The sequence below is a fragment of the Emydura macquarii genome, unplaced genomic scaffold, assembly GCF_026122565.2.
Source record: "Emydura macquarii macquarii isolate MOO-44397 ecotype Brisbane River unplaced genomic scaffold, CSIRO-AGI_Emac_v2 contig_1876, whole genome shotgun sequence".
In the NCBI taxonomy this organism is placed as follows: Eukaryota; Metazoa; Chordata; order Testudines; family Chelidae; genus Emydura; species Emydura macquarii.
The window spans coordinates 18,461,162-18,580,084 of NW_027132013.1; the positions used below are offsets into that span (position 1 = coordinate 18,461,162).

The 118,923-nt window shown below is 44.4% G+C and overlaps 6 protein-coding genes, 1 long non-coding RNA gene and 2 pseudogenes across 7 annotated transcripts; 2 read left to right on the forward strand and 7 right to left on the reverse strand.

Annotated features, from left to right (window-relative positions):
• Positions 1-2,447: 2,447 nt before the first annotated feature.
• Positions 2,448-14,239, reverse strand: SYNJ2BP (synaptojanin 2 binding protein). Its single transcript, XM_067557825.1, has 4 exons — positions 14,033-14,239; positions 8,836-8,972; positions 5,819-5,914; positions 2,448-4,391 (listed from the first exon to the last, which is right to left on the reverse strand). Exons 1-4 carry the CDS (start codon positions 14,094-14,096, stop codon positions 4,251-4,253), a joined length of 438 nt encoding a protein of 145 aa, XP_067413926.1. The 5' UTR covers positions 14,097-14,239; the 3' UTR covers positions 2,448-4,250.
• An 11,345-nt stretch (positions 14,240-25,584) lies between these two features.
• LOC137159478 (disintegrin and metalloproteinase domain-containing protein 20-like) lies at positions 25,585-28,358 on the reverse strand. The gene has a single exon (XM_067557829.1). The coding sequence runs from the start codon at positions 28,356-28,358 to the stop codon at positions 26,070-26,072; it is 2,289 nt and encodes a 762-aa protein (XP_067413930.1). The 3' UTR covers positions 25,585-26,069.
• Positions 28,359-32,418: 4,060 nt separating this feature from the next.
• LOC137159668 (uncharacterized) lies at positions 32,419-35,495 on the forward strand. Its single transcript, XR_010921693.1, has 2 exons — positions 32,419-32,502; positions 33,493-35,495. It is a non-coding gene; the product is annotated as an uncharacterized lncRNA (long non-coding RNA).
• A 6,471-nt stretch (positions 35,496-41,966) lies between these two features.
• LOC137159669 (probable G-protein coupled receptor 174) lies at positions 41,967-42,950 on the reverse strand. Its single transcript, XM_067558137.1, has one exon. The coding sequence runs from the start codon at positions 42,948-42,950 to the stop codon at positions 41,967-41,969; it is 984 nt and encodes a 327-aa protein (XP_067414238.1).
• A 1,769-nt stretch (positions 42,951-44,719) lies between these two features.
• On the reverse strand, positions 44,720-47,023 carry LOC137159670 (disintegrin and metalloproteinase domain-containing protein 20-like). Its single transcript, XM_067558138.1, has one exon. The coding sequence runs from the start codon at positions 47,021-47,023 to the stop codon at positions 44,741-44,743; it is 2,283 nt and encodes a 760-aa protein (XP_067414239.1). The 3' UTR covers positions 44,720-44,740.
• Positions 47,024-57,348: 10,325 nt separating this feature from the next.
• Positions 57,349-58,331, reverse strand: LOC137159672 (probable G-protein coupled receptor 174; annotated as a pseudogene).
• A 1,768-nt stretch (positions 58,332-60,099) lies between these two features.
• Positions 60,100-62,447, reverse strand: LOC137159671 (disintegrin and metalloproteinase domain-containing protein 20-like; annotated as a pseudogene).
• A 4,614-nt stretch (positions 62,448-67,061) lies between these two features.
• LOC137159479 (disintegrin and metalloproteinase domain-containing protein 20-like) lies at positions 67,062-70,256 on the forward strand. Its single transcript, XM_067557830.1, has one exon. It carries the CDS (start codon positions 67,114-67,116, stop codon positions 69,664-69,666), a length of 2,553 nt encoding a protein of 850 aa, XP_067413931.1. The 5' UTR covers positions 67,062-67,113; the 3' UTR covers positions 69,667-70,256.
• A 6,790-nt stretch (positions 70,257-77,046) lies between these two features.
• Positions 77,047-101,604, reverse strand: MED6 (mediator complex subunit 6). The gene is made up of 8 exons (XM_067558139.1): positions 101,512-101,604; positions 95,976-96,135; positions 94,666-94,757; positions 84,377-84,459; positions 83,030-83,138; positions 82,261-82,376; positions 78,237-78,264; positions 77,047-77,555 (listed from the first exon to the last, which is right to left on the reverse strand). Exons 1-8 carry the CDS (start codon positions 101,531-101,533, stop codon positions 77,425-77,427), a joined length of 741 nt encoding a protein of 246 aa, XP_067414240.1. The 5' UTR covers positions 101,534-101,604; the 3' UTR covers positions 77,047-77,424.
• Positions 101,605-118,923: the final 17,319 nt, after the last annotated feature.

The window sequence follows — 118,923 nt, forward strand, 5'->3', positions numbered from 1 at the left end:
GGTGCTTCAGTTGTCTCTCCTCATTTAAATAACATAAGCACTGACACTCCTTTCAATGCCTCGTTCTCCATGGCTCTTTCCTACACACTCACCGTCTTGAAACTTACTGCACACGGCAGGGACAGGATACCCAGGAGACCTTCACGTGTGCCTGCTCTTTCACTGCTCCAACTAATCTCTTCTCCAGTCTCAGTTTAAATTTAGTCCACATCTCTTCAATTTCTAAACAACCTCAAAACAAGTTGCTAGTCTCCACTCAGTTTTCTGTGACAGGTGTTCATGTCACAACACCACCCCCATCACAACTGACAGTGCTGCAGACCTTTATAAGGCAGTCGCAGCAGAGAGGGCAAGGGCTGACAGGGAATAGAGATGGAGTTTCCTTCCGTCCTTGTGCCCCTACTCCCTTCAGACTTAACACACAATGGCAGAGATAATAGTGGGTGAACCTTGTACTATCACTATCCATGTTGCAACTGTTCTGTGGATAGACAGGCAATTCCATTCTCCATGATGGTTTGTCAATCTGTCAGCATTCTTGACTACTGCATAAAGATACCTTAGACTCTCAGGAGATGTCTACACTGCAATTAGACACACACAGCTAGCCCATGCAGCTGAGTAGGACTCATGCTAAGGGGCTGTTTAAATGCAGTGTAGACGTTCAGGCTCCAGCCTGAACGTCTACACCACCACTGATCAGCCCCGCCAGCTGGCCCAGGTCAGACTCAAGTTTTTAACTGCAGCGTAAACATAGCCTCAGGTTATCCAGAAGCCCATAGCTCTCCCTCGCAGCTAACTGGGAGCAAGATAGATGCTCTTAATTTACAAAAGCACATATTTAAAGACCCACTCCCCAATACCTGCTTTAAGTTGCATCATTTGATGAACCAAAATTGCTTTTTGGTGGAATTCTCCAACAACGGACAAAGAAAAAAAGCAGCTGCCACAGCATTCCCCAAGCCCTTGGCAGGAAATGAAGGTACACAGCACTCTATTCATGGGTCTAATTCATGCCTGGTGTAACTCCAGTTTGGCCTATTACTCTCAGGCTATGTCTTCACTGACGGTGGCAAATTCACTGCCGTCAGATCGACTTATCTGGATCAACTGAGCGGTCAGTGAAGACCCGCTCAATCGATCAAGAAATCGACGTATTAAGACCACCTTCTCAAGTGACGTAGCGCTGTATCGACGCAGTGCAGTGAAGACTGCCCACAGAACGGAAGCACAGAAGTTGATGGGAGTTACGCAAGTTTTTTGCTTAGTTTGCGTAACTCTGATGGACTGCCGCCGAATGTCTGAGGTAAGTGTAGACAAGTCCTCAGTGGGCCATTGGATAAAAAAAACTGGTGAGTAGTTATAGGACATATTTCAGACTCCAAAAGTCACATTTGGCCAGAGGGAGGGGGAGGGCACTGTGTTACACTTGGAGCAACTTTGTTCTACATTATCTCATTTGCTTATTTCCTCAGTGATCTCCGGCCTTCTTATACCATTGACTGCCAATACAAATGCCTGTTAAACTAAGAATCATTTTGAAATTCCTGCTAATGACAGATTGTAATACCATGTTACTTTCAGGGGTATATTTTTGTCTGTTCAAGCAATGGTTTCCGATCTGCTTGTCAATTTCTGACTTGGAAGTAGCAAACTTCTGTACATCCAGTTGATATATTCATGCTGCCTGAAGGTTTCACAAACAAATGGTTACTTTTTTCAATCTGAACTGAAAAGTTGGGTTCTCTTTCCTGATGAGGGATTGTAACTTATTTATGCTCTAGTCTAATTTTCACGGAAAGCTTCTACTTGTGAACGGTGCTGTATAAAATCAATCAAATTACTAGTGGACATTCTTGTCTGAACAATGGTTATATTCAAAATGGCCATGTTATGATGACAGCAGGTGTTCCCTTATAACAAGAGGTTCTAACTGCTCTGTATGGACAGGTGGCCAAATGTTTGAGTAGAGACCTAGACTCACAGAAATGTACAGCTTCGATTGTGCACACAAAAAGCTACTTGGGCACCTTCCTGTTGATAATTTTTTTGCATACATAATTATTAAGCCATTGACCATGGAACTATGGGCACAGACCATCCTATTTGCACATACGGCCCCCAAAATCCCATGATACTTTTGGCAAGAGCAGAGGTTTGCCTTAGGAGCCTTGGGCAAAGTTCTCCCTCATACCCTTCTCCTTGCTGTGCAGCAGTTCATGGCCTGAATTGAGGGATATTTTATGTATATAGCTGGTATAGCACTCTAGGATCCTTCACAATGCTATAGGAATGTCAAGTATTACAGCACATAGCCTTCATCTAACCAATATAGGAGAACATCTCCAGCCAGTCATACTGTTGCATTCTAGATATTTGTATAACAAGAGTCCTGTAAAGATAGAGGAGGGTTAGGGACGAGAAAAGTAAAGAGCGTAGAGGGCCATCAATTCAGTTTCTTTTGTTTGTATACATACATTGAATATGTGATTTTTGGCATTATACAGACCATACATGTCACTTTTCTTTTGCAAATACAAAAAACACATTCTTTCTTGGAGACAAGAGAAATAGGTCTTATTCCAGTGAGTTCAGGTCAGCTGGCATGTTTAAAACTGGACAGAATGAAGAGTTAAATCCTGCAGATGAAATTCAATCACAGCTTTGGCCGAGATGGTCTCCCCCTTCAGTCTATTCAATAAACCTTTCCCTCGCAGTCAACACTCTACCACACACACTTCTTCCAGCCACTGTGGCCCAACAAGCATGGTTTAGAGGCTGCATCAAGCACCTAGAAGTGGCTTATTCTACAATCTATTAAAAAAATAAAGATTAATGTGCCTCGGAGCACTGACATCTTGTGCGTATTTTTCTCCCCACTACCTCCAACGGAGACACTCTGGCTTCCGTCAGTCTAGGTAGCTGTACTCTCTCAAAGGAACATAGTATTGTTCATTCCCCCCATAATTATTATACAGTTAGCAGCCTGTTAAACATCCCACTAGGCTTTGTTGTTCTCCTCTGTGGCAAGGCATGGGGTGATTTTCTGCAAATTTACCTTCTTACCAAGTCCTCCCTTCCCCGGCACTCCCCCTCATCCCAGAAGAATCTAGTGTGGCTACAGAAGGCCTGCCACGACTGTACATTGTCCTCCTCCATGCCATGTGTTGTCCACTGGTGTAACTCTCAGCAGCTAAGTCAGAGCCTCAGCAAGCAAGTAGTAGCCCAGATGAACTAAGACCATAGCACAGACCACCTCACCCTAAAGTCTCTGAGGCTGCAGGACGCTGCAGACAGCAAGTCAGTTGCTGCAGTATGACTGGGTAAAGTGAGTTTTCTATTTCCACCCCCAGCCCTCCAAAAATAATCTTTAACCTGAAAGCTGAGGCTTCCGGTAGCTCCATGGACTAAATGTGCTGTTGGTTCACCCCTACTTTTAGAGACCTTTCCGCAGCTTCAGTAACCATCTCTCCCCATTGGGCCATTTCTGATGCTATTGGGCCTCTCTCTCTCTCGCTTTAATATACTAACACTTTGTGGAAAGCTTCCTTTTACAATTTTTTGCCTCTTCACTCCTAAGCCTTCTATTGTTACTCCTTTCTCCTCCTCCTACCCAATGCTGCCTCCTGCCTTTCCAAGGCCAGTCCAACACCTCACTGATATTGCATATTTGTTCTAAATCAGCAGCTACTCTGGGAACTTTAAATGTGAACCAGATCAGATTGTATGCATTTCTCCAAGGCATTTATTTAACCACTTCCCACCCCACCCAAAATAAGAGAAGAAAAACAGAAATATAAGACATCCCCCAAACTCTCTCTTCATTCTTGATTCAGAGAGCTGGATCATTGGTTATAAGAGGAATGAGATGAGAAGAAGGAAATTCTTAAAATAAAAGTTTTGTTTTTAAAAACATACCCTCAAGCCTTCTCCCCCCATCCTCCCGAAGTCACATCTTAAAATACAGAATAAGTATTTGAAAGTTCATGGGGATGGCAAAACTTCCATGGGATCAGTGAAAATGGCACATTCCAGTTTACACACTATCAATCATCTCACCTCCCCATTTACCGCCTTCCTCCATCCACCCCTCAAGAAAATCAGAACATAGTGAACATCAGCAGCAGCTTTACAAGAGGCAACAATCCTTTCTGGCATTAGTCCATGATAAAACTGTTGATTCTCTCTCTTTAAATTATAACGTAGCTGTGTAGTATATATATGCACAGAGATCTTCAGAGGGGAACGTTTCACATCCGCTGTCGATATCTCAGGAAGGCCCACACTGCAGCCACTGCAATGGCCAACGTTGGCACCAAAAGGACAGCTAGGGGAATACCACCTGGTTCTCCATCTCCTCTGGGACCAGCTGGACCATTCTGTGGCTGCAACTAAAAGGGAAAGAGGAACATTAGTGGTAAGGAGACCCCCTCACTACAAGACAGACAACAACCCTACAGGAGGAATGTTTGGATCTAGAAGCACACACAGCAACATGGTCATCAGTGTACTGTACACTTGGGGCACGAGAACATTAGAATGCAGAACCTTCTGCTCCAAAAGGCATGACTCTACAACTGGAGCCAAAGAAAAACTGCTGTTAGCTACGAGTAGTATTGAGGTTTCCATACCCCCTTTGTAAGCCAGTCACTAGATAGAGAATCAAACACTTGGGACAGGTAAGATTTCATGCAGCAGATGGCAGTGGTACACACAAATCACAACTCAGCATGATCTATTCACATATTATTTCACAAGAGCTGCCCTATTGATGGTTCAGGACGGGTCAGCACTTTCTTTCTCAACTTCAGCAGTGGCTAGAGGTGCCAGACTGACAGCAGTGGATTTTGGGTTCTTCTCTGTTTCCAGAGCTGGTGCAGTTTAAGCAGCAGCAGCAGCGCAGGCTTCTTCCATCACACTACAAGTGTGCCTCAACCCTGACATGGATGGATGACATCTAGGGATGAGAGGGGAGTTCTCTCTCCTTTGGCCCATTCAGTCTTTGGCCTCTAAGCAGAGACTGCCAACAAGGGGAACAACGAATGTCAAGCATGTTGGGGTTTTAGTTACATGGACACCTGCCCACTAGAATGGTACTGAGCCCAGTAATTCATGTCACATAGGTAGTAAACAGCCCACAGATTGTAACTTTCAAGCATTAGTGACCTGGGCCAGATTTGAATCAGCAGGACCATGAAAGGCTCAGTATCCCAACACCATTTTCTGAGCAACCCAGCCCCCCTCTAGCGGAGTTTTACTTCTTACCTACAGAACTATATTCTGAATCACGACTTACCACACAGGGTCCCAACCTCTTCTCCCATCATCTTACATCCCTCTCCCACATGGACAACACAGCACCAGAGACTAATATATGGGAGAAAACTTGAACTATATCTGACTGTCCAGTGAGACATATTTTGCTTGTTACATGACTGTATAAGAGTGGTGGGGGGGACCATACCACTCCAACTCCTAGTAGCAAAGAAAAGATCAGGGGACTCTGCCATCCAGACTCTGCCATATTATAATTTCCAGCCCTCTCCAGAGCATCACTTAACATGATGGATGGGTACTGCTGATGTTCATTTACTTGATCATTCACCCTAGCAGAAAGGTACATTCATTAAATAAATACAAAAACAGCTTCTCACCATCACCCTCAAAAAACCCACAACCATTGTTTACATTGTAGAGAGGAAGAGTAGAATTCCCAGAGGTTCAGAGCAGACAGGGATCTCCAAAACTCTCCTCCTGTCTGACCCAAGCTGTGGTAGCAGGCCTTCAGGGACAACCCCCAGGAGCCGGCAATACACACCCTGTGTTGAACTTTTAGAGAAACCTCGCAGCCTGCACTCCTGAACAGATCCACAGCGTCCTTGTGCAGCAAATTCTTCAGGTCCCTGCCGTTAACCTAACACAGGAATAAAAAGGAGAACTTGATCCCACAGCTACCAGTCATCTCTCAGCACTGTAGAACAAAACAGCAACAGCCAGTTTAGGTAGTCAGAATTATTCTAAATGCAAGATTTAATGACTGGAAGAAGGCACTATTGTCACTTTTTGTTACCAGACAATTAAGTAGGACCTCAATATATTCCAGTTAGAGAGCATCCCAAACCAAAACCCCAGATCAAAGCATTGCCAAACTTTTCTAAGTTAGTTCTGAACTTCTGCAGCTTGGGTTCACCCCTAATTCTATATACAGAGGGTGAAGCAGGTTCTTAATACAATAGAATCCTATTTATCCAGTTCTGCTATAAAATTACTTGCCCAGCATCTTACCGGTCTCATCCAACCCCCTATTTACATGAGTGTGTTTTGAAGTCTCAAACATTTTGAAATAAAATGGATTCTACTGTTCATGATTTTTATCTTTGGGGGAGGCCGAGCAATGTCAAAGAAATTATAGTATATATTTTTTTTGACTAATAGTACTGGAACTACTGAAAATGAAGGACAACATATATATAGTCTGTCATTCTGACACTGCCTGTAACCCCAATTTCTTCACAAACACTATCTACACTGAGGACTAAATCAAAGTCAAGTATGAAGTTTGAAAACTAATCTGAGCTACCCAAGTCTTTTTTTTAAGACTCCTTCATGTTGGCATAACTGAAAAAATAGTTCCATCTGTTTTCTTCAAACACTTTGCAAATAACCTGAACATGGATTTGAGATGAAGCATGAGAAATTTCAGTCCAAAGAGAAAGTTACACAGAAGCAAAAAACAAGAGTACATCTAAAGACTGTCCAAAAATCAGTTACATATTTTAAAGCTACATATTTGTGCGTGCACACACACATGCTCGCGCACACACACCCCGACCCGCATACACACACACACACTCCTTTTAGGATTCTAAAGAAGTCTTAAGAAAGGGGAGGAAGACCCACAACTTTGCAATCCTTCTTTAAAGAGGAACTGGAACAGAATTTGTTAATTTACCCTAAGGCCCATCCTCACATTTTAGCCTCCATTGATCCATTCTTGGAAACTTTCCTCTCTTTAAAAGAGACCATGTTTACATTTTTTAAATAAAACATTTAAAGGATATTCATGCACAAATAAAAAGATATACATTTACATTAAGCATTTGATAAATTTGCCGTTTTAAAAAGATAAACCGACGAGCTGTTAGCATTTGCCCATTTTAGAATGTGCACACTTTTAGTACATCTGTGACAGAGTGGCGATTCCTTGCAATGTCCTGAATGAATTTTACTGAATTAAATTAAACCTAATTGAATTTGGTTTAATATCTTTGGGGTCCTTTGTATTAAAAATGCAACTGTGTATGTAACTCCTCTAGGAGGAGGGGGATGCTAATACCTTAAGAATAAAATAGGCGTACACAATGAGAGCTGTGTGGTACCTGTAACTGTGGGCAGTCACACTGTTCTCCATCTCTGAAGAGAAAGAAAGCAGAAACGCTTGGGAAACCTTTCTATGCTGCGAATAACATGGTATAGTCAGGGGACTGTGTGGTCTGGAAATATCGAGGTCAAAAGAAAGAGAAACACAGGTTTCCATCCAAGAAAGGCAACGGCTGGGGAGCTGGAAGCCTGAGAGCAGGTGCCCTTGCTGGACCACTGAAGGGAAACATAGGTGCAGTTGCCCTGAATTGTGACATTATCTACTCACTGTCAAATGCTGTGGCATGAAATGCATTCAAGCTTAATGGATGAATATTGACTAACAAATTCAAGATGCAATCAAAATAAAAACTTCAGTTAGTGAATGCCTTGGCCCTTTTATTGGCTTTCATGGGATAATGACATACTTTTATTGGAAATAAGGCTTGAAAAATAGATAAAACCCATTAGGTAATCTAACACGCCAACGGAGACCAAACCAGGGGATCTATGCAAGATTACTCCCTCCTGTAGATTCTCTGGTGCTTTGTCCTGTCCAGTTTTAAATAATTCCACTTCTCATGAAAGAACATTTCTCATAAAATACTACTTCTTGTAGAAGACATTTCAAGGCTTTGTAGCTATCATGATCATGAAGTATTTCCTGATACTCAGCTTTTCTTTTGCTAAGTTTCATCTCATTACTCCTAGTTATACTCCATGGGATCACACTAAACTATTCCTCCCCCTTCTTGGAATTTACATCCTTTAACTGCATGTACACAATTATCACACTGTTAGGACTAGGTACTTGATTCAACAATCAAGCTCCAACCTGCACGAGCCACTCTTAATTTGTTTATATAAAACTAAAACTGTAACACTGTAACAAGTAAGCTTAAAAAAATATAATTAAAATCCATTAGACATACAAATGATGCATATTTTAGCAGACATCCTTGTTCTTCTTTGCTTGTTAAAGTGCTATCACCTTGTATAACTGACAATAGCAGAAGAAAATATTCAGATCACATTTGATCCACCTTAACTATGGTTCTGGCAAGGAAAGCAGCCTAAGTTACACTTGTTGGGTTACAGTGAAACCCTTCAGATCCTCCTGAGAAAATGGTTAATAATAATCCTTTTATCACACCAACTAATATGCAGGGGAGAGAAACCTAGCAGCTGAGAGATGGATTCTCCTCACACGCTGATCACAAGCAACGCCAGTCACTTCAGTAGAGTCACAGTACTGAAATACCAGAAAGAGGAGAATCAGGCCCTCAGTATAATAAAAAATCTGAGATGCAAGTCATGTAGGCGTGCAACCCCAGAGGCCAAGGAATGTTTCTGGCAAAGCAAGAAGGCAGAATGGGATTGGGATGATCTCTGGTCTACAGGGTATCCCATCTCATCTCCTTCCTAGCCAAAACTCTCCCTGATCCCCCAAGACATGTCTCCCAGGGAATGGCTTACCGCTAAAATTTTGTCTCCCTCTTGTAATCGGCCATCAAGGGCGGCAGCCCCATTTTCTTTGATCCGGCTGACATAGATGCCACTGTCATTGGCAATGTACTGATGATCTGTCCCACCAACAATGTTAAAGCCCAATCCTAAGACACACAGGAGACAAAGAATGTCAAGTAGAAAAGAAATAGGTTCAATAACAGTTCAAGACATCCTTACAGTTAGATAAAGAAGTGGCCCCAATGCAGCATGGCCTTCTCCAGCCCTCACTATCCAGGACAATTTCTCATCAATAACTGTTTTTTTCAAGGAAACCAAAAGACTCTACAGTGGACCATTTTGTAGGTCTATCTTCAAGCAATAATGAAACAAGCCCCCCAACACCTCTGTGAGGTAGGAAGTATTATTCCCATTTTATAGACGGGGAAGCTGAGGCATTGAGCGGTTACCTGACTTGCTCAGGGTCTTGGAGCCCAGACCGCTCAACTTCCAGTCCTGCATTTAACCATGATTTAAATGTTTACAAGTCATTAGATCAGGCCCTAGGGCATTTGTCAACTCATCATGTCCTTGGGTAAAACCCTGCCCTCAGAGTTCTTAGCCACTTCACCTTTTATGTAAGCAGCAGCAGCAATTGTGCAAGCACTTTATGCTGTCCCAGGAATCCAAAACAGGACAGGAAAGGAATGCAAAGTACTAGGGTATAAAAATCACACCAAAAATTGAAATGGAAATTTTGTCTGATCAAGGCAGCCTGGGGTTTTTGTTTGTTAAAAATAAATTTGATTACAGACCTCTGGTTGTAACCAGCTGGTGGATTAAAGTGCATGGGAAGATTAAGACTTGTTGCTAAATCTTATCCAGAAGAACAGACTGAACTCAAAGGCTGGAACTCCCATGGACTGCAAGAGCACATTCTGTACCACAATGCAACAAAATATTTGTAAATAATAAATGATAAGGAGGGAGATGGTCCAGGGGCATGAGACTTGGGAAGTCAGGAGCAGACATACCAAACATCTGAGGGAGGGAAGGGGGAAGATAGTCCCCTTCTGACATGATCCTGTTACTCAGAAGCTACTCCAAACATGGTCTGAAAGCAAGTCCCAGCCACACACGTAACCAGGCTGATGCTCTCTCCCTCTATGCACTGGTAGAGGAATATGAAGCAGGCGATTTACAAACAGAATGGCAAATAAAAGCTAGCTTGTCCCAGCTTGGAGGTGACCTTTAGCTCACTTATAGGAGATCAGAGGGTGTAGGGGTGAGCCACTGTCTTCAGACCATGCCCCAATTGGCTGCTAAATACTGTTGCCAGCAAAAAGTTGCTATTATCCAGCAGTTGCTAATAAGCAGAAGGCAGGTATGCGAGGCAGCAGCCAGAGAAAGAAGTGCTGGGACGTGCCTTCCCTGGTTGCAGCCACACAAACCTGCTTGCAAGCAAGACAGCAGCAAGGAGGAGGGGCTGCAGCCAAAATGCCAGGACATTCCAGGGAACAGGGCTGCAGGGTACTTCTCCCTATACTCTCAGGAGGTGGGAGCTCAGCACACCCCAGCAGTTCCTTCCCAATATGGAGACCCCCGGCAGGATGCAGTTGGGAGGGCACAGGGGCAAAGAGAGGTACTCTGCAGTTCCAGGAACTGGGCTGTAGCCAACCCTCTCCTGGCCACCTATAACCCTTATCTCCTGTGCGGTCTGTATCCACAGGCAAGTTTGCGGGCCTGCATCCCCAGAAGGAAATACTGTGATGAGCAGAGCACCAGCAGCAAACAGGTTTGCAGGGCTGTAGCCAGGTCCCTGGACTCTTCTCCCTGCCTGCAGCCCCACAAACCTGCATGTAGCTGGAGCCTTTCTTCCAAAAAAATGTTGCTAATAAGCAGCATGCTATTGCCAATATCTGAATCCCATTAACATTATGATGATCAATGGAAGGGAATTGGTTCCCTGCAAAATGTTGCTATTAATCGGAAGTTGTTAATATCCAGGTTGCTATTAAACAGAATGTACTGTATTGAGAACAGGTGCAAGTTTCACAGTTCTCTCTTCTTTGAGAAGGAAGGGTCATCATTGATCTACAGGCTAAAAAAGACACCAAATGGCAAAATACTTCAAGATGAAATTATAAAATAAACTGACGTTCCATAAAAATGTGATTTTTTTCATCAGTGTAACAAGAATATATTTTTAAATATACTGTTCTGCTGCTTCTTCCTGTTCAACAAACTTTTGCCAGAGATGTTTTATACCGTACCCACTTTAATAGTTTGCAAACATAGTCAACATTCATATGTAAAAAAGGATTAAACCGTACAGGCACCTGTACTTTGCCAAAGAAGTGAATGATAAACTACGTGATATATGCTTTGATATTCTGAGGAAATAAGAACACCTTGTACCCTACAGATAATTTCATATCTTGCTATTTAACTGTATAAAATATGTATCCCTTATATAAAAAAAAAGTATCAACAATCATAGCTGGGATCCAGAGGCCATAAGACAAAGATTTCAAGTGCTAGCAAATAAATTCAGGTCAGAGTGTTCTCTAATGTACAAGAATAACTGCAAGTCAGCATGGACCCCAAGGCATACATCTAGCAAGTTAGAATTTGATCAGCAGTTAGCATCAGCACATGATTCAGACACCAAAGCAGCAGTGCTATGACATCTGAAGCAGAACAGGGATAAGGAATAGCCTAACAACTGCACACCCGCCTCACACACCTGAATTAGACTGGATGATTCTGGGGATATGGAGTCTTTCACCTTTTGACATCAGATTGTACATATTTAGGTCAAAACAACGAGAGTCTTGTAGCACTTTAAAGACTAACAAATTTAATTTCTGCAGGCATAAGCTTTCGTGGGCTGTAACCCACTTCGTCAGATGCAAGAAATAGAAATCGACTCTAGTGACACCATGACAGGCCCTAACCACATCAGCCACACCATAAGGAACTCACTCATTCACCTGCACATCTACTAATGTAATATATGCCATCATGTGCCAGCAATGCCCCTCCGCCATGTACATTGGCCAAACCAGACTGTCACAGCAACAGTAAACACAAAGCAGGTAGTGTGGCACATGGTCACCCTGACCAACATTTGCAGAAGTGGCCCAGTGATTTTGGGTGCCCAGTGTGTCCATTTCACAAGTGCTGAGCAACCGAACCTCCAGCTGAATTCCACAGGAGCTGTGAGGGCGACGCACCTCCGAGAGGCAGACCCGCATTGTTCTCCCAAAAGCAGGGGGCACTTTTGAAAGTTCTGGGGCTTGTCTGCTGTGGTAATGTCAGTCATGTTTTGCTTACATATACCATATTCGTTATGCTAACCATATATTGAGTGAATTTTTGTCTGCAATTGACACTTCAGCCATTCAATTTCTTCAAATAAAAGGCTTAAAAAGAAAAGGCAATCTAAATTAGAGTCCTCACAGGTCAACTTCAACTCCTTGAGTATAAGGGGCCAAAAGTCAATGTGTGAGTGTGTATTGCGCTGTTTTCACAATGGGTTTGGGAGGCAGTTTTGAGTGAAAAAATTGTACCTCAAAGAGGGGGCTGGGTTTTCTCCTCACTGGAGGATGCTATCACGGCATGAATCAGAATACAAGAAACTACAGAGATGTTTCTAATGGAGGACTAGGGTCAAAGGGATAGAAATTGTGGCGATATTAAGCGGGAGAAAGTGCAGCTGGATGGAGCCTAGGTTACAGCACAGCCAGCTAACATGATTTTACAGGTGTTTAAAGGTGTCAGTGCTTGTTAACTCAATCTGTTTTAATCCTTCAACCATACCTACAGCACAAAATTATGTCAACCCAACTTACATTGGCATACAGCCACCACAATTATTAAATCACTTCATATGTGCACAGTTGGCTCGTGTTGGGTGTATATCCTCACTAGGAGCACTTGTATCTATTGTATTGTCAGTGTAGGGCATTTTGTGACAGTTCCTGAAGGCCTGTAACAGTCGACATAAGCAAGGCAGTATCTACACTGACACTGCATCGAATTAACTATATCAACCATCATTCCGTGGCAGTCAGGGAAGGGCTGTTACTAAATGGGCGTAGAGAGGCTCTTACAATGGCAGGAGCCAAATTTAAGTGAAGACACTTCCAGAGCTAGATTGACACAAGGCAGCTTACATAGACCTAACCATGTCGTGTAGACCAGGCCTTCATCTAGACAAAGTCCTGGATTTTTAAAAGGTATTTAACCATTGCTGCACTCAGTGTTGTGCTAACTCATTTAGGAGCCTAAAATCTCATTTGCAAATGACCTAAGCATTTAGAAATCCCATTGAGAGGGCCTAAATCCCTTTGAAAATGAGATATAGGCTCCTAAATCAGTTAGGTATCACAACACTAAGCACAGCAACACTTAAATAACTTTAAAAACCAGGGCCAAAGTGCCAAGATTGAAAGGTCAACAACATCTCCTTTCTTGCAAGATAAGAATAGTTCATTGCTGGCTGCATTATCTTACAGACCTAGGATTGTTTTCCCACCCCCTTACCTTCATCAATTGCATGGTAGTACAAATATACAGCTACACACCTGCTCAACACCCAGGCTTCCTTTGCAGCCTTGTTTTCTATCTTTTTTTGTTTGTTTGTTTTTTAAACTTCTTAGCTCTCCCTTGGAGAGAGAAAAAACCACTGTTACATCTTAGAGTCAGTATCTGGTTAAACCTCAGATACCCCCCACTCTTCCTTTTAAAAAGCAAAAGCATGATTGTATTTCCTTGGAAGAAAATCCAGCTGCATTCTCTTTCCCTGGCCCACCCCCTTTTAATTGTGGAGATTTTATTGGTAGCCTCTTTTCAGGTGGAGCACAAGCTAATGTAGGCTGATGTAACTGAGCAATGAGCAAGTCCCTTTAGAGGCGTATGAATCGAAGTGCAATGCAGCCTTAGCCCTCCTCCCCCAGAGCATCCAGAGAAGCTGCAAGTACGTTTTAAAAGAAAAGTTGTGTGGGTTTTAAAACCACAGATTCCTTCTGCCTAGATTTCTCTTCCACGCTGAAGGTATTGCAAATGACTTTGCTACTAGAAACTAGTGCCAGGATTATACAGGCCTCAACCCAGACCTTTCCTGGCAGCTCTGAAGCCAAGTGAGTTACACAGAGCCAGGCTCCACGCCAGATCACAAGTACACCATCAGACCAAGCTCCCACCCCCATCTGTAACTCTGTACCTGAAGGTCCTCTGGTGAGATTGATCACTTCCTCCGAGAGGATACAGTCTACTCCTCCGTTCATGCTTCTCTGTTTTAAAGCTCACTCTCTTTGCCTGCCTACCACTGGATTCCTCTCCTCTATACGGTTGAAGGTGAAATAATCTGCCAGGCGGGCTTGAAGCAGCAGCCGCTGCTGCAGCACTTTCAGTTTCATCAGCCTCTGAACGAGTCGGACGGCGAGGGAGGAGACGCTGCTAAGATCTCTGGGATTTGTAGTCCTTTCTGCTATTACAGCTCAACTGCATTCTTGCTGGTATCCTTCTACAGCTACCACCCCTTTTGTTTTGCGGGGTAAATTACCAGGCATGCCAGAATCCTAACCAAAACTACCTTCCAATGAAAAAATGACTGCCTCCGGATTTAGTCGTATATTATCCCAAATCTTCGCCACTCTGCAAACCTAATACTTGTTCATTTTAACCCCATTAGTTATTTTAAATATATCTGCTGTATATTTTCCAAAAAATTCTCAATGAATTAAGCAATTTTATACAGGAAGGGGCTAAACAAGTTTCTAAAAGGTTTTAGGCTTTGTGACTTTTTTCAAGCCTTACCAACGTTTTAAGAACCTTAATCTGAACCACTGTTTTTCCACAGAACTTTTTTTTTTTTTTTTAAATCATGTATCTAAATTGAATCCTGTGATTTAAAAAACATCAACAATAAAGATACTTGTTTTAAAGAAATTCTGGGATGATCAGGGAATTATTTAAAAAAACAACTCTGATATTGCCAGAGCCACTCAGAATTTGAACTTCAAAAACATCAAGTTCTGCTCTAAACCGACAACCCACATTTTTCAGCTTGGTTTCAAATTAAATAAGTTTAACTCTACCATCCTTAATTTTAACCAGAAGCTTTTCAAAGTCAGGTTCAAATCCTGCAAATGAATGAATATGAGAAGATCCCTGCCCCAGAATCTGGACATCAGTTTGTTTTCTCCAACTCTTACAGCCAGTTAGGGCAAAGGGCCTGAACCATCTTTCAGTGAAGGCCCAAATCAGAACCCACTGAGTACTGGCCCCAAGTCCTGTGAATCTTATCATTCTATTCAATTCTGTTGGCTGTTATTCTAGGCCAACCATCACTATTGTTAAGTATAATTAATTTGCATTATTATGATGTCTAGGAGCCCCTGTCGTAGATCAAGACCCCATTGTGTTAGGCATTGTACAAAGACAGGGCAAAAAGATGGTCCCTGCCCCAACAAGAAGAGACAAAAGATGGAAATGGAAAGACGGACAGGACAGCACAAGGAAACAGTGGGACAATGGTATCATACTGTTATATGAACCTCAAGGACCGTGGTCGTGTCAATTCATTCGATCGTGAGTGCCATCTCAGTTACCTGTCCAGAGCTGAGACAGCACCTACCTGGGGGGCACACACACAGCCAACATTGACAAGCACTCAACACCTGACAACAGAAAAGAGCAGAAGAAAATGTAGATAACATTTTTACTGTTTCATCTTTTCCTTATGCACCATCTGAGGGATTATAAGAGAGATATTGGGAAGCTAATGGATGTAATGTTGAGGCCTGAAGGCTCTGTGACAGATTTGTTTGGGGAGCTAGCATATGACTGTTGGGACATGTATGTTCCTTCAAGGCAGGTTAATTCAGGACAATGAGGAGAGATGCTAGAGAAGGAAGTGGGAGTAAAATTGCTCTTATGAAGAGTAGCAGCACCTAGAGCTCTGTTTTCCTCTCCCAAGTTGATTTAATCAGTTGGAACTCCACATAATACAGGGAGGCTAGAAGAGGAAATGGTCTGATGTGCTGGATGAGTCAGCTCTTGTATTTCTTACTATTAAGAACCTTACCATAAGGTTGCCTGGAAGGTGCTTGCCTCAGAAGATCCAGTGTCGTCATTTTCCCATTCTTAGCCTCTATGTGGTAGTTTATCCACTTCCCCGTCACAGCAAGACAGAGTTTTTCCTGACTCACTGATTTTTGTAACTGCAGCTGTCATAAGCTGGTAAATGCCTCATGAAAAACTGAATTCATACTTTTAAATGATCTCAGGTTCAATTAAAAAGTTGCATTAAAATTCTCCATGTGGAAATATCTGCTGTTAGATCAGTGGGCTACCTTGCCCAGCTGATGTGCATATAGTGAAATCCAGGGAAATAAACTGCATGAGCAAATACTCCGAAGCCTTTAACATGCAACAAATTCGTAGAGGGGCAGGACGGTCCTGTGTTTAGGCCATTGGTTATCTTACCTAGGTTCAATTCCCAGCTCTATCACTGATGCCCAGTGGACATTAATATCTCTGTGCCTTGGTTCCCCATCTGCAAAATGGGGATGATGATAACAATTCCTTTCTCCCACCCTTTGTCTGCCTTATCTATTCAGCTCATATGCTCTTTGCAGCAGGGACTGTCTCTTCCTACACGTATGTGCAGTGCTTAGCACAACAGGCCATGATGTTGGTTGAGACCTCCAGGGGTATCATAGCACAAATATTAATAATCTATAATTTTGGAAAAAACAAGGTTACTTACCAGTAACTGTTGTTCTTCAAGATGTGTTGCTCATATCCATTCCACTATAGGTGAGTGCGCGCCCCGTGCACGAGTCTGCGGAAGCTTTTTTGCCCTAGCAACTCTGGCGGGTCGGCTCCAGTGCCCCTTGGAGTGGCGCGCGCATAGCGCAGCATATAGGGTGCTGCCAACCACGCGGGCCCTCAGTCTCTTCTTTCTGCCGACTTCGACAGTGGGGACGGAGGGTGGGTGTGGAATGGATATGAGCAACACAACTCGAAGAACAACAGTTACTGGTAAGTAACCTTGTTTTCTCTCTTCGAGTGATTGCTCATATGCATTCCACTATAGGTGATTAGATAGCCATACTTTTGGTGGCGGGAAGGAGTCGCTGGCGAGAGGCCCTTCTCAGTACGGCTCTGCCGACGGCTGCGTCCTCTCTTGCCTGCTGCTCGATGGCGTAGTGAGAGGTGAAAGTGTGGACTGATGACCAAGTTGCCGCTCTGCAGATATCCTGAAGGGGCACTCATTCCAGGAAGGCCGCAGAGGAGGCCTGCGCTCTGGTTGAGTGCGCCTTTACCGGTCCCGGGAGTGGCACCTTCGCCCTCTCATAACAGGTGCGGATGCAGGCGGTGATCCAGGTGGAGATGCGCGCTGGGTGGAGACAGGTGAGCCTTTCATGCGGTCCGCGACTGCGATGAACAGTTGCGTGGACTTCTGGAACGGCTTGGTCCGGTCTATGTAGAAAGCCAAGGCTCACCTGACATCCAGCGAGTGCCATCTCCGCTCCTCCTCTGAACCGTGTGGTTTAGGAAAAAACACGAGGAGGAAGATATCCTGGTTATAATGAAACTGGGACACCACCTTAGGCAAGAAGGCCAGGTGGTGCCTCAGTCGTACTTTATCCGTATAAAACACTGTGTAAGGGGGCTCTGAGGTCAAGGCTCTTAACTCAGAGACCCTCCTAGCCGATGTAATGGCTACAAGGAAGGCCACCTTCCAGGAGAGGACTACAGTGGGCATGTAGCCATAGGCTCAAAGGGGGGACCTGTGAGCATAGTAAGGACCAGGTTTAAGTCCCAGAGAGGCAACGGTTCGCGGACCTGTGGGAACAGCCTCTCTATCCCCTTGAGGAACCTGATGGACATTGGGTGAGAGACGATAGACCTCCCTTCCACGGGGCAATGGAAGGCCGAAATGGCCGCCAGGTGTACCCTCAGAGAGGCCAGGGCTAGGCCCTGCGTCTTTAGGTGTAGCAAATACTCCAGAATGGCTTGTATGGTAGAGCCCAGCGGCAGGATACCCCGTGACTGCGCCCAGCAACTGAAACGTTTCCACTTTGCCCGGTATACAACCTGAGTGGAAGGCTGTTTGCTTCTCAAGAGGATGCGCTGGACCTGCTCCGAACAAGCTCTTTCTCCCTCTGCTAACCACAGAGCCTCCATGCAGTCAGGTGGAGGGAGTCCAGGTCCGGGTGGAGCAGGCGACCCTGGTCCTGGGAAAGGAGATTGTAGCACCTCGGGAGCGGGATCGGTGTGGCGATGGATAGGTCGAGCAGCATAATGTACCAGTGCTGTCTCGCCCATGCCAGTGCGATCAGGATAATGTCCGCTCTGTCCCTCTTGATTTTCAAGAGGACCTTGGGAAGCAGTGGAACCGGGGGAAAAGCATACAGTAGTGGTCCCGTCCAGTGTATTAGGAATGTGTCTGAAATGGAGCCCTGCTCGCGCCCGTGCAGCAAGCAGAACATTGGGCATTTCTTGTTCTGTAAAGTGGCAAACAGGTCCAGATGGGGAACACCCCACTTGCGGAAGAGAAACTCTGTGACTTCCCCATGAAGTGACCATTCGGGGCGGGGTAAGAATGACCTGCTGAGGCGATCCGCCTCGTCGTTCCTCACCCCTGGGAGGTGAGAGGCAACCAGATGAAAATCGTACCTCACCGCTAGGTTCCATAGTTGAAGCGCCTCCTGGCACAAGGCCGAGGAGCGTGCTCCTCCTTGTCTGTTGATGTAAAACATCGCTGCGGCGTTGTCTGTGAGGACTTGCACCACCCTGCCCCTCAGAAAGTGGAGAAAAACCCTGCAGGCTAGGAGGACTGCATGGAGCTCTCGAATGTTTATGTGAAGGTTTCTCTCCTGTAGCAACCATCGGCCTTGTGTACTGAGGTCGCGGGTCATGTGGGCCCCTCAACCAACATCGGAAGCGTCTGTAATTAGTGTTACAGAGGGGACAAGGTCTGCAAAGGGGACTCCGTTCATTATCTGTCTCGGGTCTGTCCACCAGTTCAGGGACGCTAGGACCTGGGGCGGAACAGTGACTACTCTGCTCAGCGAGTGTCTGGCTGGGGTGTAAACTGAGGCTAACCAGCCCTGAAGGAGCCTGAGTCTGAGGCGAGTCAGCCTCACCACATATGTACATGCCGCCATGTGCCCCAACAGCTGGAGGCAATCCCTGGCTGTCATCATGGGGGACCTCTGTGACTGGGAAATGATGGCAGTCATGGTTTGGAACTGGGGTAGTGGAAGGAAGGCTCTGGCCTGCACTGCGTCTAGGGTGGCCCCGATAAATTCTATGCGCTGCACAGGGGTCAGCGTGGACTTCTGCTCGTTGATGAGCAGACCCAACCTGTTGCATGTCGCGCACGTTAGGGCTAAGCTGTTTGTCACATGATCCCTAGACCTTCCCCGAAGCAACCAATCGTCCAAGTAGGGGAAGATTTGAACCCCTCTGCGCCGCAGGTAGGCTGCTACCACCGCTATGCACTTTGTGAACACCCTGGGCGCTGAGGAAAGGCTGAAGGGGAGGGCCGAAAACTGGTAGTGGCCACCAGCTACCGTAAAGCGGAGGAAACGTCTGTGGCCTGGGAGGATAGAAACATGAAAATATGCGTCCTTTAAATCGAGGGCAGCATACCAATCCCCTGGATCCAGTGTGGGAATAATGGAGGCTAGGGAGACCATGTGAAACTTGAGCCGTCTGATGAACTTGTTTAGACGGCGAAGGTCCAGAATAGGCCTGAGGCCTCCCTTTGCCTTGGGGATAAGGAAATACCGGGAATAAAACCCCCTGCCCCTTTCCGTAAGGGGGACTTCCTCTACTGCCCCTAGGCGGAGCAGGGAGCGGACCTCCTGGAGAAGGAGTTGCTCATGAGAGGGGTCCCTGAAGAGGGACGGGGTAGGGGGAGAATCCGGCGGGAAGGCCGAAAGTTGCAAGGCGTAACCTCTCCGCACCACACTTAGCACCCAGCGGTCTGAGGTTATGCCCTGCCACTCTCGGAGGAACGGCCGCAGCCCGTCTCTGAAGGGCAGGGTGTGATCCAGGTCGGCTACGAGAGCCATGGGAATGGGGGAGGTGCCACCCTCGAGCGTCCCATCAAAAGGGGTGCTTATTGTTTTTCCGCGGCCCTGATTGAGAGCCCTTGGCAGGGCCTGGGCAGTCCCAGCGGTTGGGCTGTCTAAACCGCTCACGCCCTCTCCTAGGTTGAAGTGGTCTAGGGTGTAGTCTGGGAGCGGGTTGCTGTTGCCTCTGAGGCTGCTGTCTGCCCTGGTGTCTTGTGGCTTGAGGCACATACAGGCCCAAGGACCTCAGTGTGGCTCTTGAGTCCTTCAAGACATGTAGTTTGTTGTCCGTCTTATCCGAGAACAGGCCCGTGCCCTCAAAGGGCAGATCTTGTATTGCCTGCTGTACCTCGGATGAAAGGCCTGAGGACTGTAGCCAGGACGATCGGTGCATGACTATACCCGATGCCATGGCTCTGCCCGCCGCGTCCGTAGTGTCGCTGGCGGATTGCAGTGTAGGTCCTTCAACCGTTGTGCCCTCCTGGAGCAGGGTGGTAAAATCCACTGCGAGGTCTTGGGGTAGGGCAGATGTAAACCTCTGGAGTGACGACCAGAGATTTAGATTATAACACCCCAAGAGAGCCTGATGGTTGGCTATGCGGAGCTGGAGAGCAGCGGTCGAGTATACCTTCCTCCCAAAAAGATCCAATTTTTTATTCTCTTTGTTTTTGGGAGTATTTGCCTGGGCACCTTGCCGTTCTCGTTGGTTAACGGCATCCACTACCAGCGTGCCCGAAGCTGGGTGATTGTACAGGTACTCGAAGCCCTGCTGCGGGACGTAGTACTTCTGCTCCGCAGTTTTTGATGTGGGAGCCACCGAGGCGGGGGTCTCCCAGATAGGCTTGACCAGTTTCAGTACCCGGTCATGCACCGGGAGCGCTACTCTAGAAGGGCCCGCAGAGGCCGGAATGCCAAAGATAGGGTCCTCCTCCTCGGAGAGCTCCTTAAGGTTGATTTTTAGGTTCTCTGCTAGCCTTTTCAGGAGCTCTTGGTGTGCCTTAAAATCGGGAAGCGGGGTCCTATGGTCCCTGGAAGTTGTATCAGGGGGAGAAGAGGAGGAGGACTGTGGCAGGGGACCCGTGGAGGGCCCTTCCATAGGGTCCGACTCATAGTCCGACGACCGGTCGTCCTCTTGTGGACTCTTAGGTGGAGGAGGGGGTTGGGCCTTCGTTGATGGGAGGGATCCTGTCCCTTGGACTGTCTGTGGTCGCCAGGGTCCCCAGCAGGGCCATTGCCATGGGCCTTGCCCCCATGTCGGTACCAGGCCCGGTGCCGGGTATGGTGCAATCCCTGTGTGAGCCGGGCTTGGAGATCTCTGGCTCCTCTTGCGCTGCCCTTTAGCTGGAGATGGGCTGCGCGACAAGGGGGAGCGATGGCGGCGCTTGCTATGCCGGTGTGGTGGACAGCCGCTGGAGGAAGATGAGTACCTCCAAGTCTTGCGGCAATGTTTGCCAGTATGGCCCCTGGGACTTCGTAAGTGCCGTCTCTCAGGGCTATCGTGCGGTACCGGAGAGACCCCCGGTGCTGAGATGTCCGGTGCCAGGGCTCGTGCCGGGCTGCGGGAACGGGCTTGAGAGGTCTGTCGGTGCCGATGATGTCGCACCGGGCTGTCTGTGAGAGACCTCGAGCGTCAGTGGTAATGCCACTCTCTCGGTGCCGGGGACTGAGTACGCCGACGTGGTGCCGTGTCCTCCCTCAGTGCCGTACGTCGCGCCGGGGAACGTGATGGCGACCGCGATCTATGTCGGTACCGCAGACTGTCCCTGGGTGCTGGGGACTGAGAGCGCCGATGGTGTCCGGGCGCCCTCTCCGGTACCGAAGGTTGTACCGGACTACTCGTCCTGGATCGTGTGCGGCGGTACCGGTCTCGTCCCCTCGGTACCGGTGAACGATGCTGACGTGGTGCGGGAGCATCCGGTGCCGAAGGGTGCGATGGGCTCGGAATCTGGGATTGCGATCGAGCCCGGCGGCTTGGTTTGTCCCGCCGCCTACTGACCGAGCGGGAGTGGCACCTGTCTCTGTGCACAGCCGGGGATCTAGACCGGTGCCGGGCTTGTGTCTGGGTCACCAGGATCCGCACCGGACTGTGCTCTGACGATCGGGAACGTTGATCTCTTGCCAGCACCGAGTCCCCTGGCACTGGAGATGGTTGGTGCCGGGAGCCCGAAGATGAGCGGGAGCGGTGCCGTGTCTCTTTCGGCTGGGTCTTCCCCCACAACGTTGACCGGTGGCGGGGCTCTGAGGACCTTAGCTCAAATACGGAGCTGGAGTGGCTCTCCCGGGAACCTCCGTACTGCCCCCGGTGCCGCGGTGTGGAGGAGCTCGACGACTCGTGGTCGGAGCCGGGAGGGGAGGTTGTTGCTCTCCCTCTCCCCGACCGTCTGGGGGAGACACCGAATCCTGTCTCCTCTGCCCACCGGGGTAGCCCAGCGCGGGCTTACCCCGAGACTCGGTCCCCAAGTCCCTCGGCCGAGGGGGGGACAGAGGCGTAGGCAAGGCCATGAGGGTTCGTGCCGCTGCAAAGGCCTCCGACTTCGACGGCCCCTGTAGGGGCGCTCCCCCACCCCCCGGGGTCGGGGGAGGCTCCCTACGAGGAGATGCCGGTGCCGGGACACTCTCAATGGCACATGGCTGGGGCATCTCCTGTATCACCCCCTGCTGTACCGGTCACAGGGGGGAGTCCATAGTTACGGCCACCGGCCGTTTCTTCTTTTTCGGTACAGTCTTGCGCGGTGCCATTGTCATGTCGGTGCCGAAGGAGCGCTACGCACCGATGAGATGCTCGGTGCCGTCGGTGACCTGGAGAGCTCTGAGTCGGGACGCAGTGCTGACTCCATCAGGATCGCCCGGAGGCGAGCATCTCTGTCCTTTTGCGTTCGGGGTTTAAACGACTTACAAATGCGGCACTTATCCTTGCAATGCTGTTCCCCGAGGCATCTAAGGCAGCGATCATGCGGGTCGCTCACGGAGAACACCTTGGAACAGGCTGCACATGGCTTGAACCCCGTGGAGCCCGGCATGGCTCCTGAGAAAACCCCCTAAGGGCTAACTATTTACACTATTTTCTATCTATATACACTAATTGACTATGCTAACTAAGTTTAAACAAAGAGAACTTATCTACAAGATTAGAAGTTGCTACTTGCGACGAAGCAAGGGGCAGGCGTTCCACTGACCGTCACGGGCGGAAAGAAGGAACTGAGGGCCCGCGTGGTCGGCAGCACCCCATATGTCGCGCTATGCGCGCGCCACTCCAGGGGGTGCTGAAGCCGACCCACCGGAGTTGCTAAGGCAAAAAAGCTTCCGCAGACTCGTGCCCGGGGCGCGCACTCACCTATAGTGGAATGTATATGAGCAATCACTTGAAGAGAGAACTGTAAAAAACAAATTTTGTATGGGAAGATTGGATTTAACTTCTTCAGAAAGCCCAGAAGATGTGGGAGATGCTATTTTTTAAACTGGGTGACAGGATAGATTCACTTGATTACCTGTTCTGTTCATTCCCTCTGAAGCAGCTGGCCACTTCAGAAGATATTGGGCTAGATGGACCATTGCTCTGACCCAGTATGTCTGCTCTTATGTTCTTAACCAGTTGTTCCACGCGTGAAAATGAAAATGTCTAAATCTCCTATGGGGAGATTTAAATATAATAATAGCAATATGAAACATTTTGAAAATGGATTAACACTGAATGGAATGTTTTCCTGGTTGACAAATACTTTGATTTGTATTCCCTTCTGTTCTGTTGCTGTTCAGCAAATTATTTTGTATGTTAAATATGAAAAAGAAAAGCTTGAGTGATTATTTTAGTATTCATGAGACCAAAAGGGGATTGGAGCAGCAGCAGAAATGTGCAGATTTACTACTGTCTTGCTCTAGAAAGACAAAATAATTGTATTTGAGCCTTTCATGACAAGAGTGTCAGTCCTAGGCAAGTAAAATGTAGGCTAGGACCAAAATTTTCCACAAAGACTGCCTATATGTAGGCCCGTACATGCATATTAAAGCACCTAAATAAGCAGCCTGATTTTTCAAAAGTGCCTAGAACCCAGTAGCTTCCATTAGCTTTAATGTTACCTGGTATTCCACACTTTTGAAAAATAGGCCACTTATTTAGGCGCCTAAATGTTGAATTAGGGGACCTAATATTAGGCAGCCATTTTTTCTAAATCTTAGCCTAGATTTAATTATAGTACAGCAGGAAGGTGAAACTACAGAAATTGGTGTTGATCCTGGGTTGAAATTAGGTGTACAATTTTATATCATACAAAACCCCCTGCTATTACCAAGAACACAAATCATAAAATGTTGGCATAGCTTACTGCAGTTTTTATTCAATATAGGTTAGTTGGGCTTACATGTATACTGCTGTCTTAGTCTTTATGGTCCATGAAACCAAAGGTGCATTTCCCCAGATGGGAATAGGAGTAATGTGCTCTGTGGGCCTGGTCCATTGAAGTTAATTGAAAGACCTTAATGGGTTATGGCTCAAGCATTAAATATTGATGGATAAGAAGAAAGGAACCATGGAAACTGGAAATGCAGAGCAGTACTTACTTGTCCTATCTGGTCCACATTTCAAGTCTAGCTTTAAACAAAGTACTCTGGGCCAAATTCTGCCCTCATTTACACCTCAAACATATATTGACTTCAGTGGAGTTGCATAGGGTAATTAAGGGCAATATTTGGCTCACTCTGAGGGAATCTCAAGTGTATAGAAATTTCTAGGGGGTTAGAATACATAATTGGATCTCAGGAATATGGGTTTCTAGTATGAGGTTTGTCACATGCTGCTAACCAACAACAGCTAGGTAGGTAGCAAGCTGGGCATACTACTACCAATACATTTATTTATCCAAAAAACAAAATAAGAAAAAAAGCCCTTCTCCAATACCTATTAACTGGCCACAGAGCTTGCAAAAACTTGCAAAAAAGAGTTTGCATTACTGTTCCCCCATCTAAGCCACACCCCTTTTGTTATAACCACTTGTTGAATCTGGTCTTCAGTTTACATTGTTAGCTGTTTGTAGAGGGGATTTTTTTAAAATGGGGCTCTGATCTGGATGGAGGCTCTAGGCACTACTGTCATATAAAGAATACAACAACAACAAATAAAAATAGGACCCCTGGATGCTATTCCTAGTGGTACTACAGACTGATTGTATAACTTGGCAAATCACTGCACCCCAGTTTAGCTATTTGTAAAATGGAGATTACAATACTTCTTTACTCCACCACAGTGTTGAGGACAAATTTATTATTTGGGGGGCGGAAAGGCTCTGATAATATAGCAAAGGAATCCCTACAGCTTCTTAGATAGATAGAACCATTAAATTCAGTGAGTTCCATGGGCAGCGAGCTTATGGGACAAGGCTCCACTATTAGAAGATTCTGTGGGGCAAGGACTTTGAGCCAAATTCTACTCTCATTTACACTAGTGCATGCTTATTGAGAGTTATTCCTATTGAGTATAAGGCACCCAGTATTTCTGGTCCACACAGGCAAGCTTATGGAACATTCCAAAAAAAGGATTCTTGTGAACGTCAAGTGTGTTGTCAACTAAACTACTGATCTGTTTCCAAACATTACAAAGTTTAGCAGCTGTGAACTTGGTTGGAAATCATCTCTTTCATCCCATGAAGTGAAAAACCTATTCCTCTTGGAGAATGCTAGGTACTCCATCCTTAAAGAACCTGCTCCTGATTAGAGTATTGGTCTCTCTTTTCCTGCCTATCTACTACTGGTTAGGATTTATGGTCCCTTTTTCTCTCTATGAACACCTGCATCTTACTGAAAAGCCTGCTTCCCACCTATGTTTAAATGAGTCACTTCAGTGAATGAATGTAAAATGGCAGGAATGTTTTCCCCACTTTTACTACATGTGAAAGTGTTCAAAACATTTCCTCTTCTTAAAAAGTAACTTTGCTCAGATTACTTCACCGTTAACCTTCAGTAAAATGGGGACACTTCCCTACTTCACAAGGCATTGTGACAGTTGATGTTTGTAAAGCATTGACATGAAAGATACTCCTAGTATTTTTCTAACGCCCTGAGTTTAGGTCGAGACCAAGTCCTTCAAGACACAATTTTTAAAAAGGCTGTAGCAATGCTTACAGATTGAATTTATTCTTCAAATAGGTAAACATATTGTTTATACGTTTTTTAATGTTACATAATATTCCATGCTTCCGACATGGACACCACCACAGGTTTTGACACAGTAGCAGTTGTTGTCTCATGTGAGCTACTTGCGACTCCTTTTCCATCACTTGAAGCGTCTGCTTGATGCGTTGGGCGGAATCTGGTCACTGACCTTCTTAGCCATCCAATAAGTGCAGTTTTATAATATACACCAAGGCCAATCCCAAGAACAGCAGCAACAGCAAGGAATATTGGTATTACAAAAGACATTCTCCTTTGGGGCTTTACAGGTGGAGGCGGTCCACTATCAATGCTCCCTCCGTATCCTTTATATTGACAGTCTGGAGGGGCCCAGCCATAATTACAATGACAATTTTTATGACTGTTGCATATCCCTCTGTTATGACACTTCGTTATGTTACAGTCATAGTTCAGGGATGACACAGACACACAACTCATGTTAATGCAAACCTTTTCAGGACCACAAGATGTGCCATCTCTCACTGCTCCAATATCAGCTATATCCATCCCAGGATGGTAATCTGTGCCCCAGCACCAGTTATTATCCACAGGAGTTTGAAGCATGGTATTATGGTTCTCCAAAGAAGGTATTATTCTCATGTTTTCACATTGGACCCTACCACATAAGATATCTTCTACTGGACATTTCTTATATTTAGTACCACTATAAATACCACAATTGCCAAACCGGTCACCTTGAGTATTCAATTCTCTGAAACAAACTAGTGGAGCAACGGTTGCTTCTTTACCAAAAATAATTTTGCACTGTTGACTGTGGCTAGAGCAGTTTCCATGATAGCAGTAGGCACTGTCCTGGCATGGGGCTCCATCTTGCACATATACATCCTTCGGGCACCACTCTGAAATCCCATTGCAATATTCAGGAAGGTCACATTCATTTGTACGTTTTCTACATAGTTGTCCTGCTGGAAGTATCTGACAGTCTTGACAGCATTCTCCAAAAGCACAAGCTGCACTTGCACTCAATGTACAATTGGGTTGGCAACAAGGATCCTTTTCACAATTAAATTTTGAGCCACAGTCACACTGCTCTCCACTTTCTATCACCTTGTTGCCACAGTACTTAAGTGTATAAACTTCCTCAGGGGCTGGAGAATTAAGCAGGCATTGTGCACCAGGTGTATACATTAGATTGAAATAGTAGCTATAACTGCAGTTACTGAACAGATCAGTGACCTTGTGGGATGACTTCATGATGCAGTTAGTGTGTTTACATTTACAATAACGATCATCATGGCTCATGCCTAGGTTATGGCCCAACTCATGACTAAGGAGGATGGCAAATGAGTACAACCCCAAATTCCTGAAAGTAAGAACAGCTGATGCCCACTCAGAAAAACACACACCTCCCAGATAGGCTAATCCAATTGTAATCCCAAACCTTTTAGCTGTGATTAAGTGACCTACATCATGCGGCAGCCGAGAAGGCAGTTCCTTTTCTCTCCATTTGTTAAAAGTGCTAAGCAGCACACTTATGCTATTATCAAGTGTGATGAGGTTGTTTTGGGTCCAGATCTCCAGCCCCACCAGGAACACGCGAACGCCCAGAGGATCGTACACCGAGTCGGCTATATTGACTATGTCCAGCACCTGCTCCATGACTTGGGTTTCGTTTCCGCCTGACCGGATGAATCGGTCGTTCGCCACGACGACGGCGAGCTTCACGTAGCGGGTGTGTGTCCACCACAGGCCCTTGGGCACCTGTTTAACGGCCGACAGGTCCGGGAGACCGGGGATCAAGGCTGCCTGGCGCCGCAGCTCCTGGTCGGTCAAGGCGCACCGCAGGCCGGCGGCCCCCTCCTCCTCCAGCCGGTACAGCACGTGCTGGAAGGTGGCGGAGCCCGGCACCGGCTCGATCTCGTAGCTGCCGCTGCCCGTCCGCAGCATGCCGCGCAGCCCGCCCGAGCAGGTGCTGAGGGCGGCCAGGGAGGCGGGGCTGCCCTGCACGTAGCCGTGGTAGTAGCAGTCGCCGCGCACGAAGGGCTGGTCCCGCTGGAGGGCCCCGCTCGGCCGGTAGGTGAAAAGGGCGAAGTGCTCGGGCACCAGCAGCCGCTTCTGCATCAGGCGCACCACGCGGCCCCGCCCCTCCACCTCCAGCAGGTAGGAGACCTCCCGCGAGCCCTGCCCGGCGCGGGGCGCCAGCAGCCGCGGCACGATCACGGCGTAGGAGGCGACGCCCAGGCCCCGCCCACCGGGCGGGCTCGAGCCGGCCGCACCGCCCAGGAGGCTCCCCGAGCCCAGCAGCACCAGCCAGACAACGCCCCCCACCCCCATGGCACCGCCTCCTCCTCGCCGCTGGCCCCGCCCCTGCCTCTGCCCCTGCGCGTGCGGCCGATTGTGACGGTTGAGAACCCAGCGGGCGCTGTTTGCACGGGGAGGGCAAAGCGCGAGCGGGCGGGAGGGGTCAGCCCCGCCTGCTCCCACGCAGGGTGATGGAGCCGGGTTCAGCGCTAGCCCCTCTGCCAACAACCCCGCCGCGTCTCCTTTGCCTCTTCCCCTCAGCCCGCCTCCCGCCACGGGCGGCCGCAGACGGGGTCGCATCAATTCTCGGCTGCAAAACACCCGCGCCCCATAAACAGCTTTTCTATAACAGCCTGTTCCCAAACCACGGGCGGGTCCTCGCCTGTCCTGGACACCAGCTCAGTCCTGGCCTTGAGCGTGCTCCTGCCAGCACAGGGCACCCAGGGGCTAAAGAAAAAAGAGATGACATGGCACTGACAAACCTGCTGGACCAAACTCATCCCCAGTGCAACTCCGGTGCAGGCCGTCCTTTTCAGCCAGGAATTAATTTGGCCCAGTGGCTGCCCCTTACACCAGCATGTGCACGTGGAGGCTTCAGCCCTGCACCAGGTATGGTCACACACATCCATAACTACACCTCACTTATTACTACTTTGGGCTAACTGCAGTGATTGGTGTTGATGAATCACACACACAAATACCCTCTTTCTGATTTAGTTGCCGTTCTGAATTTTGACACAATGTTCTTGAAGGTTTGAGAAGCCTCAGAAATCTCCCGTGCAACACCATTTTTCCTATAGGATTTTACATCTGTCTTCATTGGCTCCTGCTTTGGGTCTAATTTCCCCACTACCCTTTTTGTACGTCAGAATGGAGAGTTATGTCAGAGTATGTATTCTGGAGTAAATATAACTCAGATCATAACATCTGTAATAGCTCAGTGTGATTATAAAACCAAATCTGAAGGACAGTATATCTTTAGTACTGTTTTTAACTTGTCCTTTTGCTAGGTGCAGCCTGGCACTAAATTATCAAAGCGTCCCTGCCAAAGCCCTCTGCCAAGTTGTTGGGATGCATCACCCACAAATGTTGCTTATTGCTAAGGATCCGATTCTGTCATGGAAGTCACAGATTCCATAACTTTCTGGGAGCTCGGTGACTTCTGGGGAAGGGCTTGAGCAGCTGTCAGTCCCAGGGCTGCCAGAGCAGCAGCTGCCCTGGGCCCACAAACAGCTGATCAGCCGCTGAGACGAGCCCCAGGGATCCCCGAACAGCTGACTGGCAGCCAGCCTCGGGTAGGGTGACCAGGTAGCAAGGATGAAAAATCAGGACAGGGTAGGGGATAATAGGTGTCTTTATAAGCCAAAGCCCTGAATATTAGGACGGTCCCTATAAAATTGGTATATATGATCATCCTAGCCCTGAGGCCTCCCGAACAGCTGACTAGCGGCCAGCCCTGGGCAGCCAGCTCAGGCCACCACCAATCAGCTGTTCAGGAACCAGCCCCCTGGCTGCCACCCAACAGCTGATTGGTGGCCAGCCCATGGACTGCCAAAGCAGCAGGCCCAGCCAGAGCAGCGGCCGGATTGTATAAGCCCCCCAGGGCTGGACTGCCATCAGCCCCTGCCACAGAAGCAATGGCAGGGCTGGAGCAGCTGCAAGCCCCAGCAGCACTTTGTTTGTCCCCCCGCTCCAGGGTATTTTTAGTAAAAGTCCGGGATAGATCACAGGCTTCCGTGAATTTTTGTTTATTGCCTGTGACCTGTTCCTGATTTTTACTAAAAATACCCGTAATAGAATCTTAACCTTACTTAACTGCTTTCTGCCTCATTTTGATATATAATTCTATCTACATACAATGCAAGAGAAGATAAGTTCAGCTGCCGAACTCATAGCTGCTTAAATTTTTGGTACTGATCCACGAGTAGGTGAATAATAGTTATTCACTGAGCATTTACAGTAAATTATTCAGTACCAAGGTCATACCAAAAAGATTACATTATTATGTTTAGATTATTGACTATGGTTAGAAGGGACCAGCCTGATCATCTTATCTGACCTCCTGCACATTGCAAGCCACAGAACCTCACCCACCCACCCACCCACTCCTGTAATAGACCTCTGACTGAGTTACTGGAGTTCTCAAATCACGATTTAAAGACTTCAAGTTACTGAGAATCCACCACTTATGCTCATTTAAACCTGCAAGTGGATCCATGCCCCACGTTGCAGAGGAAGGTGAAAACCACCAAGGACCTCTGCCAATCTGACTCAGGGAAAATTCCTTCCTCACTCCAAATATGGTGATCAATTAGACTCCTGTGGGCAAGACCCAACAGCCAGGCTCCTGGGAAAGAATTCTCTGTAGTAACTCAGAGCCCTCCCCATCTATTGTCCCATCACCATTGGAGATATTTGCTTCTAGCAGTCTTCAGATCAGCTACATGCCATTCTAGGCAGTCTCATGATATCATCCCCTCTATGAATTTATCAAGCTCAGTCTTGAAGCCAGTTAGGATTTTTGCCTCCACTGCTCCCCTTGGAAGGCTGTTCCAGAACTTTGCTCCTCTGATGGTTAGAAACCTTCATCTAATTTAAAACCTAAACTTGTTGATGGCTAATTTATATCCATTTGTTCAAGTCAAGCTCTTTGAGTCTCCTCTCATAAGATAGGTTTTCCATTCTTTGGATGATCCTAGTTGCCCTTCTCTGGTCTTTGCAGTGTCTTGCACTTCTGGATTCTGTTCAAGCCAGAAGTGTATGAAGAAATGAATGGAGGAAGATATTAGCTGCCATCCTTACAACAGGACACTGGGGAAAAAGAGTTTCCCTCATATTTAATTTTGACAGAGCCTTGGCATCCCTAGATGGCTTCTCTGACAGTGCAAAGCAGCTGGAAAGCAGATGTAATTGTCTGCTTCAGGATTCCCCTAGCTAGAAATCCTCAGATAGTTTAGAGTTCATTAAGATCTATGCCACCACACCACACCCTACCATAAAAGTTAACTCTCTTCTCCCCTGGCCCCTCCAAGCATTCAGGCACAGTTGTAGGACACTGGGCAACAGGAAACTTGTGCCTGTTGCCCATGTGCTGTACTTGTTTTGTGCATAAACAGAAGGCTAAATTAAATTTGCTGTAAAGAATTCTTATTTTAAGGGGAAAAAATTACCTTTTCCACCTAAAAAACAGCACAGAGTCTAAAGGTCTAATCCTTTACCATTAATGTTAATGGGAATTTTTCCATTGACTTTAGTGGTGCAGGCTCCAGACCTACAAGGAAAGCAAATCCTTAGAGCTCTGCAAATCTCTGAATATCTGCATTATAACTGCAGACCATGTTTATGGCTCACAAATGGCTGCAGATCCAAAGTTTATATCTGCACAGTGCTCTACACATCCTCCATAATTCAGAGGAAACAAAACTATTTTAAACTAAAGTAAAGAGGGGCTTGCAATGTAGGTATTTTATTCCAGGTTGTGGATGAGTATGGAAGCCACCAGCAAATAACTCTTCCTTGAATTTAGAAAAAAACCAAAACCCCATGTTTCTCCCTTTAAGACACAACATCAGCCACATCATCATAAGTTCAATAGCTGGAATGGAGCAGCAGTTTTACTGTGAAGTCTATTTATTAATGTTTCCATAGGCAGCAAAATAATTTCACACATACCCTACCTTAATGCCATACCATATCAGGAGAAGTTCTTCTTATTTGGGGGGCTGGAAGGAAAGCGTGTGTGTAGAGTATGCTCCTAAGAAAAGAAATATATATGAAGAACAAAGGAGTCAGTGTCACATCAAAGCTTTCGTTCAGACACCAGCTGTCTATTTAGGGAAGACTTGATTTTTTATTTTAATGCCCAAACTGATTATCTTTTCATTCTGTCCTCCCAAAACTATCCATCCATTTGAATTTCAATTTAAGAAGTGGGGAGCTGGAGTTAAACCTCTGCTGTTTTCACTTTAAATGCTGGATTACTCTAATCAGGAGTCTCTACATCCGAAGGTGTAAGTATTTTACAAAAATTAACTAATCAAGCCTCAAACCCTACATGTGAGGCAGATAATAGGATACACATAGATCACTTCAACCACAATTGAAATATAGCCATTTGCAGACCTCTTGAGCCCTATTTTACAGTGAAGGGAAAACAGGCATTAATGACTGGAAGGGGGTAAGATTCTTTTCATGACTGGAGAATAAAACATTTAATTTTTGTGTACTATTAATTGTACATACTGTTTAGAATTTAATTCGTGTTTCTGGAAGACTTGCTCTTCACTCTTCCTAGTCTGATGTCCCCATGATATTCTCTTTCACATGGGGAAGTCTCTCGTTGATATCCCTCAGAACCCCTCTTACTAAAAGTATTCTACAGCAAAAGATATTTTACTCAGTGCTAGCAAAGGAAAATAATTACAAAGCTCTGGTTCAGCTGACTTTCTTTTTTGATAGCAAAAGCCAGGAGAAAAGCCCATCGCAGGTAAGAGATCTCACACTATTTTAGGATTTAAAAAAGGAGCCCAAATCCAGGTGTGGTATAGGTTCAGTGAGGCTTAACTAACTAATGGACTCACTCCTGCTGCCACTGAAATTGTTGGGAGTTTTGTCATTGACTAATATGACAGGAAAATCAGGCTCAATATGGGCCTAATTTTGCAAGGTGCCAGAAAAGAATTCACCTCTGCGCTTAGGTTATGAAGTGTCCCATCCCACCTCATGCCCTCTGGAGATTATCCCCTGTGCAAGAGGCCCCATCCCTCTGAGGGAGTTGCTGAGCCAAGAGGCCCCAAAACAGGAGATGCTCTTGAGGAGAGGAATGGCCAAGTTGGTTCTGCATCCTGGTGATTTTGCACCAGGTACACTGCAGCAGGGCTGCAAGCTAGGGTGCCCCGAGATCTGTTTGAGGAGGTTGTGCTGGTGTTCAGTGACCTCAGAAGAGAGGACATACAAGATGCCTTCCCCTCCTAATCCCTGTATCAGGCAGCCATTAATCTGGCCCAGAATGTCACCTGTACAATGTCTCCTGACTGGCTTCTATTCTCTTGAAGTCCATTATCTTTTGAAAACAACCTGAAAAGAATTTTGGAAGAACTGAACATTAGAAATGTAAAACCCTCAAAGCAGAGTTATAATATATTTGAATGGTTTGTTTTATGTTAAGTGGATCAGATGAAAAAGGAGCCGGAACCAGCCCCTGAAACTATAAATCCCGAGGAGAAGGAAACTGTGAAGAATGCCCAACAGTGCTGGCACTAAAGGGCCCCCAGAGAAATGGATGAGACTCCAGTGAAGGGATGGACAGTTCCAAATCTAGATGATTCAGTGTCTGGTGGAGAATTTGCAAGAGAGACTCCTGCTCCTCCTCATCTGTATTTGAACACTGTCGGATTGTGACATTGCAGGATTTAAAGCCCCTTGCAACAGCTTCTTCTCTCAGCAGAAACCTGTTATAAAGCTGCAAGTGGAAAGACTTGAGTTGCACCGAGAGGGTTTTTTCAGCCTTCAACCATTTTGGATGTTAGCTTCTGACTGAATTTCACAAAAGGTGCATTCTGCAATTTCCTTATAAAAGCCCACTTCTTTTCATGTCCTCTTGTAATTGTGTTTTCTATTTAAAAAGAGGAATTTTTTTAATGAAAAATTGAATTCTTGGTACACTAACGTTTGCCTGTGGAAGTGCCTTTTTTGCTTACTCTCTTGATTACCTATGAAATGGCTGCTCAATATGATATATATGTACTGGTAGTAGATTTTACCCGAATGTCAGGTTATACCATTACATTATGCATGTTAATCTTTCTTGAGAAAGATGGGTGTTTCCTATGGCATGAAAACATTTACGGTGTCTGGTATAAATTGCTGTGCCTGTTATAATGCTGGGATACAGATCAAAGTTTTGATAACTGCACGGTTGAATCCATGTAACTGGATGTCAACCTTCTATTAAGCGCTCAGATACTTTTTAAATGTTTTTAGCCTTCATACTTACCATTCCATCCCATTCACTTAAAGAATTTTAAAACCATCTGATGCTAAGAAATAGCCACTGGCTTATGTGTCTCATTTCTTTGGACAGAGCTGTGGTTGAAATCTCTAACTTTACTCAAGATTGTTATCATTTAGTGGATCACTCTAGCTGCTTTCTGAGAGGAAACAGATTTTCCAGTTTCTTTTCTCCTTCATGGTCTCTTAGTTCTCTTACAGTGTAGTTGAAAAGATACTAAGCCAAAAAAGCAGGGACAAGTGCCCGAAATAATGGACAAAGTTTAAATGTCTCTAATGCAGGCTAAGGTGTGCCTGGATGGGCTGTAGTGTCAGATTCCCTCTTTCTGCTCTAGGCTATCAGCATGTGACACTGTCAATAACTGATGATCAGTTCACTTCTGACTGGATAGTGAAAAATATTTAAGATCACATGACATCATTTTTGTCCATATGATTTTTGTCTGGTAATCAAAGGCTTTAATACTCAATATGTAGTTAGGGATCCATGGAAATATGGGTGCATTGTTGAGGCATCTATTGTTATAAAATTGGCATGTTGATGGTAGTTGGGCCAAATTCATTGCTAGCTTAACTCCTTTCAATCAGGGTTGAATTTGTTCAGTTGCACTTACAAACATAATCTCAAACTAGATGAGCTCTTTAATCAAGTGATAGAACTAATGTTGAAGAGGAGAGAACAGCCTGTTGTTCTTTGGTGTACTGGAAACAGATTTTGGAGTTTATTATTAAATGGTTGAATTACTTTTGGGGCAGGGGAAACAGGCTTAAAACATACCCAAAAGAGTTAATCCAATTAACCTAATTCAACAACCAGAGTGTTTGTGGTTCTTTCTCCTGTATTGGGAGATTTACTTTGCATAGTGGGTTACTTACAAGGCACAAGTAGATTTTATGACCCTTTGATGCAATCTTCTGCCCATTCACTACACATCTTCCAACTTCTGCAACAGATAAAACAGGGATCATAGAGAAAATCTCCTTCACTACATGACTCTGATCCATCCCTTGAGTGGCTCCATGCTGTGTACTGAATGAGACGGGTCCTGTAGAAAAAAATATAATCATGTTATATTGTATCTCAATGTATATTCACAATGGGTGACTGATTAGGGTTGCACAAGCAACCTAAATTCTGGAATTTCCTAAACTTTCCAGTGCTTGACTTTGCAAACTTCAGTGTTCTTTTAACATAGGGTTTGGGATATTTTTGTAACTTTAAGTGTTTTCAAAAGTAAACTGAAAATTCAGAAATTCGATCATGTGGATTCATACTGATACCCGCCAGTTCATCGCCAGGGTTGGAACCGTTAGATCCACTGCACAGACCTCTAGCAGCTCATCTCAGCGCCAGACTCCTGTCCTTAAGCTTCTCATCTGTGGCTATGTCTTCACTGACGGTGGCAAATTCGCCGCCGTCAGATCAACTTACCTGGATCAACTGAGCAATCAGTGAAGACTCGCTCGTTCGATCCAGAAATCGACGTATTAAGACCAACTTCTCAAGTGGCGTAGCGCTGCGTCGATGGGAACGCGGTTCCCGTCGATGCAATGCCGTGAAGACGGCGCGCAGAACAGAAGCACAGAAGTCGACGTAAGTCACGCACGTTTTTTGCGTAGTTTGTGTAACTCTGGTCGACTGCTGCCGAATCTCCGAGGTAAGTGAAGACAAGCCCTGTGTCACAGTTCTCTTGCCACACCCTGGCTCTTAGTCAGATCTCTACTGTTCCCAGCTTCCCGCTCCCAGCTTCCCTTTACCACCCCCACCGAGGCTTGTCCCAATCCACTTCCCCTGTCCAGATCCAGCTCTTGTCTTCTCTGCATTTGTCAGGCAGTTTCCACCCTGTTGCCAACAGGGGGAACAATGAGCATAGGAGAGAGTCACACTGCTTTCAAGTTTCAGTGCCCAGACCAGGCTTGCCCAGCCCACAGCAGCAGTGGCAGGGAAAGTCCTGTTGAACTCCTAGAAGTCCTGGGCTAGAGCATGCTCAATGCAAACATAATCTTTGGGGAATCTAGCTAAGAAGCTTTAGCAAGTCTCTAATGAGCATGTGTGAACTGTGATTTTTCAAGAGTTTATAACTTGGCAAATTTCCATGGGGATGGCAAAAGGCACAGCCCTGACATAAAGGCCACCTCCCTGCCCAATTTTAAGTCCCTACTAACATTGGGGCAATAACTATTCAAAGAAAGGGTTGCCAGAATTTTTTAATGTAGCTAAAATCTATTTTCTTCTAACCTTGTTCTTGGAAAGTAATGAATTATGGGCTGAAATTTTCCAAAGAAATTCAGCCTAAAGCAGACCTCTGACATAGAAAATTACAGTCCAAACAGTTAAAGTTGGACAAAATTATAAGCAGCTGAAAACAGGGTTTTGAAATAGGAAGTGTCAGACAACTTCAAAAATAGGCAGTTCTACTTGCCTTGCCTATAATAAAGGAGCCAAAATTTAGAATAAGAGATAGTCCAGTGAAGATCCCAGAGAAGACCACTAAAAGTTGTTACAGACTTCAGGCCCGATTCTGCAGCCTGTTGAGAAGTGCTGAACATCTTCACCTCTCCTCTGAAACCAGGGGGAGATGAGTATTCAACACCTCCCAGAAACAAACCATAAATAGTACCATGAGGTGGACAAGCTGTGATTATGCACCTTGATGGGCACATGAATAACAAGATTATTCATCATTTAATAAAAATGATGGGAACAAATTTGAAAGACACAAGAGGGGAGCACTGCATAGGTAGATTATGTGATGGTGTAATAGTGTCACAAGTTTGGGTAGACTGTTATGGCAATAAATCCTGCATAGCACAGCAAATGCTCATGTATTTTATCTACACTTTATATTTTTGTCCTCCCCGCTCCGCCTGCCGCATCTTCCTTTCCCATTTTCCCACTTCAAAATGCATTAACTACTATGGAAACAATATACTTTGTGGTTGTCAGTAAACTCCACCCACACTAACACAGAATACAGTCCACTTCACATCATGGTTTGGGATGTAGTTTGTGGATATTAATGGATTTTAATTTTCCTGCCTGTGTGTGTGGTTAAATAAATAAATAATAATAATAAATGTATATTCTCTCTCCTGTCTAGATTTATCACATTCCTCTTTTATTCACCTATTTGGTTCGTCTATATGCAGTAGACAGGGATTTCTCTTGGCAGTTTTTGTATCCTGTCATACAATGTAAATCTCTGTATTGTATTAATGTAAACAAATTACAGTACATTTTAAGGCCAGCACCCAAAAACAATGAAGTTGTTTGGCTTGAAAGCTGTACTGCAACATATAAATGGCCCAGTAAACGCTGTCTACACTGTTGTCTACACTGTAACACTGGGGAATTGCCCTATGAATGACTGCCCTGTTTGCCTGCAACGATATAAAGTGTAGGATGAGTACTGGTATAGCTGTTGCTCTACCACCGGCTTGCTAGATCTCCAGAGGAAAGACTGGCCTCTTAATGAAAACAAAATTAACAGGCAAATGAGACATCTGAAGAAGATTTTGACTTGCCCCCAGATTTGAAATACATTATCGTTCCCTAAAATTTGTAAGGGTTAATTAATTAACAAAGCCTCTGCATTCTAGGATAGACATTCAGGTTAATTATTGTAAGGGAGTAATGAGATGGAAAAGGAGGTGGCTTCAGAGATCTTCATCGCATGAAAAGGTATGTATGTGCATGACTAAAATGTTTTGTATTCTGCAGTGAGATTCTGCTACAATGCAGGCAGGTAGGCATAGGCCTCAATTATCACTCTTATAAACTTGGGCCAAAAACTGACCTGGCTATGGAACTGCTTGTTTTCTTGTTCTTTGCCAGGTGGGAGTAGGTTCACCCCACTACTGCTAGAGCCCTGAGGATTTCCTATTTCCATACTCCCCAACTTTACAGCCCCCCCCCCATTTCCTTTTTTATCACTCCTTTTCCCTCAGAACAAGGCCTCCTGTCCCAATTACCATTGTAAAGGCCAGAGTGGACTGACAGGGATGCTCTCTGAAGCTTCTCAGTGTTGCCCCCCCTTAATATGCTTGAGTGGGTCAAATTTCATCATGGCTAAAGATTAAAATCAAGGTACCTCAAGGTTACATACTAGGTCTTGTTCAATGACCTGGAAAGGGGTGAGTGGTAACATACTAAAATTTGCAGATGACACAAGGTTATTTGTTAGGATTAGAGAGGACTATGAGGGACTTCAAAGAAACCTAATCAAGCTAGGTGTTTGGGCAACACAATGGTAAAAGAAGTTCAGTGTTGATAAATGTAAAGTGCATTGCAGGGGGGAAAAAATCAACTCATACACATAGCAAGGACCTAAATTAACTGTATCAACTGAGTAAAGGAATCCAGGCATCACTGTAGACAGCCCAATGTGCAGTTGTGGTCTAAAAAAATGCTAGGGTGCATGAGCAAGGGGATAGAGAACAGTACTGAAAAATCATAATGCCATCATATTAATCATGTGCCTCATCTGGAATAGCATATGGTCACCCGCTCAGAAAGGATATTGTAGAAGTAGAGGGAACTCAGAGAAGAGCAATGAGAATGATTATGGGCCTGGAAAAACTTGCATAGAAAGTGAATTGAAAACACCGGAATTGTTTACTTTAGAAAGCAGATGACTAGAAGGGACTTGACAGAAGTATATAAAATGATGACTGGCATAGAGAAGGTAAATTGGAAGCTTCTGTTTTCTCTGTCTCATAATTCAAGAACAAAAGGACACTTAATAAAAGGAGACAAATTCAAAATGAATTATTTAATCTCATGCTTCAGGGTTTAAGCCCATCTCTAATGTAGAGATCAGGCAGAAACCTAACGTGGGGTGGGGCCAGACTACCCCACATTTGCCTAATGTAGGGTTCTTATTACTTCCTCTGAAGCATCTAGTACTGGCCACTGTCAAAAGGAGGATACCAGACAAAAGGAATTCTTGTCCAATCCAATACGGCAATTCTTTTTTTTAAAAAAACCTCCAGTGTCCATTTTAGCACATAAATAAACCAGCTTTTTAAAGCACATCACCACATGTTCAGACTAAGTTCCTCCAAGCAGTTATTAACCCTCAAATTACTTTACCCCACAGCAAAATTCTTTAAAAAAAACCCAAAAAAAACCCACACTGCTTAACATAGATCAATTCAAGCATGAAAAACACCACCTTTTGCACAACTTTAAAAATAAAACACAATTGCAAATATTTACCTTCCTGCACAGGGTACAAACAAGCAGGCACAGGTGCATCTTTGCGTTAGTATGACACCCTGCAAACTATTAACCCCACCCCCCACCATATAGTTAAAATAGGGGGTTTACCTTGCCCTGATGAAAGGCTGCTTGAAGAGTTGGATTCCATAATCACTAGATCACACTGCAATAAAAACACCTATCATTCTTAGTAAGAATAGCATGAACAAAAAATAACATTATATAATATATGTTAAAAATAATAAAACCTGCTACCCTTTATTGCCTGCTCTTTCCACCTCCATGCCGGGAGTATGCAAGGAGAGTCGCGGGTGTATAAGAAAACACAGACTAGCTCCTTGTTAAAATGGAAAAATACAGCTTCAGTCAAAAGAAAGAGGCCATAGGACAGTATACTATCTTGATTTTAGCTTCAGAGAAAATGCCCCCCCAGACCTCGCTGACCATGCTTATCGGTCAGCACATTCTAACTGCCTTTTAGCCTTCAGCTGCATGCTCAAACTGTCTTTGTGACAAACTTCATGTTTCCACGTGGGGTTACTTTATAATTCTTTTATCCATAATTGTATGTAAATGTATACATTCCCAACAGCACCCCATAGACCCTTATTTGGTTACATAACACCTATAAATGAATATTAACAACTACATAATGCATACAATTATATCCTCCCACTGTTTGTTGCTTAAAGGCTTACCAGCCACCCTAACACCTATAAATTTTTCACTAACATTGTTTAAAATAACGGCCTGCCAGTGATGGGAAAATAGATAATACCCCTTTGCACACATCAATGAATGGCTTGGGGTTTTTTTAATGCTTAAAATAAAAAACCACAGCACACACTCTACAAATAACATTGGTTGTTATTACAACAAATGCTTTTTAAAAATATGAAAGGTGTGTGATTTTTATTTTGGTTGTTGTTAATATACTATTTTAAAACTGTCATGACCCACCAATTCCTGAGGCTTTATTTTAAAACTGTCCAATAGCATTCAGTTACCCCCGCCCCTTACTGTAAGTAAGGCCCTGCAGACCTATTACCTGATAACTCTAACCCCTGGTGAAAACAAAGGTTTGGTGAGTCAGGCCCTTGTCTCAAGCATTCCTGGGTTTTTTTGTTGTTGTTTTGGTTTTTTTCTTCTACTACACACATTTCAGCTTTTTTGCTGTAAATACACAAAGACACAATAGCTGGATTCTCACAAAAAAACGTTTTTTATTTAAAAGACATGCAGCCACCTTGAAACATTTATCATATATATATATAGAAGGCCCACGCAGGCCATCTTACAGAAACACAGATTGTCACAAAGCCCCTTTTCAATACTTTTATTTACAGCTAACAAGCCTGATCCTTACTGTAAGTGAAACTCCCCCAGACCTATTACCCAATAACTCTAGCCCCTGGCTGGCTTCTTGGAATTCTGTGGATGTTGGTAAGTCAGACCCTTGCCTCAAACATTCCTGTTTTTTGGGGGGTTTTTCCTCCTACATGCATTTCAGCTTTTTTTTTTTTTTTTTGCTGTAAATACACAAAGACACATTAGCTGGATTCTCACAAAAAAATTTGTATTTAAAAGACATGCAGCCACCTTGAAACATTTATCATATATATATATCTATATACACACACACACACACACACACCCATAAGGCCCACACAGGCCATCTTACAGAAACACAGATAGTCACAATGCCCCTTTTCAATACTTTTATTTACAGCTAACAAGCCTGATCCTTACTGTAAGTGAGACTCCCCCAGACCTATTACCCAATAACTCTAGCCCCTGGCTGACTTCTTGGAATTCTGTGGGGTGGGTGTTGGTAAGTCAGACCCTTGCCTCAAACATTCCTGGTTTTTTGTTTTTTTTAAAAAAAAACACTTTCCTCCCCCACAGGTTTTTATTACATGCATTTTGTCTGATACGTTGCATACCACGTGGCTGAAAGCTGATACAAGAGGATTGTTTGTGGTAGGTCACATCCTTTACACTCCCTGTCCTACGTACAGCAATAGCTGGATGCAGAATTAGTACTCTGGCCTAACCTCTATTCAACAAGTGAAATCCCAACCTTAAACTCATCAGTTTCACATAAACAAAGCTATTTTATTCTGGTTTGGCCAGTTCAGGATTGGGCACCATATCCATTCTTTTTATAATACACATAATACGTTGTTTAAATTCAATATTCACAACAATTTTGCAAGAAAAAGGTGAAAGCCTCAAGTCCTTTGTCAGTTTTTTAATCAGTCAAATGATCATTGAAATCAACAGATGTTTGCCTGAGAAAGGACCTCAGAATTTTCCCCAATGTGCTGGGCCACATGAATATGATGTTGAACATTGACATTTTTTCAATCATTTCAGAAAGTGCAATGTTAATATCCTACCACTTTACCTTATTACATAGTTCTGGAATGCTTTTTCGCATAACTTCTGTTGTGTAACTGGATACTGTCTTGCAAATCTTGTCTTGAAAGTCGTCTTCTGAATTCATCTGTAGTAAAGTAGTATATGACTGGGTCTACACTGGAATTCAAACTGGCAAGACACAAAGCCACTGCATGAAATATTGAAATCACATTTCGGGCATGTGGGTTTTTTATCTGATGTGATCTAACAAGGAAATCTAAAGGAAAACTGAGACGATAAGGTGTAAAGCAAATCAAAAATACCACAGCACAGGTGAGGATCATCTTTAAAGCCTTTTTTTTCTCTCCAAAGTCATGGGGAATGGAATTCTTTTCTTTTAATGATAGGATAGTCTTCCAAGAGCAATACAGAATTATCAGCAGAGGGGTTACAAACCCAATCAGCTCACCTATGGTCATCATCACAATGGAGTTGGAAAGTTTAATATCATTTATGGGGAGGTCTGCAAAGCACTTATTACTGATATTCATCTCACTATAGTTAAATCTTAGAAGAGAAAAAGGCAAACAGCCAATGCAGACTACAATCCACCCAGCGATACTGATGTACACATCATATATGCGTTTGCAGTCATTGAACTTAAAGGGGTACATAAGAAACAAAAATCGTCTTACGCTGATGCAAACCAAGAAGTAGATGCTTGCATACATGTTTACATACTTAAGGTAGAAACAAAACATGCAGACGCCTCCTCCAAAGGGCCATGTTCTAGACATGTAATAGAAAATCCTTAGAGGCAGGGGTAAAACTTGTGCTAAATCAGCAATGGTTAGATTGATCATAAATATCACAGCCCTTTTAGTTTCTTTCATGTAGCCATAAAAGACCCACAGAGCTAAAACGTTCCCTATTAATCCAGGGGCCAGAATCAAAGTGTATGTAATTGCATAGTAACACTTAACGTCAGTATTGTTGTAACAGATTGAGTTGTCAGTTGTCATGTTTATTTTCATTTAGCACAGATGCGAACTCTAATGAGACGTTTAGGTTATCAATAGAATTTCCAGCTACCTTCACATTTCCTAGAAAGATAACGATTTCAAAATATTGGAGAAGATGCAAATTTAACATTTATTTGTCTTGTTCCTTTGCATCCCCTGGTTTTCCTGTCCAGCATTATTTTGCTCCTCACAGTGTGGTTTTTTTTTTTTTTGTCTCCTTTGTGTTCATTTAACTATGTAAGGTTGTTGCTTACAAGGCTTGAAAACATTTTTCCTCTGAATCTTCTTGCTGACCAGGTTGTCCCGAGGTACAAACTACATGTGACATTTCCTTCAGCCTTAACTTTTACATTGAGGTTTCAGTTTCTATGTTTTCTATTCTGATTTTGGAATCTTGCTCGTTCCTTTACAACCCATTTCTTCCTTTGGCCTGCCCTGCCGGTGATCCCCGTGACCCGTCCTCTTCCACAGGCATGGACAGCATGAGGCCGTCAGGCTCGTCGGGCTCCGGCGTGTCGAACAAAGGCTGGGCCAAAGGGGTGTCCTCCTCGCTAATGTAACGCTTTCTATGCCGGGGGGCCAAGAACTTTGGAGCCAAAACAAACTTCGAAGGCCTCACAGGGGTAGTGAAGGCTTCCATGTTCCACAAGCTGTGAACCACGCGGTCTCAAAAACGAGACGCTTTAAGGGCCCCGAGACTTCCGGGGTGGGGATGGGGGGATGCACCGCCCCATTGGTGCACCTTTCCTTTCTGGGACGGCCTAAGCCCCCTCCGCTTGGGATAGGGTGCCCCGCTCCTCCCTGTACCCTCGTGGGACCAATCCCAGCTCTAGGTGCGAAACCCTCTCCCATTGGTGGGGAGCAGTTGGGGGGTGTTCTCGGAGGGTGGTCGCACCACCCCGCATCCGGGCAGGTGCCCATCTTCACTATAACCTGAGGAGGGACCGGATGTCAGGTGACCAAATGGGGCAGGACTTCCCGGTGACACAGACGGGTAGTGAGGGGCTTATGGTCACATGGACGTTTGATTGATGGTAGGCCCTCTCACTACTATTTTACCAATGAAAGTGGCTTTTGATATGAACTTTCTCAAGTGACATTTAATCAGATTAGCCACCTTTTCTGGGCAAGGAAATTTAGGAGCCCTCTCCCTCCACAGCCTGTTAGCTGTCAAAGGATGTTGCTTGAGACCAGGTATAAGCTCCTTCTCTCTTCCCCCACACAAACTCAGCTCAAGGACGAGTAACACTTGTGTCTCTACTTCTCATATTGATCACTACTGGAAAGCTAGACCTAGAAAAAGGGTTGTTAACCCTATTTCCAGAGTACTCCATCCTTAAAGAACCTGCTCCTGATTAGAGTAATGGTCTCTCTTTTCCTGCCTATTTGCAACTGGTTAGGATTTATGGTCCCTTTTTCTCTCCATGAACACCTGCATCTTACTGAAAAGCCTGCTCCCCACCTCTATTTGAATGAGTCACTTCAGTGAATGAATATAAAATGGCAGGAATGTTTTCCCCACTTTTACTACAAGTGGAAGTGTTCAAAACATTTCCTCTTCTTAAAGAATAACTTTGCTCAGGCTTCTTCACCACTGTTAACCTTCAGTAAAATGGGGACACTTCCCTACTTCACAAGGCATTGTGACAGTTGATGTTTGTAAAGCATTGACATGAAAGGGGCTACAAAGATACTCCTAGTATTTTCCTAACTCCCTGAATTTTTAAAAAGGCTGTAGCAATGCTTACAGATTGAATTTATTCTTCAAATAGGTAAACATATTGTTTATACGTTTTTTAATGTTACATAATATTCCATGCTTCCAGCATGGACACCACCACAGGTTTCGACTCAGTAGCAGTTGCTGTCTCATGTGAGATACTGGGGACTCTCTTTCCTTCACTGGAAGCATCTGCTTGATGCGTTGGGCGGAATCTGGCCACCGACCTTCTTACCCATCCAATAAGTGCAGTTTTATAATATACACCAAGGCAAATCCCAAGAACAGCAGCAACAGCAAGGAATATTGGTATTACAAAATAAATTTGGGGCTTTACAGGTGGAGGCGGTCCACTATCAATGCTCCCTCCGTATCCTTTATATTGACAGTCTGGAGGGGCCCAGCCATAATTACAATGACAATTTTTATGACTGTTGCATATCCCTCTGTTATGACACTTGGTTATGTTACAGTCATAGTTCAGGGATGACACAGACACACAACTCATGTTAATGCAAACCTTTTCAGGACCACAAGATGTGCCATCTCTCACTGCTCCAATATCAGCTATATCCATCCCAGGATGGTAGTCTGTGCCCCAGCACCAGTTATTATCCACAGGAGTTTGAAGCATGGTATTATGGTTCTCCAAAGAAGGTATTATTCTCCTGTTTTCACATTGGACCCTACCACACAAGATATCTTCTACTGGACATTTCTTATATTTAGTACCACTATAAATACCACAATTGCCAAACCGGTCACCTTGAGTATTCACTTTTCTAAAACAATCTAGTGGAGCAACCGTTGCTTCTTTACCAAAAATAATTTTGCACTGTTGACTGTGGCTAGAGCAGTTTCCATGATAGCAGTAGGCACTGTCCTGGCATGGGGCTCCATCTTGCACATATACATCCTTCGGGCACCACTCCAAAGTCCCAGTGCAATATTCAGGAAGGTCACACTCATTTGTACGTTTTCTACATAGTTGTCCTGCTGGAAGTATCTGACAGTCTTGACAGCATTCTCCAAAAGCACAAGCTGCACTTGCACTCAGTGTACAATTGGGTTGGCAACAAGGATCCTTTTCACAATTAACTTTTGAGCCACAGTCACACTGCTCTCCACTTTCTATCACCTTGTTGCCACAGTACTTAAGTGTATAAACTTCCTCAGGGGCTGGAGAATTAAGCAGGCATTGTGCACCAGGTGTATACATTAGATTAAAATAGTAGTTATAACTGCAGTTACTGAACAGATCAGTGACTGTGTGGGATGACTTCATGATGCAGTTAGTGTGTTTACATTTACAATAACGATCATCATGGCTCATGCCTAGGTTATGGCCCAACTCATGACTAAGAAGGATGGCAAATGAGTACAACCCCAAATTCCTGAAAGTAAGAACGGCTGATGCCCACTCAGAAAAACACACACCTCCCAGATAGGCTAATCCAAGTGTAATTCCAAAGTCTTTGTTTGTGATTAAGTGACCTGCATCATGCGGCAGCCGAGAAGGCAGTTCCTTTTCTCTCCATTTGTTAAAAGTGCTAAGCAGCACACTTATGCTATTATCAAGTGTGATGAGGTTGTTTTGGGTCCAGATCTCCAGCCCCACCAGGAACACGCGAACGCCCAGAGGATCGTACACCGAGTCGGCTATATTGACTATGTCCAGCACCTGCTCCATGACTTGGGTTTCGTTTCCGCCTGACCGGATGAATCGGTCGTTCGCCACGACGACGGCGAGCTTCACGTAGCGGGTGTGTGTCCACCACAGGCCCTTGGGCACCTGTTTAACGGCCGACAGGTCCGGGAGACCGGGGATCAAGGCTGCCTGGCGCCGCAGCTCCTGGTCGGTCAAGGCGCACCGCAGGCCGGCGGCCCCCTCCTCCTCCAGCCGGTACAGCACGTGCTGGAAGGTGGCGGAGCCCGGCACCGGCTCGATCTCGTAGCTGCCGCTGCCCGTCCGCAGCATGCCGCGCAGCCCGCCCGAGCAGGTGCTGAGGGCGGCCAGGGAGGCGGGGCTGCCCTGCACGTAGCCGTGGTAGTAGCAGTCGCCGCGCACGAAGGGCTGGTCCCGCTGGAGGGCCCCGCTCGGCCGGTAGGTGAAAAGGGCGAAGTGCTCGGGCACCAGCAGCCGCTTCTGCATCAGGCGCACCACGCGGCCCCGCCCCTCCACCTCCAGCAGGTAGGAGACCTCCCGCGAGCCCTGCCCGGCGCGGGGCGCCAGCAGCCGCGGCACGATCACGGCGTAGGAGGCGACGCCCAGGCCCCGCCCACCGGGCGGGCTCGAGCCGGCCGCACCGCCCAGGAGGCTCCCCGAGCCCAGCAGCACCAGCCAGACAACGCCCCCCACCCCCATGGCACCGCCTCCTCCTCGCCGCTGGCCCCGCCCCTGCCTCTGCCCCTGCGCGTGCGGCCGATTGTGACGGTTGAGAACCCAGCGGGCGCTGTTTGCACGGGGAGGGCAAAGCGCGAGCGGGCGGGAGGGGTCAGCCCCGCCTGCTCCCACGCAGGGTGATGGAGCCGGGTTCAGCGCTAGCCCCTCTGCCAACAACCCCGCCGCGTCTCCTTTGCCTCTTCCCCTCAGCCCGCCTCCCGCCACGGGCGGCCGCAGACGGGGTCGCATCAATTCTCGCCTGCAAAACACCCGCGCCCCTTAAACAGCTTTTCTATAACAGCCTGTTCCCAAACCACGGGCGGGTCCTCGCCTGTCCTGGACACCAGCTCAGTCCTGGCCTTGAGCGTGCTCCTGCCAGCACAGGGCACCCAGGGGCTAAAGAAAAAAGAGATGACATGGCACTGACAAACCTGCTGGACCAAACTCATCCCCAGTGCAACTCCGGTGCAGGCTGTCCTTTTCAGTGTCACTTGGCCCAGTGGCTGCCCCATACACCAGCATACATACACCCCTTTCGGTAAGGGGGACTTCCTCTACTGCCCCTAGGCGGAGCAGGGAGCGAACCTCCTGGAGAAGGAGTTGCTCGTGAGAGGGGTCCCTGAAGAGGGATGGGGTAGGGGGGAATCTGGCGGGAAGGCCAAAAGTTGCAAGTCGTAACCTCTCCGCACTACACTTAGCACCCAGCGGTCTGAGGTTATGCCCTGCCACTCTCGGAGGAACGGCCGCAGCCCGTCTCTGAAGGGCAGGGTGTGATCCAGGTCGGCTACGAGAGCCATGGGAATGGGGGAGGTGCCACCCTCGAGCGTCCCATCAAAAGGGGCGCTTATTGTTTTTCCGCGGCCCTGGTTGAGAGCCCTTGGCAGGGCCTGGGCGGTCCCGGCGGTTGGGCTGTCTAAACCGCTTACGCCCTCTCCTAGGTTGAAGTGGTCTAGGGGGTAGTCTGGGAGTAGGTTGCTGTTGCCTCTGAGGCTGCTGTCTGCCCTGGTGTCTTGTGGCTTGAGGCATGTACAGGCCCAAGGACCTCAGTGTGGCTCTTGAGTCCTTCAAGGCGTGTAGCTTGTCGTCCGTTTTATCCGAAAACAGGCCTGTGCCCTCGAAGGGCAGGTCTTGTATTGCCTGCTGAACCTCGGACGAAAGGCCTGAGGACTGTAGCCAGGATGATCGACGCATGACTACTCCTGACGCCATTGCTCTTCCCGCTGCGTCTGTTGTGTCACTGGTGGTTTGTAACATAGTACCGCCCACCGTTGTCCCCTCTTGGAGCAGGGTGTTAAAATCCACCGCGAGGTCTTGGGGTAGGGCCTGTGCAAACCTCTGGAGTGACGACCAGAGATTTAGGTTATATCGCCCCAAGAGGGCCTGATGGTTGGCTATGCGAAGTTGTAGTGCGGCAGTTGAGTAGACCTTCGTCCCAAAAAGGTCCAATTTTTTATTCTCCTTGTTCTTGGGAGTGTTTGATTGGCCACCCTGTCTTTCCTGCTGGTTAACAGCGTCCACTACCAGTGTGCCCGGGGCTGGGTAGTTATAGAGGTACTCAAAGCCCTGCTGTGGGACGTAGTACTTCCGCTCCGCCGTCTTTGATGTGGGGGCTACCGAGGCTGGGGTCTCCCAAATAGGTCTGACCAGCTTTAATACCCGGTCATGAACGGGAAGTGCCACCCTAGATGGGCCTGCTGAGGCCGGTATGCCGAAGATAGGGTCCTCCTCCTCAGAGAGCTCTTTGAGGTCGATCTTTAGGTTCTCCGCTAGCCTTTTTAAGAGCTCTTGGTGTGTCTTAAAATCGGGGAGCGGAGTCCTCTGGTCCCTGGATATCGTGTCAGGGGGAGAGGAGGAGGAGGACTGTGGCAGGGGACCCGTGGAAGGCCCTTCCATAGGGTCCGACTTTTCGTCGGAAGAGTGGTCATTGTCCTGTGTACTCTTAGGTGGGGGAGGAAGTTGGGTCCTCATTGAGGGTAGAGACCCTGTTCCCTGGGCTATTTGTGGTGGCCAGGGTCCCCAGTAGGGCCATTGCCATGGTCCTTGCCCCCAAGTTGGTAGCGGTCCCGGTACCGGGTATGAGATAGCCCCTGTGTAAGCCGGGTTTAGGGAGTGTCGGCTCGTCTTGCGCCGCCCTTTCTGAAGGGATGGGCTGCGCGAGAGTGGTGAGCGGTCCCTGTGGCGCTTGCTGGGCTTGCGGGGAGGAGAGTAGCTGGAGGAAGATGAAGACCTCCGACGTGCCTCGGTTTTACGGCGACATTTGCCCACGTGAGCCCTAGGACTGCAAGAGCTACATCCCCTATCCGGGCTATGGCGCGGTACCGGAGGGATCCCCGGTGCCGAGGACTCTGGTGCCGGGGCCCGTACAGGGCTACGTGAGTGGGTTCTCGAGGTGTGGTGGTGCCGATGAGGCCGTATCGGGCTACATGTCTGAGACCTCGAGAAATGTCGGCTGTGATGCCCATCCGGGGATTGGGAACGCCGACGCGGTGCCGTGGCATCTCTCGGTACCAAATGGCACGTCGGGGAGCGCAACAGTGACTTAGGCTTATACCGGTACCGAGAGCTGTCCCTGGGTGCCAGAGACTGGGGCCGCCGATGTGGTGTGGGCGGTGCCGTCAGTGCCGACGATTGTGCCGGACTACGTGTTCGGGACCATGAATAGCGGTACCGGTCCCTCTCCCTCGATACCAGGGGGGCGCCTCGTTGGGCTCGGGGTCCGGGATCGAGGTCTAGTCTGGCGGCTAGGTTTGTCATGCCGCCCTGGATGATTGGCGCTGCTGCGACTTTCTCCCCGCGCCAGTATTAAGCTCTCAGCCGGGGATCTAGACCGGTCCCGTGCTTGCAGTTGGGTCACCGGGATCCGCACTGGATTGTGCTCCAAAGATCGAGAGCGTCGATCTCTTGTCAGCACCATGTCTCTCAGCACCGAGGATCGTGGTCGGTGCCAGGCGCCCGAAGACGAACGAGAACTGTGCCGTGCAGAGCTGGAGTGGCTACGCCGGGAACCTCAGGACCGCCCCCGGTGCCGCGGCGTGGAGGGGCTCGACGACTTGTGGTCGGAGCTGGGAGGGGGGGTTCTCGTTTTCCCCCTCCCCGACCGTCTGGGGGGAGACACCGAATCCCATCTCCTCTGCCCACCGGGATAGCCCAGCGCGGGCTTACCCCGAGACGTGGTCCCTGAATCCCTCGGCCGAGGGAGGGATGGAGGCGTAGGCAAGGCCATGAGGGCTCTTGCCGCTGCAAATGCCTCCGGCGTCGACGGCCCTTGCAGGGGCTCTACCCCACCCCCCGGAGCAAAAAAGCTTCCGAAGACTCGTGCACGGGGCGCGCACTCACCTATAGTGGAATGCATATGAGCAATCACTCGAAGAGAGAACAGGAGATGCTCTTGAGGAGAGGAATGGCCAAGTTGGTTCTGCATCCTGGTGATTTTGCACCAGGTCCACTGCAGCAGGGCTGCAAGCTAGGGTGCCCCGAGAGCTGTTTGAGGAGGTTGTGCTGGTGTTCAGTGACCTCAGAAGAGAGGACATACAAGATGCCTTCCCCTCCTAATCCCTGTAACAGGCAGCCATGACTCTGGCCCGGAATGTCACCTGTACAATGTCTCCTGACTGGCTTCTATTCTCTTAAAGTCCATTATCTTTTGAAAACAACCTGAAAAGAATTTTGGAAGAACTGAACATTAGAAATGTAAAACCCTCAAAGCAGAGTTATAATATATTTGAATGGTTTGTTTTATGTTAAGTGGATCAGATGAAAAAGGAGCCGGAACCAGCCCCTGAAACTATAAATCCCGAGGAGAAGGAAACTGTGAAGAATGCCCAACAGTGCTGGCACTAAAGGGCCCCCAGAGAAATGGATGAGACTCCAGTGAAGGGATGGACAGTTCCAAATCTAGATGATTCAGTGTCTGGTGGAGAATTTGCAAGAGAGACTCCTGCTCCTCTTCATCTGTATTTGAACACTGTCGGATTGTGACATTGCAGGATTTAAAGCCCCTTGCAACAGCTTCTTCTCTCAGCAGAAACCTGTTATAAAGCTGCAAGTGGAAAGACTTGAGTTGCACCGAGAGGGTTTTTTCAGCCTTCAACCATTTTGGATGTTAGCTTCTGACTGAATTTCACAAAAGGTGCATTCTGCAATTTCCTTATAAAAGCCCACTTCTTTTCATGTCCTCTTGTAATTGTGTTTTCTATTTAAAAAGAGGAATTTTTTTAATGAAAAATTGAATTCTTGGTACACTAACGTTTGCCTGTGGAAGTGCCTTTTTTGCTTACTCTCTTGATTACCTATGAAATGGCTGCTCAATATGATATATATGTACTGGTAGTAGATTTTACCCGAATGTCAGGTTATACCATTACATTATGCATGTTAATCTTTCTTGAGAAAGATGGGTGTTTCCTATGGCATGAAAAGATTTACGGTGTCTGGTATAAATTGCTGTGCCTGTTATAATGCTGGGATACAGATCAAAGCTTTGATAACTGCACGGTTGAATCCATGTAACTGGATGTCAACCTTCTATTAAGTGCTCAGATACTTTTTAAATGTTTTTAGCCTTCATACTTACCATTCCATCCCATTCACTTAAAGAATTTTAAAACCATCTGATGCTAAGAAATAGCCACTGGCTTATGTGTCTCATTTCTTTGGACAGAGCTGTGGTTGAAATCTCTAACTTTACTCAAGATTGTTATCATTTAGTGGATCACTCTAGCTGCTTTCTGAGAGGAAACAGATTTTCCAGTTTCTTTTCTCCTTCATGGTCTCCTAGTTCTCTTACAGTGTAGTTGACAAGATACTAAGCCAAAAAAGCAGGGACAAGTGCCCGAAATAATGGACAAAGTTTAAATGTCTCTAATACAGGCTAAGGTGTGCCTGGATGGACTGTGTAGTGTCAGATTCCCTCTTTCTGCTCTAGGCTATCAGCATGTGACACTGTCAATAACTGATGATCAGTTCACTTCTGACTGGATAGCAGTGAAAGAGTGGAAAATATTTGAGATCACATGACATCATTTTTGTCCATATGATTTTTGTCTGCTAATCGAAGGTTTAAATACTCAATATGTAGTTAGGGGATCCATGGAAATATGGGTGCATTGTTGAGACATCTATAGTTATAAAATTGGCATGTTGATGGTAGTTGGGCCAAATTCATTGCTAGCTTAACTCCTTTCAATCAGGGTTGAATTTGTTCTGTTGCACTTACAAACATAATCTCAAACTAGATGAGCTCTTTAATCAAGTGATAGAACTAATGTTGAAGAGGAGAGAACAGCCTGTTGTTCTTTGGTGTACTGGAAACAGATTTTGGAGTTTATTATTAAATGGTTGAATTACTTTTGGGGCAGGGGAAACAGGCTTAAAACATACCCAAAAGAGTTAATCCAATTAACCTAATTCAACAACCAGAGTGTTTGTGCTTCTTTCTCCTGTATTGGGAGATTTACTTTGCATAGTGGGTTACTTACAAGGCACAAATAGATTTTATGACCCTTTGATGCAATCTTCTGCCCATTCACTACACATCTTCCAACTTCTGCAACAGATAAAACAGGGATCATAGAGAAAATCTCCTTCACTACATGACTCTGATCCATCCCTTGAGTGGCTCCATCCTGTGTACTGAATGAGACGGGTCCTGTGGAAAAAAATATAATCATGTTATATTGTATCTCGATGTATATTCACAATGGGTGACTGATTAGGGTTGCACAAGCAACCTAAATTCTGGAATTTCCTAAACTTTCCAGTGCTTGACTTTGCAAACTTCAGTGTTCTTTTAACATAGGGTTTGGGATATTTTTGTAACTTTAAGTGTTTTCAAAAGTAAACTGAAAATTCAGTAATTCGATCATGTGGATTCATACTGATACCCGCCAGTTCATCGCCAGGATTGGAACCGTTAGATCCACTGCACAGATCTCTAGCAGCCCATCTCAGCGCCAGACTCCTGTCCTTAAGCTTCTCATCTGTGGCTATGTCTTCACTGACGGTGGCAAATTCGCCGCCGTCAAATCAACTTACCTGGATCAACTGAGCAATCAGTGAAGACTCGCTCGTTCGATCCAGAAATCGACGTATTAAGACCAACTTCTCAAGTGGTGTAGCGCTGCGTCAATGGGAACGCAGTTCCCGTCAATGCAATGCCGTGAAGATGGTGCGCAGAACAGAAGCACAGAAGTCGACGTAAGTCACGCAAGTTTTTTGTGTAGTTTGTGTAACTCTGGTCGACTGCTGCCGAATCTCCGAGGTAAGTGAAGACAAGCCCTGTGTCACAGTTCTCTTGTCACACCCTGGCTCTTAGTCTGATCTCTACTGTTCCCAGCTTCCCGCTCCCAGCTTCCCTTTACTACCCCCACCAAGGCTTGTCCCAATCCACTTCCCCTGTCCAGATCCAGCTCTTGTCTTCTCTGCATTTGTCAGGCAGTTTCCATCCTGCTGCCAGCAGGGGGAACAATGAGCATAGGAGAGAGTCACACTGCTTTCAAGTTTCAGTGCCCAGACCAGGCTTGCCCAGCCCACAGCAGCAGTGGCAGGGAAAGTCCTGTTGAACTCCTAGAAGTCCTGGGCTAGAGCATGCTCAATGCAAACATAATCTTTGGGGAATCTAGCTAAGAAGCTTTAGCAAGTCTCTAATGAGCATGTGTGAACTGTGATTTTTCAAGAGTTTATAACTTGGCAAATTTCCATGGGGATGGCAAAAGGCACAGCCCTGACATAAAGGCCACCTCCCTGCCCAATTTTAAGTCCCTACTAACATTGGGGCAATAACTATTCAAAGAAAGGGTTGCCAGAATTTTTTAATGTAGCTAAAATCTATTTTCTTCTAACCTTGTTCTTGGAAAGTAATGAATTATGGGCTGAAATTTTCCAAAGAAATTCAGCCTAAAGCAGACCTCTGACATAGAAAATTACAGTCCAAACAGTTAAAGTTGGACAAAATTATAAGCAGCTGAAAACAGGGTTTTGAAATAGGAAGTGTCAGACAACTTCAAAAATAGGCAGTTCTACTTGCCTTGCCTATAATAAAGGAGCCAAAATTTAGAATAAGAGATAGTCCAGTGAAGATCCCAGAGAAGACCACTAAAAGTTGTTACAGACTTCAGGCCTGATTCTGCAGCCTGCTGAGAAGTGCTGAACATCTTCACCTCTCCTCTGAAACCAGGGGGAGATGAGTATTCAACACCTCCCAGAAACAAACCATAAATAGTACCATGAGGTGGACAAGCTGTGATTATGCACCTTGATGGGCACATGAATAACAAGATTATTCATCATTTAATAAAAATGATGGGAACAAATTTGAAAGACACAAGAGGGGGGCACTGCACAGGTAGATTATGTGATGGTGTAGTAGTGTCACAAGTTTGGGTAGACTGTTATGGCAATAAATCCTGCATAGCACAGCAAATGCTCATGTATTTTATCTACACTTTATATTTTTGTCCTCCTCGCTCCGCCTGCCACATCTTCCTTTCCCATTTTCGCACTTCAAAATGCATTAACTACTATGGAAACAATATACTTTGTGGTTGTCAGTAAGCTCCACCCACACTAACACAGAATACAGTCCACTTCACATCATGGTTTGGGATGTAGTTTGTGGATATTAATGGATTTTAATTTTCCTGCCTGTGTGTGTGGTTAAATAAATAAATAATAATAATAAATGTATATTCTCTCTCCTGTCTAGATTTATCACATTCCTCTTTTATTCACCTATTTGGTTCGTCTATATGCAGTAGACAGGGATTTCTCTTGGCAGTTTTTGTATCCTGTCATACAATGTAAATCTCTGTATTGTATTAATGTAAACAAATTACAGTACATTTTAAGGCCAGCACCCAAAAACAATGAAGTTGTTTGGCTTGAAAGCTGTACTGCAACATATAAATGGCCCAGTAAACGCTGTCTACACTGTTGTCTACACTGTAACACTGGGGAATTACCCTATGAATGACTGCCCTGTTTGCCTGCAATGATATAAAGTGTAGGATGAGTACTGGTATAGCTGTTGCTCTACCACCGGCTTGCTAGCAGGTGAGCATAGGTCTGTTATCACTCTTAGAAACTTGGGCCAAAAACTGACCTGGCTATGGAACTGCTTGTTTTCTTGTTCTTTGCCAGGTGGGAATAGGTTCGCCCCACTACTGCTAGAGCCCTGAGGATTTCCTATTTCCATACCCCCCAACTTTACAGCCCCCCCCCCCCTTTTCCTTTTTTATCACTCCTTTTCCCTCAGAACAAGGCCTCCTGTCCCAACTACCATTGTAAAGGCTAGAGTGGACTGAAAGGGATGCTCTCTGAAGCTTCTCAGTGTTGCCCCCCCTTAATATGCTTGAGTGGGTCAGATTTCATCATGGCTAAAGATTAAAATCAAGGTACCTCAAGGTTACATACTAGGTCTTGTTCAATGACCTAGAAAGGGGTGAGTGGTAACATACTAAAATTTGCAGATGACACAAGGTTATTTGTTAGGATCAGAGAGGACTATGAGGGACTTCAAAGAAACCTAATCAAGCTAGGTGTTTGGGCAACACAATGGTAAAAGAAGTTCAGTGTTGATAAATGCAAAGTAAAGTGCATTGCAGGGGGGAAATAATCAACTCATACACATAGCAAGGACCTAAATTAACTGTATCAACTGAGTAAAGGAATCCAGGCATCACTGTAAACAGCCCAATGTGCAGCTGTGGTCTAAAAAAATGTTAGGGTGCATGAGCAAGGGGATAGAGAACAGTACTGAAAAATCATAATGCCATCATATTAATCATGTGCCTCATCTGGAATAGCATATGGTCACCCGCTCAGAAAGGATATTGTAGAAGTAGAGGGAACTCAGAGAAGAGCAATGAGAATGATTATGGGCCTGGAAAAACTTGCATAGAAAGTGAATTGAAAACACCGGAATTGTTTACTTTAGAAAGCAGATGACTAAGAAGGGACTTGACAAAAGTATATAAAATGATGACTGGCATAGAGAATGTAAATTTTTGTTGTTTTGCTTTTTTTTCTTCTACTACACACATTTCAGCTTTTTTGCTGTAAATACACAAAGACACAATAGCTGGATTCTCACAAAAAACGTTTTTTATTTAAAAGACATGCAGCCACCTTGAAACATTTATCATATATATATATATATATATATATATATATATATATAGAAGGCCCACGCAGGCCATCTTACAGAAACACAGATTGTCACAAAGCCCCTTTTCAATACTTTTATTTACAGCTAACAAGCCTGATCCTTACTGTAAGTGAAACTCCCCCAGACCTATTACCCAATAACTCTAGCCCCTGGCTGGCTTCTTGGAATTCTGTGGATGTTGGTAAATCAGACCCTTGCCTCAAACATTCCTGGTTTTTGGGGGGGTTTTCCTCCTACATGCATTTCAGCTTTTTTTTTTTTTTTTTTTTTTGCTGTAAATACACAAAGACACACTAGCTGGGTTCTCACAAAAAAATTTGTATTTAAAAGACATGCAGCCACCTTGAAACATTTATCATATATATATCTATATACACACACACACACCCATAAGGCCCACACAGGCCATCTTACAGAAACACAGATAGTCACAAAGCCCCTTTTCAATACTTTTATTTACAGCTAACAAGCCTGATCCTTACTGTAAGTGAGACTCCCCCAGACCTATTACCCAATAACTCTAGCCCCTGGCTGACTTCTTGGAATTCTGTGGGGTGGGTGTTGATAAGTCAGACCCTTGCCTCAAACATTCCTGGTTTTGTTTTTGTTTTAAAAAAAACACTTTTTCCCCCCCACAGGTTTTTATTACATGCATTTCGTCTGATACGTTGCATACCACGTGGCTGAAAGCTGATACAAGAGGGTTGTTTGTGGTAGGTCACATCCTTTACACTCCCTGTCCTACGTACAGCAATAGCTGGATGCAGAATTAGTACTCTGGCCTAACCTCTATTCAACAAGTGAAATCCCAACCTTAAACTCATCAGTTTCACATAAACAAAGCTATTTTATTCTGGTTTGGCCAGTTCAGGATTGGGCACCATATCCATTCTTTTTATAATACACATAATACGTTGTTTAAATTCAATATTCACAACAATTTTGCAAGAAAAAGGTGAAAGCCTCAAGTCCTTTGTCAGTTTTTTAATCAGTCAAATGATCATTGAAATCAACAGATGTTTGCCTGAGAAAGGACCTCAGAATTTTCCCCGATGTGCTGGGCCACATAAATATGATGTTGAACATTGACATTTTTTCAATCATTTCAGAAAGTGCAATGTTAATATCCTACCAGTTTACCTTATTACACAGTTCTGGAATGCTTTTTCGCATAACTTCTGTTGTGTAACTGGATACTGTCTTGCAAATCTTATCTTGAAAGTCGTCTTCTGAATTCATCTGTAGTAAAGCAGTATATGACTGGGTCTACACTGGAATTCAAACTGGCAAGACACAAAGCCACTGCATGAAATATTGAAATCACATTTCGGGCATGTGGGTTTTTTATCTGATGTGATCTAACAAGGAAATCTAAAGGAAAACTGAGACGATAAGGTGCAAAGCAAATAAAAAATACCACAGCACAGGTGAGGATCATCTTTAAAGCCTTTTTTTCTCTCCAAAGTCATGGGGAATGGAATTCTTTTCTTTTAATGATAGGATAGTCTTCCAAGAGCAATAAAGAATTATCAGCAGAGGGGTTACAAACCCAATCAGCTCATCTATGGTCATCATCACAATGGAGTTGGAAAGTTTAATATCATTTATGGGGAGGTCTGCAAAGCACTTATTACTGATATTCATCTCACTATAGTTAAATCTTAGAAGAGAAAAAGGCAAACAGCCAATGCAGACTACAATCCACCCAGCGATACTGATGTACACATCATATATGCGTTTGCAGTCATTGAACTTAAAGGGGTACATAAGAAACAAAAATCGTCTTACACTGATGCAAACCAAGAAGTAGATGCTTGCATACATGTTTACATACTTAAGGTAGAAACACAACATGCAGATGCCTCCTCCAAAGGGCCATGTTCTAGACATGTAATAGAAAATCCTTAGAGGCAGGGATAAAACTTGTGCTAAATCAGCAATGGCTAGATTGATCATAAATATCACAGCCCTTTTAGTTTCTTTCATGTAGCCATAAAAGACCCACAGAGCTAAAACGTTCCCTATTAATCCAGGGGCCAGAATCAAAGTGTATGTAATTGCATAGTAACACTTAACGTCAGTATTGTTGTAACAGATTGAGTTGTCAGTTGTCATGTTTATTTTCATTTAGCACAGATGCGAACTCTAATGAGACGTTTAGGTTATCAATAGAATTTCCAGCTACCTTCACATTTCCTAGAAAGATAACGATTTCAAAATATTGGAGAAGATGCAAATTTAACATTTATTTGTCTTGTTCCTTTGCATCCCCTGGTTTTCCTGTCCAGCATTATTTTGCTCCTCACAGTGTGGTTTTTTTTTTTTTTTGTCTCCTTTGTGTTCATTTAACTATGTAAGGTTGTTGCTTACAAGGCTTGAAAACATTTTTCCTCTGAATCTTCTTGCTGACCAGGTTGTCCCGAGGTACAAACTACATGTGACATTTCCTTCAGCCTTAACTTTTACATTGAGGTTTCAGTTTCTATGTTTTCTATTCTGATTTTGGAATCTTGCTCGTTCCTTTACCTGCAACCCGTTTCTTCCTTTGGCCTGCCCCGCCGGTGACCCCCGCGACCCGTCCTCTTCCACAGGCATGGACAGCATGAGGCCGTCAGGCTCGTCGGGCTCTGGCGTGTCGAACAAAGGCTGGGCCAAAGGGGTGTCCTCCTCGCTAATGTAACGCTTTCTATGCCGGGGGGCCAAGAACTTTGGAGCCAAAACAAACTTCGAAGGCCTCACAGGGGTAGTGAAGGCTTCCATGTTCCACAAGCTGTGAACCACGCGGTCTCAAAAACGAGACGCTTTAAGGGCCCCGAGACTTCTGGTGTGGGGGTGGGGGGATGCACCGCCCCATTGGTGCACCTTTCCTTTCTGGGACGGCCTAAGCCCCTCCGCTTGGGATAGGGTGCCCCGCTCCTCCCTGTACCCTCGTGGGACCAATCCCAGCTCTAGGTGCGAAACCCTCTCCCATTGGTGGGGAGCAGTTGGGGGGTGTTCTCGGAGGGTGGTCGCACCACCCCGCATCCGGGCAGGTGCCCATCTTCACCAGGAAGTCATAACCTGAGGAGGGACCAGATGTCAGGTGACCAAATGGGGCAGGACTTCCCGGTGACACAGACGGGTAGTGAGGGGCTTATGGTCACATGGACGTTTGATTGATGGTAGGCCCTCTCACTACTATTTTACCAATGAAAGTGGCTTTTGATATGAACTTTCTCAAGTGACATTTAATCAGATTAGCCACCTTTTCTGGGCAAGGAAATTTAGGAGCCCTCTCCCTCCACAGCCTGTTAGCTGTCAAAGGATGTTGCTTGAGACCAGGTATAAGCTCCTTCTCTCTTCCCCCACACAAACTCAGCTCAAGGACGAGTAACACTTGTGTCTCTACTTCTCATGTTGATCACTACTGGAAAGCTAGACCTAGAAAAAGGGTTGTTAACCCTATTTCCAGAGTACTCCATCCTTAAAGAACCTGCTCCTGATTAGAGTAATGGTCTCTCTTTTCCTGCCTATTTGCAACTGGTTAGGATTTATGGTCCCTTTTTCTCTCCATGAACACCTGCATCTTACTGAAAAGCCTGCTCCCCACCTCTATTTGAATGAGTCACTTCAGTGAATGAATATAAAATGGCAGGAATGTTTTCCCCACTTTTACTACAAGAGGAAGTGTTCAAAACATTTCCTCTTCTTAAAGAGTAACTTTGCTCAGACTTCTTCACCACTGTTAACCTTCAGTAAAATGGGGACACTTCCCTACTTCACAAGGCATTGTGACAGTTGATGTTGGTAAAGCATTGACATGAAAGGGGCTACAAAGATACTCCTAGTATTTTCCTAACTCCCTGAGTTTAGGTAGAGACCGAGTCCTTCAAGACACAATTTTTAAAAAGGCTGTAGCAATGCTTACAGATTGAATTTATTCTTCAAATAGGTAAACATATTGTTTATACGTTTTTTAATGTTACATAATATTCCATGCTTCCAGCATGGACACCACCACAGGTTTCGACTCAGTAGCAGTTGCTGTCTCATGTGAGATACTGGGGACTCTCTTTCCTTCACTGGAAGCATCTGCAGATGCGTTGGGCGGAATCTGGCCACTGACCTTCTTACCCATCCAATAAGTGCAGTTTTATAATATACACCAAGGCAAATCCCAAGAACAGCAGCAACAGCAAGGAATATTGGTATTACAAAATAAATTTGGGACTTTACAGGTGGAGGCGGTCCACTATCAATGCTCCCTCCGTATCCTTTATATTGACAATCTGGAGGGGCCCAGCCATAATTACAATGACAGTTTTTATGACTGTTGCATATCCCTCTGTTATGACACTTGGTTATGTTACAGTCATAGTTCAGGGATGACACAGACACACAACTCATGTTAATGCAAACCTTTTCAGGACCACAAGATGTGCCATCTCTCACTGCTCCAATATCAGCTATATCCATCCCAGGATGGTAGTCTGTGCCCCAGCACCAGTTATTATCCACAGGAGTTTGAAGCATGGTATTATGGTTCTCCAAAGAAGGTATTATTCTCCTATTTTCACATTGGACCCTACCACATAAGATATCTTCTACTGGACATTTCTTATATTTAGTACCACTATAAATACCACAATTGCCAAACCGGTCACCTTGAGTATTCAATTCTCTGAAACAAACTAGTGGAGCAACCTTTGCTTCTTTACCAAAAATAATTTTGCACTGTTGACTGTGGCTAGAGCAGTTTCCATGATAGCAGTAGGCACTGTCCTGGCATGGGGCTCCATCTTGCACATATACATCCTTCGGGCACCACTCTGAAGTCCCAGTGCAATATTCAGGAAGGTCACATTCATTTGTACGTTTTCTACATAGTTGTCCTGCTGGAAGTATCTGACAGTCTTGACAGCATTCTCCAAAAGCACAAGCTGCACTTGCACTCAATGTACAATTGGGTTGGCAACAAGGATCCTTTTCACAATTAAATTTTGAGCCACAGTCACACTGCTCTCCACTTTCTATCACCTTGTTGCCACAGTACTTAAGTGTATAAACTTCCTCAGGGGCTGGAGAATTAAGCAGGCATTGTGCACCAGGTGTATACATTAGATTGAAATAGTAGTTATAACTGCAGTTACTGAACAGATCAGTGACCGTGTGGTATGCATTCATAATGCACTTAGTGCGTTTACATTTACAGTACCCATCATCATGGAACATGCCTAGGTTATGGCCCAACTCATGAGTAAGGACGATGGCAAATGAGTACAATCCCAAATCCCTGAAAGTAAGAACGGCTGACGCCCACCTAGAAGAACACACTGTTCCCACAAAGGCTAATCCAAGTGTAATCCCAAAGTCTTTGTTTGTGATTAAGTGACCTGCATCATGCGGCAGCCGAGAAGGCAGTTCCTTTTCTCTCCATTTGTTAAAAGTGCCAAGCAGCACATTTATGCTATCATTAAGTGTGATGAGGTTGTTTTGGGTCCAGATCTCCAGCCCCACCAGGAACACGCGAACGCCCAGAGGATCATACACCGAGTCGGCTATATTGACTATGTCCAGCACCTGCTCCAAGACACGGGATTCGTTTCCGCCTGACCGGATGAATCGGTCGTTCGCCACGACGACGGCGAGCTTCACGTAGCGGGTGTGTGTCCACCACAGGCCCTTGGGCACCTGTTTAACGGCCGACAGGTCCGGGAGACCGGGGATCAAGGCTGCCTGGCGCCGCAGCTCCTGGTCGGTCAAGGCGCACCGCAGGCCGGCGGCCCCCTCCTCCTCCAGCCGGTACAGCACGTGCTGGAAGGTGGCGGAGCCCGGCACCGGCTCGATCTCGTAGCTGCCGCTGCCCGTCCGCAGCATGCCGCGCAGCCCGCCCGAGCAGGTGCTGAGGGCGGCCAGGGAGGCGGGGCTGCCCTGCACGTAGCCGTGGTAGTAGCAGTCGCCGCGCACGAAGGGCTGGTCCCGCTGGAGGGCCCCGCTCGGCCGGTAGGTGAAAAGGGCGAAGTGCTCGGGCACCAGCAGCCGCTTCTGCATCAGGCGCACCACGCGGCCCCGCCCCTCCACCTCCAGCAGGTAGGAGACCTCCCGCGAGCCCTGGCCGGCGCGGGGCGCCAGCAGCCGCGGCACGATCACGGCGTAGGAGGCGACGCCCACGCCCCGCCCACCGGGCGGGCTCGAGCCGGCCGCGCCGCCCAGGAGGCTCCCCGAGCCCAGCAGCACCAGACAGACAACGCCCCCCACCCCCATGGCACCGCCTCCTCCTCGCCGCTGGCCCCGCCTCGCCAGGGAAGAGCAGCAGAGACCCCGTGCGGGCTACGGCCCCGCCCCTGCGCGTGCGACCGATTGTGACGGTTGAGAACCCAGCTGGCGCTGTTTGCACGGGGAGGGCAAAGCGCGAGGGGTCAGCCCCGCCTGCTCCCACGCAGGGTGATGGAGCCGGGTTCAGCGCTAGCCCCTCTGCCAACAACCCCGCCGCGCCTCCTTTGCCTCTTCCCCTCAGCCCGCCTCCCGCCACGGGCGGCCGCAGACGGGGTCGCATCAATTCTCGCCTGCAAAACACCCGCGCCCCATAAACAGCTTTTCAATAGCAGCCTGTTCCCAAACCACGGGCGGGTCCTCGCCTGTCCTGGACACCAGCTCAGTCCTGGCCTTGAGCGTGCTCCTGCCAGCACAGGGCACCCAGGGGCTAAAGAAAAAAGAGATGACATGGCACTGACAAACCTGCTGGACCAAACTCATCCCCAGTGCAACTCCGGTGCAGGCCGTCCTTTTCAGCCAGGAATTAATTTGGCCCAGTGGCTGCCCCATACACCAGCATGTGCACGTGGAGGCTTCAGCCCTGCACCAGGTATGGTCACACACATCCATAACTACACTTCACTTATTTCTACTTTGGGCTAACTGCAGTGATTGGTGTTGATGAATCACACACACAAATACCCTCTTACTGATTTAGTTGCCGTTCTGAATTTTGACACAATGTTCTTGAAGGTTTGAGAAGCCTCCGAAATCTCCCGTGCAACACCATTTTTCCTATAGGATTTTACATCTGTCTTCATTGGCTCCTGCTTTGGGTCTAATTTCCCCACTACCCTTTTTGTACGTCAGAATGGAGAATTATGTCAGAGTATGTATTCTGGAGTAAATATAACTCAGATCATAACATCTGTAATAGCTCAGTGTGATTATAAAACCAAATCTGAAGGACAGTATATCTTAATTACTGTTTTTAACTTGTCCTTTTGCTAGGTGCAGCCTGGCACTAAATTATCAAAGCGTCCCTGCCAAAGCCCTCTGCCAAGTTGTTGGGATGCATCACCCACAAATGTTACTTATTGCTAAGGATCCGATTCTGTCATGGAAGTCACAGATTCCATAACTTTCTGGCTTTATAGCTTCAGGGGCTGGTTCCGGCTCCTTTTTGATCTGATCCACTTAACATAAAACAAACCATTCAAATATATTATAACTCTGCTTTGAGGGTTTTACAGTTCTGATGTTCAGTTCTTCCAAAATTCTTTTCAGGTTGTTTTCAAAAGATAATGGACTTTAAGAGAATAGAAGCCAGTCAGGAGACATTGTACAGGTGACATTCAGGGCCAGATTAATGGCTGCCTGGTACAGAGATTAGGAGGGGAAGGCAATATAACATGATTATATTTTTTCCACAGGACCCGTCTCATTCAGTACACAGCATGGAGCCACTCAAGGGATGGATCAGAGTCATGTAGTGAAGGAGATTTTCTCTATGATCCCTGTTTTATCTGTTGCAGAAGTTGGAAGATGTGTAGTGAATGGGCAGAAGATTGCATCAAAGGGTCATAAAATCTACTTGTGCCTTGTAAGTATCCCACTATCCAAAGTAAATCTCCCAATACAGGAGAAAGAACCACAAACACTCTGGTTGTTGAATTAGGTTAATTGGATTAACTCTTTTGGGTATGTTTAAGCCTGTTTCCCCTGCCCCAAAAGTAATTCAACCATTTAATAATAAACTCCAAAATCTGTTTCCAGTACACCAAAGAACAACAGGCTGTTCTCTCCTCTTCAACATTAGTTCTATCACTTGATTAAAGAGCTCATCTAGTTTGAGATTATGTTTGTAAGTGCAACAGAACAAATTCAACCCTGATTGAAAGGAGTTAAATTAGCAATGAATTTGGCCCAACTACCATCAACATGCCAATTTTATAACTATAGATGTCTCAACAATGCACCCATATTTCCATGGATCCCCTAACTACATATTGTGTATTAAAGCCTTTGATTACCAGACAAAAATCATCTGGACAAAAATGATGTCATGTGATCTCAAATATTTTCCACTCTTTCACTGCTATCCAGTCAGAAGTGAACTGATCATCAGTTATTGACAGTGTCACATGCTGATAGCCTAGAGCAGAAAGAGGGAATCTGACACTACAGCCCATCCAGGCACACCCTAGCCTGTATTAAATACATTTAAACTTTGTCCATTATTTCGGGCACTTGTCCCTGCTTTTTTGGCTTAGTATCTTGTCAACTACACTGTAAGAGAACTAGGAGAGCATGAAGGAGAAAAGAAACTGGAAAATCTGTTTCCTCTCAGAAAGCAGCTAGAGTGATCCACTAAATGATAACAATCTTGAGTAAAGTTAGAGATTTCAACCACAGCTCTGTCCAAAGAAATGAGACACATAAGCCAGTGGCTATTTCTTAGCACCAGATGGTTTTAAATTTATTTAAGTGAATGGGATGGAATAGTAAGTATGAAGGCTAAAAACATTTTAAAAGAATCTGAGCGCTTAATAGAAGGTTGATATCCAGTTACATGGATTCAACCGTGCAGTTATCAAAGCTTTGATCTGTATCCCAGCATTATAACAGGCACAGCAATTTATACCAGACACCGTAAATCCTTTCATGCCATAGGAAACACCCATCTTTCTCAAGAAAGATTAACATGCATAATGTAATGATATAACCTGACATTCACGTAAAACCTACTACCAGCACATATATATCCTATTCAGCAGCCATTTCATAGGTAATCAAGAGAGTAAGCAAAAAAGGCACTTCCACAGCCAAATGTTAGTGTATAAAGAACTCCATTTTTTATTAAAAAATTCCTCTTTTTAAATAGAGAAAACAATTACAAAAGGACATAAAAAGAAGTGGGCTTTTATAAGGAAATTGCAGAATGCACCTTTTGTGAAATTCAGTCAGAAGCAAACATCCAAAATGGTTCAAGGCTGAAAAAACCCTCTCGGTGCAACTCAAGTCTTTCCACTTGCAGCTTTATAACAGGTTTCTGCTGAGAGAAGAAGCTGTTGCAAGGGGCTTTAAATCCTGCAATGTCACAATCCGACAGTGTTCAAATACAGATGAGGAGGAGCAGGAGTCTCTCTTGCAAATTCTCCACCAGACACTGAATCATCTAGATTTGGAACTGTCCATCCCTTCACTGGAGTCTCATCCGTTTCTCTGGGGGCCCTTTAGTGCCAGCACTCTGTTGGGCATTCTTCACAGTTTCCTTCTCCTCTGGCTTTATAGCTTCAGGGGCTGGTTCCGGCTCCTTTTTGATCTGATCCACTTAACATAAAACAAACCATTCAAATATATTATAACTCTGCTTTGAGGGTTTTACATTTCTGATGTTCAGTTCTTCCAAAATTCTTTTCAGGTTGTTTTCAAAAGATAATGGACTTTAAGAGAATAGAAGCCAGTCAGGAGACATTGTACAGGTGACATTCAGGGCCAGATTAATGGCTGCCTGGTACAGAGATTAGGAGGGGAAGGCATCTTGCATTTCCCCTATTCTGAGGTCATTGAACACCAGCACAACCTCCTCAGGCAGCTCTTGGGGCACATTAGCTTGCAGCCCTGCTGCAGTGGACCTGGTGCAAAATCACCAGGATGCAGAACCACCTTGGCCATTCCTCTCCTCAAAAGCATCTTCTGTTTTGGGGCCTCTTGGCTCAGGAACTCCCTCAGAGGGATGGGGCCTCTTGCACAGGGGATAATCTCCAGAGGGCAAGGGACAGGATGCGACACTTTATAGCCTAAGCACAGAGGTGAATTCCTATCCGGCACCTTGCAAAATTAGGCCCATATTGAGCCTGATTTTCCTGTCATATTAGTCAATGACAAAACTCCCAACAATTTCAGTGGCAGCAGGAGTGAGTCCATTAGTTAGTTAAGCCTCACTGAACCTATACCACACCTGGATTTGGGCTCCTTTTTTAAATCCTAAAATAGTGTGAAAACTCTTACTTGCGATGGGCTTTTCTCCTGGCTTTTGCTATCAAAAAAGAAAAAAAGAAAGTCAGCTGAACCAGAGCTTTGTAATTATTTTCCTTTACTAGCACTGACTAAAATATCTTGTGCTGTAGAATACTTTTAGTAGTAAGAGGGGTTCTGAGGGATATCAACGAGAGACTGCCCCATGTGAAAGAGAATATCATGGGGACGTCAGACTAGGAAGAGTGAAGAGCAAGTCTTCCAGAAACACGAATTAAATTCTAAACAGTATGTACAATTAATAGCACACAAAAATTAAATGTTTTATTCTCCAGTCATGAAAAGAATCTTATCCCTTTCCAGTCATTAATATCTGTTTTCCTTGGCTGTAAAATAGGGCTCTAGAGGTCTGCAAATGCAGCAGTCCAAAAGTTTGCAAAGAACAGGAAATGAGTTAAGTCCATTTGAATCTAGAGTTACCCTTTTGGCTCATGCAGTTAGCTAATATTTGGAGCTTTGCAGCGTAGTTTCCACTAGGACAGTAAGTCAGTGTGGCTTCATGACTTTGCAGAAGCAGCTGCCTCCCTCTCCAACTGACCTGATACAGCAATGAAGTCAGGAGAGGTTTCCTAAATTGCTTGGCTGCTATTGAAAAGCTGTTTAAGGGGCGCGGGTGTTTTGCAGGCGAGAATTGATGCGACCCCGTCTGCGGCCGCCCGTGGCGGGAGGCGGGCTGAGGGGAAGAGGCAAAGGAGGCGCGGCGGGGTTGTTGGCAGAGGGGCTAGCGCTGAACCCGGCTCCATCACCCTGCGTGGGAGCAGGCGGGGCTGACCCCTCCCGCCCGCTCGCGCTTTGCCCTCCCCGTGCAAACAGCGCCCGCTGGGTTCTCAACCGTCACAATCGGCCGCACGCGCAGGGGCAGAGGCAGGGGCGGGGCCAGCGGCGAGGAGGAGGCGGTGCCATGGGGGTGGGGGGCGTTGTCTGGCTGGTGCTGCTGGGCTCGGGGAGCCTCCTGGGCGGCGCGGCCGGCTCGAGCCCGCCCGGTGGGCGGGGCGTGGGCGTCGCCTCCTACGCCGTGATCGTGCCGCGGCTGCTGGCGCCCCGCGCCGGCCAGGGCTCGCGGGAGGTCTCCTACCTGCTGGAGGTGGAGGGGCGGGGCCGCGTGGTGCGCCTGATGCAGAAGCGGCTGCTGGTGCCCGAGCACTTCGCCCTTTTCACCTACCGGCCGAGCGGGGCCCTCCAGCGGGACCAGCCCTTCGTGCGCGGCGACTGCTACTACCACGGCTACGTGCAGGGCAGCCCCGCCTCCCTGGCCGCCCTCAGCACCTGCTCGGGCGGGCTGCGCGGCATGCTGCGGACGGGCAGCGGCAGCTACGAGATCGAGCCGGTGCCGGGCTCCGCCACCTTCCAGCACGTGCTGTACCGGCTGGAGGAGGAGGGGGCCGCCGGCCTGCGGTGCGCCTTGACCGACCAGGAGCTGCGGCGCCAGGCAGCCTTGATCCCCGGTCTCCCGGACCTGTCGGCCGTTAAACAGGTGCCCAAGGGCCTGTGGTGGACACACACCCGCTACGTGAAGCTCGCCGTCGTCGTGGCGAACGACCGATTCATCCGGTCAGGCGGAAACGAAACCCAAGTCATGGAGCAGGTGCTGGACATAGTCAATATAGCCGACTCGGTGTATGATCCTCTGGGCGTTCGCGTGTTCCTGGTGGGGCTGGAGATCTGGACCCAAAACAACCTCATCACACTTGATAATAGCATAAGTGTGCTGCTTAGCACTTTTAACAAATGGAGAGAAAAGGAACTGCCTTCTCGGCTGCCGCATGATGCAGGTCACTTAATCACAAACAAAGACTTTGAGATTACACTTGGATTAGCCTTTGTGGGAGCAATGTGTTCTTCTGGGTGGGCATCAGCCGTTCTTACTTTCATGGATTTGGGGTTGTACTCATCTGCCATCCTCCTTAGTCATGAGTTGGGCCATAACCTAGGCATGACCCATGATGATGGGTACTGTAAATGTAAACACACTAAGTGCATTATGAATGCATACCACACGGTCACTGATCTGTTCAGTGACTGCAGTTATAACTACTATTTCAATCTAATGTATACACCTGGTGCACAATGCCTGCTTAAATCTCCAGCCCCTGAGGAAGTTTATACACTTAAGTACTGTGGCAACAAGGTGATAGAAAGTGGAGAGCAGTGTGACTGTGGCTCAAAAGTTAATTGTGAAAAGGATCCTTGTTGCCAACCCAATTGTACATTGAGTGCAAGTGCCGATTGTGCTTTTGGAGAATGCTGTGATGAAGACTGTCAGATACTCCCAGCAGGACAACTATGTAGAAAACGTACAAATGAATGTGACCTTCCTGAATATTGCACTGGGACTTCAGAGTGGTGCCCGAAGGATGTATATGTGCAAGATGGAGCCCCATGCCAGGACAGTGCCTACTGCTATCATGGAAACTGCTCTAGCCACAGTCAACAGTGCAAAATTATTTTTGGTAAAGAAGCAACCGTTGCTCCACTAGTTTGTTTCAGAGAATTGAATACTCAAGGTGACCGGTTTGGCAATTGTGGTATTTATAGTGGTACTAAATATAAGAAATGTCCAGTAGAAGATATCTTATGTGGTAGGGTCCAATGTGAAAACATGAGAATAATACCTTCTTTGGAGAACCATAATACCATGCTTCAAACTCCTGTGGATAATAACTGGTGCTGGGGCACAGACTACCATCCTGGGATGGATATAGCTGATATTGGAGCAGTGAGAGATGGCACATCTTGTGGTCCTGAAAAGGTTTGCATTAACATGAATTGTGTGTCTGTGTCATCCCTGAACTATGACTGTAACATAACCAAGTGTCATAACAGAGGAGTATGCAACAGTCATAAAAATTGTCATTGTAATTATGGCTGGGCCCCTCCAGACTGTCAATATAAAGGATACGGAGGGAGCATTGATAGTGGACCGCCTCCACCTGTAAAGCCCCAAATTTATTTTGTAATACCAATATTCCTTGCTGTTGCTGCTGTTCTTGGGATTGGCCTTGGTGTATATTATAAAACTGCACTTATTGGATGGCTAAGAAGGTCAGTGGCCAGATTCCGCCCACCACATCAAGCAGATGCTTCCAGTGATGGAAAGGGAGTCCCCAGTATCTCACATGAGACAGCAACTGCTACTGTCTCGAAACCTGGGGTGGTGTCCATGCTGGAGGCATGGAATATTATGTAGCATTAAAAACGTATAAACAATATATTTACCTATTTGAAGAATAAATTCAATCTGTAAGCATTGCTACAGCCTTTTTAAAAATTGTGTCTTGAAGGACTTGGTCTTGACCTAAACTCAGGGAGTTGGGAAAATACTAGGAGTATCTTTGTAGCCCCTTTCATGTCAATGCTTTACAAACATCAACTGTCACAATGCCTTGTGAAGTAGGGAAGTGTCCCCATTTTACTGAAGGTTAACAGTTGTGAAGTAATCTGAGCAAAGTTACTCTTTAAGAAGAGGAAATGTTTTGAACACTTTCACATGTAATAAAGTGTGGGGGGGAAACCATTCCTGCCATTTTACATTCATTCACTGAAGTGACTCATTCAAACATAGGTGGGGAAAAAGGCTTTTTTAAGATGCAGGTGTTCATGGAGAGAAAAAGGGACCATAAATCCTAACCAGTAGCAGATAGGCAGAAAGAGAGAGACAATTACTCTAATTAGGAGCAGGTTCTTTAAGGATGGAGTATGCTGGAATTACGATTATCAACCATTTTTGTAGGTCTAGTTTTCAAGCAGTGATCAATACAAGAAGCAGAAGCCAAATGTTACTCTTCCTTGAGCTGAGTTTGTGTGGGGGAAGAGAGAAGGGACCTGGTCTCAAACAACATCCTTTGACAGCTAACAGGCTGTGGAGCGAGAGGGCTCTTAAATTTCCTTGCCCAGAAAAGGTTGCTAAGATGTGTTGTATGTGATGGTGATGAAGAGGAAATGGCAGCTCCAGAGGATTCCTTAAATTGTTGGGGGGGGGGAAATATGCAGCCCCTTCTAATCTGTGAATAATATTATAACAATCAGTTTTTTTCAGCTGCAGCTCAGAATCCATTAGCCTTTCCACAATAGTGTCTGTAAAGAAGTTTCCCCTCTTTCTATGATATATTCAGTCAGACACACTGATGCCCAGACTTTCAGTTAAATACATTAGACTTCAATTTCACACTGCTTAGCCTCCAAAATGACTATTATGCCAAGAAAGATTTGGAAAACTAATTTTAAATCTGAATGGTCATTATATAAGAGCACAGTGGACACAAACAAGGATCATAGGTCCACTATACAGCCCTCTCATCTTTCATGGAAAACACAGAAAGTGACTCACAGCACACTGTCTGGAGCTACTTGCTCCTTTCTCTAACACCTTATGACATTGCAAATATTGAATGCAGGCTCAAGGATCTCACACTTTGGTTCTTAAACATCACTGATAGGTATGTTATAAATACCATGCAGAGATAAACTTTAGAATCTCATACCAAAAATACCATCACAGACAAAAGAACAGAGACCATGCCACATAGTTATCTGAAAGTACATTACTTAGTGTTTAACTGTGCTATCTGATTTAATGTCACTTGAGAAAGTTCATATCAAAAGCCAATTTGGTTGGTTAAAATAATTTTTTTTTTGGACGGAGAAGGGTGGGGGAGGGATAACTTGAGAGAGAGTAATAGGGTTTGAAAAGATTTCCTTAGAATCGTGACAAGTAAACCTGGCTCCTGGATTACTGGAAGCCATTGACTAAGAAATGGAAGCTCTCACTGGTTGTTTTCCCTTTTGCTGTAATATAAAGTGTACGTTTGTTTTACAGACTGTGAACATTCTTAAAAACAGACTATTTTCACATAATGGATATGTTCCTACTATTGACCCCTAGGCTTGTCAATTAAAATAATTAACTGGCCCTGCAGGAACTTAAATGCTGGCACAGTAAATTAGACTGCTCACTCCCTCCAGGCATAGTGAACTTGGATGGGTCACTGAAGGGATGCTCCAGGGCAAATGAAAAGGATTAGAAATACAATTACAGGATTAGTACTCCCCCATGCCATATCTTTCAAAGTGACTATATACATCTCACGCCTACCCAGATGTCAAGAAGCAGAATGGCAGGCAAGTGGCTAAGAGGAAGAAAATATAGGGAATAAAGCAGCTATTATGACACTCAGATTTTATTTAGGGCTTCACCCTGGACTTTATTCCTTGGATAAAAGGGACAAATACTATGATGGGAGAATTTGTCACACAAGTAGCAAGTGCCTTTAGTTATTAAACCGTGCCATAGGAATTGCCGTAATGGATTGGACAAGAATTCCTTTTGTCTGGTATCCTCCTTTTGACAGTGGCCAGTACTAGATGCTTCAGAGGAAGTAATAAGAACCTCACATTAGGCAAATGTGGGATAGTCTGGCCCCACCCCACATTAGGTTTCTGCCTGATCTCTACATTAGAGATGGGCTTAAACCTTGAAGCATGAGATTAAATAATTCATTTTGAATTTGTCTCCTTTTATTAAGTGTCCTTTTGTTCTTGAATTATGAGACAGAGAAAACAGAAGCTTCCGATTTACCTTCTCTATGCCAGTCATCATTTTATATATTTTTGTCAAGTCCCTTCTTAGTCATCTGCTTTCTAAAGTAAACAATTCCGGTGTTTTCAATTCACTTTCTATGCAAGTTTTTCCAGGCCCATAATCATTCTCATTGCTCTTCTCTGAGTTCCCTCTACTTCTACAATATCCTTTCTGAGCGGGTGACCATATGCTATTCCAGATGAGGCACATGATTAATATGATGGCATGATGATTTTTCAGTACTGTTCTCTATCCCCTTCCTCATGCACCCTAGCATTTTTTAGACCACAGCTGCACATTGGGCTGTCTACAGTGATGCCTGGATTCCTTTACTCAGTTGATACAGTTAATTTAGGTCCTTGCTATGTGTATGAGTTGATTTTTTCCCCCCTGCAATGCACTTTACTTTGCATTTATCAACACTGAACTTCTTTTACCATTGTGTTGCCCAAACACGTAGCTTGATTAGGTTTCTTTGAAGTCCCTCATAGTCCTCTCTGATCCTAACAAATAACCTTGTGTCATCTGCAAATTTTAGTATGTTACCACTCACCCCTTTCCAGGTCATTGCACAAGACCTAGTATGTAACCTTGAGGTACCTCGGTTTTAATCTTTAGCCATGATGACCCACTCAACTTTATTAAAGGGCAACACTGAGAGGCTTCAGAAAGCATCCCTGTCTGTCCACTCTGGCCTTTACAATGGTAGTTGGGACAGGAGGCCTTCTTCTGAGGGAAAAAGAGCGATAAAAAAGGAGGGGGAAGGCTGTAAAGTTGGGGGGTATGGAAATAGGAAATCCTCAGGGCTCTAGCAGTAGTGGGGCGAACCTACTCCCACCTGGCAAAGAACAAGAAAACAAGCAGTTCCATAGCCAGGTCAGTTTTTGGCCCAAGTTTCTAAGAGTGATAACAGACCTATGCTCGCCTGCCTGCATTGTAGCAGAATCTCACTGCAGAATACAAAACATTTTAGTCATGCACATACATACCTTTTCATGCGATGAAGATCTCTGAAGCCACCTCCTATTCCATCTCATTACTCCCTTACAATAATTAACCTGAATGTCTATCCTAGAATGCAGAGGCTTTGCTAATTAATTAACCCTTACAAATTTTAGGGAACCGTAATGTATTTCAAATCTGGGGGCAAGTCAAATTTTTCTTCAGATGTCTCATTTGCCTGTTAATTTTGTTTTCATTAAGAGGCCAGTCTTTCCTCTGGTGATCTAGCAAGCCGGTGGTAAGAGAAGCAGCTATACCAGTCCTCATCCTATATTATATTGTTGAAGGCAAAGAGAGCAGTCATTCATAGGGCAATTCCCCAGTGTTACAGTGTAGACAACAGTGTAGACAGCGTTTACTGGGCCATTTATATGTTGCAGTACAGCTTTCAAGCCAAATAACTTCATTGTTTTTGGGTGCTGGCCTTAAAATGTACTGTAATTTGTTTACATTAATACAATACAGAGATTTACATTGTATGACAGAATACAAAAACTGCAAAGAGCAATCCCTGTCTACTGCATATAGGAGAACCAAATAGCGAATAAAAGAGGAACGTAATAAATCTAGACAGGAGATAAATAATAATAAATGTATATTCTATTTATTTAACCACACACAGAGGCAGGAAAATTAAAATCCATTAATATCCACAAACTACATCCCAAACCATGATGTAAAGTGGACTGTATTCTGTGTTTGTGTAGTAATTAATGCATTTTGCATTTTGAAATGGGAAAATGGGAAAAGAAGATGGGGGGGAAGGACAAAAATATAAAATGTAAATAAAATACATGAGCATTTGCTGTGCTATGCAGGATTTATTGCCATAACAGTCTACCCAAACTTGTGACACTACTACACCATCACAATCTACCTATGCAGGGCCCCCCTCTTCTCTCTTTCAAATTTATTCCCATCATTTTTATTAAATGATGAATAATCTTGTTATTCATGTGCCCATCAAGGTGCATAATCACAGCTTGTCCACCTCATGGTACTATTTATGGTTTGTTTCTGGGAGGTGTTGAATATTAATCTCCCCCTGGTTTCAGAGGAGAGGTGAAGATGTTCAGCACTTCTCAGCAGGCTGCAGAATCAGGCCTGAAGTCTGTAACAACTTTTAGTGGTCTTCTCTGGGATCTTCACTGGACTATCTCTTATTCTAAATTTTGGCTCCTTTATTGTAGGGAAGGCTAGTAGAATTGCCTATTTTTGAAGTTGTCTGACACTTCCTATTTCAAAACCCTGTTTTCAGCTGCTTATAATTTTGTCCAATTTTAACTGTTTGGACTGTAATTTTCTATGCCAGAGATCTGCTTTAGGCTGAATTTCTTTGGAAAATTTCAGCCCATAATTCATTACTTTCCAAGAACAAGGTTAGAAGAAAATAGATTTTAGCTACATTAAAAAATTCTGGCAATCCTTTCTTTGAATAGTTATTGCCCCAATGTTAGTAGGGACTTAAAATTGGGCAGGGAGGTGGCCTTTATGTCAGGGCTGTGCCTTTTGCCATCCCCATGGAAATTTGCCAAGTTATAAACTCTAGAAAAATCACAGTTCACACATGCTCATTAGAGACTTGCTAAAGTTTCTTAGCTAGATTCCCCAAAGATTATGTTTGCATCGAGCATGCTCTAGCCCAGGACTTCTAGGAGTTCAACAGGACTTTCCCTGCCACTGCTGCTGTGGGCTGGGCAAGCCTGGTCTGGGCACTGAAACTTGAAAGCAGTGTGACTCTCTCCTATGCTCATTGTTCCCCCTGCTGGCAGCAGGGTGGAAACTGCCTGACAAATGCAGAGAAGACAAGAGCTGGATCTGGACAGGGGAAGTGAATTGGGACAAGCCTTGGTGGGGGTAGTAAAGGGAAACTGGGAGCTGGGAGCGGGAAGCTGGGAATAGTAATCAGTGACGTAAGGGAAGGAGAGAGATCTGACTAAGAGCCAGCGTGTGGCAAGAGAACTGTGACACAGGGCTTGTCTTCACTTACCTCAGAGATTCGGCAGCAGTCGACCAGAGTTACACAAACTACGCAAAAAACGTGCGTGACTTACGTCAACTTCTGTGCTTCTGTTCTGCGTGCCGTCTTCACGGCATTGCATCGACGGGAACCACGTTCCCATCGACGCAGCGCTACGCCACTTGAGAAATTGGTCTTAATACGTCGATTTCTGGATCAAACGAGCGAGTCTTCACTGATTGCTCAGTTGATCCAGGTAAGTTGATCTGACGGTGGCGAATTTGCCACCGTCAGTGAAGACATAGCCACAGATGAGAAGCTTAAGGACAGGAGTCTGGCGCTGAGATGGGCTGCTAGAGATCTGTGCAGTGGATCTAACGGTTCCAACCTGGCGATGAACTGGCGGGTATCAGTATGAATCCACATGATCGAATTTCTGAATTTTCAGTTTACCTTTGAAAACAAAGTTACAAAAATATCCCAAACCCTATGTTAAAAGAACACTGAAGTTTGCAAAGTCAAGCACTGGAAAGTTAGGAAATTCCAGAATTTAGGTTGCTTGTGCAACCCTAATCAGTCACCCATTGTGAATATACATTGAGATACAATATAACATGATTATATTTTTTTCCACAGGACCCGTCTCATTCAGTGCACAGCATGGAGCCACTCAAGGGATGGATCAGAGTCATGTAGTGAAGGAGATTTTCTCTATGATCCCTGTTTTATCTGTTGCAGAAGTTGGAAGATGTGTAGTGAATGGGCAGAAGATTGCATCAAAGGGTCATAAAATCTACTTGTGCCTTGTAAGTATCCCACTATGCAAAGTAAATCTCCCAATACAGGAGAAAGAACCACAAACACTCTGGTTGTTGAATTAGGTTAATTGGATTAACTCTTTTGGGTATGTTTTAAGCCTGTTTCCCCTGCCCCAAAAGTAATTCAACCATTTAATAATAAACTCCAAAATCTGTTTCCAGTACACCAAAGAACAACAGGCTGTTCTCTCCTCTTCAACATTAGTTCTATCACTTGATTAAAGAGCTCATCTAGTTTGAGATTATGTTTGTAAGTGCAACAGAACAAATTCAACCCTGATTGAAAGGAGTTAAGCTAGCAATGAATTTGGCCCAACTACCATCAACATGCCAATTTTATAACTATAGATGCCTCAATAATGCACTCATATTTCCATGGATCCCCTAACTACATATTGAGTATTAAAGCCTTCGATTACCAGACAAAAATCATATGGACAAAAATGTCATGTGATCTCAAATATTTTCCACTCTTTCACTGCTATCCAGTCAGAAGTGAACTGATCATCAGTTATTGACAGTGTCACATGCTGATAGCCTAGAGCAGAAAGAGGGAATCTGACACTACAGCCCATCCAGGCACACCCTAGCCTGTATTAGAGACATTTAAACTTTGTCCATTATTTCGGGCACTTGTCCCTGCTTTTTTGGCTTAGTATCTTGTCAACTACACTGTAAGAGAACTAGGAGACCATGAAGGAGAAAAGAAACTGGAAAATCTGTTTCCTCTCAGAAAGCAGCTAGAGTGATCCACTAAATGATAACAATCTTGAGTAAAGTTAGAGATTTCAAGCACAGCTCTATCCAAAGAAATGAAACACATAAGCCAGTGGCTATTTCTTAGCATCAGATGGTTTTAAAATTCTTTAAGTGAATGGGATGGAATAGTAAGTATGAAGGCTAAAAACATTTAAAAAGAATCTGAGCGCTTAATAGAAGGTTGATATCCAGTTACATGGATTCAACCGTGCAGTTATCAAAGCTTTGATCTGTATCCCAGCATTATAACAGGCACAGCAATTTATACCAGACACCGTAAATCTTTTCATGCCATAGGAAACACCCCATCTTTCTCAAGAAAGATTAACATGCATAATGTAATGATATAACCTGACATTCACATAAAACCTACTACCAGCACATATATATCATATTCAGCAGCCATTTCATTGGTAATCAAGAGAGTAAGCAAAAAAGGCACTTCCACAGCCAAATGTTAGTGTATAAAGAACTCCATTTTTTATTAAAAAATTCCTCTTTTTAAATAGAAAACACAATTACAAAAGGACATAAAAAGAAGTGGGCTTTTATAAGGAAATTGCAGAATGCACCTTTTGTGAAATTCAGTCAGAAGCTAACATCCAAAATGGTTGAAGGCTGAAAAAACCCTCTCGGTGCAACTCAAGTCTTTCCACTTGCAGCTTTATAACAGGTTTCTGCTGAGAGAAGAAGCTGTTGCAAGGGGCTTTAAATCCTGCAATGTCACAATCCGACAGTGTTCAAATACAGATGAGGAGGAGCAGGAGTCTCTCTTGCAAATTCTCCACCAGACACTGAATCATCATGGATTTGGAACTGTCCATCCCTTCACTGGAGTCTCATCCGTTTCTCTGGGGGCCCTTTAGTGCCAGCACTCTGTTGGGCATTCTTCACAGTTTCCTTCTCCTCTGGCTTTATAGCTTCAGGGGCTGGTTCCGGCTCCTTTTTGATCTGATCCACTTAACATAAAACAAGCCATTCAAATATATTATAACTCTGCTTTGAGGGTTTTACAGTTCTGATGTTCAGTTCTTCCAAAATTCTTTTCAGGTTGTTTTCAAAAGATAATGGACTTTAAGAGAATAGAAGCCAGTCAGGAGACATTGTACAGGTGACATTCAGGGCCAGATTAATGGCTGCCTGGTACAGAGATTAGGAGGGGAAGGCATCTTGCATTTCCCCTATTCTGAGGTCATTGAACACCAGCACAACCTCCTCAGGCAGCTCTCGGGGCACACTAGCTTGCAGCCCTGCTGCAATGGACCTGGTGCAAAATCACCAGGATGCAGAACCACCTTGGCCATTCCTCTCCTCAAGAGCATCTTCTGTTTTGGGGCCTCTTGGCTCAGCAACTCCCTCAGAGGGATGGGGCCTCTTGCACAGGGGATAATCTCCAGAGGGCATGAGGTGGGATGGGACACTTTATAACCTAAGCACAGAGGTGAATTCCTATCAGGCAACTTGCAAAATTAGGCCCATATTGAGCCTGATTTTCCTGTCATATTAGTCAATGACAAAACTCCCAACAATTTCAGTGGCAGCAGGAGTGAGTCCATTAGTTAGGTAAGCCTCACTGAACCTATACCACACCTGGATTTGGGCTCCTTTTTTAAATCCTAAAATAGTGTGAGATCTCTTACCTGCGATGGGCTTTTCTCCTGGCTTTTGCTATCAAAAAAGAAAAAAAGAAAGTCAGCTGAACCAGAGCTTTGTAATTATTTTCCTTTGCTAGCACTGACTAAAATATCTTTTGCTGTAGAATACTTTTAGTAGTAAGAGGGGTTCTGAGGGATATCAACGAGAGACTGCCCCATGTGAAAGAGAATATCATGGGGACGTCAGACTAGGAAGAGTGAAGAGCAAGTCTTCCAGAAACACTAATTAAATTCTAAACAGTATGTACAATTAATAGTACACAAAAATTAAATGTTTTATTCTCCAGTCATGAAAAGAATCTTATCCCTTTCCAGTCATTAATATCTGTTTTCCTTGGCTGTAAAATAGGGCTCTAGAGGTCTGCAAATGCAGCAGTCCAAAATTTTGCAAAGAACAGGAAATGAGTTAAGTCCATTTGAATCTAGAGTTACCCTTTTGGCTCATGCAGTTAGCTAATATTTGGAGCTTTGCAGTGTAGTTTCCACTAGGACAGTAAGTCAGTGTGGCTTCATGACTTTGCAGAAGCAGCTGCCTCCCTCTCCAACTGACCTGATACAGCAATGAAGTCAGGAGAGGTTTCCTAAATTGCTTGGCTGCTTAAAACACAGCGACAGGAGCATGGGGGATTTTGCTGCCTGTCTTGATCTATCACCTTCCCTTTCTCTGTATACGGGGAGAAGATGTTCTAGTGGAAATTACCCTGCAAAGCTCCAAATATTATACAGGATCTTGAACATGGGTGGCGCATATAAGAGGCTAAACCTCCCCCAAAAAAGGGTGGCCATGAATAAGGGCAAATGCTGTGGATGTGGCGCGGATCACCTGCCTTTGGAGATGTGCCAGCCTGCCACCTTTGGAGTGCCAAAAGCGAAGCTCCCTAGAAGTGGGGGGGCCACCAGCGCATGGACTGCTCCGGAGAGAAGCAAGCGGGCAGGTTTCAGGAGAAGGGGCAGAGAGGCATGAGTTGCAGCTGGGCCTCAGGGAAGAGTGGAGGGAAGAGTGGAGGGTGGGGGGAGACTCGGGGAAAGAGGCAGAGAGGACCGGGTGAGGGGGCTCAAGGGAGGGGGCAGAGTGGCGGCAGGAAGAGGTGGAATGGGAGCAGGGCCCCTGGGAAGAGTCGGGGGGGGGGAGGGCAGGGCCACAGTCCAGGCACTGGTGGCCCCCCCACTTCTAGGGAAATTCCAGTGCTCGCGTGTAAGCCTCCCCAAATGGAAGGCTCATGCTCCACCTATACCTCGAAGATGGGGAAGCAGCCTCATAGGCTATGAGCTGCCGACAACTGCTTCCCCGCCTTTGAGATCCTATATTAGAGCCCTGCATAGATATAAAATTTGTATCTGCATCCGATCCCCCAAAACGGCCTGTGGATATCTGCAGATATAAAGCAGATATCTGCAGAATTGCAGGGCTCTAGCCATTAGCAGCTTTCAGTATAACAATGATGTTACAAAATACATACTTCTTTTACGTGTCTTGCTACTGTTCAAACAAGAAATGAATTTGGGTACCTAGATGCCAAAGTCCATAGGGCATCCCACATGAATTATGTTTCTTCTGTGCTCAAGCCTTGACTGACTGTAATTACATTTTTTTTTTTTTTTTTGGTAATTTTACTTATTTGCCTATAGACTTGTCACCCTTTGCAGTGATCCTATCAGATGAATCAGTAAAGCAACGAGCAGGGTAAATAGTTTTCATTTCCTGCCATAAAATGTTGCACAGCATTGCTGCAACTGAGTTGCATCCCACTCCAAAAGTGGCTATATTTCAGTTGCGGTTGAAGTGATCTATGTGTATCCTATTATCTGCCTCACATGTAGGGCTTGAGGCTTGATTAGTTAATTTTTGTAAAATGCTTAGACTTTCGGATGACAGGTGCCATGAAGGTATTATTCTATATAAATACCACTTTAAGAATTTAAACTGCACTTCCCCTACCAATACTGTTCTTTTCCACTGAGCAAATGATTATTTTTCTTACAGTGTTCTGAAAGGATTTGAATTTGGAAGTATATTAGAAACTGATCTGACATAGTGTTTGCCTTACTCACAGTATTCCCGAATGTTTTACAATAATGAGTTAGAAACTGGCCATTGCAGAGACTGTAGGCAAAATAGCATCTAAGTGCATAATGGCAATAGCTCACCCACAGCCTTGGACATTTAAATATATTTTATTGAGTCAGAAAGTCAATTTGCATTGTGCATTTCCTTACTAATTTTTGCCTCAATAATATTATTTCAGAACAGCTTTGGGAATACTGTTCAGAATCTGCTGTTGTAGGGCCAACAGATGAAGCACAAAAGTGCAAAATATTGACCACAGAAGGCATCATGTCTAGTAGTTAGAACAACAGACTGGGAATCAGAACATATATCTTCTATCCCTGACCATCTCTGGCTTTCTGTTTGACATTGAACAAGTTATTTGACTTCTCTGCACATCAGTTTATCCATCAGTACATGGGAATAATACTTATCTACCTTTTGCAAAAGACTTTGCACTTACAGAATCTATTGATGTCAAAGGATTTTATTTTTAGGTCTTACAGAAACACTGTCTTTTTTGTAATTTCTTGGTGACTGAGTGGTCGGTTTAAGGGGAATAAATACATATGTAAAATCCAAAGGATGATTCCTCACCTGATAATAGTAGGTCAAATTTTGGACCTGAATTGTTGTACTTAGTAATGTGTCTTTACATCTCAATAGGGCATTACATCACAAAAAAAATCGCAGAGTTACTTACCGGAATGACTTCAACAGATGAAATGCAGTGTATTTATTCATAATGGAACGTATTAATTCACAATGGAATTTGCTCAGCTTTGTGGGGCTAACCACCTGTATATTGCAAAAAGTGCCTGACTAGAAGGACCCGTACTTTACATTTAATCCAAGATATGGTAGTTTCCTCCACCAGTGCAGGGCTTCCACCACACTGCTGAGATACTAGTTCAGTACTAACTCAGAGAGAAGAATGCCAACTACTGAATCGCCATCTTTCATGAAACTTTTACCATGTCCCTTTAAATCAACAGTTGCATATACAATGCCAGCTCTGCAGAAGTTCTACTTGTGAGGCAGAGTAATTTTTTTTCAACAGACAAATAAATTGCATTTGTTAGTTTGTTCTTCTCCCATCAGTCATCTTGGTAAAAAGCGGGTGAGTAGATTTTTACCTTGGTATCGCAGGGAGAGCTGACCCTATAAGGTGGTTGGGGCTCACTGCTCTCGTGCCAGGCTTAGCCCACCTCCCCAGATGAGTAGAATGAGTCAGGGGGGTCAACATGATCAGAGTAAGCTGGGAGATATTAGGGACAGCCTGAGTTCAATGAGCCTGCTGAGTTAAGGGAGAGACAAAGGAACAGGGAGGTTTGCGAGTTGTTTCTACACAGAGAGTCTCTCCTTAGATCCCAGGCAAAGGACCTGGGAAAGCAAGAGAGTCCTGCAGGAGATCCAAGAAGTCCTCCATCACAGCAAGAGAAAAAGGCCAGACTGGAGCTACCTGCAGCAAGTGGCAGGAACAAATCTCTTGATGGAAGTGTAATGGACCACTGAGCTCAAGAGGGGCATAATGAACTAGTGAGCCTCTAGAAGAAATCTCAGAATTTCTCGTTGAGCTGTTTTATGTTACAACAAGCCAGCCCCCAGAAGGGAACAATAAATACAAAGCATCAGTTGATGCTGTTTTGTTTGGCTGTGGTAATGGGGAAACTGAATCAGCAGCAGGCTCTGACACCTGATGAGGTAGAACCTGATCCACTTTGGCTGATACATTTTCATGGCAATTTTGCAAGGCTACCGCACACACTTTTGGGTAACTCCTTCGCCTATGCTAGGGAATCCTCCTCTTCATTCTGCATTAAGAGAACCTGTTATTTTCAAAGTTCCTATGCCAACCAATGCTACTGTTCTACCAAGTACAGTGGAGATCCCACAAGCTGTCCACCTGAGATGCCATGATGTGTATGCTGAAGTGACAATGCAGACACACATGACTATTACCTGAACAAATCTAGGTGGAAATTTTTGTCTCAGGTCTAGAAGCAAAGCATCCACACGCTGCCTCTGGAAAATTGAGCTTGGTTCTTCCTTCTTCTTGGCTTTTGGTTTGGCTTTATCTGCAAATCATATACAGAGACTGAAATGGGACACCACATCAAATGATGGACATTCTACTTCACTAATATCTGTTCTTTGTTCTTGTAGAGGGTTGTCCTTTCCTCAGGGTGTGGCTGTTCCTCAGTTTCTCCCCACTGTTTATCTCTATTTCCCCTTTGGACTGCATTCTTCTCTCATATAGTAGGGTAATTCAGTGCTTCAGCCTCCCTTCTGGTACAACAGTTTTGCCCTCTGGCCAAATTAAAGTCCAACCACAAAACAAAACATGTCCATCAGCACTCCTTGGACTCAATACTCTCTGGCCCTGTTGATAAAGGGCTAAACATTCTCTTAGCCCTTCCCAGGCCACAACTTTCACCCGTTGATGCAGGAGAGTGAAGCAGGACTTCTTCCCAATCTCACAGGAAGTCCTAGCCTGATGTCCCTAAACAATTACAGATGCCAACACTAGGCCTCAAGCTCACACCATAATTGTGTTGCCCCCGACCTTTTACTTCATTTGTTTTACCCCTCCCCACGTTTCATTCTTTTCTCCTTTCCTGTGCCCCTCTAAACAGTTACAGGAGTTATGGATGCTAAAGTAAACCTTAGCTAAAAATTAGTGTTAAGTCCAAAGAAACAGAGAGACACACGGAGGGCCTAGGCATCATACCTCTTTCCTCCTGGTCTTTGAAATGCCACCAGTAGCCTTTGGAAGGGTGATATCGGCAGTATGACATGGCTTCATCAAAAGCAGACTGAATTCCATGCACTGCAGTGAGCTTTCAGAAGTCAACATAAGGAAATGTTCAGGAATTAAATAGATTAGCATATAATACAAACAAACAGATAATTCTATGCCTAGATACAAATATTGACCAACAGAGTGTAACATACAAAAATACTGTATGTTGGTAAAAAGCTAATCAAATTTGCGAACTACTGTGGAAGGTAGTTTTACCATTAAAGAGCTTTTCTCTCCATCAGGCAATTATTTTACAGTTGCTATTTGAAACAACATTTAGCTTTTGTTTATAAGAAAGACTTTTACAAAGCCTAGTATTAATAGAAATATTTGTATGAGTTCTGTATTCTTTCAGTTTGCAAAAATATTTCTATACAATACAAACATTGCAACCTTATACTAGATCATGAAAAGCAGAAAGTGAAAATGACCATTCTAGTTTTAGTATCCAAGATGATAAAAGTGCCAGCATTAACCAAACAGCACCAATACATCTTTCAGTTTAATCAGCAACTTAGATTAAAAGATTTATTTAATAATTTTTAGCCTGACATCATCCCTTTGAGTGTTTTAAAATTTAATATTTCTCTCCTTTTTCAACTAATAAGATTCTTCCATCCCTAAGCAGTCATCCTGTCATAACTGTTAATGCATACTACACTCTTCTGGGAACATTCCCCTTTCATTGCAAATATAGGGCACTCAGTATACAGTACATTTTTTACTAATAATAAATTATTACACTAGTAACTAAGTGAAAACCAAGAAGGGGCCCCAGTGTGCTAGGTGCTGTACACACACAGAAGTAATAGACAGTCCCTGCCCTGAAGAACTTACAGTCTAAACAGACAAAACAGTTACAGAGCAGGGGAAGGGGTAGAATACACAAGCAGAGCAGAGCAATCAATGTGATGGCAATTAGTTCCACAATTTATTTATTTATTTATTTACTTACTTATTTGTAGGGGGAAGGTTAATTCAGAGAGAATCAGCTAAATGGGAAGAAAAAGGAAAGGAGGAGAGACACTGAAGGACAGGGGACTGAGAGGGATCGGGCAGGGAAGAAGAGGGTTTAACAAATTGTAGTTTTAAAAAACTGGATTGGTGATCTTATTTTACATTACCAGCTCCTTTTCCCAAAATGGAGGAGAACAGAGAAAAAGCAAACCTTGAACTGGGTTGCGGGAACAACATAATGAAAAACAGATATGAACAGATAACTGCTTTATGTCAACCAAATAATGGATAATAATAATGCATAATGGAAACACTTACCACTCTGGAGTTTATGACAGATCCCAAATCAGGTGCCTGATAAATCACTCCAGCAATAATATAGTAATCAGCTAAGGGGATGACTGTAAATAAGGAACATAATATCAGTTTAGTCAATGAGCAGAGCTCTGAATAAACAAAGCACCAAGATGTTTAATTTCACTGGTCACATATGGGAAGCTGCAATTTTACTTGTCTCACCTTGTCAGGATAATTTGAACTTTCAAGCTTTTCCTCCAAGTATAGCAAAGCACTTTTCAAAAATTAGTTAAGCCTCATACTACACCTGTGAGGTAGGGAAAATATTAAACCCATTTTATAAACAAGGAAGCATCAGTTTATATTCCTGTTCCATTATCACAAACACAATTAGCACAAAGTTAAACTGTTTTCAGAATCACATGAGAGCAGCCAGACTAGCACTCATGGAAGCAGTTCAAATGTGCTTCGCCATTCAAGGAAACCAAATAAGAAGCTATGATATAGGATCCAACCATTCCTAACTCTCACTCCGACCTGCCCAGCATTACAGATTGAAAATGCCACACTCTGCAAACATTTACCTTTTTGGAATCAGGCCGTGTGCTGTGGGTTTGCCTGGGAAGCCCAACTCATAAGGTTCTGTAACAAACCTTGCAAAGCCCTGTCCACTACAGAAAAAACAGGTTGGAGATGATCCCTTCAGGGTTTGAACAGCATTCTTTAACCTGACAGTTGAACAAGGTTTCTTTGTTGTTTTTTGAAGTTGTGGGGCAGACATAGGCTTGTCTACATGGAGGTTAAACACGTTTAAGTCGAGTTAATCTAGTTTGAAAATGCTTGCGTACATGACACAATCCATTATAGCACCCAAACTCCACGTTTATCGCAAACTCTGGAGTCCTCTTGCAAAGTGAACTAACTTTGCTGTGAACAGAATTAGTTTGGTGTATTGTATGTGTGCACGCAAAGCTGCTGAGCACTGCTTTGGCAGTCCTCCAACAGCTGGCCTACACAGCTTTGCAGGTGACCATCACTGAACTGTGTCTGTGTGTGTGCTCTCTCCTGCTCTGGGTGTCAAGTTAATCAGATGTCCCCTCCCCCATTTAAAGCTGGCATGGGGTCAAATGTTGCCCATTTTCTTGGATTTGAGTGTATCATAATTACAGTGATAGTACTCCAGAAGCCCTACAACATGCCACAAGGAGCTGCTTGGAGCCATGCTGAGATCCTGGATCTCAAGGTTATCTGCAGAAAAGGATCAATGCTGAAAGCTCTTGTGGCCAGCCACCAGATTAAAGATCTTGTAGACATTGCAAAGCAGATGTCCCAAAGGGGTCATGACTGGGATGCCAACCAATGACAGATAAATAACAACAAAGCTCAGGAAGACATATTAAAACCAGGGATTCCTGGAAAACATCTGGCAGGGGACATGTAACCTGTCCATTTGTTTGAAGAGCTGGACAGGATTTTAAACATCTACATAAGCACCAAACCTAGGAAGGCTGTGAAACCTGCTGTTCACTCCCTTCTCTGAGAATGACAAGCAAGGCTCACCACGGGATGAGCATGGGGAGGCCAGTGAAGAGATTTTCTGGGCAAGCCAGGATCTTTTCAGGACTCAGGACCCTGAAGCTGACACGGTAGAAGGTGAGTGATTCCTGCCCTACAGCAACTGGCCCCAAAGCTCAGGTAACAACTCAGTCCAGCACTGAGGTGGCAGATCCTATGGAAGGACCCTCAGCATGTAAGTATCTCTCTTTAAAATTCATCATTGTGCTACACTGCCACACTACCATCTGTTCCAGGAGCCCCATGACCAGAGGCATTGGTAGGCAGATCTGAGCTAAGACCCCTTCTGAGTCTGGGGTCTCCCACCTCCCTCCCCCGACACTGACCATTCAGCATCCCCCATACACATTTTCAGAATGTCAGCTGCTCCAGCTGGGCCATGACCCTCTGTCTCATGCTAAAGCCCTGGCTAGTGGCCATTTTTAGGCCCCTGCCATAGAGTGCACATACCCATTTACCTATTTTTGTTTCTCCTTCCCTCCTCTGTCCTACCATGCAAACACCCCAATCCCTCCAGAAACACTGTTCGCCAGTTCACAATGGTGGCCAGCAGCATGGCACAGCAACAGCCTCTACTCCACCCCCACCTTCTGTAACAGATTTGAATAATAAAAATTCTATTTTGTGCAAAATTAGGAAGTTTACTGAGACACTGGTTACGGGAAAAGAAATTTGGTTAGTATTCACCATTTACATGAGGTAGACATGGACACTGCAGACCCATAAAGTTACAAAGACCACAGCTCCTTCTGAGGTATAAAAGCCCTGTAACACATTACAAAACAAAAGCTTTACTGTAGGGATAGCAATGCTCTTAATGCCTTTTCACAGACTTACACAGGGTACCTCTACACTGCAACGAAACACCCCACAGCACCAAGTCTGAGCCCCAGTCAACTGACTCTGGCTTGTAGATAAGCAGCAGCAGAGGCAAGACATACACTCACCTGTGACTTTAAGCCATCCCTTGTGTTGTACCCTGTCCTGCATTTTGATACTTTGTTTAACTATTGTTTTAACTAAAGGTTTCTTGTAATTGTTAGACAGTAACTTCTTGTTTAATATATTTTTAAAACGTTTTCATTATCATTCCAATTAAATATTTATTTTTGCTTGTTACACACAACATTGCTGAAAAACAAAAAACACTGAAAAAATCATTCATAAGATGTTAGTGCATTTAACACAGAAATTCACTCTTTTATAGAATTCCTAAGGTTTTATAAAAGCAAGTAGGCAAAAAACACAAGGTAAAATAAGGATTGCCACAATACTGCACCTCCATCACCCATAAACAACATTGACTTGCTCACAATCTATTCTAACCCCTATTCACTCACTCTGTGGGCTAACAGCTGGATATACAGCTGCACAATTTCAGGCCTGAGACTCAAAATGAGAGCAACAGGCATCCCTGACAATATTGCTCAGTTGTTTCCATTTTGTATTGGACACCTGGCTGGCTGCTCAAACCACCGAGCAAATCTCTGCACCTCACATTGTTAAGGTTTTCTCCCTTACTCTCACAAATATTATGCAAAAATACAACATGCTGCTGTAATCTTTGGGACCTTTTTTCCCCCTACTGCTTCCAATCTATTCCACAAACAGCACCACCAGGGGATGAATTACTTGATGATTACCTGTTCTGTTCATTCCCTCTGAAGCACCTGGCATTGGCAACTGTCAGAAGACAGGATACTGGGTTGACCCAGTATAGCCATTCTTATGTTCTTTCGAACAGCCAAATGCATGCTCCACTTCTATTCTGCAACTACTGAGACAGTAGTTAAACAGGTCCTGCCTTCTGTCCAAGCAGCCTGTGAATTATTTCATTAACCAGAAAAACTGAGGGTCAGCTGGGTCCCAGGATAACCAGAACGATGTCCGCACCAATAATGTCCATAGTGATCCTCAGAGCAAAGTCTTTTCTCCATTAACATAAACAGAGCTGACTTCTGAAAGAGTCTAGCTCAGGAACACTTCCACTACCACCCTGTATTTACGTCCACAGTGATCAACCAGTCCTGGAAGCATCGTAGAGAAATACCCTTTTCTGTTTATAAATTCTGATCTGTGGTTGGGGAGCGGGAGGAGGAGAGGAGACATGGGATGCACGAATAAGCACATGGGTCCCATCAATTGCCCCAATACACACTTGGAACCCCATGTGTGCAAAACCATCAATAATCTCCTAAGCATTACCAAGCTTTATAACCCAGTGCAACAGTACCTTATACATGGCATCACATACCCACCCAACGGTCAGTTTCCCTATGCCTAATTGGTTGGCCACACACTGGGAGCTTTTGGGTTGGCCAGCTTCCAGATAGCAATGACAACCTGCTTATCCATGGGTATTGAAAGAGTTAAGAGTCTAAAAGAAATAAAATAGTTGTAGTAATAGAAAAGGAATTCATAGCTCCAATATTAGGAAATTAGTTTAGGGAAACAGTGGGTTAACCCTCTGCTAAAGAAAGGGAGTCTTTCTTTCTTTCATCCTCTGATAAACAAAGGGAGTTTTTTCTCTAAAGGGAGAAGAAGCACTTATCTAGTCATAAATTCTGGCTTCAGGAATTTCACCAGACAGGGGTAAAAGGGAGGGGGAGTTTTCTTATCTGATAAGTAAAAGAATGTCAGCTTGAAAAAAACCATTAGAAGAGGGCAAGAGGTAAAGTAGAAAGGCGCATGCTTAAAAAGGTAATAGAATATTAGCACACACCTTGCATAGAAAATTCGCTTATTAGCATGAACATGGATCTATATATGTTGTATGTGGAAGAAAATGTATGTAATAGGCGGTCGCGAAAGTTGTAAACCTTTTATTACCCAGCCAATGGGGAACGAAGGGAGGGATTTTCTCGGGAGATAGGGAATATAAACTGTTAAACAAAGAAAGGGGGGTGCGCTCCTTTCAGAATAGATTTTTGTTCTGGAGTTGTGCCCAGCTTTGCAAACCTGTTAAAAGAATAAAAGTAGTTTGTTTTTACTCTTTACCCGCTTATGTCCGATGTTCTTTATTAAACCTTTTTAGTCCTAAGTGGACAAATTGAAAAGGTATTTTTTACAGTATGGAGCACTGCATGTTGGTACACTGTCACTCCAAGGTTAGTTCAGCCTAGATCTCCTAAAAGGTTGCCTTCCCCCATCCTGATATTCTCTCAGCACTACTGGTCCCCCCAGGTCTGCAGAACAACCCTTTCCCACCAATCCATGCAGGTTTCCTGAGCCCACAAACCATGCTGCCTGGTGTGAAGCTGCTCCAGGAACTGGTCCTGTATAATCAGTTATTCGGTATCTTCCTCTGCTTCCTCATCCTCATCCCACTTCCTCCACCACTCAAGTTCCTATTGCTGCCACATCACCTGCTCAGTGGTACAGTGGGCAGAGCTCAAGGTAAATTCATCCAGCATTGAGTACTAAAATACAGCCTAAGCAGCCTTTCTTTAGCACAGCTGCCAGCATGGACGATTGTTGGATCCATGCTGGCCGACAGCAATTTGCAAATGGTGCTAGCCTGCCCAGAAAGGAAATATGGGGTGGAGACAGAGGAAACATTGCATTTTAAAAAAATTTTTCATTTATGCATCCCACAGTGAGAAAAATCTCAGAATGCACACTGCTCAGCAGTGAAGCAAAGGACCATGAGGTACCCTCCAAGAATGTCACATCATCACTATACAGCAAGCTGCTGCTGTATGTACACAATGATGCACATTGGGAGAGGACACACGGTCCCATGTGCATCTTATTAGTGCAGCTTATCTATTGCAAATTACTTGACACGCATCAAAAAGCTGTGGACTAGCCCCTACCCACCTCATGCAAACAAGCCCAGACAGCCTAACTACCTTTAAAGAATGTTATCAGCCTTAGCACATGATATTCAATCCCACTCAAGGCCCACACCCTTACCCGTGTTTGTTCCAGTTCCTCCATCTTTCTCAAGACTTATAATTCCTCTGGTACCCCTGGATTCAGCTGGTGCCCCTGACCACTCACCCAAAGTAAGAGATTAGTGAGTGTCCAGCACAGTTGGGCAGGGCTCAGGCTGTTGTCCCAAAATTCTTAGAGGCAGAAAATGGGGCAGCAGCTCCTCCTCAGTTTCTCTGTGCAGATGTCACACTGAGCTGCTTGCTCAAATGCTAATTTGGAGGAAGCAACTAGAGAGCAACTCATCCTCCCAACTACTCCTTCCCCCTACTGCTATTCCATCACAGGTGACTGTTTACCCCTCATTTGAAACTGGGTGACTTGGCAACAAAATGGCAGATGAAATTCAATGTTGATAAATGCAAAGTAATGCACATTGGAAAACATAATCCCAACTATACATACAAAATGATGGAATCTAAATTAGCTGTAATCATTCAAGAAAAAGACCTTGGAGTCATCATGGATAGTTTTCTGAAAACATTCACTCAATGTGCAGCGGCAATAAAAAAAAACAAAACCTAACAATGTTAAGAACCATTAGGAAAGGGATAGAGAATAAGATAAAAATATCATAATGCTACTATATAAATGCATGGTACACCCATGCCTTGAATACTGTGTGCAGTTCTGGTCTCCCCATCTTCAAAAAGATAGATTAGAAATGGAAAAGGTACAGAGAAGGGCAACAAAAATGATTAAGGGTATGGAACAGCTTCCATATGAGAGATTAAAAAATTGGGAATTTTCAGCTTGGAAAAGAGTCGACTAAAAGGCGCTATGACAGAGGTCTATACAATCATGAATGGTGTGGAGAAAGTGAATAAGAAAGTCTTATTTACTTCTTCACATTCCACAAGAACCAGGAATCACCCAATGAAATTAATAGGCAGTAGGTTTAAAACAAACATAAGTAGGTACTTCTTCACACAACACATAGTCAACCTATGGAACTCGTTGCCAGGGAATGCTGTGAAGGCCAAAACTATAACTGGGTTCAAAAAAAGAATTAGATAATTCACAGAAGATCGTCTTGGCTAACAGATCCAACAATGGCTGTCAGGGAAGCATCCCCAAACTCTGTGTCCCCCTAGCTTTTGTCTGCCAGAAGCTGGGAATGGACAACAGAGGATGAACCACTTGATTGCCTGTTCTGTTCATTCCCTCTGAAGCATCTGGTATTGGCCCTGTAAGAAGACAGGATACTAGGCTGGATGGACCATTGGTCTGACCCAGTATGGCAATTCTTATGTTCATGACTCCAATGAAAAAGCAATAAGAAATAAAAGTGAATGTAGGTCTCCAGTCTTCTCTGACAAAAACATTAAGCAAAAAAAAAAAAAACCCACTCCATTTTCTAAAGCACAAAAGCAGCATATTTCTTTACAGCTGCTTCTTTTGGCTTCCCATGGCTCTTCTGACTGGGAGAAATTCAGAACTTACCACCTTGTATGGTATCAAGGAGACAAACATGAAAGTTCATACCTTCTCCCAGAGCCACAGGATTACAGCAATCGGTCTCTAAAGTTGTTCTTTTGCCTTTTATTCTCCCTCATCCATGATGGCTTCTGAAGTTATAACAGCAGGAAAATAAATGAAAGGGGCCAGCCATAAAGAAATATTGTGCAGAATGTCCGTGTTAGATCAGGAGAAAAGACAATTCAGTGGTCCAAGAATCAGGCTTGAAATATACCCTTTCCCACGGCCAGAGGTTCCAATCCTGACCAGGTTAAATAAACTTCATGTCGTTTTAGATGCAAGGGTCTTAGAAACTGCAGTACTGACTGGGTCTGCATGGACATTAAAGATCAAATTGCACTTTTCATAAGAATAGAGGTTTGTCTTGGTGTCCATGGCAGTGCAAGTTACTGTGTGCTGGTCAGCTGTTTTCATCCACTCTAGCACTGTGATCTTGATCATGCCTGCTTTTTACTCTTGCTGCAGATGAAAGGATCAGTTACTAAACTACATTCTAAAAGGGAGGGAGTTCAATCTCTGTCTTCATTATCACAAAATTCTATTCTATCAGAACCAGTGTGGCAAGTGAGGGTTATCACCTGCTTTGAGCTAGTTTGTCAAGTGAGAGATGGTTCAGAGAGGAGGGAAATGATCAATGCACAGAGTTAGTTTAGAGAGCAAGGAGGAACTTGTTTGGGGCTCCTCCTCTGGAGTACCTGCCACTGATATAATGACAAGGAGGGAAATGCTAGCACTGATAGCTACTCTCATAGTCCCACCATGATAACAGATACAGCCAGAGTTTCATTTATCCTATGGAATTCCTACTGTGGGATAAAATTGATGTAAATAGCACAAAATGTTTTCCTAGAAGGATTAGATCTAGGAGTAAGTATAGCATTTGTAGATTCAGTAGTTAGGATAAATTATAAGGAGACACTGTTCTCATGCTTCAGGGCACAAACTGACCACCTATGAGGTCAGGAAGAATTGTCACCATAGTCAGCTGCATGATTTTTTTTTTTTTTTTTGCTAGAGTTCTAGATTTGATGTCTCATCAGCCTGTCTCAATACAGCAATGCTTATGTTCCTAAGTAAGCAACTGAGAGAGGCAATGTGAGTAAGGAAATATATTTTATTGGACCAACTTCTGTAGGTGAAAGAGACAAGCTTTTGAGCTACACAACAGGGCTTGTGTACACTTGCGCTTATGCTGGCAAAACTTTTGTCGCTCAGGGGTGTGAAAAAAACACCCTGCTGAGCAATGTACATTTTGCTGACATAAGCGCTAATGTAGCCGTGTTATGTCGTCAGGACAGCTCTCTCCCATCGACGCAATAAAACCACCTAAACGAGGGGTGGTATTTATGTCAGTCAGCAGGATGTTTTTTTCACACTCCTGAGCGACAAAAGTTTGGCCGGCATAAGCACGAGTGTAGACAAGCCCACAGAGTTCTTCAGGTGTGGCATGGTGTAGCTAGAAAGTTTGTCTCTTTCACCAACGTAAGTTGGTCCAGCAAAAGACATCTCATCCACACTGTCTCATTCATATCCTGGGACCAACAGCTACAACAACACTACAAATAACTAAGCAACTGATATTTCTCCTTAAATAATATTTAGAATCAAGAGGACATCACCCACCAGATTATAACCATTTTAGCAAAGATCAAACTCTGGGCCTAGAATACTTTTGACAAGGTATTTTTAAAAGTGGAAAGTATGAAACTGACTCTTCTGCAATCCCGTCAGAGTACTGATTTAGCTGTTATGAAACTCATAAGCATAGGGAAGGTCGGACTCTTCTTTAATTGATCTGCCTTTAAGATGCTAAAATCTGTGCCAGACTACCAAAATATGAATGACAACAATGGCAGGGATGTAAATAAGAAATCTTGCACAAACTGAAAAGAATATTAAACCATTTTATTTTAAGCACACTACAATGAATGATCAAATTACACAGCTGAGTCTGATTGCTTATATGTAAAAGCCATGACTCCACTCCAGATTTTAAGAAGTTGGATACTAGGGAACAAGAAAGGCAGTGAGGTGATGCATTGGGTTACTGAACACACCTTTAACATTAAGAGATCTAGATTCAGTTTAGATTTTAAATTCAATGTAATCTAAGAAGCAGTCAATCAGGTGCTCCTTTCCAATATGAAAACTACAATACATAAAGGCCACTGCCAGAAACCAAGAAAATTAGGAGTAGCACTAGAAAAGTATGAGTCCATTACATAAGCCCTTTTTATGTCATTAGAACAAAAATAAAATCTTACATACTACAATATTATTTATTCTAAAAAATCCCAAAGAGCTTTACACATCACGTACAGTAAACGCAGAACAAATTTCACCCTGCACTGAAAAGTGGTAGCTTTTTAACAGCTCACATGAACACTACAAGTCAATTTAGGACAAGAAATGAAGAATACTGAATCCAACTGTATGTAATAAGGAGACAATGCAATTATTGGAATAGGAACTTAGACAGGGCATAGCAGTAATATCTCTAATCTCACTTAAAGTGCCATGGAATCTTTAATGACCCCAAATAGTTAGGGCTTCGGGTTTATGTCGAATCAAATGATGGCATCTACACTACCTCAGCACCCTCTAATGAACTGGGGTGCTTTGGTTCAGTAATGACTAGGGTGAAATACCACATATTGAATCACCAACACTAGTACTTGTAGTATGCAGTTTCTTTCCTGGGAGGACTCCCACTCCTGCATTTACTAGACCCTATTTCACATGTGCAGGCTGACAAGCTCACAGTTCAAGTGGATAAGGCTGTGAGATAAAAATGGCATTATGCAAAGAGCAACGTGACTGTTCCCCTTACCCTAATCAGTGGAAATCAGAGATTTCCAAATTGCATGTTAACCACTCAGAATGATTAGCATGAAATTTAATTTGCACTAATCATCCCGAGGCAAGCACAAAATTAGTATTATGTTTAACTAATTAAACTGAAATCATTACATAAAGCATATCATAAATATATGACATAGCATGCATGCTAACAACTACCAATTGCCCATGGCAAAATTTACTGCAAAGCAGCACCTTCTCATTGCACTATTAGCATTTTGCCAGAAGAGGGCAATCCCTTGCTATTATCGGAGTACAGATCACCCTTTGCAGCAACACAAAAAATGCCAAGATACAACACACCCTGAGACCTAATGGCACTACATTTATTTATCCAACTATCTAAAAAGCAAAACTAAATTTAAGGCAGAGAAAAATTGTGATGTGAACACACAGGGCAGAAACAGAGCAGACAGAAAAGCACCAACATTGTCATTAAAGGGAAAAGCTGTGTGAGACCTTACCTTGTGTAGGAGACTGTCTTTGCTGCTTTCGAATTATGAAGAGTATGGGCTCTTGAGCATGAAGGAGGATATATTCCACTCCAATCATTTGGCTAAAAGACAAGTGACCAGAATAAATAATTCCATTCATCTGAAAGTTAAAGATATAGAATGGGAAAACCCACTAAGACAACAGTCACAGGGCCTGAAGGCTCCCCTCCCGCCCCCCGATAAATCACAAGCTCTTGCATGCTGAGTGTTAAGTCCATTAGGATTTTCCAAGATAAATACCAAAACCTAGCCTTGTGCTCACAGTGCATTAAGAAATCCTGGAGTCAACCTCTTGGCAAACAGATAGGTTACTGGCAGAAGAAGAAACCCATGGAAGAAAAATGGAACTTATAGTTACAGATGTTTACATATGGAAGCGAGGGACCAATGGCACTGACCAGAATGTATGCGGGGGATGTGAAGGCTCCTCCCCACACCCCATCAGATGCACACAACTTTACCAATGAACACCTAGCGTGATCTACATTATCCCCCACTAGTCCATTCCTAGGTCCCCAAATAGTTCTATCAATGCAACTCACTTCGCCAGCAGTTCCACGTCCCGCTCTCCTGCCAGGGCCCCACATCAAAGAAAGCCTATTGCATGCTGTGATGTTGCTAAATGGCCACTTGTAATTAGGACTGCCCACCCTTTCATTTCCCCTCTGGCTCAAATTAAAAGTCATACTTCCCATGGTGAATCTTCCCATGTTGGGGTATTGGGTCTAATAATAGCACATAATTCAATTTGGCAGGAACCACAGGTTAAGTAATAACGTACACACTCTTATTTAAAATTCTGTGGCAAAGCTCAAAGTGTCAGACTACCGTAGATCCAATCAAGACACATGGAATTAGTCTTCTTCATCGGATTACAAAAGTAGGCTGAGCCATTGTCCCCAAACATTTTCACTGTTTTTATCCTGGTCTGTAGCTGCTCTGCAAAAAAATCAGCTTTCCATCTAATTGGCTGTTCTGACATGTCTGTAAACCTGCAATCTCAGGTATATCCAAAATCCTATCTACAATGCTTCACAGGAGGCACCACAGGAACTAAGAGAATGTAAGATGCTTTTGGCATCTGAAAGAGGATAGGACCCACTGCAAATGGCTGAGTAAATCTACCTCAACGGAAGAACAGAGAAAGGGAACAGAAACAGGATCACAACTTTCTCTGCACTCTCCAATTCAACTGCTGGCAACACCCTTTAGAGGAGAAGTTGAAAATCACCAACCAAGCAATTTTTCAGGTTAACTCAGCATTCCTTACAGTAACTTACTGCAAATGATCCAAGGTCAGCCGTTGCATTTTGACAACTTCATTGTTACATGTTCGGTCGTAGAATGGGTTACTTCGCTCTGAGAAGTAGTCTAACACACTCCCATTGTTTAATATAGGAATCCATGAACTATCAACCCAGGAAATTCCCAGGAGGTTATCTGGGAAGAAAGACCTAAAATTAGCATTTAAATCAGCCGGTATGATTATGGAGTCTTACAAATTAAAGACTAACTAATTAGAGCCTGTCAAAAAACAAAGTTTTCATGAAAATTGTTTAGTTTATTTCCCTGAAATCCAATTTTTTTTAAATCAAAAATCATGTTCCCCCTCCTCATAGGGAAACATCACATAGGGAAGAAAGATACACTGTTTAGGAAGAAATCTGTCCACATAAATATTTTCTATTTCTTCTTGGCTATTACATAAAGATATGGTGGTCACAGCTTTATTTTTCAGGAATGCCAGTAGGGAAAAAATTATTTGCACTAGCACTTACGGTCATACTGTACATGGTTCAGATTAAGAACAGCAGCATTTACCAAGTGGAATTGGCAAATAAAGCATGACACTCATTTTGGAAGCAAGAAAACCTAGCAAGGAAGCGGAAGCCAGCATTTAATGCCAGACCAAACACATTTTTGGAGACAGTAGATGCCATAGTCAACAGTCAATTGATAAATATGCTAACATTTACTAGACTCTCTCGTGGCTACATGAAATTTAAAGCTTTTAGAAATTAAGTTATTTTAAGATACAGTGACAATAATCTCCAGCCCCTAAGAGAAGAGGAAACAAAATGATAAGGCATCAATTTTTACAGTGAAAAAAGATAGCATGGGTAGAAATGTGACTGAAAACTACATGCAGGATTGAAATCCCCTTTATTCTAAGAATGTAATTGGCCTGCCCCTGCATTATTGGCAAACCCAAAGCTTCCACTACATCATTCCAAGTGCAGATGTTGTACTTCAGTTGAAGTTTTGAATGCACAAGGAATGCAAGAGTCAGACCCAATATGTCACTGAATATAGTATGAATCTGTTACGAAGTGAACCTAGGAGCTCAGCAAACCAAGATTAATATAACATAAGTGAATAATTCATTTTTGCATTGTCAATCTCAGAGCTGCTAACCCAGTTCTTACAAATGGAAAAAAACAAGGCTCTCTTATTATTTCACATATACTAGTCTTTCCTCCCATCATAAAAATAGGAGATCCTCCAGTACTAAAGGTATTTTATTATTTAATATTTATATTGCAGTAGCACCCACAACAGCTAAATGCTTTCCAAATATATATGACAACACAGTCTCTATCCCAATTAAAATAAAGTACCCAAATCTCTCAGTATTCATATTCTTGGCATGACACCTGCTCATTTAGTATTTCAAGAAGCATGAAAAATTCTCATTTGTGTCACAAGAAAAACTGTATTTCTACAGAAGTTTCTCCCAGGTGGAACTGGAACTTCAGAGAGTAAATATGCCATAAAATTGAATATAACGTTCCAATTCCAGCACCAGACTATTACTGGCTACTACTTTTGAGGGCCATTTATTATTGCTTTTATAATATACAAGAGACTGTCCTCTAAGGAAAAGGACAAAAAGAAACCCTGAAACCCGTAAGTAAATTGTTCCTCTTCAGAAGGGACAATTTTCATTTTTGTGTATGCAAAAAAATGTATTATTTTTCCCAGTCCTTTCAAAAAAGGCATCTTATTCAATGCATTTAAATAGAGTTTGAGGAATATCCTCATCTCAACCATCAAATTTCTGTACCATTCCTCTCCATCTACCTTCAAAGTCTAATGTAAGACAGAATCTCAAAACTAAGGGACACAGAAGTCCATGGCAGTACAGTAAACTAAAAAAAGAGATCCTCATCTCCATTCCTAAACCCTCCCGTCACTTTTTGTCACCAGTCTTCCTAGTGACCCAGCCCTGTAACCTGAGGTTTGTCGTCTTCAACACCACCTTCTTTCTAGATTTCAACTAAATTTTATCAATTCTTCCTCCATACATTATCAAGATTCATCCTTTTCTCCCTATCCACAGCAGTAAAATTCTCATCCAGGCCCATTTCCCTCCCTCCCTCTCTCAGTTACTGCATCCTCATCTCTGTCTTTCCTGATATTCACATTGTCTCACCCAGATCCATTCAAACTACTGTTAAGATCATCTACTCAGCCCATTGCTTTGGCTTTGTCATCCCATTCAATAATTCCCATTTTCCCATGACTTCAAACAAACTTCTAATCTTGACCTCAAGGTCCTTCACAACCTAGTTTCTGTTTTTATCCAGTAAGCTATTTTACCTTGTCATGTTATGACTTCCCCACACTATCAACAATGTCAGCCTCAATCACCTGCCTGCTTCTCCCACAAGTACCTTTGCACTTTCTTCCACGCTGACCCATATCCATGGAACGCTGTCTCTGAACCAATTTATTAGGCCACTAACCTCTCCTCCAAATTCCTTCCTGATACCTAACTCTATCACAATGACTATTCAAATCTTTTGTTCATTAGTATCCCAAGAAACTCGAATCCTACCAATTTATAACATTATTAGTCTAGGTAACCGTATACTCCTATTATTCTCAGTCGCCATCTGTGTGCTTCCCCGCATGGCGCATCCTGTTTTTAATTACTCTGCATGCTTTTTGGGCAGGTACTGTCTTGTCTATGTTTTGCACAGTGGTCCCCTGCACTTTATTGAACCCTCTGCACAATAATGTAATATAAGTAATAATATATTGAAATGAGATCAGTTTCTCAAATGTTAATCACTTTCTTACACCTATCTTGTTTTATTAGAATCATAGAAATGTAAGGCTGGAAGGCACCTCAAACTATTCTATATATGTTTTTATACCATGCTTACCACTACGGTTTCTGAGTGCCTTCTAGTACAATGTGACTGTGACTACATATCTGTCACAGGTTGCTTGTTCTCTCATCCTCTCCCCACAGGGAGAAGCATATGCAGAGAAGTGTCTTGTTTTGGTAGATTGTGGTTTTTTTTAAATAAATAAATAAACTTGTTGCTGAGTATTTATATTGGAGAAATCAGGTCAAAGAAATGCCACTTGCATTTGGAGCAGAAAGTGTTGAGATTTGTGACAGTCCTTAGTGCCTGGGGAAGTTCATTCTACAGTCCTGAACTGTGCCCAGAAAAGGTTCTCTCTCCTACACAGACGAGCTTTACTTTTATTGTAGAGAGCTCCATCGAGCTAGAGGAATGAAGTTGTTGACCACAGCCTTTGTCCAGGAGCTTTAGGTGATCATTTTGGTGACATGGGCCTAGGCAATGGAGTGCTTTGAAGATAAGGACGGTGGACCTTGAACTTGATTCAAAATTCTCTGGGAAGCTAGAGAGCCAGAGGACAGATGTGATGTGCTCATGACAGCCTGTGTTGCTGAGGAGATGTGCTGCAGCATTTTGTACTATTTGGAGTTTCCTAAATTCTAAAGACTTCATGCCCAGGTACACTGCATTGCTGCAGCCCAGCCAACAAGTGACAAAGACATGACAAAGGCCAAGTCTTCATGCACACAGATGGGACGGAGTCTCCTAGTCAACCAAAAATGGCAAAAAGCATTACTCACAGCTGTTGCTCTGTGAAAGATGAGCATCACCGAGCAATCCAAGAGTACTCCTATATTACAGACTGAAGTGACCAATTGTGGATGTGACACTTTAAGCAAAAGGGGAGACTGCACCATGTCTGCAAATTCTTCAAAATACTTTCTTCTGTCCACCAACACAACTTACGTTTTACTCAGTTTCAGCTTTAGCCAGCTGTTCTTCATTCATAGGATGATCTTATCCAAGTACTGTGACAGCTTGGTGTTAGGGCTGTGGTCAAGAGGTAACCTATTCCCTCTTCCCATATTGAGGCAAAATCAAGTAAACCTAGATTCCCTCCCTGCCAGGTGTTTATCTAACCTGTTATTAAAAACCTCAGATAAGGATTCCACAACCTCTTTAAGTAACTGTTCTGGTGCTTAACTATTCTTATAGTTAGAAATTTGTCCTTAATATCCAACCTAAATCTCCTCTGCTGCAGACTAAGCCAATTATTTCTTGCACTACCCTTGGTGGACATCGAGAACAATTGGTTACCATCCTCTTATAACAAACGTTTATATATTTGAAGACAATTCTCATGTCCCCCAAAGTCTTCTCATCTCTAGACTCAACACGCCCAATTCTTTCAACCTTTCTTCAGAAGTCATGTTTTCTAAAGCTCTTATCGTTTCTGTTTCTCTCCTCTGGACTCTTTCCAGATTGTTCATATTTTTCTTAAAGTGCGTTGCCCAAAACTGGGCACAATTCTCCAGCTGAAGCCTCATTAGTGTCAAGTAGAGTGGTGACACCTCTGTTGTCTACATATGACACTCCTGTTAACGTAACGGAAAAAAAGTAACGCTGCACTGATTGGAATGCAATTCCTGTCGTTGCAGCATCGTGGAGACAGTGTGCAGAGCTGATTTTAGAAAGTCGACATAAGATACGCAAGCTACGCTACATAGTTTGCATATCTCCCATTGACTGCCACTAAATTTGCTGGTAAGTGTAGACCAGGCTTAAGATAACCCCATGTTAAAAGCATCAAGAGGTAACATGAGGAAAAGGAGTTTCTGGATTGTTATATCTTTATGTATTTTATTTATTTTGTGGAGAGGAGGAGTTAATTTGTTCAGAGATTTAATGGACTTTGAGATAATACACAGATATAATACAGGTATCTCACTGCAAATGGTAACAGGTTTGCAGTTTGTTTCCCTGTAAGATATACCAGTACCAAGACACACAACTTGCCATGCAGCAACTATCAGTGCTGATGTATAGAAGTAACATTAAGGAGATAACTGCAGAGCTTTACTTGCCAGGGATTATCCCTTGAGAGCTCTAATGACAGCAAGGGTGACAGGTGGCATTTCAGGGGCTGGCGGCACAGACACACCCCAGGAGGCCCTATGTGGAGGAGCCCAGAGGCAGTCTCCTGTGTCTAGCATGCAGGATCTTCAGTGGCGACGGGCCAGGGGGTGCTCACAGCACAGCTCCTCAGTGCCCGTCTCCTGCCACCTGCTCCCCCAGCCAGCCCCAGCAGCGAGGAGAAGAGCCCCCAAGGCCAATGAGATTAACCCTTAACTCACCAGCTCCAGACGCTTGGGTGTATGGGGCTAGGGATGGTAAGAGGGCTCAGCCCCCTCCACCTCTGGGGAGTCGGTTTCTAAGGGGAGGGGCCGCTTAAGCCCAGCGGCTGCTCTGTGGTTTGCACTTTACAGCTGAGCCCTGGGTCTGGAGGGACCGAATCGCTGTGGACGTCAGGGGCCGTCTCTAAAGTACGCGCCCGCCTCATCGGCGAAGAACGCCCAGCCGCCATGCAGGCCTCGGCGGCCGGGCAGGGTCAGAGAGCCTACAGCGTCATCACCCCACCCCCCCTTCCCCCAGCCCGCCTGCGCGCTCACGGCGCGTTCTGTGCCCAGCCCCAGAGAGCGGGAGCCAGCCGCACCACCGGTACCTCGGATATCCACCGCCGCCATGATGCTAGTCCCACCCGGCAGTACGGCGCACTTCCGGTTCCGCCCAGTGTCTGCGGGCGGGGGGAGGAGTCCCTCAGTCGCGACAGGAAGCCATAGAGAGCAGGAAGTGCAATAGAGCGGCACTCACCATAGAGAAGGACTAGCGCGGCAGCGGCCACAGAAGGTGGGCGGGAGGGAGGGGGAGAAAGGTGGAGGTCAGTCAGGAGCCAGGCTCAGCGGGCGGGGCTCAGCTCTCTTCTAGCCCAAGCTAGCGGGTGGTTCAGAGACTGGATTGTGGCGTCATTTCCGCTTCTCGGCAGCCCCAAGTATATTTGGGGTGGGTAGAGGGAAGTCACTTCAAAAAAAGATTTCATGATAAAACTGCAACTGCCTAAGTCCAACCATAATGTGGTCCTATCTAATTGAGCTTTACAACACCCCTGTGTAATATGTATTACAACACAGCACAGATGGGGAAATCGAGTCACAGAAATGTTAAGTGACTTTCCCAGCATCACACAGCAAGTCAGAGGGCAGAACCAGGAATTGAACCCAAGAGTCTAATATAAAGTCTCCTGCTTCCAAACACCAGATCACACCCTCTTCAAAGCTGAAAGAAATGTAAAAAAAAAGAGAAGCAAATAGCATAAATGGTGAAAAGTAAATTGTTTTGAAAATGTTCCTTAGAAACAGAAGTAAAGATTTTTTTTAAATATTTTTCTCTTAGCATTGTCCCATGGCAATTGCTGGTAACTGTCAAAGAAAAAGGGGTATAATGTGCAAAATGTAGCAGAGTAGAGAATAGCAGCAGCTTTCACTGACTCAGCTGGTGGGAGGTTCTCTTTTACATCATCTGGGCGAGAGAAATAGTTCCTACAGACCACAAGGTTCCTGGCCTGAGCTTTGGCAAAGTGTTTGTCCTCACGCTGTTGGCTCCTTAATTGATATCACAGGTCACTTAACTGCTTGAAGAAGGAAATTGAGGAATCTTGGGGCATCACAGCAGACAGCAAAATGTCATAAAAAACATAGAAATGTAGAAAAGTTCCAGAGGGGTAGCCGTGTTAGTCTGTATGCAGCAAAAACAATGAGTCCTGTAGCACCTTAAAGACTAACACATTCCTGTGGGCATAAGCTTTCGTGGGCTGCAACCCACTTTGTCAGATTTTTTTTTAATAGAAATGTAGGTCTAGGGACCTCAAGAGGTCATCTAGTCCGTTCCCCCACACTGGGACAGGATCACATGTATCTAGATCAGGTGTCTGTCTAACCCGTTCTTAAAAATGTTCAATGATGGGGATTCCACAACCTCCCTTGAAAGCCTATTCTGGAGCTTCACTATCCTTATAGTTAGAAAGTTTGTCCTAATATCTAACCTAAATCTCCCTTTCTGCAAACTAAACTGATTGCTTCTTGTCCTGCCCTTATAGACATGGAAAACAATTGATCACCACTCTCTTTATAACAGCCCTTACTATGTCTGAAGACTATTATTATCTCCCCCACCATCCACTCACTCTTCTCTGCTCTAAACTAAACATGCCTAATCTTTCAACCTTTCCTCAGAGGTCATGTTTTTAAACTTCTTATGATTTTTGTTTCTCTCCTCTGGATTTGTTGACATCTTTCAACAGTGTATTGTTCAAAACTGGACACAGTACTCCAGCTGAGGTGTCACTGGTGCTGAGTAGAGCCAAACAATTACCTCCTGTGTCTTCCATACGACACTCTGGTTATTACACCCCAGAATGACATTTGCCTTTTTCACAACAGAATCATATTGTTGACTCATACTCAGTTTGTGAGCCATTAAAACCTTTTCTGCAGTACTGTTGCTGCCTAGCCAGATAGTCCCCATTTTGTATTTGTGTAACTGATTTTTCTTTCCTAAGTGCAGTACTTTGCACTTGTCCTTATTGAATTTCATCTTACTGATTTCAAGACCAATTTTCCAATTATCAAGATGATTTTGAATTCTAATCCTGTTCTCCAAAATTCTTGCAACTTGTGCAATGCGGTGTCATCAGCAAATTTTATAAGGGTATACTCCATCATCCAGATCATTAATGCAAATATTGAATAATATCATAATACTGAATAAAACTCCTGTGGTACTCCCCCTTGATATGGCCTCCCAGTTTGTCAGCAAACCATTGATAACTGCTGTTTGAGTATAGTCTTTCAACCAGATGTGCACCTGTGTTATGCTAATTTAATCTAGACCATTTTTCTGTAGACAACCAGGCCATATGCTGTCAGGGCTAATGGTTGAAATGAGAGTTCAACTTACAACTCCACATAGGCAATGGAGACTGCCTATCCACCAGTGCTTCTTAGGGCTGGTCTACACCACAGAGTTTTGTCGACAAAAGTCAGCTTTTGCCATCAAAACAGTGGAGGTGCATACACTGAACTGCTCCTCCCACTGACGTAATTCCCCTGTCATGCTGACATAATAAAATCACCTCAGTGAGAAGCGGAGGGTTTATGTATGTGTAATTAGGGCAACACAGTGTCAGTATAGACACTGCGTTCCTTACATCAGTTGTTGGCTGGGCGGTGGCGAGGGGAGAAGCCCTGAGTGGCTTCCCTCAGCATGTGTTCACCTCCATGCTTTGGAGCAGGGACTTGAAATTTGGCTGGGGGTGGCCTTTATGCCAGGGATGGGCTTCTTGCTGTCCCAGTAAAAATCCTGCTGAAATTGGCCAAGTCATAAAACTGAAAAAACTGCAGTTCACATACGATAAAGTGGAAACTTCTTAGGTTTTAGCAGCTAAATTCCTTGAAGATTCTGTCCACAATGAGCATGCTGCAGCCCAAGGGTGAGCAGCATTTTCCCTGCAATCTAAAGTCTGAGCTACTGTGGGCTATGCTGGGTCCAGATCCTGACACCTGAATTGAAAGCCGAGAATCTGCCTGTCCTGTGCTCTCAGTGACCCCCATGCTGATGCCCAGGCAGCATGGAGGAGGTAGCTGCCTGATTCAAATAATGAGAGGACAAGAGCCTGACTTGTGTGGGGGCAGGAGGCAGCAGACTGGGACAGCAGATGAGGGAGGCGGAATCTAGAAATAGAGGCTAGAGGAGAAGGGTGAGAAAAAATTGGTACTGGAAGTTGGAATAGGGGGGAGACTGGAACTGGCTGTGCAGAGAGACTTGGACTAGGACCCAAGGAAGGAAATGGAGGCAGGGAACTGAAAGCAAGTGGGGTGTGGGAGACTGAGATCAGATGAGGAGTTGGGGGAAGATTGGGACTGGCTGGGAAAGGAGAACTGGAACTGAGAACTAATGAGACAGGGCAAAGGAGATGAGTGCAAAGGGGAAACACATCTGATGAGGAGCTGGGATGCAGGGGGAGAACTGGGACTGGCTAGACAGAGAGACTAGGACAAGGAGCTGAAAAGAGATGGGGGGAGGGACAATGAGATTGGATGAAGCACCTGGGAGGAAGATTTGGACTGGGAGCCAGTGGGAACAGGAAACATAGGTGGGGGAGCAACTGTCAGCCGTGGTGATGGAGAGAGATAGATCACCTGAGTAGCCGGGAGTGGGGGAACTGATACTGGCTGGTCAAGGAAACTGGGACTTGGATGAGAAGGCTGAGTAATAGAGACTGTGACAGACTAACAATTTCTTGAAAAAAATTACAGAATTACATTAAACCTGATTGAATTAAGATTAATACGTTTGAGATCCATTAAATTAAAGATGCAATTGTGTATGCATTATTGTGTGTATGTACTTCTCTAGGAGACTGACTAATGCAATCTCTGGTAGTATTAGGAACTTAAACAGGCTTTTTGGAACAAGATATGTGAAGTGGATTTCCTAGGAAATACCCGGGGGCAAGGGAAATGCAAATATCCACTTTGAATCCACCCTTTTGAAGCAATGTGCCAAGGAGGAAAGCTAATTACAGGCTCTGAAAACTCCAGAACCCTGAACTGTATAAAGGGTGGACTAAACATGTCATGAGTGTGCTTGTTCTGTGCTGAAGCTGTGATGAACATGTGACTACATGAAACCCTTTGTTTGGGGTTTAGAAAGACTATCCAGCCAGAGCCCATATTAGGGTTATTACCATGCATGCAGGTTCTTTCATTGTTTTTAATATGTTTTCTCTGTAGTGCCTTCATGTTCTGAATAAAATAGGCTTGCCTAGAAAGAGCTGTGTGGTAACTTTTACCTGTTGACAATCATTCTCTTATCAGTCTCTGAAGAGAAAGGGAGCAGGTGTGCTGGGGCAGCCTGGCCTCTGCTGGGAATAACACAGTGAAGGCAGGGAACTGGGCAGCCTGGAAATACTCTGGTCAGAAGGGAGTGAGATGTGGGTCTCCACCCAAGAAAGGCAACGGCTGGACAGCTGGGAGCTTGGGTGCCTCTCCTGGATCACTGAGGGGAAATACAGGTGCCCTGAACTGTGACGGAGACTATTACTGGAGGCACCAGGTGTGGGGAAGAGACAGGTCTGGGACAGGGACAGTTGGAGAGGAAGAGGCAGAAGGGGTCAGGCCTGGGAGGAATAGGCAGAAAAGTTTGTGCCCACCAGAATATACTCCCTTCAAGAACCTGGAATGGGACCCTAGATTCCTGAGACTCATCATTCCTTTCCTGTCAGCAATAACTGAAATGCACGGTCTCATCATTGTCTAGTGCTGGTTCACACAGAGGATGACATTAGTTGTAGTGCAGAAGGTCTGTGTGGTAGATCAAAAGGTTCCAACCCGTCGGATGATCCATATGATGCCACATGCTGGAATTTCTGATTTTTCAATATAAAAAAAAATCCTACATTAAAAGAACATTATTTAGTTGGAGAGCCAAGCACTCAAAAAAGTTAGGAAATGCCAGAATTAAGGCTGGCTGTGCAACTCTAATTCACCCCTCTTATACATATACATTATACTTAGGGTGACCATATTTCCCAAAGGAAAAACAGGAAACCGTGTGGGGCTTGCCCAAGCCTCCCACCATTTCCCATGCGGAGCTGGCCCAAGCCCACCCCCTCCTCCGCGCAAGGCTGGCCCAAGCCGCTTGGCATCACTGCTTGCCCGAGCATCACCATGTGGAGCTGGCATTGCTGCTCACACCCACTCCCAAATGTTCCTCCATACCCCACTTTTTTGGCAAAACTGGGCTTTTGTCCCATTTCCTCTTTCCAACTGATAGCAAACAGGACAAATGCTCAGTTTTGCCTCCAAAAAAGTCAGGATGCCTGGAACGGGGCTTAAAAAGGGGACTGTTCCAGGTATAATGTGACATATTGTTCCAAAAGAAAGGGGTATGAGAGCCAGTGCCCTACAAATACTCTCTCTCCCGTTCCAGGGTGGGGGTCCTTCTCCTGACACTATTGAACGGTGGCTCTAGGCGAAGAACAAATGAGCTACCAGAGGTTCCTTCTTCGAAAACAAATTATGACAATTTATTAGGTGACAACAGAATAAAACAACACAGGGGTCAGAACATATATGGGGCTGAACCCCAGGACCCCAAAACCTTTAGTAAAACAACCCTTGGATTTTCTCCCTCCAAAGTCTTTCTCTCACAGTTCTTTCTTCGCCTCCTGGCGTTGATGTTCCCAATCTGGTCTCCGTCTACTTCTCTTCCTAGCTGTTCTCGTCTGCTTCTCTTCCTCGATGGTACCTTCTTCTTCTCTTCCTCGTCCGATGATCCTACCCTTAAACCTATAACCACAGTTGTAACTGCCTCCCTCCACACTGTCACTGGAATGAACAGCGACCAACTGTCAGCTTTACAGACCTTATATAACCTTGCAGGGACTTCCCGCACCCAATCACAACACGGAGATTTCCCGCCATACTGGGTTTTACACACGGCACTCTATTTGTGCACACGGCATGTTGGTGTTGTGCACACGGCACTTCGAAGCCGGTCCTGGCCTTTGATAGGTCAGTTAGGTGTTGCTAGGCAGATTAGGCCAACTGCCTGATCTGACCTTTTGACCTGGGAGACCCTGAGTGACAGGGGCCCACCTTAGTGCTGTCTATAGGAATTCCATGCAACACATGGAAGCTTATAACTATATACATTAGTTTACCAAGGAGGGGAGGGGAAGGAGGGCACAGAGCCACATCCTTACAATATGGTCACCCTAATTATGTTACAAGTTTGAATTGCATGATCACATGCTATTTTTGAACAGGACCCTAACCTCATTCAGTGCACATGTTGGATCTACATTAGGGATGAATCAGGGTTGTGTAGTGATGAAGATTTTTGTCTGTAAGACCCTGCATCATTTGTCACAGAAGTTGGAAGGAGAGTGGTGAATGAGGCAGGGGACTGCAAGAAGAGAAAGGACAGTCTCATGGTTAAGGCAGTTGAATGCTGCCCTGGAGTCTATCTCTGCCTCTGTCAAAGTTCCTATATGATGCTGAACAAGTTGTTTAAACCAAACTTTACACAGGTGAGCACTAATAGTGTGTTTCTCAATTTCTTGGTGCTTGACTTGAGATTGTGGGGTCTGATTTGCAGAAATGCAGAGAAGTCACAGCTGCAACTGAAGTCAACAGGAGCTTAGTGTTTCACATGTTCAACGTAATATAATAATGAGTACTGTGAAAATTCCAGTCCTGGCCCTCTCAAATCAGAAGCTCACAATTAATGGATACCTTTTTATCTTAATTTCTCTGTGCGTTGGTTCCTATTTGTAAAATGGGGCTAATACCACCCCCTCATCTCACAGGGGTATTGCAATAATAATAAATTCATTAATATTTGTGAAGCACTTGGGTATTGAAGTGGTGAACACCATAGAAAAGCCTATGAGAAAATTAATAATTCTGCCTTCAAAGCAGGGTTTGAACAGTCTGCAGTAAAGAGGGCTTGGGTCACACACTGAACGATGAAGAGAAATCAAAATATTGAATAACTGCTCATTAAGCATTGTCCATTCTGTGAACTGAATGAGGCAGGGGTCCTGTGGAAAGAGTAGTGTGTGATCATGTAAAGACTGTGTCATAATGCATATGAACAAGGGAGCCAAATTAAGGATGCACAGGTAACTTTAATTCTGGCACTTCTTAACTTTTGAGTGCTTATCTTTGTAACCTTAATAATGTTTTTTTTAATGTAGTTTTGTGTGTGTGTGTAACACATTCACACACACCATTGTTTCCCAGTTCATGGACTCATAAGAAGCACCCATCCTTGGCAAATACTACATCCTCTTTTACCAACAGCATAGTGTTTTCAAAGAGAGTCATAGCATGGTCCAGTTCTAAAAGAGGTATGTGAATATCTTGGCCATGAACACACCCTATGGAAAATATAAAAACCAAATGGTATAACAATTACACCCCAAGCAATGCTAACGTCTCATCTTATTCTCTTTTTGTGCAAAAACATTTCTCCCCATCAAGAAATGTCACCTCAACATCCATTTAAATGATTCACATCATCCACCTTTTCTGCTGACTCCGCACTGTTTTGAGTAATGTAGCTCTTTGGATGAATGAGTGACAGAGAAGTGAAGACTTCGTACAGGAAGAAATGCTGTCTGATGGATACAGTAAGTGATAAATTACCTGGTAAAACAAGCCCAGCCGATGCTGGGAAGAAAAGCCCATTGCATGCTGTTGTCATCTTCTGCCATCAAATTAAAGGCCTGCCTTTTCATTTAGGCTTTCGGGAAGGAGGGACCTAATGACCATTGCTATTTAGTTTTTGCTGGGGGAAAGTTTTAGTTAGAGGTGAAGTTTGGGTACAGGGTGTTATGGATTAACTGATTAATTTAGTTGTATTTTTTTTTTAAATCTCTGAAAGGCACCTAGTGTCAGTGGCTGGGATGTGGGTGATCATGCCTAGCAGTTAGAGCAGAAATCAGTGGCCAGAAATAGGAGGCCAGGGTCAGAGCTGCAGTCAGAAGTCAGGAAACAGAACTAGCTAGTCAAAGCCAACACCCCTGTAGTGAGGCAATGCAGGAGCAGGGCTGGGTCCAAGGCAGGAGCTGGCCTGGAACAAGCAGGTACAGGAGCTATCTCAGCCATAAGCAAATGTTATAAGCAGCCACCAAAGGGCAGCTGCTGGTGGTGGTCTTAAGAGCTAGTCTGCGGACTCTTCCCACCAGTCAGGTAGTGTAGCCTACTACAGGCCAGCTGCATCTATTAGGTTGCCTGGAGACTGGCTTTGTTGCAGGCCCTGATTCCTGACACCTAGAATAATAAAAAAGGCAGACATTTTCTTGTATTTTTTTAACTCTAAATAAAATACCTAGATAAAAATTAGCACTCTTCATGGTTCCTGTTATTTGCATGTTATTTAATTATTTTTGGTGCCGGTACCATTCTGATTGTTGTTTATTTTGATTCGGTTAGTTCCTAGAGGACCCAGTCAGGAATCAGGGCACTGTTGTGCTAGGCACCATACATATGTATAATAAAAATGACAATGCCAGCTTTAAACAGCTCATTCTATAAAAAGTACAGCTTGCTAGCCCTGGAGACTGAAGTCCTCTACCCCCAGAATAGGTATGGCATGAGCAGTGGCAGTGCAAGCCTCCCTTTAGCTGTCCAGCTAACGTACCTAAACTCTGACTTGAAAGGACTGCCTTTAGGAACAGCAGGGAACTTTGGCTTCATGGCCCATGTAAATCCTTGGCAGTCAAATGAGACTCACAATAAGGAAGCCAATTAATGCCAGTTAGGTGATTTTTTTGTGTGTAGACACCTGCCATTAGGCACTAGACAACTCCCAACTCATTTCAGAGGCTGCTGAAAAGCTATCAGATCATAACAACCTTTTGGACACTGCCACCCTGTGCTGTATTTGAACTGGCACCTGAATAGTGAGAAGCTCCATCAGGGCCAGATTTAGGGGCAGGGGACCCAGGCGACCCCCAGGTTTGGTGGGCAACAGGCTCAGGTTTTTGTTAGCAACAAAAGGGAAATTCCTCAGTTTGGTAGAGCTTCTTGGGAAATACAACAATGTCATGTGTGAATGCCTACATTGAGTAATTGGTAAAGAGCCTATGCACCATCATGGCAGCAAAACAATTCAATTCCTGGTGCCTGTTATTTGCATTTTATTTAGTTATTTTTGTTCCTGGTACAATTATTATTGTTGTTTATTTCTATTCTGGTAGTTCAGAGTCGATTGACCTTATGGCAAGGAAGGTGCTTGATAACATATTGATGCGGCTCAGCAAAGTGAAGTACTACGCCGTAATAATGGACTGCACCCCTGACATTAGTCACAGTAAAAAGAGGTCATTTACAGTAAAATTTGTTGATGACAAGGATGCTGTATCCAAGTAAAGGAACACTTTATCTTTCACTTTCTGGTCTGTGGACTACTCTACTGGAAAAGGCCTAACAGAACTGTTTATGAATGTTTTGAAGATGAATTTGAAGATGTCATCACTGCCGCCAAAGAAATGGTGAAAACTTAGGAGTTGAGCCTGTTTTCAAGGAAACTCGTATTCATAAGAAGACGAGACAGTTTGGTTACAAGATCACAGGAAGCTCGGAAGAAAAATTCAAGAGGGAGTTTTTTGTTGTCTCGTTGACACTGCTCAAGTATCCTTTGAAGAAAAATTCGGACAAAAGAAGCACCACAAAAAGACATGGGTGCATTTGTATGTCCTTAGTAAGCTGCCGGCGGACAGAAAAACACTCTTGAACAATTGTACGGACCTTCACCAGACACTGACGCATGGGGAACATTCGGACGTCAATGATAAAGACCTCTGTGTCGAATTGGACAATATCTGTCAGATTTTGCCACTCTCCGCTCCAGGTTCTCCAATTCATTCATGATGCAGAGCTGAAGGACACTTTTCCTAATGTGTGGATAGCTTTGAGGATTCTGCTCACGCTGCCAGCCACAGTCATGAGTGGTGAATGCAGCTTTTCGAAGCTCAGGCTCATTAAAACAATCTTCAGTTGACAATGGCCAGCAAGAGACTGATATCGCTTGCTATTTTATCACCTGAAAATGCCCTTTTGAACTAAAGGACTAGGGTTAACGTTCTAAGACTGTCACCCACTGTAACGCTATTTAATACTGGTCCACCCAGTGTTCGTGCACAGTTCAATTTCTTGATGTTAGTACATTTCAGTTATTCTTAAAATTAAAACATTTCTATAAGCTTAGAAGAAATGATTTTTTTATTTGCTTATATATAGCATTAATAAATACAGATTTACAGATCCTAGAGTGCAAATTTATCGTGCTACATGACAGATAAATCAGGCATGCAAATTGTGCATCAAAGTCATGAAATGGGCTACAAATGCAATAAAAAATAAGGTATTCAAATGTTTAACAAATGGAGAGGATTGGCGCTGCAGATGCTCCTTGTCTGGGGCGCCACTTGACCTAGGGTCGGTCCTGAGCTCCATCTCCCATTACCAGTTCCCGACAAGCACAATATTAAAGTGTATTGCAGAGAGAGACTTCTTACACTAAATGCAGAATTGTAAGGCTTGAATTAGTTATGAAATATGAGTGGGTTGCTACTGGGTTTACAGTAAACGATGCTAGGAGAATATTCCTTGAACTCCTTCTCTTCTGGCTTTAGAATAACATGAAACCACAGAACAAAGAACACAGTGAAGTAATACCAAGTAGCTCTGAAAAAATGCTGGACAATGCAGAGCAAAGATTCAAAAGCACATCATTGAAAAGACAGACAGAGAGGCTTGACTTACAGACACAGGGTCTGCTTTCACACTGGCCTTTATGAATTTGTCAGACTTAGCATTAAAACATGATGACAGTTTTTCTGTTGACTGTCCTTTTTGTTTAACAATAATTTATTTTAAATGCAGAATATTTTCAAGGTATGACAATGGTCTCACATTTCTATAACCCATTCCATCCCAAACGATTTCAGAGCACTATATAGCCAAAATGCATGTGCTATTCTCTCTTCTGTACTCCTGACATCTGATCGAACACACAATTCAATATTCTTCATATATAAAGCCTGCTGATCTTTTCATCTCCTTGCAACATCATACTATGTACAAATAATATAATGTGCATTGATTACATAAATTCCATTAAGCAATTATTAAAACTAGTTCTATCTTGATATTTTTAGAGTGCTTTTAATCTTGATATCTAAGCACTGGTTCATACAACCTGCATATGAAAGATAATACATATGTTCATAAAGACTTCCTCAGACCCATTATGTTCTGTAATGCCATTCCCCATGGTCTCGCCAAAACCCAGCTCTCCAGGATCTAACATGCAGAATGCTGATGTTGATCTTCTCATACTTCAGTCACTATCAATGGATTTGAACCAGTGAGCTAAGCAAAAAGCTCTGTGTTTACCATTGCATATCCCCAGAATCATCTTCCCTCACAGACACTGTTGGCTTAATGGGATAATATCTGTAAAGCATGTTGAGATTCTTAGATGAAAGGTGCTACAGATGTGCACACTGTATTTGTGCCCCGTGTCTATACCAGGGCACAAAAACCCTACATCTTTTGAGTTCTGAACCTCACATCTATTTAATTTGCCAAAAGTTCATCTCTTTTCTGAATAATTATTGCAGCCATTTAACCTGATGCAAGCTGTGGTGAATATTCCAATAATTATATTGATATAAACTCATAGACTCTAAAGTCAGAAGGGAGCATCATGATCATCTAGTCTAACCTCTTGCACATTGCAGGCCACAGAACGTCATCCACCCACTCCTGTAATAGTCTCCTAGCTTCTGGCTGAATTACTGACATCCTCAAATTATGATTTAAAGACTTCAAGTTACAGAGAATCCATTCACTATATATGCTGTATATATAAACGTGGGTTGTGCAGGGAATTTTGTGCTCATTAACAATGTCATAAAAATGGAGCTGGAGGGTTATTTTCTTTGAAAACCCTACACTGTGAACTGGTTTATATCTTCTTTAGAGCATTCCCTTCCATTACAGGTTTTATTAATTTCCCCTTTTCCTTACTGCATGTGGATGTATTTTCCCCTTTCTTAGGCTGTTGTCCCATGCATATAGTTTTCATAACTACAGCTAATGATATGCATTGACTACAGAAAAATGACCTGGCTTGTGTCATTCTTTTCCTACTAGATAGAGAAGATCTAATTGATATGGTGACTACAATGATGACTGCAGCTGATCCCAATTCTAGAGTTCCCAACATTGCTAACAACATTGGAGTACAAATTGCAAAAACTTGATGGGGAAAAAGGCTTTGGGCATTCAAGAGCTCCTTACTTGGCATTGTTAGAGTATCACCATGCTTCACAATGCTGTATTAGAGTTATATTATCAGGGATTCATGGGAAGGACAAAATCTTGCCAATATCTAACAAGCTACTTGAAATAAAGAAATGCAATATAGGTCTATATCAGGAAAATAGAACAGAAGACTTATTATAAGAATGCCAAACTGGTACCTCCATAGCAAATGGGAGAGAATGTTGGCTTCTAAATAGAAATTAATAGCTATTCTATTTGTTCCAAGGTTATACATTATCACCACACTTGAGTTCAGTCCTAAAAGAGGAACAGAAGATAAACAAAAGCAGGGGTGGGGTTGGCAGCAGGAGATAGGGGGACCCATGCCCATCTTACGCCACTGGATCCCAGCCCAGGGCCCTAACAATGGCAGATGGTTCTGCCACGGAGTCAGCGAGGATCCACCTGAAATACGCCGACCTGCCTTCCAGCAACAATGCAGCCAACTATGATCAGCTGTCCCTGAGCCGCTTCCTCCCCTCCCCTCAGGGTACTTGGGTCCGTGGCTGTCCTCCATGTCCTCCGGGTAAATAGGCAGCAGTAGTCTTGGTAGCTCCTCAGTGTCTCAGTCAGCTATTGACTCCAACAGCTTGGGCCAGTCTTCAGCACGGCAGGGGTCCTCCACAGGCTCCAGCGTCAGGAGCAAGCAGAAGCTGTCTGTCTCCTTCAGCAGCTCCCACTCAACGAACTGAGCTACAGGGCCCTGCCTTTATACTTCCTGTCCTGCCCCTTGACTTCCGGTGGGAGGGGTGAGACTGGCCTGGCTCCACTCACCTGGGGTTCAGAGAGTGGTCTCTTCCCCTCTGGGTCAGTGGGAGGCCACTCTGCCTCTCTACATCCTCCCCGCTATTAAAAAAGGAAAACATACATGGATTCCAGCTGGTGGTCCCATCTTAGTGGAGCAGAAGGAACTGTTCTGAGAACAAGAAATAACCATGTGATCAGAAAGCCACAGAGATTCAAAGATAGCAGTGACTAATAAATGCCCAATAAAAGGCAGAATAATCCTTTCCTCTCTCAGGGGGTTATTGACTGTAGACTCTGCCCTACTTGACTCCCTCAATGTGGTTTATCAATTGACTGGATTAGTTTGTGGTCTTTGGTTTTGAGTCACATTATGTTTTATTTGCATTTGATTTTCAAAAAGAAAAAAGATCAACAGTAACTATTGGCCTCAGTGGAACCAGATTCCTGTCACATGACAGGAAGTAGTAAACTTTTATAACTGTGACCCCCACATGAGGTGAGCGGGCCAGAAAATAAAAAGCTATCTCTTGCCAGCACTCATGTATATTGCACGCTTATTACAGTTGCCCTACTGAAAAAAATAGTGATGATAAAAGTATCTGCAGACTCCCTAAAAATCTAGACATTTACAAGATGGTTGTCAAGGAGGCCCTCATTTTAATTTTTGAGCAAGGCTTTAGAAAACCTAATAGGACCAAATTGTGAAGTCCTTGTTTTTTACACTGTTTTTTACACTGGTTTTTTTACACTGTTTTTATTCAGGCAAATGAGTTATTTGACTGAATAAGGACTCCCAATTTTGAGAAATAGAAATAGATGTTTTCAGGGTTTTTCTTTTTATTTCAGTGAAAATAGCATTTAAGTTTGGTTTCAAGCCTTCCTCTACAGTACAGAACTGATAACCTAATTCAACTGGAATGCACAAAATCCAGCAAGCCTGACAAGACACAGAAAGTAAAAATGAAAAGCCTAGTTTCATTATTCAAAATGAACGAAAGTGCAAAATTAACCAAATAGTCTCAGTGGTGGAAAGCAAATGAGCTATTTACATTTCTTTTCATTTGAATGATCAAAAGTGTTATTGAGGGTTGGTAAGAGATTTTCTTTTAATATATAATTTTCATCTCAACTGTGCCCCTTTGTTCAAATAATTTCTCTGTTCTTTAGCACCTTCTACATACTTAAAACAGCTTTCTTAACCTTTTATGGAATGTTAATATGTTCATTTCATTGCTTTCTCAGGCACCTAATTGCCCAGGCAGCAAATTGATTGGAGGGCTTCCTCCCGCTGTCCTTTCATGTTATTCTTTACCAGTGCTGGTTGCCTGGTAACCCTAACCCCTTTTTTCCCTCCCACTAATTTTACATGGGTTTTTTTTCCTGCTAAAAGCCAACATTCATATCCTCAGCGATATCTTTCTTGTCTATCTGTGCCTCCTTAGTGCTGTAACCCTCCTGCCAGACAGATTCAGCAGCAACAAGGGCCAGGTTCTATATCTAGGGGTCCCTGTCAATGATACCACACCAGACTGGCTCGAGCCCCCACCCAGTCACCTGGGAAATCCCACACTATCCCCTGGGCACCCCAAAGGGCAATACTTCCCCTCTCACAAGCACAGAGTCTGAGTGTAGAAAGTAAACAGAAGGGAAGTAACACAGCACTGGTCTGGGAAACAGTGCAAACAGAATTCATGAACTCAATGAGCCAAACCCATCCCAGTGTACTGGGGCGTGTACTTCGCCTCTCCCTTCTTGCTTTCCCCTGTACTGAGCGTCATAGTTGCAATGTCCACTTCTCGGTTGGGGCTCAGCCAGTCCCCCTCTGCAGGCTCCTGTCGGACCAGCTTGACCAAGCCTCCTCTGCTGCTGCCTCCTGCCACCTCTGGGCCTTACTGAGTCCCCGCTGCTGGCTCTCACCGTCTGTCGGTGCCGCTGACCACTCCTGGCTCCCACCATCTGCTGGCCCCCTGCTGTTTACAGATGCTAACCGATCCTGGCATCTGCAGACGCTGACCGCTCCTGACCTCCGCTGTCTGCTGGCGCCGACCGATCCCACCATCTGCAGGCACCCACTGTCTGCTGGCATTGACTGCTGTTACTCCCGCCATATACTGGCGCTGACCAATCCCGCCGTCTGCAGGTGCCGCCCACTGGTGGCACCTCTCTGCTGGTTGTCCGTCACAGTTTCCCAGTTTCTCTAGTGATTCAGCTCTTAGTGAACTTCAGCTCATGGGAAAACCTTCTGCTGACACAGAAGCAATGTCGCTGCTTTTAACAAACAAAAGATCCCAAGAGGAATCATTAATTCTACCTTTTAACAGTGGGAGGAGATCGTCAATCCATGCCTGAGGGTAGCACTTTGCCAGAGCTATTGCAATCTCAACAGGAGACTTCTCACCCGTCCCTCCCCCTTGCAATGCTGAAACATCCATCCGCCACCCTTTTTGGGCTCTGTTTAGGTGAGAGTAAATTTTTCATCAGAACAGGCTAAACACAGATCTGATGCCATTTGTTCATACAATCAAAGGACAACATTTCATTACCCCTGCAGTTAACACAAAAGTGACTTGTAACACAGTACCAGACACATTGACCATTTCCCATCATGCTCAACACCTAGCGTGCTTAGGCAATGTGCTGAGTACTTAATTGTACTCATGCAAATACAAAGCCCATGCAAATAACGTGCTCCCCTTTCAGCTGCTGAGCAGGGAGAGTGCCACTCAGACCTTGCTTACAGTACCATCTCTTGAAGGTGGTCAAGTGACCAAAACGTTGATCAGAGCCTGTTTTTTTTGTTACTCGGTTAGATTAGAATCACTTTTAATGACCTTTTCTGTTTAAATGAACAAAGGCTTGCACAGATGGATAAGCAGAGACTTCAACCTCTTACCCCTTCCGTGATGACCCCCCAATCATTCTCTGCCTTGGGCCAAAATGGAGGGCATCTGTGTAAAGCTCTCTATAGGGTCAAGAATCCATGGTTGGGAGGGGTGGGACTGAGGGCAGGATGTTCATCATCCCTACGTCCCAGAGCGAATCTGGCAGAAAGTGTCCATCCCCACCACAATGTTTCCCTTGAGTCCCCTTCATTCCAATGCTCCCCAACCCCCCTTGAAATTGTCCAGCACCCTCATACTCCTCCTGAGCTCCTAGTCCTCTACCCTCCTATGCTCCCCAAAGTAGCGTTCACCCTCATGCTTCTACAGCTCCAACTGGTTCCTTACATTTGTAAAGCTACCACATTCCCCTGTCTTGCCTGTTCCCCACAGCCCTGTATGTCCAACTGATTCCTCCTGCTCCCCACAACCTTCTTCCTGTCCCATTTTACTCCCCTACCATCACATATTCCTTTTCTCACTCCAACACACACACACACGTTCATCCTTGAAGTGAAGTCCCTTTAATTAAAACAGCAACTGTTCATGTCTTAACATCCAACTTAGTTTTTCAGAACAAATAAAATGTATTCATTCAGTTCTCCAGCAGCATAATGTTAAAGGGGCTGATAACGCTTGAAGAGTACAATGTTATGTTGAAAGTAAAATAGAGTGTTAAAGAGGCCACTTGCAAGGATTCGGTCCAAATTGCTCTGGCCTACAACTCATGGGAGATCCTCACTTTCTGGGTATGTGCCTCCTCTTTTTTTCTACAAGAGGAGCAAACTTCTCCTGACAGAGAATTGTCTAGGAAATCCCACAAGGGGAACTTTGTCTAGTTTCCAGTCTCTTAGCTGGGTTTTTGCTAGATAGGTACAGCCTGCCTGGGCTTTTGTGAATACCACACCATTCAAGCAAGTGTCATGTGATCAAGGCTGACACTTCACCCTCTTCTGTCTACTGTGTAAGGATGCAGTATTACTCTTGCTGTGTGAGGCTATGGCTATGCTACAGCTTAAGTTGACATGAGTTTGTCACTCATGCCATCCGGTGTGAATTAGCCACCCCCCTGACGACATAACTTATGCCAATTTAAGCACTGGTGTGGACAGCACTCTGTCAGTGGGAGAGCTTCTCCCACTGACATAGCTACTACCGTTCATGAGGGCTGGAGTAATTAAGCCGACAGGAGAGCTCATGGCTTAGAGTGGCTACACTGGAGACCTTACAGTGGCACAACTGCATCAGTGCAGCTGCACCGCTATAAGCTTTCTAGTGTAGCCATAGCCTCAGCCTATAGATCCTGGAGAGGCTGCAGATGTAGCCCTACCCTCACCATATGCAATGCTGGTAACAGTCCAGCTCCAGAGGTTGAGAAGCCACCACTGGGATGCAGATGGGTGCTGTCCAATACATTTCACACATCAGCAAAGCTCTGTTTGGTGGCATTCCCTCCATTAGCCCAGATGGGGCCAGTTGCTTAGCATTTTACAGCAGAAGCTTAGGAGGGGAAAAATTAATTAATGAGGCTTTCAGCACAGAGAAGTGTGA

Bases quoted from the DNA above. Each gene is read 5' to 3' on its own strand.
- SYNJ2BP (XM_067557825.1), bottom strand. From the start codon at position 14,096: ATGAACGGAGGAGTAGACTGTATCCTCTCGGAGGAAGTGATCAATCTC. The intron at 8,973-14,032 runs GTACAGAGTTAC...TGTGTGTCTTAG, and splicing joins TCTCACCAGAGGACCTTCAG to GATTGGGCTTTAACATTGTT. The intron at 5,915-8,835 runs GTAAGCCATTCC...TTCCTGTGTTAG, and splicing joins AGGGAGACAAAATTTTAGCG to GTTAACGGCAGGGACCTGAA.
- LOC137159478 (XM_067557829.1), bottom strand. From the start codon at position 28,358: ATGGGGGTGGGGGGCGTTGTCTGGCTGGTGCTGCTGGGCTCGGGGAGC.
- LOC137159669 (XM_067558137.1), bottom strand. From the start codon at position 42,950: ATGAAAATAAACATGACAACTGACAACTCAATCTGTTACAACAATACT.
- LOC137159670 (XM_067558138.1), bottom strand. From the start codon at position 47,023: ATGGGGGTGGGGGGCGTTGTCTGGCTGGTGCTGCTGGGCTCGGGGAGC.
- LOC137159479 (XM_067557830.1), top strand. From the start codon at position 67,114: ATGCGACCCCGTCTGCGGCCGCCCGTGGCGGGAGGCGGGCTGAGGGGA.
- MED6 (XM_067558139.1), bottom strand. From the start codon at position 101,533: ATGGCGGCGGTGGATATCCGAG. The intron at 78,265-82,260 runs GTAATAGTCATG...CTTTTTTGATAG, and splicing joins TTCCACCTAGATTTGTTCAG to CAAAAGCCAGGAGAAAAGCC. The intron at 77,556-78,236 runs GTAAGAGATCTC...TTTTATGTTAAG, and splicing joins AGGAGAAAAGCCCATCGCAG to TGGATCAGATCAAAAAGGAG.